This window comes from Nicotiana tabacum, chromosome 1, assembly GCF_000715075.1.
Source record: "Nicotiana tabacum cultivar K326 chromosome 1, ASM71507v2, whole genome shotgun sequence".
Lineage (NCBI taxonomy): Eukaryota > Viridiplantae > Streptophyta > Magnoliopsida > Solanales > Solanaceae > Nicotiana > Nicotiana tabacum.
In genome coordinates, this window is record NC_134080.1 from 153,439,268 (window position 1) to 153,583,446 (window position 144,179).

Below are 144,179 nucleotides of genomic sequence, written 5' to 3' on the forward strand. Positions count from 1 at the left end.
AAATTTCTAAAGTTCATTAAGCTTGAATTGAAGGTTGATTCATGATTTTAGTGTTGTTTGATATGATTTGAGGCCTCGAGCAAGTTCGTAATGTGTTTTGGGACTAGCTGGTATGATTGGTCGGCGCCTCGGGTGGATTCCGGGTGATTAACGGACCAGGGGCCCTGAGACTAGCCATGTCCCGAGGTTGAGTCGGTAGCTCATCCGAACTGGTATTTGTGACGTCGGGGATCTCCCAAGGTCCCTTGATTTTATGAATTATGTGGGAGCCTGGGATGATTTTGCCAGTGCACTCCCCAAGGAGAAGGTGACATTAATGTGGCCAGAATTAATTGGCCTTCTTGGGCAATTGAGCAGTTGTTGCCTGGCCCCTATATATTTGTCTATCCGCCCTTCAAGCGGCGATTTTGCAGTCTTTGATAAGCTTATCTCCTCTATAGAGCATGGAACTTTGTGCGAGTCCCTCCACTTCTTTACTTCAGGAAGTTTTTTGCCTGGATCCTCCTCTTCTTCTCCTTATTCTGACATAGTCATGGCCACTGCTTCGACACTTGATCCTCAAACGAAGGGGATTACTTCCTATGTTCCACCTTTGGTTGGCGCTAGTGTCTCTCTACCGATGCCGGGAGAGCGAGGCTCGGGGTGCGATGCCTCGAAGAGGGTCGCCACATCGGTGAAGCCTCCCAATGTTCTGGGCCATCGGGAGCACGTGTCGAGGATTATTTCATCGGCGAGGGAGGAGAACCTCGGGGTGATCTGGAGAGAGTGCGAATGGGGGTAAGGTGTGATTCTACAAGCACCTTCCCCCGAGGATAGTGTCATGATGTATGTTGAGGATTTCTTGAGCGTGTATACCCATGTTCTTGTGCCGAGTTCCCCGGACTGGGTCATGCTTGATTTCTGTAGAAGGTATCAAGTAACATTGGTACAGGTTCATCCATTTCTATGGAGGATAGTGCAGTCGATGAGATATTTTGCTGATAAGGCTAGGATAGAGTATATCCTCAATCACTTTATAAGGTTGTACCGGCCATTATGTTACTGGGGCCTAGTTGCTCTTCATCGTAGGTCCACTCAAGCTTCTGCGATTGGCAGTGAGGAGGATGAGGACCGTGGATGGATGAGTCAGTTCATTCGAGTCTGGAAGACCGACATTATCCCCGGAGAATTTTTACCATTTCCTGAGAAATGGAACTCCGCACGAAAGCACTCTGTTCGAATTGTCTTTCTCTTCATATGAGGTTGGCCCCATAATGATGTCTTCTTGTCCTTTGTTTATAGCAACTCATTGGTTGCCTGGTGAGGTCTCTGATTTAGCCGAATGGTCCTGTAGGCTGGCAGCTTGATGGGCTCACGATAGGCGCCGGTGGTGAGATCTTTCAAACGGGAGATGGGAGGCGAAACATTATGGTAGGTGCCTAGCATCATCCCCATTTTTTAGGGACGACTTCCTTTTTGCTGATTCGCCTGATTCCTTTGTTGCAGGTGTCGGGAGCTCATTCGAGGCGAGACTGGGTTCCCTAAGGGAGAAGGAGAGATTGTTGGCCCAGGAATCAAGTAGTGCTGGCAAAACGAAAGGTGCTTCATGGTAGGAGAAGGCTTGTGGTGAGGCGCCTTCTCCGCAACGGTTGAGGGGAAATGATTCGGTTGGCCGGCAAGCTTCCGGGATTGATGCACCATTGAACGTTGCTTCGGCCCTCGACAAGTCTTATTGTTTTGGCCTTGTGGTGACTTTTCGACTACGGCAGGGATGTTCTAGCCACGTGCTCCTTTATCTTCCCATTACTCACTTGGATTTTCTTCTTCAGGCTTTTGATAGGCTCAAAGATGAGATGCTTCGTTGCGAGGCCCTGTTGCGGGAGGCTCGAGAAAGGGAAAAATCCCTCAAACTTCTCTGTACGTCAAAGGAAAGTGAGCTCGTTTCTTTAAAGCGTGGGGTGGACCAAAGCCGTGCCCGGGATGCCCTCTTGGAGAAACAGGTATTATGCATTTTGTGCTGGCCTATATTCCCTTTTTTGCCTTGCCTTCTTTGACGTGTTGCTGTTTCAATTGAAGGACAAGGCGGATGAGCTGGAACAACTCTGGGTCGAGGTTAGCAAAGCCAAACGTGAATTCACTGAGCTGCAAGTGCGTTTTAGTGCCCATTCTGAGGCCAAAGAGAGGGCTCAGGCCATGACATCCGTTCTTGAGGCACAAATTCAGGCCGCCCGTGTGAATTATTCTGCTCGGGCGAAGATGATCATGAGACTCTCACCCAAGCTATCAAGGGCAAAAACCGAGGTGGTGAATGTCCGGGCTGTGGTTGTAATGAATAATACCAAGGCAGAGCAAAAAATGGTGGCTTATTCAAGGAGTGTCGCTGCTGCTAAGGACGAGCTAAAGAAGACCCTTGATCGTGCAAACAATAGCAAGAAGTACGAGAGGTGCAGATCCCGGAGGGAGACCCTTGAGGAGATTCATTCCAGAGGCTTTGATCTTTCGGAGGAGATCAAACAAGCCAAAGGAGAGGAATTCGATGCCAAGTTCTTGATGTCCGATGATGAGGATGATGAGGAGGAGACCACCGGGCTGTAGCTGCCGGAAAAAAGGGGGGAATGAATATTCCCTGGCTTCTTCGTTGTGTATAGCTTTCATTATACGACATAGGCCGAGATTGCGCTTTTTCATGAATATGTAGCAATAAGAGGGGAAACCCCGCAACTTGTATCCTCTGTATGTCTGCTTGTTGGAGTTTCCATTGGGTCGATTCGATCCCGGATTTGCCCTTAGGCTTGCATGCTTTAACTGTCTTTGGGTTCAATCTCCGAGTTGGGGTATGACTTGAGCTTAATATACCCTTGAGTTTTGCATTTGTTTGGGCTGGCGATGATGGTTTTTTTTATTTCCTGCCCTTGGGTGTTTGGTTGTTAAAACAACTTCGAGTCCAGTCTGTGAGTCATGCTCGAGCTTTAATTGACCCAAATGTTTTTTCGGACTGACGACAGTGGCACTTATGCCACTTGGTCGTTGAGACCTTTCAGTATGTGGCCCGGAGGCTTGCATAGTAACTATTTTAGATCTGGTCTCCGAATCGGGTTACGATTCGAGCTCATTTTAATCCTCAAGTTGGTAAAATTTTTTAGCTGGCGATAATGGCTCTTACGCTGTTTTTTGCTCGTGGGCTTTTTTGTAGGCTTTGTTTTCGCTCGTTAAGGTCTTTTAGAGTATTTTGCCTGACCCGTCGTCGGTAGCAGAGGAACCTCGATTTCAAGTCATTGTCGGCCATGTTTTGAGCCCCTCGTAAGGTTCATAGCTCATCGGTCGAGTAGATCAACGCTCTTGCGATTTGGAGCCATCATGGTCGGAGCTCATTTTTTGCTGTTGAGGGAAGCCTGTTTTAACCGGTTCTTTCCGAAGTATATTCAAAGTAGTGACCTACGATTTTTAGTGACAGTCGGGCATCCCCGAGTCACGTTATTTTGGATGTATCAGCTGTTTTGACCGTATTCATGTGCGTTTTTCTGTAGCTATTTTTGATCCCAAGCGATAGTTTAGGCATCTACACCGATGGTATGCCCTTTAGGGATTCTTACAAATGCGATTTTAGCCTAAACTTCGGGGTTTTCATGCCTTTTGAGGTCTTACAGTTTTTCATGCCTATTGAGGTTTTCAGTTTGTATGATGTAGAATAGATCTGGTTATGCCAAGTCTGCCTGCTAGGGGTCTTACGGTTTTTAATTTTCCAATGCTCGGTGATTGGCGAAAGTCTTTGAGTCATCGAGTTTGTTTAAGCTTGAAGACCGCTTCTTGTGAACTCGGATTTGCATTGTGAGCCCGGGCTTCTGACCCTGGGGCCGTATGGGCGTTGAACCGTTTAAATCTCTGAGTATCCCGGGACATATTCACCGAAGAGGCCTTTTCTGCAAATATGCAAAAATAGCCTTTTTCGAAGTATGAAATGCTGAAAATATATTCTTTACTGCTTGGCATAAATATAAGCTGTAAATACATGTCGTCTCATTGCTGTGAGCTTGGTTTGCATGGGTGTGGCTCCTATGATCATCTGATCCATTTACATGATTCCATTTTGAAACTTAGCCTGCCATTTACTGGCCCTTCCGAGGGGACGGTGTCCTTAAGAAAAGGCCATCGCGCATCGTCTGACTGTAGAAAAAAGGCCCACAATTTCGTCAGATCCTCTTCTGGGGGGTGTGTTGCTCTGCTAATAATCTTGCTGGCGGGACCCTCATTAGGTTGGAAGTCCGGTCGAGGGAAGAGAGCACGGCGGGTCGCGCAGAGGCCTCGGATCTCCGAGTGGAGTTAGAACTTATGAATGTGTCCGCTGACTGCCTGTATATAGGTTAGCAAAAGAAAAAAAAACAACAATGGAGTGGAGTAGTTCTTCCCTGCTGCAGGATGTGTAGGTGACGTTTTGAGGTCTGGTTTGTTTCTGCCATTTCGAGGCGCGAGCCCTTAATATAGCCTTCTGCTATGTTCAACCAGGCTTGGACGAAGATGTGGTTCTGCGCACCCTTTGATCCCTTCGAGGGAGGAGGCATTGATGCCAGTGATGGGTCATATGGTGAGGGATTTCCTCTCGTCGCGTGTAGCTCCTTGTCAAATACTTTAGTCCCACTTCTATCGTGGAGTTTCATCCCTTTGGTGGAGTGTGGTAGAAGTCACCTCCGGGCGGTGTGCCTGTTGTCATTTGAATGAAACATCCGTGTTTCACAGGCTCGGCTTTCCAGCTCGAGCTTAGGCGGGCTGTATAGAGGGAGCGGCCTTCCTGATTGTTGTGGAAATCAGCGTTTGGAATCCATCAAAGATTCGAGGCATGGGAATTGGGTTACGATTCGAGCTCATTTTAATCCTCAAGTTGGTAAAATTTTTTAGCTGGCGACAATGGCTCTGACGTTTTTTGCTCGTGGGCTTTTTTGTTCCGAATCGGGTTACGATTCGAGCTCATTTTAATCCTCAAGTTGGTAAAATATTTTAGCTGGCGACAATGGCTCTTACGCTGTTTTTTGCTCGTAGGCTTTTTTGTGGGCTTTTTTGTAGGCTTTGTTTTCGCTCGTTAAGGTCTTTTAGAGTATTTTCGCCTGACCCGTCGTCGGTAGCAGAGGAACCTCGATTTCAAGTCATTGTCGGCCATGTTTTGAGCCCCTCGTAAGGTTCATAGCTCATAGGTCGAGTAGATCAACGCTCTTGCGATTTGGAGCCATCATGGTCGGAGCTCATTTTTTCCTGTTGAGATTAGCCTGTTTTAACCGGTTCTTTCCGAAGTATATTCAAAGTAGTGGCCTACGATTTTTAGTGACAGTCGGGCATCCCCGAGTCACGTTATTTTGGATGTATCAGCTGTTTTGACCGTATTCATATGCGTTTGTCCGTAGCCATTTTTGATCCCAAGCGATAGTATTGGCATCTACACCGATGGTATGCCCTTTAGGGATTCTTACAAATGCGATTTATAGCCTAAACTTCGGGGTTTTCATGGCTTTTGAGGTCTTACAGTTTTTCATGCTTATTGAGGTTTTACAGTTTGTATGATGTAGAATAGATCTGGTTATGCCAAGTCTTCCTGCTAGGGGTCGTACAGTTTTTAATTTTCCAATGCTTGGTGATTGGCGAAAGTCTTTGAGTCATTGAGTTTGTTTAAGCTTGAAGACCGCTTCTTGTGAACTCGGATTTGCATTTTGAGCCCGGGCTTCCGACCCTGGGGCCGTATGGGCGTTGAACCGTTTAAATCTTTGAGTATCCTGGGACGTATTCACCGAAGAGGCCTTTTCTTCAAATATGCAAAAATAGGCCTTTTCGAAGTATGAAATGCTGAAAATATATTCTTTACTGCTTGGCATAAATATAGGCTGTAAATAGATGTCGTCTCATTGCTGTGAGCTTGGTTTGCGTGGGTGTGGATCCTATGATCATCTGATCCATTTACATGATTCCATTTTGAAACTTAGCCTGCCATTTACTGGCCCTTCCGAGGGGACGGTGTCCTTAAGAAAAGGCCATCGCGCATCGTCTGACTGTAGAAAAAAGGCCCACAATTTCGTCGGATCCTCTTCTGGGGGGTGTGTTGCTCTGCTAATAATCTTGCTGGCGGGACCCTCATTAGGTTGGAAGTCCGGTCGAGGGAAGAGAGCACGGCGGGCCCCGCAGAAGCCTCAGATCTCCGAGTGGAGTTAGAACTTATGAATGTCTCCGCTGACTGCCTGCATATAGGTTAGCAAAAGAAAAAAAACAACAATGGAGTGGAGTAGTTCTTCCCTGCTGCAGGATGTGTAGGCGACGTTTTGAGGTCTGGTTTGTTTCTGCCATTTCGAGGCGCGAACCCTTAATATAGCCTTCTGCTATGTTCAACCAGGCTTGGACGAAGATGTGGTTCTGCGCACCCTTTGATCCCTTCGAGGGAGGAGGCATTGATGCCAGTGATGGGTCATATGGTGAGGGATTTCCTCTCGTCGCGTGTAGCTCCTTGTCAAATACTTTAGTCCCACTTCTATCGTGGAGTTTCATCCCTTTGGTGGAGTGTGGTAGAAGTCACCTCCGGGCGGTGTGCCTGTTGTCATTTGAATGAAACATCCGTGTTTCACAGGCTCGGCGTTCCAGCTCGAGCTTAGGCGGGCTGTATAGAGGGAGCGGCCTTCCTGATTGTTGTGGAAATCGGCGTTTGGAATCCATCAAAGATTCGAGGTATGAGAGCAATTTGGTTCGTTAGTCCGAACTTTCCCATTAGCTTTGGCTTGAAATCGTCGGTATAATTGATTGAACCATTTGCACTCATGAACACATGTTTTATTTGAAATAGGTCAAATGAGGGAGGGGGTTACCAATCGTGTTAGTATGAGGTCGAGGCGAAGTCTCGACGTCCCTTTCCTTGGATTCAAGGGTGTCCTTTGAGTATAATCCCTAGACCCATATTTCCCCGGCGATGAGCCATTTCACTCTGCATTTTATGGATCTTTGGTTAAGAGATTACTATTTGGCTATACTAGCCGGATCGCCAGCTTTGACTTGGGAGCAGTTTACTCAGCTATTTCTGGAGAAGTTTCTCCCCATCACTCAGAGAGAGGCCTATCGGAGGTAGTTTGAGCGTCTCCAGCAGGGTTCTATGACTTTTACTCATATAAGACCAGATTTATCGACTTGGCTCGTCATGCTCTTATCATACTTCCCATCGAAAGAGAGAGAGGTGAGGAGGTTCATTGATGGACATATTCAGCCTATTCATCTTCAGATGGATAGGGATACTAGGAGTGAGATATCTTTCCAAGAGGCAGCTAATGTGGCCCGGAGAGTTGAGATGGTTCTATCGCAGGGTGGTGGCCAGGGGTCTGATATGAGGCCTTGTTATTCAGGCTGATTCAGTGGTACCTTATTTGGAGGTAGGCATTCTTATGGTAGAGGCCATTCTCCTAGGCTTTTTTCAGTCAGGACTTCAGATTTCTCACAGTGCTTCAGGTGGCCGTGGTTCTCAGATGTAGTATTCTGATCAGCAGTCCTATAGTGCACCACCAGCTTCTATCAGTGCACCACCGGTTTAGAGTTTCCCGGGTCGTCAGCCCCAGCAGTCGAGGGCTTGATTTACTTGTGGCGACACAAGGCACATTGCTAGGTATTACCCTCGAGCATCCAGTAGCTCTCAGCATATGGGTTCCCATGCCATGGTTCATGCACCGAGTGTTCCACAGCCCGCCCAACCAGCTAGAGGTGGGGGTAGAGGTGCTAGAGGTGGAGGTAGAGGTATTAGAGGTGAAACTCAAACCGCTAGAGGTGGAGGACAACCAGCAGCAGGCCATCCCAGAGATCTAGTTCGGGGTGGTGGGGCCCAACCCCGATGTTATTCTCTTCCAGCCAGGCCCAAGGCTGAGGATTCCGATGCAGTTATCACAGGTACAGTTCTAGTTTCTAGTACGGATGCATCAGTGTTATTTGATCCAGGGTCTACATACTCCTATGTGTCATCTTATTTTGCATCGTATCTGGTCATTCCTAGTGATTCTTTGAGTGCTCTTATTTATGTGTCTATACTGGTGGGTGATTCTATTGTGGTTGATCGAGTTCATCGTTCATGTATAGTTGTGATTGGAGGTCTTGAGACTCGTGTAGATTTGCTTAGCCTTGCCGGGTTTACCTCATGCCAAGACTGTGACCTTAGCCTTGCCGGGTTTACCTCATTTAGAGTGGAGAGGGACTCCTAGTCATTCTACCCGCAGTGTTATCTCGTATATGAAGGCTCGGCGTATGGTTGAGAAAGGGTGTTTGGCCTATTTGGCCTATGTTTGTGATTCTGGTGCTGAGGTTCCTTCTATTGATTTTGGGCCCATTGTTTGTGAGTTTCCTGAGGTATTCCCTTCAGACCTGCCGGGTATGCCACCCAATAGGGATATTGACTTTTGCATTAATTTGGCTCTGGGCACTTCTATCCCGCCGTATCGTATGGCCTCGCCTGAGTTGAAAGAGTTGAAGGAGCAGTTCCAAGGCTTGCTTGAGAAGGGTTTCATTAGACCTAGTGTTTCGCCTTGGGGTGCACCAGTGTTGTTTGTTAAGTAGAAGTATGGATCGATGAGAATATGCATTGATTACCGGCAGTTAAACAAGGTTACAATCAAGAATAAGTATCCATTGTCGAGGATTGATGATTTGTTTGATCAACTTCAGAGTGCCAAGGTATTTTCGAAGATTGACTTGAGATCTGGATACCATCAATTGAGGATTAGGGCATCTGATGTCCTTAAGATAGATTTTCGCACTCGGTACGTGCATTATGAGTCCTTAGTGATGTCATTCGGGTTGAGGAATGCCCCAGCAGCTTTTAGGGATTTGATGAACTGAGTGTTTAGGCCTTACTTGAATTCGTTCGTGATAGTTTCATTGATGATATTTTGATATATTCCCGCAGCCGGGAGGAGCATGAGCAGCATCTTAGAGTGGTTCTTCAGACCTTGAGGGATAGTCAGTTATATGCTAAGTTCTCAAAGTGTGAGTTCTGGTTGAGTTCAGTTGCATTCCTGGGTCATGTTGTATCAGCAGAGGGTATTCAGGTTGATCCGAAGAAGATTGAGGTAGTCAAGAACTAGCCTAGACCAGCATCAGCTATAGAGATTCGGAGTTTCTTAGGGTTGGCAGGCTACTTACGTCGGATCGTGGGGGTGGGGAGTTTCGTCTATCACAGCCCCGATGAACAGGTTGACCCAGATAGGTGCCTAGTTTAAATGGTCAGACGAGTGTGAGGCGAGCTTCCAGAAGCTCAAGACAGCGTTGACTACGGCACCAGTGTTGGTTTTGCCCATAGGTTCAGGGCCATATACATTTTATTGTGATGCATCTCATATTGGGCTTGGTGCGGTGTTGATGCAGGATGGTAAGGTTATTGCTTATGCTTCACGGCAGTTGAAGATTCATGAGAAGAATTATCCAGTTCATGATTTGGAGTTGGCAGCCATTGTTTACGCGTTGAAGATTTGGAGGCGTTATCTGTATGGCGTGGCATGTGAGGTGTTCACGGATCACAAGAGTCTGCAGTACTTGTTCAAGTAGAAGGAGTTGAATTTGAGGAAGAGAAGGTGGTTGGAGCTATTAAAGGATTATGATATCACCATCTTATATCATCCGGGAAAGGCCAATGTGGTGGCCGATGCTTTGAGTAGGAAGTCAGCGAGTATGGGCAGTCTTGCTTATATTCCGGTCGGTGACAGACCGCTTGCTTTGGATGTTCAAGCATTGGCCAATCAGTTCGTGAGGTCGGATGTTTCTGAGCCCAGTCATATGTTAGCTTGCACAGTCTCTCGTTCTTCATTATTGGAGCATATCCGTGACCGGCAGTATGATGATCCCCATTTGTGTGTCCTTAGAGACATGGTGCAACACGGATGTACCAAGCAGGTTACCTTAGGGGATGATGGAGTTTTGAGGTTGCAGGGTCGAGTTTGTATGCCTAATGTGGATGGGCTCCGAGAGTTGATTTTATAGGAGGCCCATAGCTCCTGGTACTCTATTCATCCGGGAACTGCAAAGATGTATCAGGATTTGCGGCAATATTATTGGTGGCAGAGAATGAAGAAGGATATCGTAGAATTTATGGCTCGGTGTTTGAATTGTCAGCAGGTTAAGTTGGGCATCAGAGTCATGGTGGTTTGTTCCAGAAGATTGAGATTCCTAAGTGGAAGTGGGAGCGGATCACTATGGACTTCGTTGTTGTACTCCCATGGACTCAGAGGAAGTTCGATGCAGTGTGGGTTATTATTGATAAGCTAACCAAGTCAGTGCATTTCATTCATGTGGCAGTCTCCTATTCTTCCGAGAGATTAGCTGAGATCTATATCTGAGATATTGTTCGTCTTCATGGTGTGCTCGAGTCTATCATTTCGAACTGAGGTACGCAGTTTACCTCACATTTCTGGAGAGTTGAGCACACGAGTTGAGTTGAGCACAACATTTCATCCTCAGACGGACGGGCAGTCCAAGCAAACCATTCAGATTTTGGAGGATATGCTCCAAGCTTGTGTCATTGACTTTGGAGGCTCGTGGGATCAGTTTTTGCCTTTAGCAGAGTCTATCTAAACAATAGCTACCAGTCGAGTATTCAGATGGCTCCTTATGAGGCTTTATATGGTAGGCAGTGTCGGTCTTCGGTTGGATGGTTTGAGTCGGGAGAGGCTCGGTTGCTGGGTACGGATCTCGTGCAGGATGCCTTGGACAAGGTCAGGATCATTCAGTATAGTCTTCGTACAGCTCAGTCCAGGCAAAAGAGTTATGCCAACCACGAGTTTCGTGATTCGGCATTCATGGTCGATGAGCGGGTATTGCTTCGAGTATCGCCTATGAATGGTGTGATAAGATTTGGGAAGAAGAGCAAGATTAGCCTTAGGTTCATTGGCTCATTTGAGATTCTTGATCGAGTGGAGAGTTGGCTTACAGACCTGCGTTGCTGCCGAGCTTATCAGCCGTGCATCCAGTGTTTCATGTGTCCATGCTTTGGAAGTATCATGGCGATCCATCCCACGTGTTAGATTTCATCACTGACCAGTTGGACAAGGACTTGTCCTATGAGGAGGAGCCAGTAGCTATTCTAGAACGGCAAGTTCGTCAGTTGAGGTCGAAGAATTTCCCTTCTGTTCGTGTTCAGTGGAGAGGTCACCCTGCTGAGGCATCGACCTGGGAGTCTGAGTCCGATATGTGGAGCCGTTATCCCCATCTTTTCCCCGACTCAGGTACTTCCTTCTTATGTCCGTTCGAGGACGAACGGTTGTTTTAGAGGTGGAGAATGTGATGACCGAAAAGGTCATCACTTGTGCTGCAAGTGAATTCAGTGTTCCGAGGCCTAAAAACCTCCTTTTTACCTCACTTTGATTTACGTGTGTGGTCCGGACCTATATCCAGAAAGCCTTCTATGCGAAAATATGAGAAATAGATATTTCTAGAGTTAATAATTTGATTATGGTTGACTTTGGTCAACAGTTTGAGCAAACGGACCCGGATCCATATTCCGACAATCCCGGTATGTCCGCAGTAAAATATGGGACTTGGGCGTATGCCCGGAAATTAATTCCGAGGTCCCAAGCCTTAGAAATCAATTTTTGAAAGAAGTTATTTTACTGAATCCTCTAAGAAATAAAGAAAAGAATTAATGTTTAAAACCAATGTTATCGGGCCCGTATTTTAGTTCCGGAGCCCGGTACAAACTTGTTATAGTATTTGAAAGATAACTGTGAAATTTGGTGAAAAACGGAGTTTACTTGAAGTGAGTTGGACTTCCGGTTGAAGACTTATGAACTTTGAGAGTTCTTGATGAAAATGTCGAGTTTTGAGTTTTAATTCATGATTTTACATGTTATTTTGATGATGTGATCATACGAGTAGGTCCATATGATGTCTTTGAGTTAGTATGCACACTTGGTTGGGAGTTCCGAGGGCTCGAGCGAGTTTCACGTACGTTCCGGGATGTCTTACGCTTAAAATATGGATGTTGCAGGTTCAGAGAAGTGCAAATCTCTTAACCCGCCAATGCTGACCGCATTAGTTTTGGGGCTGTCCGCGGTGGCGGCTGTGCGGCCGCACTCGATTTTGTGCGGTCTGCACTGGTTCACTGGTCTAACTTCGGAAGCCTATAACTTTTGATTTACACGGAATTTTGAGATGATTTAAAAATGATATCTTCTTCGGATCAACCTGAACTGAGGACGGTCTGGGCCAACACTGAACTGCCTCTATCTTCTTCGGATCAACCTGAATGCCCTTGCTGGACACCACGTGCCCCAAGAAAGCCACTGAACTGAGCCAAAACTCACACTTGGAGAATTTTTGCATAAAGCATCTCCTCCCTCAATCTCTGCAACACAACTTTCAAATGCTCTGCATGCTCCTCCTGACTACACGAATACATTAGAATATCATCACTGAAGACTATGACAAACGAGTCGAGATAAGGCCGGAACACGTTGTTCATCAAATGCATGAACGCTACTGGGGCATTGGTCAGCCCAAAAGACATCATCAAGAACTCATAATGACCATATCGGGTCCTAAAAGCCATTTTAACAATATCTGAGTCCCTGATCTTCAAGTGGTGATAACTTGAACGGACATCAATTTTGGAGAACACTCTCGTTCCCTGAAACTGGTCGAATAAATCATCAATGCAAGGAAAGGGATACTTGTTCTTAATTGCCACCTTGTTCAATTGCCTATAATCAATGCACATCCTCATAATGCCATCCTTCTTCTTCACAAATAGAACTGGCGCACCCCAAGGTGACACACTATGCCGAATGAACTCTTTATCAAGGAGTTCCTGAAGTTGTTCTTTTAATTCCTTCAACTTTGCTGTGCCATACGATACAGCGGAATAGAAATGGGCTGAGTGCCCGACACCAGGTTAATACCAAAATAAATATCCCTCTACGGTGGCATGCTCGGCAGGTCTGCAAGAAACACATCAGGAAAATCCCTAACAACTGGAATAGAATCAATACTAGGAGTCTCAGCACCGACCTCCCTCACAAATGCTAGATACGAAAGACAACCCTTCCTAACCATACGTTGGGCCTTCAAGAAAGAGATCACTCTACTAGGAACATAATCAATTACACCTCGCCACTCAATCCATGGAACACCCAATATAGCCAACGAGACTGTCTTAGCATGATAGTCCAGAATAGCACGATATGGAGATAGCCAATCCATGCCCAAAATGACATCGAAATCTACCACACACAATAATAAAAGATCCACACGGTTCTCCAGATCCCCAATAGTCACCACACATGACCGGTACACATAGTCTACAATAATAGTATCGCCCACCGGGGAGATACATGAACAGGTGAAGCAAGAAACTCATGGGGCGTACCCAAATAACGAGCAAAGTATGATGACCCATATGAAAAGGTGGAACCGGTATCAAATAATACAGAGGAATCTTTGTGGCAGACTAAAACAATACCTGTAATGACAACATCTGAAGCAATAACATCGGGTCTGCATGGAAGTGCATAGAAATGGGCCTGATCGCCACATGATCGACCTCTCCATTTGGGGTGACCCCTAGCTGACTGACCTCTACCCCTAGCTGGCTGGGCGGGTGGTGGTGAAGTAACTGGAGCTGAAGCCGATGACCGACCCTTCTACTGAGATGAACTTGCAAGATGACGAGGGCACTACCTCCACATATAACCCATCTCACCACACTCATAACAACTTCAAGGTGCTGGAGAAGGGGACTGAAGGGAACCCCTCGCACCAGAGTGACTAGAAAATGCACTCGGCATAGAAGAGCCCTGAACTGATGGAGCACAGGACGAACTCTAAGATGCAAGGGCACTAAGTGATGACTGGCCCTGATTAGAACTGTGAGAACCATGACCCAATAACGCCCCACGATAACCTGGGCGAGCTAGCTGAGCATGCCTGAATGGACGACCTCTGTCGTGCTGAAACTAACCTCTCGAAGGAGTACCACTGTAACTGCCAGATCCTCAAGGCCTCTTGGCCTCGCACTCCTCTCACTCCTAGCGACGAATAGACTCAATCTCCCGAGAAATGTACACAACTTCCTCAAATGTAGCACCAATCACCCTCTCCCTGGTCATGAGAATACAAAGCTGATAAGTGAGGCCATCAACAAACCTCCTAATCCTCTTTCTATCTGTTGGAACCAACCAGATAACATGACGAGCTAACCCGGAGAACCTCATCTTGTACTGCATCATAGTCATCTCTCCCTGACGCAACCACTGAAACTCTCTACACATCTCCTCTCTGCAGGACTGCAGCACATACTTCTCCAGAAAGAGAATGGAGAACTACTACCAGGTAAGGGGTGCTGCACCAATAGGGCCTACGCCTCTCAAAATCCTCCCACCAAGTGAAGGCTACTCCAGAAAACTAATAAATAGTGAAAGCGACCCAGCTGGTCTCCAGAATACCCCATGTACGAAGCATCCTCTTACACTTATCCAAAAAGAACTGGGCATCCTCGCCCTATGCACCACTGAAGGTTGGAGGTCGAAGTCTACCAAACCTCTCAAACCTACACTGCTCATCCTCCGGCATGGCAGGAACAACATAGTCCTTAGCAGTTGTAACCGCCTGGGCTAGATGTGTCCCCGGCGTCTGAAATCCCTGCACGACCTGCTCAGGTGTGCGAGTGGTGGGAATCTGATTGCCTCCCCCGGCCTGAGAAGTAGATGCGGCTGTAGTGGCTGAAATCGCCTGAGCTAGGCTAGTGCAAACTAATAATTTCTGAGCCAAGACCTTCTGAAGATCCGGAATCACAATGGGCACAGCTGGTGCTGCTGGGGCGTCCATAATTGGGACCTAATCCTGAACTAGGGCAGCTGGTGGATTTGCAGGTGCTTCCCTAGCTGCTCTGCCCCTACCTTGAGCACGACCATGTCCTCGACCTCTGTTGGCCACAATTGGTGGCACTGGTTGTCGTCCATCCTTATCGGTAGCGCGTGTCCTCATCACATGTGAGAGAATAGAATAACAAAAGTTTAGTTCTCGGATCAATAAATTCGCACAACAAGAATTTCAAGAATATGAAGTTTTTCCTAAAGGTTCTGCAACCTCGAGAGGATAAATACAGACGTCTCTGTACCAATATGCGAGACTCTACTAAACCTACTCATGACTCATGAGACCTCTGTAACCTTGGCTGTGATACTAACTTGTCATGACCCTAAACCCCAAACCCGGTCGTGATGACTCAAAGAACCTCATCTTGTACTGCGTCATAGTCATCTCTCCATGACGCAACCACTCAAACTCTCTGCACATCTCCTCTCTGCAGGACTGTGGCACATACTTCTCCAGAAAGAGAATGGAGAACTACTACTAGGTAAGGGGTGCTGCACCAATAGGGCCTACACCTCTCAAAATCCTCCCACCAAGTGAAGGCTACTCCAGAAAACTAATAAATAGTGAAAGCGACCCAGCTGGTCTCCAGAATACCCCATGTACGAAGCATCCTCTTACACTTATCCAAAAAGAACTGGGCATCCTCGCCCTATGCACCACTGAAGGTTGGAGGTCGAAGTCTACCAAACCTCTCTAACCTACACTACTCATCCTCCGGCATGGCAGGAACTACATAGTCCTTAACAGTTGTAACCGGCTGGGCTAGATGTGTCCCCGGCGTCTGAAATCCCTGCACGACCTGCTCAGGTGTGCGAGTGGCGGGAGTCTGATTGCCTCCCCCGGCCTGAGAAGTAGCTGCGGCTGTAGTGGCTGAAATCGCCTGAGCTAGGCCAGTGCAAACTAATAATTTCTGAGCCAAGACCTTCTGAAGACCCGGAATCACAATGGGCACAGCTGGTGCTACTGGGGCGTCCATAATTGGGACCTAATCCTAAACTAGGGCAGCTGGTGGATTTGCAGGTGCTTCCCTAGCTGCTCTGCCCCTACCTTGACCACGACCATGTCCTCGACCTCTGTTGGCCACAGTTGGTGGCACTGGTTGTCGTCCATCCTTATCAGTAGCGCGTGTCCTCATCATATGTGAGAGAATAGAATAACAGAAGTTTAGTTCTCGGATCAACAAATTCGCACAACAAGAATTTCAAGAATATGAAGTTTTTCCTAAAGGTTCTGCAACCTCTAGAGGATAAATACAGACGTCTCTGTACCGATCCGCGAGATTCTACTAAACCTACTCATGAATCATGAGACCTCTGTAACCTTGGCTATGATACCAACTTGTCATGACCCTAAACCCCAAACCCGGTCGTGATGACTCGGAGAACCTCATCTTGTGCTGCGTCATAGTCATCTCTCCATGACGCAACCACTCAAACTCTCTGCACATCTCCTCTCTGCAGGACTGTGGCACATACTTCTCCAGAAAGAGAATGGAGAACTACTACCAGGTAAGGGGTGCTGCACCAATAGGGCCTACGCCTCTCAAAATCCTCCCACCAAGTGAAGGATGCTCCAGAGAACTAATAAATAGTGAAAGGGACCCAGCTGGTCTCCAGAATACCCCATGTACGAAGCATTCTCTTACACTTATCCAAAAAGAACTGGGCATCCTCGCCCTATGCACCACTGAAGGTTGGAGGTCGAAGTCTACCAAACCTCTCTAACCTACACTGCTCATCCTCCGGCATGGCAGGAACTACATAGTCCTTAGCAGTTGTAACCGGCTGGGCTAGATGTGTCCCCGACGTCTGAAATCCCTGCAAGACCTTCTCAGGTGTGCGTGTGACGGGAGTCTGATTGCCTCCCCCGGCCTGAGAAGTAGCAGCGGCTGTAGTGGCTGAAATCGCCTGAGCTAGGCCAGTGCAAACTAATAATTTCTGAGCCAAGACCTTCTGAAGACCCGGAATCACAATGGGCACAGCTGGTGCTGCTGGGGCGTCCATAATTGGGACCTAATCCTAAACTAGGGCAGCTGGTGGATTTGCAGGTGCTTCCCTAGCTGCTCTGCCCCTACCTTGAGCACGACCATGTCCTCGACCTCTGTTGGCCACAGTTGGTGGGACTGGTTGTCGTCCATCCCTATCAGTAGCGCGTGTCCTCATCATATGTGAGAGAATAGAATAACAGAAGTTTAGTTCTCGGATCAACAAATTCGCACAACAAGAATTTCAAGAATATGAAGTTTTTCCTAAAGGTTCTGCAACCTCTAGAGGATAAATACAGACGTCTCTGTACCGATCCGCGAGATTCTACTAAACCTACTCATGAATCATGAGACCTCTGTAACCTTGGATGTGATACCAACTTGTCATGACCCTAAACCCCAAACCCGGTCGTGATGACTCGGAGAACCTCATCTTGTACTGCGTCATAGTCATCTCTCCATGACGCAACCACTCAAACTCTCTGCACATCTCCTCTCTGTAGGACTGTGGCACATACTTCTACAGAAAGAGAATGGAGAACTACTACCAGGTAAGGGGTGCTGCACCAATAGGGCCTACGCCTCTCAAAATCCTCCCACCAAGTGAAGGCTGCTCCATGGAACTAATAAATAGTGAAAGCGACCCAGCTGGTCTCCAGAATACCCCATGTACGAAGCATCCTCTTACACTTATCCAAAAAGCATTGGGCATCCTCGCCCTATGCACCACTGAAGGTTGGAGGCTGAAGTCTACCAAACCTCTCTAACCTACACTGCTCATCCTCCGGCATGGCAGGAACTACATAGTCCTTAGCAGTTGTAACTGGCTGGGCTAGATGTGTCCCCGACGTCTGAAATCCCTGTACGACCTGCTCAGGTGTGCGAGTGGCGGGATTCTGATTGCCTCCCCCGGCCTGAGAAGTAGCTGCGGCTGTAGTGGCTGAAATCGCCTGAGCTAGGCCAGTGCAAACTAATAATTTCTAAGCCAAGACCTTCTGAAGACCCGGAATCACAATGGGCACAGCTGGTGCTGCTGGGGCGTCCATAATTGGGACCTAATCCTGAACTAGGGCAGCTGGTGGATTTGCAGGTGCTTCCCTAGCTGCTCTGCCCCTACCTTGAGCACGACCATGTCCTCGACCTCTGTTGGCCACAATTGGTGGCACTAGTTGTCGTCCATCCTTATCGGTAGCGCGTGTCCTCATCATATGTGAGAGAATAGAATAACAGAAGTTTAGTTCTCGGATCAACAAATTCGCACGACAAGAATTTCAAGAATATGAAGTTTTTCCTAAAGGTTCTGCAACTCTAAAGGATAAATACAGAAGCCTCCGTACCGATCCGAGAGACTCTACTAAACCTACTCATGACTCATGAGACCTATGTAACCTTGGCTGTGATACCAACTTGTCATGACCCTTAACCCCAAACCCGGTCGTGATGGTGCCTTTTGTGAAGACAAGGCTAGCCGACACTTCCTATTTCCAATTATCAACAGGTAAGCATTTAAAAACAGTCTGAACATGGATAAATAAACAAAATTTTAAGCAAATGATAGCATGATTCGCAAAAAATACCCAACACAGCCTGAAGCCGGGGTGTCACTAGTCATGAGCATCTATAAAACCTCACACAAGTGTGAAAAGTTTACAAACTATTACAAATGTCTGATATGAGATAGAAATGATAAAGAGGGAGAAACACGGGACTACAAACGTCAAGCAGCTACCCCGTGGACTACGATATCTGCTGGGATCTCTCAACTCGCACTGGCAGGATCCGCAACGTCTGAATCTGCACACAGGAGTACAGGGAGTAAAGTGAGTACTCCAATTCAGTGAGTAACAATTGTAAATAAAGACTGAAAAAAGAAAACACGTAAGGCACAAGACATTCTATAATAAAGCAGTAAAACTATTTAAAAATAGTAAACCAGTTAAAAGATAAGTAAAATACTTTTTCAACAAGTAAGCGGATAGTTGACAAGCAATTAAGGAAAAATAAACACGTAAAGGTTTGCCCCTCGGGCACAATATCAACAAATCTGCCCGTCTGACAACATCTCAGAACAATACCAGCCCCTCGGGCAATCATATAGAACAATACCAGCCCATCGGGCTCAATCTCACATCACAATAGGTACCCACGCTCACTGACGGTGTACAGACTCCTAGAGGGGCCCCTTATGGCCCAAGCGCAATATAAAGTCACCTCGTGGCATCGTCTCTAGGCCCTCGGCCTCATAACAATCAAGCTACCTCGTGGCGTACATATTTTCAGACCCTCGGCCTCATAATCAATATCAAATGTTTCCTCACAATATAGGCCCTCGGCATTACTTAGTCAAAAATCCTCACAAGCCACCAGGGCAATAGTAAAACATGATTCTCAGCCCAAAATATCATTTACATGTAAGTGTTAAAGCAGTGTAAACATGGTTGAGTATGAAAATTAGTGAAATATAACATGACTGAGTTCAAGTATAAAGTTAAAACAGTGAGGAAATACCAGTAAAATCCCTGAAGAGTTCAAATAGTTGGCACGAATCCCAAATATGGCATTCAGCCAAAATTAGGATGATAGCAAATAGATTTCAGTCAAATACGCGGTAAAATAGTCATCTGGGATGGACTAAGTTACAAATACCCAACAGTGCATCAAGCATGTGCCTCACCTCAATATAGCACTACGATGTGAAATCCGAGGTTTCAAACCCTCAGAACATCATTTACAGTCATTACTCATCTCGAACCGGTCAAATCTCTAAATCGCGACACCTTTACCCTTCGAATCGGCCTCCACGTGCGTTGAATCTATCCAAAATAAGAATGAGGACGTGAAAATATGCTAAGGGAACGAAGCCCAAGCGAAAACAATCAATAAAGGACACAAATCCCAAAATTACCAAAACCCGACCCCCGGGCCCACATCTCGGAATTTGATAATTTTTACATTAATAGTTCCTTATCTCCCCATGAGTTCATACATATCAAAAGTTCTGAAATCCGACCTAAAATAGTCCTTCAAATCATCAATCAAAGGTCTAAATTCCCAAGCCCTAGTTCTTCAATATTTGGCTTAATTTCCATGATTATTTAGGTGGAATTGACATTAGAATCGAGTTTTATTTCCAAGAATCTTACCTCCAAGTGATTCCCCTTGAATCCCTCTTCAATCCACTCCAAAAAGCTCCAAAAACGACCAATAATGGAAGAAAATAACCCCATATTCGCGGACAAGACGACCTTTTAAACCTTCTGCCCAGGCCTAAATTCCTTCTTCGTGAACTTGGTCAAAGCCTCGCGTTCGCGAAGCACAAAAATTCCATTGACCAAAACTCCTCTTCGTGAATGCGACCCCAACATCGCGAACGCGATGCCTCAGCCTTACTAACCTACGCAAACGCGACCAAGCCTCTCGCGAACGCGATGCTTACTATTCCGGCCCTTCGCGAATGCGGGACTCCCCTTCGCGAAACCGAAGGCCAATCCTGAAACCTCCCTTCTAACCCTTCACGAACGCAAGGGTCCACTCGTGAATGCGAAGACCAAAATGTATGCAACTACTGAAACCCAAAATCTGCAACTTTCTTAACTTAAAAATGATCCGTTCAACCCCTCGAAACTCACCCGAGGCCCCCGGGACCTCAACCAAAGGCATAATCATATCCCAATACCTTATCCAAACTTGTTCCAATCTTCAAAACACCTCAAACAACATCAAATCAACCAAAACACATCGGATTCAAGCCTAAATTTCCAAAATCTTCCGAATTTAGCTTTTGATAAAAAACTCAACCAAACCATGTCTGAATGACCTGAAATTTTGCACACACATCCCAAATGACACAACGGAACTACTGCAACATTCGGAATTCCATTCCGGCCCCTATATCAAAATCTCGCCTACCAACAGGAAATCGCCAAAATATCAACTTCGCCAATTCAACCTCCAAAACTTATTCCGATCACACTCCTAAGTCCTAAATCACCTCCCGAAGCTATACGAACCCTCAGAACTCACATCCAAGCCCTCTAACACATAAGTCAATATCCGGTTGACTTTTCCAACTTAAGCTTCCTCATAAGAGACTAAATGTCTCAAACCTTACAAAAATCATTTTGGATTTGATCCGACCAACCCGATACCACATAACATGGATAAACAAAGCATAAAAAAGTAGAAATAAATGGAACGATAACTCATGAGATGACTTGTCGGGTCATCACAATATGTGGGGGCTACGTACGCACTAGGTGACGAGAGTCCGTGCGTAGATACTATTATGATAAGTCGAGGTAGTCTAGGACCCAAAAGCACGCTCTATGTGATATTCTTGTAACTTGTTGTTTAATTGAGATTCGTATAAATCATGTTGATTAAGTTAAATGAGACTAGTAAGAGGAACCTTATGTTCCTTGACCTTTTTAAGAGAAATTTAATATTTCTGTGAATAATTGTTCCTCACATATACACTATTGTCTGCTTGTTGTTGTGTTTATTTATATTTGATCACGTCGCACGTGTGATTCGCGAGCGGGGTAATAGATGCATCTATGGTTCGTGCTGTTCAACCCTCGATAGTGCACAATTTACTTTTATGTTGGATCGGGCCATATGACCCTCGGTGTTACTTGTGCATGCTTTACTTAGTATTTTCCTATGGATTGAACTTCGTATATGCCTTGAAATGCAAAGGGATACCCATGATATTATCTGGAAAAAGAACTGTTATTCCTTGCCATGAAATGCTAATTAATTGTGCTGTCCATGCTTAGAATAAATGCTTTCTCATATTATTTGACCCTAGTAAGTATCAAGTCGACCTATCGTCTCTACTTTATCGAGATTAGACGGGATACTTACTCTATACATATGGTTTATGTACTCATACTACACTTCTATACTTAATCGTACAACATCTGAGATAGGTGTCTCTAGATATCAGTCTGGTGCACATCCTTGAGCAGATTTCGAGACTTCTACAGTGAGCTACTTCCCTTCCCATGCCGTTCAGCAGCTTGAAAGAGTCTCTCTTATTTATTTTTGTTTTCTGTTCTATTTCAGACAGTAGGATAGATTGATTCTTTTATATATTCTACTAGTTGCCCAAAACTTGTGACACCAGGTCTTGGCACACACATTAGTAGACTAGTATTTTGGGGTTGTATGATTATTTTGGCACCTTACTATTCATTTATGGTTTTTACTTTAACTTAAGGAATTGTTGCAACTATTTTGGTAATAGTAAGTGAGAACTTATTTAGTATTTTCCGCGTCGGCTTGCCCGACAACGGTGTTGGGCGCCATCATAACCTATTATGGAAATGGGTCGTGACAAAAGCGGCGAGGATATCGCGGAAGATAATTCCCAGCCTATGCAACCAGAAGAAATATTATCCGGTAAAGCCATAGACAAGGCGGAAGATTTCCTCCAACAAATGAAAAGATTAGACGAAAGAGGGTTGTAATCAATAGAAAAGCTACTAAGGACCCCACTACAACAGTAGATACACTGTATACATAGTAAATACACTGTATACACAGTAGATATCCTATATACACAGTAGATACACTGTTTAATATAGTAAATACACTGTGTAAGGGACCCACATAAGGGACCCACTTTACTGTACATAGATTCTTTATGTTTTTTAATTTTTCTATGAGTAGAAGCCTTCTCTCATTTGGAGGGATATAGGAAGAAAACCCTCTATCTCTCTTCAATTCATCTCTCTACTGTAAATCTCTCTCGATTGTAATTACTCGTTTGAAGTAAATAAAGGTTTTCAGTTCATCATCTTTAGGCCTTGCGTCCCGGCCTTAAGTGGTATTAATTTTATTTTATTTTATTTAATATTTTATTTCTCTCCATCCGCAACTATGTTTGGCTAAATATATTCATATCTATGTTGAATGTCTAATTTCTCTTTCATATTTACCATGAAAGATCCAGACTCTACCAAAATACAAAAGAATTTTAATATAGTTTCTTGGCTTGGTTCCAAGATAGTGGTACAATCGAATCTAGTACTACTCTTATTGGCTTTGCCTTAGTAGCTCTGTCTAGCCAGCTGTGATACTAAAGCCCGCTGAAGTTGTTAAAAGGGCGTTCTCTTTCACAGTTAGAACTGCTAGACACATTGGCTCAATAAGAGTATGTATTAGATTTAGACAGGCCCCTTGCTTGGGTAAAAGAATAGATTCTTCCATGCAATCATTAAATGTATATTAAAATCCTTGTATATTTTGAATGTTTACTGGTCGTGCGAACTACCGCCAACCTTTAAAGGGTACTAAACAACTAGATCTTGATGGCCGTGCGGACTACCGCCAGCTGACCCGATTCTGATGTAAATGTGCGGACTACTGCCAACATTTATAGGGTACTAAACAGCTAGATCTGGATGGCCGTGCGGACTACTACCAGCCGACCCGATCCTGATGTAAATGGTATCAGAGCCTAGGAACTTTCGTGGTGAAAATATGTAATAGATATGAAAATATTCAACATAGATATGAAGTTTCTTGAAATGGATCTGGGAGAAACAAGTACTAAAAGTACTAATCTTGAAGAGGTTGATATACCTCAAAACCTTTGTTTGTTAAACAAATGGATGATTCCTAAAGTTTCTATTAAAACCATTTATGATTATGGTTTGTTTGATAAAGTTTCTTCAAAAAAATTGATAAAAATGACTGAACAGTCTTTGGCGTTAAACTCTTCTGAACAAACTATTCGTCTGTTAAACAAACACAATATTGATTTATATAAACATCATTTCAATTACCTGCATATTGGCATGGTTCAAGTTGCGTTTAAACCATTAACCCTCAAAAGGTTACTAGAGACATTTTTGGCAGCTCTTATAGATGCTAGAAATTTGAATTTCAGACAGTCTCTGATGGGTTCGATTAAATATACTATGGCCTATGATCCAATATATTTTAATACTCAACCCAATCTGCTATTATCTCTTTCTGATGTAAATGTACTCGATGCATTGAAGTTAAATGTGAAAACGCATGGTTAGAATTATGCACCTGGTTATGAACTTATATGTTTATCTTACAAAATTTATTTTAAATTACTATCTGTTAAATCCTCGATGTAAACTATACGATACATCGGATCAGACTATACTGGTGGAAACCAATTTTGTGAAGTCTAAGGTCACCACAAGGAGACCTATTAAGTGGGAAGAAATTAATTTCCCAACTACTTGGACTTTGAATTCGGTTATATCCCTAAGTCAGATCACTAACGACTTGTCAAACAGTGAAGTTTTGCATATTACTCAAAATCTGGATGGTAGGATTTGTATTCAATTTGATGATAAGTCTACTATTTATAATAGACATTCGTTTTCTAATCATAGACTCTTACCTGCTATTCAACATATTTCTCCTGTTGAACCAGTCTATGGTCCATCCCGAAATCGTGCAGCCTCCTTACACACTATTTCTACAAAAATTAGTGGTAAGCCGGTTGAAAGGGTTAAAGTTAACCCTCAAACAAATATTGTTCAGGATAATGATAATGTTTCTGATAAGGATATTCCTTCTGTATCCGAAATGGATTTTGGCCCCAATGATACTTAATGATTCCACACCAAATTGATTTTAGCCCAGGGTCGCGGGCAAGAAAATATATTAAAAACAATTTTTTAGTGATAAATGGAACCAGTTTAAAACTTGGTTTTTTGAAACTTATAGTAAAGATGATTTAAATAATATTTCTCAAGAGTTTTATGAAACTTGTGCTTTGCATAATCAAATTATGCATTTTGTTCCTTGGTTTATAACAACTTATTTACCGCTTTTTATAAAGATTTTAGAAAGATCTTATAAAGATGGGAGTGGTAATATTGTTAAAGCTATATACCCTCCTCAAGCACCTTTTATTTTACCTAATAATACTGGTATCACGTTTTCTGCCTTCCAAAAATTTATTGATGAAAATGTTGCAGTAGTCAGCATCGCTCAAATTAATAAATTGATTTCTTAAAACAATTATTTGGGATTATATGTAAAAATTTTGGGTGAACATATCAGTTCTCTTGACAAAAAACTTGATGTATTGACAATTTTGATAAAAGAAATGAGTACTAATAAAAAGACAACTGATATTGCCTCCACTTCAGGAAGCAAATCAGATGTTCAAACTGTTCTTACTCATGTTCAAAGACATCCTGAGATTCAGGATTTTAAATTTAAGTTTTTTAATGATACAAGAACTTCTTGATAAAAAGCTTTCTGGTTTAAATATCAGACCAATTGATTTATCAAAAAATTTTGCTGATAAAATTGAGACTATTTTTGATTATAAAAATGAAACGTGGTCAGAGTTTAATAAACTCAAGGTGGGTCCTACTCCTCAAGATGTGTTAATAGAGGAACGAGATTGGAATCAGACTAATACGTCTTACAGTGGTTCCGAAATTTATGAATGGAATCTTGATAGTTTAACTGATAGACAGTTAACTATTCTTGTACATAGAGTGCTTATATACACAACTATCTGTAAAAGTGTTAAAAATACAGATAGAACTATTTGCAAAATGATTATTGCAGGCTTTACTGGCCAACTTCATGGCTGGTGGGATAACTATTTATCCACTGAATAAAAAACTTTGGTTATTAATGCAATAGACATTGACGAGGGAGTTGATAACTTAGGCATGTCTCTAGTAAAAAATAGAGAAGATGTTGTTTATACCCTTGTCCTTACAATTCTAGAACATTTCAATGGTAGATTTACCAATCAACATGAGACTATATGTACTCTGCTAAATGGTCTTAGATGTAAGACCCTTAGTGAATTCAGATGGTACAAAGATATGTTTATGAGTAGGGTTATGGAATTACCCGAAAATAAATTTGAGCATTGGAAAGCTAAGTTTATATATGGACTTCCCTCCTTATTTGCTGAGAGTGTAAGAAAAGTATTAAGGGGTAGTTACGGTGAAATTCTGTATAAGAATTATACCTATGGCAAACTTATAGGAGTTTGTACACAAGAATGATTAGACTTGTGTAATGAGCTAAAACAATCTAGATAGCTTAAAATAGATACATTGGTTTGTCGCAGGTAACATGCGATAGTATTTTGAGTACTAGCGAAATCGTGCAGCCTCCTTACACACTATTTCTACAAAAATTAGTGGTAAGCCGGTTGAAAGGGTTAAAGTAAACCCTCAAACAAATATTTTTCAGGATAATGATAATGTTTCTGATAAGGATATTCCTTCTGTATCTGAAATGGATTTCGACCCCAATAATACTTAATGATTCCACACCAAATTCATTTTACCCCAGGGTCGCGGGCAAGAAAATATATTCAAAAAGAATTTTTTAGTGATAAATGGAACCAATTTAAAACTTGGTTTTTCGAAACTTATAGCAAAGATGATAAAAATAATATTTCTCAAGAGTTTTATGAAACTTGTGATTAATGCAATAGCCAGTGACGAGAGAGTTGATGACTTAGGCATGGCTCTAGTAAAAAATAGAGAAGATGCTGTTTAAACCCTTGTCCTTACAATTCTAGAACATTTCAATGGTAGATTAACCAATCAACATGATATTGTCTGTACTCTGCTAAATGGTCTTATATGTAAGACCCTTAGTGAATTCAGATGATACAAATATACCTTTATGAGTAGGGTTAGTCTATGGTCCAGCCCGAAATCGTGCAGCCTCCTTACACACTATTTCTACAAAATATTAGTGGTAAGCCAGTTGAAAGGGTTAAAGTTAACCCTCAAACAAATATTGTTCAAGATAATGATAATGTTTCCGATAAGGATATTCCTTCTGTATCCGAAATGGATTTCGACCCCAATGATACTTAATGTTACGACCCCAGCTCGCCCTCCGTGAACCATCGTGACGGCACTTAGTCTCCACGACTAGGTATGCCTAACAAATGCGGAAAAGTAAACGAAACTTACAGAAAAAATAATCAAAAGCCAAAAATAACCGAATGAAACAATATTTAGAATGTCGTTTGGCATATACAACATAACTTCTCAGAATCTAATACACTATCCCAAAACCTTGAAACTCACGAAAACACAAGCCTTTGGAATATCTAACAGTCTAACTCCAGAATATCTAACAAGAAAGAAAAATACAGAAGGGCAATGTTTAACAACTAGAATAGAAAGGGACTCCTCGATCTGCGGACGCGACAGATGTACCTCGAAGTCTCAAGAGCAGTCGCCTCCCTCAAGGATGGTAGGCCTGAGTAGCGGTACCTGGATCTGCACATGAAAAACATGCGCAGAAAGGGCATGAGTACACCGCAACGGTACTCATTAAGTGCAAAGGCTAACCTCGGTTGGGTAGTGACGAGGAAGGTCGGGGACCTACTGAGGTTGAATTAAATATAAAGATCAACTGTATATAACAGAACAGTATAAATAAGTACAGCAACAAAATAACACAAGATGTACATGACAACAACAACTATACAGAAACAAGGTAAACACGAAAAAGAATTACAGCTCAGCACCAATAATAACAATCAGGGATCTCCCAGGATACCGTCCTATAGTCCCATATGTACATATATAATGGATCTCCCGGGATCTCGTCCCGTAGTCTAACTCATAGTGCGCGGGGATATACCGGAAACCCGTTCCGTAGTCCCAAATGTAAATATCCAGTACTGGGGGAATCTACTTGGTGTATTCCTATAGTTCCATATAACTGTGCAAGGGGATCTAATGGAATCCCACATCCATAGTCCCAAAATAAACAGACAAGGGAGAGCTACCGGAATCCCACATCCGTAGTCCCAAAATAATTACCTAGCAGAAATAGGAAAATATAGAGAAATGGAAAACTTTCATATTAAGGCAACAAGTGATTCTAGCCTAGCATGCTGCACAGAAATCAGGTAAGGCAGGTTGAGAAAATAAAGCAATTAAGTCACTTAGACATGCTTTCCTAAGCTAACAACATGCTTAATACTGCAAGTAATAAAAATAGGAAAGGAAACATATTAGTGATTACTTAATGAAAATCGGATTTCCAACAATTAGCACACGTACGCACTCGTCACCTCACGTACAAGGCATTTCAATTACCAAATATACCAATCCTAAGGGGAAGGCCCCTACACAAGGTTAGACAAGCCACTTACCTCGAACTGGCTCAAAATCAACCCGAAACCACGCTCTTGCCACGAGTACTCGACTCCAAATGGACCAAATCTATTCAATTCAATTGCATAATGTAAATAACACTTCAAGTAACTGATTCTACAATTAAATTCTAAGCTAATACGCAAAATTATGGAAAATGACCAAAATGCACCTCAAACCCATGTATCGGAATCGGGTAAGATTTATATTTCCAGAAACCTCGCACTCTCACGATTTAAATCATATTAAAATTACCAAAATTGGACCTCAATTTGTCCCTCAAATCATCACTCAAATGTCTCCAATTATACAACCCCTAACCCCTCAATTACCACTGATTTTCCTTAATTGTTCATGCTTAAATTGATAAAAATCATTATAATAACGAGTTTAGGGACCAAAGACCTTACCCCAATGAACTCCTCTGAAAATCCCTCTTGAAAGGTGCTCCCCAAACTTCTTCCCGTTTTGAAAAGATGAAAAATGGCTAAATTTCGCGAAGGCAAGAATTTATATGTTCTACCCAGCGATTTCCACATTTGTGGCCTTGGGACCGCATCTGCGGTCCCGCTTCTGCGGAGCCAAGGTCGCATTTGCAACTTTTCATTAAGGGCCAGCTTCCGCATCTACGACTCTCAATCCACAGATGCGGTACTGCTTTTGCGGTTACTGAAGGAATGACCAAATTATGCTTCTGCGGCCACTAAGCCTCTTCTACGGTGCCGCACCTTCGGAACCCAAACCGTAGGTGCATTTATGATAGAACCAGCAGCTAAAGCTACAACTCTAACTCCAAAATCTTTCCGTCAACCATCTGAATTCATCCCAAGGCCTCCGGGTCATCAACCAAACATACCAACCAATCCTAAAATATCATTCAAACTTTTTCCAACCTTCGGAACGCTCAAAACAATATCAAAACACCTATTTTTAATCGAATTCAAGCCTAAGAATTCCAAAAACTCTAAAAATACGCTTTCGATCAAAAAGTCTATCTAACCTCGTCCGAATGACCTGAAATTTTGCACACACGTCACATTCAACACTATGGAGCTACTCCAACTTCCAGAATTCCATTGCTACCCTCGGATCAAAACCTCACTATCGGACCGTAAACTTCAAAATTCAACTTTCGGCATTTCAAGCCTAAATTAGCTACGGACCTCCAAAACATAATCCGAACATGCCCCTAAGCCCGGAATCACCTAATGGAGCTAATGGAACAATCAGATTTCCATTCTGAGGCTGTCTTTACACTATTCTAACTACGATCAACTTCCCAACACCTAAGCTCTCATTTAGGGACTAAGTTTGTTAGATCTCGCGTTTTTGTAAGTTAAAATTTCATTTTTTGTTAACCGACGAAGACCCGGGGATGAGATCATCCTGACGTCAACGTACTTACGCTATTTATGACAAGCGATAAATAAGTGTCATGAAGGATAAAGGATGCACGAATTAGAGAAAACGGGTTTCGTTGAAAATGGCTAATTTGGGATAAAATACGGATCTAATAATACCCGATAATTATAAACTAGTACCATATGACCACGGTAGTATAATATATAAAGTATATATGAAGTATTTTAAAAATAAATAAAATTTTAAGTAATTTATGGTAATTTTTAAATTATGCGGGTAATTGATTAATTACCGGGTAACAGAATATTACCCAGTTAAGTAATAAGTGGATAAAAATTTATAAAATATACCCATCTAAAATATGGAAAAAAGCCACCATGACAAAAATGACTCATTAGTCATCATGCCATGTGGCTATGCAAGAGCTTAATATGCCATGTGGCCAAAGCCACCAAGACTTAAAGTGATTAAGTCTTACTAAACGAAAACACAAAAAAGGTGATGTTCAGACAGAAAACAAGAAAGAGTTCTTTCTAGTCTAGAAAGGTTAGAAGTAATAAAATCCTTACAATTATTCCAAGCAAATCTTCTTGTATAAAAACGTTAGAAGTGTTTAAGTAGAAACAAACATTATTTCAAAAACAAGCTTTATTCAGCAAGAATTTCGTTCCAAGGCTTCAACCAGAAACGTTTCCTCTCAAATTCTCAAGAACCAAAAACGTTTTCTTCATTTCAAAACCAAGTCAAGTTTGTTTCAATTTCAAGTAAATCCAATGTAAATTTCGCAGAAGCAGATTCATTCAAATAATTCAAGAAACAGGTATGTTAAGGCCCTCCCTTCCTTTCTTTGGCATGGTATAGATTACACGAAAGAAACGAGCAAATACACGGTTTCTATAAATTATTCTATTCATAGAAATAGTCGGGGTGTCTATATTCTTGACTTCCCATGAGAATTATTATTTTCTTCTGTTCATGGGTCTCAAAATAATACGCAGTTGGGAAAATTTATCCGGAAGGAATATCGAGATTATTACGTATTTTTCATGCATTTCGTACATGTGCATTGAACCATGACCAGATGACGTTATATACGCGTATATATGTAAATATATGTATATGGGATATGGGAAAAGGTTACGGTGTTATATACGCACCACCACCTGATCAGCTGGTATATGATGATGATGTTGCCCACAGTGGCTGAAATATGATTCAAACGGCGTTATATACGCATATATGGGTATGTATTCAAATGGCGTTATATACGCATATGTATGTATGTATTCAAACGGCGTTATATACGCGTATATATGTATGTATATATATGTATATGGGATATGGGAATGGTTATGGCGTTATATACGCACCACCACCTGATCAGCTGGTATACGATTATGACTTTGCCCACAGTGGCCGATATGATGTGATGGGATGCCCTCAGAGGCTGATGATATTATGTAAATCCATACCTATGCATGGCTTGACATTTACACCCACGTGCATGACATTATAAACGTTTCAAAATATACAAAGTTATTCAGATTTAAAGATGTGTTTCAGTATTCCATGTTTCATCTATGTCTATTACGTACTAATTTCCATGCCTTACATACTCAGTACATTTTTCGTACTGACGCCCTATTCCACGGGGCCTGTGTTTCATGCCTGCAGGTGCAGGTAGGCAAGCTGACGGTCCTCCTTCTTAGGATCCCTGATTAGCGAGAGTTGGCATGCTCCATTTGATCCGGAGTTACTTTTGATATTAGTACGATATGCTTGTACATATATATGTATATGAGTATGACATGGCTCAGTCCTGTCTTCGTATAGTTATGTTTCTGTTAAAGATCTGTAGACAGTATGTCTAGTTGGGTTATATGTGGCCTTGTCGGCTTTCAGTTTTTGATGTATAGTTGTCTATAGCAGCCTTGCCGACTCGCCCACTGTATTCTGTCTGTATACGTACATATGCCTTAATGGCAGGCTTCTTTCACGTATGTTAATTTTGTAATGCAGCAGATTTATTCAGGTTCATACTTTAGACGTATGCTTAGGGGTGTTTGATTGGTATGACTCAGGCACCCATCGCGGCCTATCGGTTTGGGTCGTGACAAAAGTGGTATCAGACCAGTTCTATCCTAGGGATGTCTACAGACCGTGTCTAGTAGAGTCTTGTTTATGGGTGTGTCGTGCACCACACTTATAGACAGGAGGCTATAGGACATATAAGATGTTATCCTCTTTTCTTATCTTAGATCGTGCAATATAAGCATTCGTGTTCCTAATAATGTGTTATGTTTTTAGCGATGCCTCCGAAGACTACAACCGCTAGCACGGGTCAGAAGGCTACAAAGGTGCCAGAAAGAGAGATAAGTTATACTATGGATTTAGACCCATCAGATATCATGGGTTCTATTGAGGAGGATCCATCCGAGGATCCATATGAGCCATCCGTTAGAGTTGTTTCAACCACTCCGGCAGTAGATGGGGTGAGAAGAGTTCCGACCTCACCAAGGTCCTTAGTTTCACAGCCCGTTGATGAGGGTATGAGGGGAGTAGTGCGTGGATTGGCACAGCTTGGATTCCCTTAGGCTCAAAACTACGTCAAGGTATTTGAGGACACCAGCTCTTCTGAGGTTCCGGATAGTCCACAGCCTTGGGAGTCCGTCAATCAAGGTTCTTCAGTGTATGTTATGGGATACGCAGAGGAAGAAGATAGTAGTCGGGCCAAGAGAAGGAAGGTAACTGATAAGGACATGAAGATTCCGCTTCGAAGTGTGTCTGATCGAGGTTCTTATGTAGGACGAGGCAAGGACCCTCTACTGTAGGCTTCCTACAAGTGTCAGTTTTGGTTGGTGGGTTCCTCCTCTTCTTTGAATATTACCATGTCAGGGTTTTAAAGGTGTTTGGTTGTTTTATGAGGATGTAGGGAGCCCCGTCCCGACTTGTATATATATTGGTTATGCCTACTTAGAGGCTTTGTAGATAGTATCATGTATATAGTTTTGGGTATGATATGTCTACGGCCTAGTCGACCCCTATGTATATAAACCTTTTTCTAAATTAGTTATGCGAGTTAAGTCTTAATGTTGTTATATATATATATATATATATATGGATGTTGTCGTAATGACCCATGATAGATTTGAGAACAAACAAGGATAAGGTACGTGGTGCTCGGTTAGGTAGGACTTGATATTACAATTGATATGGATTGATTGGCCTTTTGTTATGCTAACATCAAGTATAGACCAAAGGTGGGTTGATTTCAGTTTCCAGGAAAGCTTGTTTTAGAATGGAAAGATAATACCGCATCACCAAGAGGTAAATTTATCTCCCATCTCAAGGCAAGGAAGATAATCAGAAAGGACTACATTTATCACTAAGTTCGGGTTTGGGATACGGAAGTAGAGTTACCAACCATTTAGTCCATCCCTATGGTGAATAAGTTTCCCGATGTTTTTCCTGATGAGCTTCCGAGTCTTCCGTCAAGCAAGAAATTGAGTTTGCTATTGACCTACTACCAGATACTCACCCAATATTTATTCCTCCCTATAGAATGGCCCCCGCAGAGCTGAAAGAATTGAAAGAACAACTAAAGGACTTGCTTGAAAAAGGTTTTATCAGACCTAGTACGTCCCCGTGGGGAGCACCTGTGTTGTTTGTAAGGAAGAAAGATGGTTCCTTAAGAATGTGTATTGATTATAGGCAACTGAATAAGGTGACTATCAAGAATAAGTACCCGCTCCCGAGGATTGATGACTTATTTGATCAGTTGCAAGGTGCCAAGTGGTTTTCAAAGATAGACTTGAGGTCCGGGTACCACCAAGTAAGGGTTAAGGATGAAGATATTCCGAAGACAGCGTCCAGGACTAGATATGGGCATTTTGAGTTTCGGGTTATGTCGTTCGGTCTGACCAATGCCCCAGCAGTATCATGGATTTGATGAACTGTGTGTTCAAGCCTTTCTTAGATCCGTTTGTAATTGTATTTATTGACGATATATTGGTATATTCTCGTTCAGAGGATGAGCATGCTGGTCATCTGCGTACGGTGCTCAGAGTTCTACAAGAAAGGAAGTTGTATGCAAAATTTTCTAAGTGTGAATTCTAGTTGAACTCTGCATATCATTTCGGGTGAAGGTATCCTGGTGGATACAAAAAAGATTGAGGCAGTAAAGACTTGGTCTAGGCCCACAACACCAACAGAGGTTCGTAGTTTTTTGGGGTTGGCAGGATATTACAGGAGATTTGTGGAAGGATTTTCTTCCCTTTCAGCACCTTTAACAAAGTTGACTCAGAAGGGAGCAAAGTTTCAATGGATTGATGCTTGTGAACGGAGTTTCCAGGCATTAAAGGACATGTTAACTTTAGCACCGGTTCTAACGCTTCCAGAAGGGACTGATGGTTATGTTATCTATTGCGATTCTTCAGGCGTTGGATTCGGTTGTGTGCTGATGCAGCATGGTAAGGTTGTCGCTTATGCTTCTAGACAACTAAGAAAGCTCAAGAAGAACTACCCGACCCACGATTTAGAGTTAGCTGCGGTGATTCATGCACTAAAGATGTGGAGGCACTACTTGTATGGCATTCATGTTGATATTTATACGGATCATAAGAGCCTCCAGTACATCTTCAAGCAAAGGGAATTGAATCTTCGTCAAAGGAGATGGTTGGAGCTACTTAAAGACTATGACGTTAATATTTTATACCATCCGGGGAAGGCAAACGTAGTTGCCGATGCACTCAACCGTAGATCTATGGGTAGTGTCGCGACCCTAATCCCGGTCATGATGGCGCCCAACACACTACTAGGCAAGCCCGACCATTATTCAACACTTAACCCAATTTATCAAAAATAGCGGAAAGAAATATCAATTAAGCAAGATTAAAGTACTGAAGATTTTAACAAAATACACAATATAATCTCACTAGGACCCGGTGTCACGAATCTGAGCCTCTAGAATACAAAATATCATCCTAATGCACGGTATATCCAAAGTTCGATAATGCGGAAATAAAGAGATAGGATAGGAGGGAGAAGATCAATGGCTGCGAACGCCGTGCAGCTACCTCGATACTCCTAGAGGCTAGATCTGCTGATCAACTGGATCTACTGAGCCTGAGACTGCCCTGGATCTGCACACAAGGTGCAGGGAGTAAAGTGAGTACTCCGACCCAGTGAGTAATAAAAGTAACTACATACCGAAGATAAGAAAATCCAGTAAATACACAAAGTAAGCTACAATCCAAATATACAGCAACATATGGAACTGAGCAGCTAAACACCAGTATAAATACAATTACATGAATGCAATGCAATGCATATGATGGTACATTCCAGTACCCACTGCGGCGTGCAGCCCGAGCCATCCATATTTATTTATCATCGACGGCGCTCACTGGCGGTGTGTACAGACTCCGGAGGGGCTCCTACAGCCCCAGCGCAATATCTTGGTCAGTCATTGTTACCTGACCGGTCAGCCATTGTTACCTGACCAATTTATATCATACAGAGCCATTGTTACCACTGTTCAAGTATATCATCCAGTGTCATTGTTAGCACTATTTCAAGTATAATCACACAGTGTCATTGTTACCACTGTTTTAAGTATATCACACAGTGTCATTGTTACCACTGTTTCAAGTATATCACACAGTGTTATTGTTACCACTGTTTCAAGTCACTTTATAATCAGTCCAGAAAATAATATAATAAGCCCCTTGGGCATTTACAACACAGAAGTTCCCAGCCCGGAATACATTTAAAAATATCATTTAAGTTTTCAACACTTAGAATTATGGCTGAATTTGCAAAACAGCATTTAAAACCTTGGACTGAAATTAAATGATATGCAAATCATGCTAAGCAGTAATATCAATCCTCGAAGGATTTTACAAATCGGCACAAGGCCCCAAACATGGCATCAAGCCCAGTAATATCAATGAAGTATGTGTATCAATCACCAGTATAGTATAAACATCACACGGGATGGACCAAGTCACAATCCCCAATAGTATCCGACCCCGCACTCGCCATAGAGTGCGTGTCACGCCTCAATATATCAACACGATGTAAAAGTCCGGGGTTTCAAACCCTCAGAACAGCATTTACATCTATTACTCACCTCAAGATGGCCAAAAGTCTACTCCGCGATGCCCTTTCCTTTCGAATCGACCTCCTCGCGCGTCGAATCTTGCCAAAACCACAAGGAATATATTACAATAGGCTAAGGGAATATAACCCAATAGAAAAGACTCGAAAAATATTGAAAATCACGAAATTTGCAAAACCTGAGCCCCGGGCCCACTTCTCGAAGAATTACAGAAGTCACATCAATGGATTCCTCGTCTCTCCACGAGTCCGTACATATAAAATTTACCAAAATCGGAGTTCATTTGACCCCTCAAATCACCAAATCTTATTTTCAAATCCCTAGGCCTAAATCCTCAATTTTTCTACAATTTTCATGCTCAAATCCATACATAATTGATGTACTTAACTCAAAATAGGTGGGGATAACTGACCTTTACATTGATGATGAAAATCCCCTCTTGAAGCTCCCAAAAAATCGTCCATATTTTGAAGAAATGAAGAAAAGTGAGCTAAATCCGTGTATAAAAGAATCTGCTTGTGCTTCGTCGAGTTTTACCTTGCACTTGTGCTATACAAGTTGTATATCCTATTAAAATTATTCCTTGTCGGACACCTTTTGTTTAAACACCCATAACGTCTTGTATAAATATCCAAATGACAAACAGTTTGAAGATTTAGAAACTAGACTCAAAGATATTTAATTTGATAGGTTGTACACCATATAACTCTTTATATATCCCGAGATATGAGTTTCTAAAGTGCATCGTAAATTCTGTCGAAATTGCTCCAGCAGCCCTTTTCGATCCATCGTAACTTTCTGAGACGATATCCAAATCACGAATGGTTTAATTTTCCGAAAACTAGAATGTATGGGCTACAACTTTTGTGTTTTGCACTTTTTCTGATTTCTTATAGATTACAAGATATGAGCTTTCAAACTAGACTACTCGCACCTAAAATTTTCTGGGCATAGCAGAATTTTCTGCAATTTTCTGCAATTTTTCCTAAGTCCGAAATCACTCCGAGACACCTCCGAAACACTCCCGAGCCCTCGGGGCTCCAAACCAAATATGAACACTGACTCTAAAACATCACACGAACTTACTCGAGCGATCAAATCGCCAAAATAACATCAAAATCAATGATTTGAGCCTTAAATCCAAGAATTCTTTCAAATTTCATAAACTTTCAAATTTTCCAATTTAAGGCCGAAACCCTTCAAACAACGTCCGTTTGTAACCAAACTTTACAGGAAGCGCTTAACCAACATATATGACTTGTACCAGGTGTCAGAACCAAAATACGAGCCCGATACCATTACTTTCTGATCAAATTTCATTTTCATTTTCCTTAAACATTTTCAGAAAACAATTTCACGAAAAAATTCATTTCTCGGGCCTGGGACCTCGGAATTCGATTCCGGAAACACGTTCAACTCCCATATTTTTCTATGGACCTTTCAAAATCGAAAAATCACGGGTCCGGGTCGATTTACCAAAAAATGTTGACCAAAGTCAACTTTAACAATATTAAATATCAAAATTTTCCAAAGTTTTCCCATAATTCATATATTTCAACACAAAGGTATTCCGGACACACTCCTAAGTCCCAAATAACCTAATAGAGCTATCCAAATCATAAAATTCTCATTTCGAATCCGATATCAAAATTTCCACTTCCGGCCAAATTTTCTCAAAACCTTCAATTTTCCATCTTTAGCCGAACGACTCCAAAATGACCTACGGACCTCCGAATTCACTTCCGATCGCTCTCGCAAATCCAGAATCACCATACGGAGCTACTCCCAGTCTCGGAATCCCAAACGGACATCAATAACACTGAAATGCATTTTAAACCAAACTGATGCAATTTCTTCTAAAATGCTATCTTCCACAATAGGCGCCAAAACGCTCCAGGGTTATCCAAAACCCGATCCGGGCATACGCCCAAGTCCGAAATCATCATACAAACATGCTGGAACCTTCGGATCCCAATTCCGAGGTCGTTTACTCAAAATTCCAATCCTAGTTCATTTCTTCAATTTTAAGCTTTCAAAATGAGAATTTCCATTTAGATTTGACTCCAAACTTCCTGAATTTTAATTCTGACCATACACACAAGTCAATATACCTGAGATGAAGCCGCTCATGGCCTCAAACTGCTGAATGACGCGCCGGAGCTCAAAACGACTGGCTAGGTCGTTACAATCTCCCTCACTTAAACATACGTTCGTCCTCGAACGTGCTGAGAACTACACTGAAGTAGTCTGAAATCACTTGTTTAACACATCATGCACCTTCCCATGCTACCACTACTCCGTTGAGCACATTAGCTCAATAATTCTGTAGATATACTCATTTATTCAAGCAAATAAGCCATTAGGCCCAATTCCAACATCCTGAATTTCCCTGCCAAGCCTGTTTCCATTATACGACCACCATATCAATCTCCACACGTTGTACCCAAACATGATTGCATAACTTTGCTAAATTCACACTTTGCATCACTTTACTCATAAAACCACAATAACATTCTTTAAACATAATAGTCGAAATTCCACGAATCTGATGCTCCCATTCCATCTCATGATCTACACAGGTCTTGCTCTATTTTTTTTTATTCAACACCGATACGACTGAAGAGATGTGCCGAAATTCACAACCAACTGCTGAATCAACAATTCATTGGATCTACACTCCTGACAAGTTCCATTACCTTGTCCCAAACCAAAGAATGATCTTTGCTCTATAATATACTTCATATAATAAGTTTGCACTGACCCCAAATTTAGTAACCTCGTCTCACCCAGTACGAACTGCTCAGGCAATATGCCACCTCAGACATAATCTAAAATCCCACAAGACGCTACAATGTGCCAGTATGCTGTCAATTCGAACGCGATACAAAAGGAAGGCGAACTCTAGAAGGAACTACTCAACTCGCACACTAACATAGACTTCCTCATAAAATAGCGAAACGGAACACATAAAAGCAAATAAGGGCACTGAACTGAACATCACAATGTTGCGGCGTGCAACCCGATCCAAACAACATACCCATGGTGGTGTGCCACCCGATTCACATATAGAACTCACATAAGGAGATATACGTCGAACTGAGTAGCTCATCAGATCAAAATATCGAATATCGGTCATAAACACACTAAGGTGCATAATATCATTCCCAAGGAAACATATAGCGCTATAGGCTACAAACTCAAGCACAACTGAGGTGCGATACATGATCTAAGTCTCATCCTACTCATATAACATCACCGTTGAGCGGAACCTCAACACATAAGGAATTTACCAAGCCGTCTCACAACTCATACGGTGCAATATATCTTTACATGAATTAACTGACCATGAAATAAGACCGCGACTATCCTTCCATAAAGAGCGCATTGCTGAAATAAACACAACTGGCCTGACGTAAGGCTCACTTCCACATTTAAATCTATCTACCGACCTCAAGTCGATCCTGATCGTGCCAAGCTAGGCTAATAATCTTTCACAGGTCCATAACCGAATAAACAGAGTGCCCTCCAGGCATAAATTCTCAAATGGATGATATTACCAAAATCCTCATACTTGGTTTAAATTTCTAATTAATCAAGTGACTACATGTCACACTTATACAATATTCCTGCGGGACAAGCTCCCACCATCTTCCAAAATAATTAACGGGTCTGCACATCCAAACCACCGGTTGCACTAACGCTGAAAAGCGATCAAGAATCCCTAACCAGGATGCAAAGCCTTTCTCACAAAACACCGACCTCAGGTGATACTAACGTCAATACCCATCTTACTCAAAACACTGAAACTCATATACTGCTCATCTGAGATCGTGACATCACAGTCATTGACCAAACTGCATCCTTGGTCCTTACTTCAAATTCCATACCACTCACTGCACCTCACGTGCCAATATACGATAGACATGATTTCCATCACAACTCTGGAACTGCTGATAGGCTAATACTTCATCACATAAGACTTTCCATTTAACTCACTTCAGGAGAACTATAGCAGCATACAGGCAAATCCACATAATCGTCGAATATGCCAATCTCTAAGTAGTTGTCCAAGCCACCATAACACTTTCTGGGATCCGCCTACTCATAATAGGCCCTAACAAAAGAATGCTTCAGAATAACATCAATCACTGCGGCCGACAAACCTCACATGCATAACTCGATCACGCTGAAAGAACCGATCACTGACACCAGTATACCAACTCAACTATGGCTAATCAATCTACTTCCTTCCAATTTATCCTTGATTGCCTTAGAAATAATAATATCTCCCTTTAACACCTAACTTATTTCAATCAAACTCACCCCGAGTGACCTTAAATCACGAGACCATGTTGTCTCAAATACCATGACCATTTCATGTCTCTCAAATGCTACACCGCAAGTCAAAACATCATAGAACATTCTGTACTTTTCTTCATAAGCTGCTTCAAAAGCTTGACTCTTAACCGTACTTATAGACTCAAAATCATTAGGCACCACACTTTACCTCTTGAATTAACTAGGACCGCTATTGAGAGCCACCCAGCTCTGACTTGGCCCCGAATGCAACCAACTCTACTGAATTTTATAACGTATGAATACCCGCTCGATAAAGCACCTAGAGGGATCACTTCCCTCGAAGCCTGCACCTATACGAGGCATAAATCATGAATCTTCCCTCAAGTCTTAACATGAGCCAATAAGGCTAACCATAGCATGCATCCAACAATTCATTTACTCAAATTACCACTCATGGTCCTTTTCTGTAGCTGCAATAACCCACCAATACGCCAATAACCAGAATTCACGCAGGTAATAAACCGTGCAATCAACTAATCAACAGCAAGCTCCCTAGTTTGGCTCGAAGCCATAGATCACAACACATATACTCTATTGTTGTCATAATATCATGGTGAGATTAAACTCCCTCCATCATAAGCTCGTGGAAACACGAATCATCTGGAATTTTAACTCTTCTGCAATTCTTGCATTTACTCACACAACAGTTAAGCCCACTCTGTAGGCGACCAAATTTTTTTTTAAGTCTTAAATTTTTCAAAAATTTCGGCAGAGCCTCCTTTGTAATTGGTCCTATCCACCTGCCAGAGAATCACCAAAACCATCCTAACAACACATCCACAACTTGACAAAGCATCACAATGCATATCAATTACATAAATCTAAATTGATACATGGACATGCGTTGCACCTATTTGAATCATAACACTTAGAAAATACCCTTTAACCCTCCATTATTTGGCTATTCAACCAAGTAGGAACATATTTTTCCTTTAATATTTTCGACCTTCAAGGTGGTCTCCTTGACTCAACGATTTCGTCATGATACATTTACGGAAGCGATCTCAGCTCCCAGACTTATCTAACTAGGAGACACGAAAAATATTCTTCACGCACCCGTAACTCGGGCTACTCAACAAATCACAATAAGAAACGAATCACTTAACAGTTCATCTACTATCCAGTAGGCTTCTTCGCCACTACCAAGTCGTAAAAATACACCTCGCAACACTAACATACTCATCACGTGGATATCCAACCGCCATTCCGGCTAACAAGGACAATAATGAACATATGAGTTCAAAACACCTGCTCACAAAATCAGCACCTCGGTGCTCAAGCCATTGGCAAAGATTTGGCCTCAAGTCCTCCAGACTGGTCTAACTTCAAACTCACAGAGATTACACCTCGCCCCTCGATCGGGGAATCAAAAGCCATCGAGACACATCTGATACTGAGCGCCCGTTGGTGCATACGATCACGCGGAAGGAATTTCAAAAGTTTCTTTTCAAGCTGAATCAAGGACGCACGATAAGAATTCAAGAATGTGAAGTTTTCCTAAAGGTTCGGCAGCCTCTCGAGGATAAGTACAGATGTCTCCGTACCGATCCGCGAGACTCTACTAAACTGGCTCATAACTCGCGAGACCAAGTAACCTAGGATCCGATACCAACTTGTCGCGACCCAAATCCCGGCCGTGATGGCTCCCAACACACTACTAGGCAAGCCCGGCCATTATTCAACACTTAACCCAATTTATCAAAAATAGCGGAAAGAAATATCAATTAAGCAAGATTAAAGTACTGAAGATTTTAACAAAATACACAATATAATCTCACTAGGACCCGGTGTCACGAATCTGAGCCTCTAGAATACAGAATATCATCCTAATACATGGTATATCCAAAGTCCGATAATGCGGAAATAAAGAGATAGGATAGGAGGGAGAAGATCAATGGCTGCGAACGCCGTGCAGCTACCTCGATACTCCCAGAGGCTGGATCTGCTGATCAACTGGATCTACTGAGCCTGAGACTGCCCTGGATCTGCACACAAGGTGCAGGGAGTAAAGTGAGTACTCCGACCCAGTGAGTAATAAAAGTAACTACAGTCCGAAGATAAGAAAATCCAGTAAATACACAAAGTAAGCTAAAATCCGAATATACAGCAACATATGGAACTGAGCAGCTAAACAACAGTATAAATACAAATACATGAATGCAATGTAATACATATGATGGTACATTCTAGTACCCACTGCGGCGTGTAGCCCGAGCCATCCATATTTATTTATCGTCGGCGGCACTCACTTGGGGTGTGTACAGACTCCGGAGGGGCTCCTACAGCCCAAGCGCAATATCTTGGTCAGTCATTGTTACCTGACCAATTTATATCATACAGTGCCATTGTTACCACTGTTCAAGTATATCATCCAGTGTCATTGTTACCACTATTTCAAGTATATCACACAGTGTCATTGTTACCACTGTTTCAAGTATATCACACAGTGTCATTGTTACCACTATTTCAAGTATATCACACAGTGTCATTGTTACCACTGTTTCAAGTATATCACACAGTGTCATTGTTACCACTGTTTCAAGTCACTTTATAATCAGTCCAGAAAATAATATAATAAGCCCCTTGGGCATTTACAAAACAGAAGTTCCCAGCCCGGAATACATTTAAAAATATCATTTAAGTTTTCAACACTTAGAATTATGGTTGAGTTTGCAAAACAATATTTAAAACCTTGGACTGAAATTAAATGATATGCAAATCATGCTAAGCAGTAATATCAAAACTCGAAGGATTTTACAAATCGGCACAAGGCCCCAAACATGGCATCAAGCCCAGTAATATCAGTGAAGTATGTGTATCAATCACCAGTATAGTATAAACATCACACGGGATGGACCAAGTCACAATCCCCAATAGTATTCAACCTCGCACTCGCCATGGAGTGCGTATCACGCCTCAATATAGCGTTACAATGTGAAAGTCCGGGGTTTCAAACCCTCAGAATAGCATTTACATCTATTACTCAACTCAAGATGGCCAAACGTCTACTCCGCGATGCCCTTTCCTTCCGAATCGACCTCCTCGCGCGTCGAATCTTGCCAAAACCACAAGGAATATTTTACAATAGGCTAAGGGAATATAACCCAATCGAAAAGACTCGAAAAATATCGAAAATCACAAAATTTGCAAAACCCGAGCCCCGGGCCCACTTCTCGAGAAATTACGATAACATCACCGGATTCCTCGTCTTGCCACGAGACCGTACATATAAAATTTACCAAAATCAGAGTTCATTTGACCTTTCAAATCACCAAATCTTATTTTCAAATCCCCAGGCCTAAATCCTCAATTTTTCTACAATTTTCATGCTCAAAACCATACATAATTGATGTACTTAACTCAAAATAGGTGGGGATAACTTACCTTCACATTGATGATGAAAATCCCCTCTTGAAGCTCCCCAAAAATCGTCCATACTTTGAAGAAATGAAGAAAAGTGAGCTAAATCCGTGTATAAAAGAATATGTTTGTGCTTCGTCAAGTAGTACCTTGCACTTGTGTTATACAAGTTGTACATCCTATTAAAATTATTCCTTGTCGGACACCTTCTGTTTAAACACCCATAACGTCTTGTATAAATATCCAAATGACAAACGGTTTGACGATTTAGAAACTAGACTCAAAGATCTTTAATTTGATAGGTTGTACACCATATAACTCTTAATATATCCCGAGATATGAGTTTCTAAAATGCATCATAAATTCTGCAGAAATTGTTCCAGCAGCCCTTTTCGATCCATAGTAACTTTCTGAGATGATATCCAAATCGCAAATGGTTTAACTTTCCGAAAACTAGAATATATGGGCTACAACTTTCGTGTTTTGCACTTTTTCTGATTTCTTTTAAATTACAAGATATGAGCTTCCAAACTGGACTACTCGCTCCTAAAAATTTCTGGGCACAACAGAATTTTCTGCAATTTTTCCTTAGTCCGAAATCACTCCGAGACACCTCCGAAACACTCCCGAGCTCTCGGGGCTCCAAACCAAATATGAACACTGACTCTAAAACATCACACGAACTTACTCGAACGATCAAATCGCCAAAATAACATCAAAATCAATGATTTGAGCCTTAAATCCAATAATTCTTTCAAATTTCATAAACTTTCAAATTTTCCAATTTAAGGCCGAAACCCGATAAACAACGTCCGTTTGTAACCAAACTTTACAGGAAGCGCTTAACCAACATATATGACCTGTAACGTACGTCGGAACCAAAATACGAGCCCGATACCATTACTTTCTGATCAAATTTCATTTTCATTTTCCTTAAACATTTTCAGAAAACAATTTCACAAAAAAATTCATTTCTCGGGCCCGGGACCTCGGAATTCGATTCCGGAAACACGTTCAACTCCCATATTTTTGTATGGACCTTTCGAGACCGAAAAATCACGGGTCCAGGTCCGTTTACCAAAAATGTTGACCAAAGTCAACTTTAACAACATTAAATATCAAAATTTTCCAAATTTTTCCCATAATTCATATATTTCAACACAAAGATATTCCGGACACACTCCTACGTCCCAAATAACCTAACGAAGCTATCCAAACCATAAAATTTGCATTTCGAATCCGATATCAAAATTTCCACTTCCGGCCAAATTTTCTCAAAAACCTTCAATTTTTCATATTTAGCCGAACGGCTCCAAAATGACCTACGGACCTCCGAATTCACTTCCGATCACGCTCCTAAATCCAGAATCACCATACGGAGCTACTCCCAGTCTTGGAATCCCAAACAGACATCAATAACATTGAAATGCATTTTAAACCAAACTGATGCAATTTCTTCTAAAATGCTATCTTCCACAATAGGCGCCAAAACGCTCCCGGGTTATCCAAAACCCGATCCGGGCATACGCCCAAGTCCAAAATTATCATACAAACCTGCTGGAACCTTCGGATCCCAATTCCAAGGTCGTTTACTCAAAATTCCAATCCTAGTTCATTTCTTCAATTTTAAGCTTTCAAAATGAGAATTTCCATTTAGATTTGACTCCAAACTTCCTGAGTTTTAATTCTGACCATACACACAAGTCAATATACCTGAGATGAAGCAGCTCATGGCCTCAAACTGCTGAATGACGTGCCGGAGCTCAAAACGACCGGTCGGGTCGTTACAGGTAGCCTGTCGTATTTGCAGCCATAAAAGAGGGGAATAGCCCATGAGGTTCATTAGCTAGCTAGTCTTGGAGTTCGGTTACTGGACTCAGGTGACATTGGAATTACTCTCCAGGATACGACAACATCATCTTTCGTAACTGAAGTGAAGGAACGCCAATACGAGGACCCTGTGCTAATTCATTATAGAGATACCACTCTTCATAAGGAGAAGACACCATTTGAAACTACCTAAGATGGCGTCCTCAAATACCAAGGGCGATTATGTGTTCCTAATGTTGCGGGGTTGCGTCGGTAGGTCATGGGAGAAACCCACTATTCTCATTATTCTATCCATCCAGGAGCGACAAAGATGTATCATGACATCAGGGAAATATATTGGTGGGACGGAATGAAAAAGGACATAGCTGAATTTGTTGCTTAGTGCCCTAACTATCAGCAGGTTAAGATTGAGCATAAAAAACCTGGCGGATTATTGTAGGCTATAGAGATTCCGACATGGAAATGGGAAATAATCAATATGGACTTCATCATAGGCTTACCTCGTACCCAGCGTAAGTTCGATTTGATATGGGTGATTGTTGATAGGCTCGCAAAGTCAGCCCATTTTCTGCCCGTTAGAACTACGTACTCCTCAGAAGATTATGCGAGGCTTTATATTAAGGAGATAGTACGACTGCATGGTGTACCTGTATCTATTATCTCAGATAGAGGAGCTCAATTTACAGCTAACTTCTGGAGATCCTTCCAAAAGGGACTAGGGACTCAAGTAAGTCTTAGTACAACATTTCATCCCCAGACAGACGGACAGGCTGAGCGTACAATTCAAACACTGGAGGATATGTTGCGAGCTTGTGTAATAGACTTCAAAGGTAGCTGGGATAATCATCTCCCGCTTATTGAGTTCGCTTATAATAATAGCTACCATTCCAGCATTCAGATGGCTCCATACGAAGCTCTTTACGGACGAAAGTGTAGGTCACCTATAAGGTGGTTCGACGTTGGAGAATCTGGATTACACAGGACAGACCTGGTTCAGCAAGCCATAGAAAAAGTAAAGCTTATCCGGGATCGACTATTGACAGCTCAGAGTCGTCAAAAGTCATATTCAGATGTGCGACGTCAAGATTTGGAGTTCGGGGCTGATGACTGGGTATTCTTGAAGGTGTCGCCTATGAAGGGTATGATGAGATTTGGATTGGGCCTTAGAGGATTATTCGGAGAGTGGGCCGAGTAGCTTATGGGTTAGAATTGCCCTTGGAATTGGAGTCTGTCCATCCAGTTTTTCACGTATCTATGTTACGAAAGTGCATTGGCAATCCTACCCGAGTAGTGCCCATGAATGATGTACAGATTACAGAGGACTTGTCATACGAGGAAATTCCGGTTGCCATTATAGACCGACAAATCCGCAAACTACGGAATAAGGAGGTAGCCTCCGTGAAAGTGCTTTGGAGGAACAACAATGTGGAAGAAATGACTTGGGAGGCCGAGGATACATGAAGTCTAGATATCCCTACCTATTTCCTCTTCCAGATAAGGGTCCGACTGAGATGTCATAATCATAAGGTACGTGTATAAATTCTTATATTGGTTATTATCATTGGTCGTGTGAGGCCATGGTCGTTATGCATAGTTGTTGTCCTGTGTGGCGTTAGGTTATTAAGCTTCCACGAGGAGAATTGGTAGTGGTGTTGTTACAAAGGAGACCCTGCCAAACTTATGCACATTACGGGGAGTTGAACATTCGAGGACGAATGTTTCTAAGGGGGCAAGGATGTTAGATCTCGCGTTTTTGTAAGTTAAAATTTCGTTTTTAGTTAACCGACGTAGACCCGGGGATGAGATCATCCTGACGTCAATGTACTTACGCTATTTATGACAAGCGATAAATAAGTGTTATGAAGGATAAAGGGGTACACAGATTAAAGAAAATGAGTTTCGTTGAAAGTGGTCAATTTGGAATTTAATACGGGTCGAGCGATAATACCCGATAATTATGAAGTAGTACCATATGACCACGGTAGTATAATATATAAAGTATATATGAAGTATTTTAAAAATAAATAGAATTTTAAGTAATTTATGGTAATTTTTAAATTATGCGGGTAATTGATTAATTACCGGGTAACAGAATATTACCCAGTTAAGTAATAAGTGGATAAAAATTTATAAAATATACCCATCTAAAATATGGCAAAAGGCCATCATGACAAAAATGACTCATTAGTCATCATGCCATGTGGCTATGCAAGAGCTTATTATGCCATGTGGCCAAAGCCACCAAGACTTAAAGTGATTAAGTCTTACTAAATGAAAACACAAAAAAGGTGACGTTCAGATAGAAAACAACAAAGAGTTCTTTCTAATTTAGAAAGGTTAGAAGTAATGAAATCCTTAAAATTATTCCAAGCAAATCTTCTTGCATAAAAACATTAGAAGTGTTGAAGTAGAAGCAAACATTATTTCAAAAACAAGCTTTATTCAGCAAGAATTACGTTCCAAGACTTCAACCAGAAACGTTTCCTCTCAAATTCTCAAGAACCAAAAACGTTTTCTTCATTTCAAAACTAAGTCAAGTTCATTTCAATTTCAAGTAAATCCAATGTAAATTTCGTAGAAGTAGATTCATTCAAATAATTCAAGAAACAGGTATGTTAAGGCCCTCCTTCCTTCTTTTGGCATGGTATAGATTATACGAAAGAAACGAGCAAATACACGGTTTCTATAAATTATTCTATTCATAGAAATAGTAGGGGTGTCTATATTCTTGACTTCCCATGAGAATTATTATTTTCTTCTGTTCATGGGTCTCAAAATAATACGAGTTGGGAAAATTTATCCGGAGGGAATATTGAGATTATTACGTATTTTTCATTCATTTCGTATATGTACATTGAACCATGACCAGATGGCGTTATATACTCATATATATGAAAATATATGTATATAGGATATAGGAAAAGGTTACGGTGTTATATACGCACCACCACCTGATCAGCTGGTATATGATGATGATGTTGCCCACAGTGGCTGAAATATGATTCAAACGGCGTTATATACGCATATATGGGTATTTATTCAAATGGCGTTATATACGCATATATATGTATGTATTCAAACGGCATTATATACGCATATATATGTATGTATATATATGTATATGGGATATGGGAATGGTTATGGCGTTATATACGCATCACCACCTGATCAGCTGGTATACGATTATGACTTTGCCCACAGTGGCCGATATGAGGTGATGGGAATGCCCTCAAAGGCTGATGATATTATGTAAATCCATACCTATGCATGGCTTGACATTTACACGCACGTGCATGACGTTATAAACGTTTCAAAATATACAAAGTTATTCATATTTAAAGATGTATTTCAGTATTCTATGTTTCATCTATGTCTATTACATACTAATTTCCATGCCTTACATACTCAGTACATTTTTCGTACTGACGCCCTATTCTATGGGGCATGCGTTTCATGCCCGCAGGTGCAGGTAGGCAAGCTGACGGTCCTCCTTCTTAGGATCCCTGATCAGCGAGAGTTAGCATGCTCCATTTGATCCGGAGCTACTTTTGATATTGGTACGATACGCTTGTACATATATATGTATATTTGTATGACATGGCTCAGTCCTGTCTTTGTACAGTTATGTTTCTGTTAGAGGTCTGTAGACAGTATGTCTAGTTGGGTTATATGTGGCCTTGTCGGCTTTTAGTTTTTGATGTATAGTTGTCTATAGCAGCCTTGCCGGCTCGCCCACTGTATTCTGTCTGTATACGTACATATGCCTTGATGGCAGACTTCTTTCACGTATGTTAATTTTGTAATGCAGCAGATGTTATTCAGGTTAATATTTTAGACGTATGGTTAGGGGTGTTTGATTGGTAAGACTCAGGCGCCCGTCGTGGCCCATCGGTTTGGGTCTTGACAAAGTGTCCCAAAACTCTCCGAAACTCAAAGCCGAACATCCCGGCAAATCAAAATAGCAGAAATAAACACAGAGAAAGAAGTTAATACGGGATCGGGGCATAAATTCTTTAGACAACCGGCCGGGTCATCACACTTAATGATTCAACACCAAATTGATTTTAGCCTAGGGTCGCATGCAAGAAATATATTTAAAAAGAATTTTTTAGTGATAAATGGAACCAGTTTAAAACTTGTTTTTTCGAAACTTATAGCAAACATGATTTAAATAATATTTCTCATGAAACTTGTGTTTTGCTTAATCAAATTATGTATTTTGATCCTTGGTTTATAACAACTTGTTTACCGCTTTATATAAAGATTTTAGAAGGATCTTATAAAGATGAGAGTGGTAATATTCTTAAAGCTATATACCCTCCTCAAGCACCTTTTATTTTACCTAATAATACTGGTATCACGTTTTCTGCCTTCCAAAAATTTATTGATGAAAATGTTGCAGCAGTCAGCATCGCTAAAATTAATAAATTGATTTCTCAAAATAATTATTTGGGATTATATGTAAAAATTTTTGGTGAACATATCAGTTCTCTTGACAAAAAACTTGATGAATTGACAGTTCTGATAAAAGAAATGAGTACTAACAAAAAGACAACTGATATTGCCTCCACTTCAGGAAGTAAATCAGATGTTCAAACTGTTCTTACTCATGTTCAAAGACCTCCTGAGATTCAGGATTTTAAATTTAAGTCTTTAAATGATTTAGAAGAACTTGTTGATAAAAAACTTTCTGGTTTAAATATCAGACCAATTGATTTATCAAAACATTTTGCTAATAAAATTGAGACTATTTCCGATTATAAAAATAAAACGTGGTCAGAGTTTAATAAATTCAAGGGTAGGATGATTCCTAAAGTTTCTATTAAAACCATTTATGATTATGGTTGGTTTGATAAACTTTCTTGAAAACAATGGATAAAAACGACTGAACAGTCATTGGCGTTAAACTCTTCTTAACAGACTATTTGTCTGTTAAATAAACACGCTATTAATTTATATAAGCATCATTTCAATTACCTGCATATTGGCATGGTTCAAGTTGCATTTAAACCATTAAACCTCAAAGGGTTACCAAAGACATTATTGGCAGCTCTTAGAGATGCTAGAAATTTGAATTTCATACAGTCTTTGATGGGTTCGATTGAATCTATTGTGGCCTATGGTCCAGTATATTTTAATACTCAACCCAATTTGCAGCTATCTCTTTCTGATGTTAATATACTTGATGCTTTGACTTTAAAGGTGAAAATGCATGGTTACAATTATGCGCCTGGTTCTGAACTTATATGTTTATCTTATAGAATTTATTTCAAATTATTGTCCACTTTGAATCCTCGATGTAAGCTATACGATACATCAGATCAGACTATATTGGTGGAAACCAATTTTGCTAGGTCTAAGGTCACAACTAGGAGACCTATTAAGTGGGAAGAAATAAATTTCCCAACTACTTGGACTCTGAATTCGGTTATATCCTCAAGTCAGATCAACAATGACTTGTCTAATAGTGAATTTTCGCATGTTACTCAAAATCCAGATGGTCGGATTTGTATTCAATTTGATGATAAGTCTACTATTTATAATAGACATTCGTTGGTGAAAACCAATTGGAATAAGACTAATACGTCTTACAGCGGTTCCGAAATTTATGAATGGAATCTTGATGGTTTAACTGATAGACAGTTAACTATTCTTGTACATAAGATGCTTATGTATGCAACTATCTATAAAAGTGTTAAAAATACAGATAGAACTATTTGCAAAATGATTATTGCAGGCTTTACTGGAAAACTTCATGGCTGGTGGGATAACTATCTATCCACTGAAGAAAAAGCTTTGGTTATTAATGCAATAGCCATTGACGAGGGAGTCGATAACATAGGCATGGCTCTAGTAAAAAATAGAGAAGATGTTGTTTATACCCTTGTCCTTACAATTCTAGAACATTTGAATGGTAGATTTACCAATTAACATGAGACTATCCGTACTCTGCTAAATGGTCTTATATGTAAGACCCTTAGTGAATTCAGATGGTATAAAGATACGTTTATGAGTAGGGTTATGGAATTACCTAAAAATAAATATGAGCATTGGAAAGCTAAGTTTATAGATGACCTTCCCTCCTTATTTGCTGAGAGAGTAAGAAAAGCATTAAGGGGTAGCTACGATGAAATTCCGTATAAGAATTATACCTATGACAAACTTATAGGAGTTTGTATACAAGAAGGATTAAACTTGTGTAATGAGCTGAAACTATCTAGACAGCATAAAATAGATAAGCTTAAGGAAAAATATCAATTAGGAGATTTCTGTACCCAGTTCGGTCTACCCAAAACTTCCACCCATAATAAGAAAAAGAAAAATAGATATTATTGATATCCTAACCCTGATAGTCCGTATAAGAAAAAGAGATCTAGATATAGATCTAAGGAAGAGCGTGATACTAGAAAAGCTCATCGTAAATCTACTAGGTTTACGAAGAATAGGTCCAAGCGGGATCTTGTTGACATTAAGTGCTATAAGTGCGAAAAATTTGGCCATATAGCTCCAAATTGTAAGCTTCAAAAGCTGAAAACCTTAGAACTAGAAGACGAGTTACATGATAAGGTTTATAGTTTGTTATACACTTCTCGATCATAATCTTATTATAATTCTAAGACTGATTCTGAAGCTGAATTTGATTTACTTGATTTATTTAATAGTGATTAAAATATTGATAATATTTGTACTGCTTGTAAAGGTGACACTTGTACCTGTGATGATGATGAATTTTATAAATTACAATCTCAATTTCAAGACTTGAATATGAAAACTATTACATCTGATAATGTAATAGATCTTTTAAAAGAAGTTACTGATGAAAAACTTTGTGAAAAAAATATTAATTTGGTTGCAAGTTTAAGTTCTAGTAGTTCAAAACCTTTTGAAAAACAAAAGAACGAATTTGAATATTTTACATCTTATTCTTTGTCTGAAATTAATAAACGTCTCATAAGACCAATACGCCAAGTAGAGATGCTTTTTTTGATGACTTAAAAGTCAAAATTGAAAATTTGAAAAGAGATATTAAGTCTCTTAAACAAAATCAAATGATTTGTGATCATCAGATTACTCAAATTGAGAAAAATAATTCTCTAACTGATTTTTCGACTAAAGGAAATTCTGAATTTTCAAATGACAAAGGAAAAGAAATTTCTAATTTCTATGATAGTAAAATTCGATTGATGAAAAATCTGACATGTTTTTAGGTATGATGCAAATTGTTACTGCTCATAAATGGTACATTAAATGTACTATTTTGATTGATAATAATTTTTCTATAACTGATATAACGATGATTAATAGTGTAGCTGATGTAAGTTGCATTCAAGAAGGGCTAATACCCACTAAATATTTTCAGAAAACCACTCATTTGGTTAAGTCTGCATCTGGTCATGCTTTACATATAAAGTATAAATTGACCGAATACTCATATTTGCCAAAATAAGGTTTGTATTCATCATTTCTTCTTTTTGGTAAAAAACTAGTTATACCTCCTATTATACTTGGAACTCCTTTTATTAATGCTATTTATTCTTTTACTAGCATAGACTTGAAAGGTTTTACTGCTACTTATCAGGATAAAAAGATAAGTTATTCTTTTGTTACAGATCCCGTAACTAGAGATATTATTACTCTGATTAATATGAAGCAGAGACATATTGATTCCTTGAAATTAGAAGTATTGAGTATGAATATATTCGATACTTTACAATCTGCTAAAGATCATCAAAACATTAAATTGTTTGCTGAACAAATGGCTGTTGATATTTGTGCCGATCATCCTAGCGCCTTTTGGAATCAGATAAGGTATATTGTCACTCTTCCTTACGAAGCAAACTTCTTTGAGGATGATATTCCTACTGAATCTCGACCTTGCCAGATGAACGCTGAATTGGTCGAATTCTGCAAAAAAGAAATTGATAATTTGTTACAAAAGGGTTTGATAAAACCTTCAAAATCTCCTTGGTCCTGTTCTGCATTTTATGTAAACAATGCTGCAGAGAAGTAACGTGGAGTTCCTAGATTAGTCATAAATTATAAACCTCTGAATAAATATTTGAAATGGATTAGGTATCCTATCCGCAACAAAAGGGATTTGTTATCTAGATTATATGATGCCAATATATTTTCAAAATTTGATTTAAAATCTGGATATTGGCAGATTCAAATATTTAAAGAGCATACTTATAGGACTGCTTTTAATGTTCCATTTGGGCAATATGAATGGAATGTTATGCCTTTTGGTTTGAAAAATGCCCCTTCAGAATTTCAAAAAATTATGAATGATATTTTCAACCCCTATCTAGACTTCGTCATTGTCTATATCGATGACATTTTGATATTTTCCAAAATACTTGAAATGCATATTAAGCATCTTGATATTTTTAAAATTATTGTTATACAAAGTAGTTTAGTTATTTCTAAACAAAAAATGAGTTTATTCAAAACTGACTTTCGATTTTTAGGCCATAATATCTTCCAAGGAAAAATTACTCCTATTCAAAGATCAATTGACTTTGCATCAAAATTTCCTGATATTATTACTGACAGGACTCAATTGCAAAGATTTTTGGGAAGTCTTAACTACATATCCCCTTTCTATAAAAGTCTATCTCGAGATTTAGCCCCTTTATACGATAGACTAAAAAAGGGCTATAAACAGTTGTGGTCTGACAGTCACACTATGTTAGTCAAAACTATTAAGCAACATGTTAAGTCTCTACCTAGCTTAACTCTTGCTAATCCTGCATGGCAGAAAATTATTGAGACAGATGCGTCCAATATTGGCTACGGTGGGATTTTGAAACAAGTATATCCCAATAATAATTGTGAATATCTTATAAGATTTCACTCTGGCAAATGGACTGAAGCCCATAAAAAATATGCTATTGTGGCTCATGAAATGTTATCTATTGTTAAATGTGTGTTAAAATATGAAGACCCGGCCAGTCGTCTCATGAGTTACCTCTTCATTTTCCCTATTTTGCTTCTTTATGCTTTGTTTATCTGTGTAATGTGGTATCAAGTTGGTTGGATCGAGTTTGGAATGGATTTGGTAAGGTTTGAGACACTTAGTCTCTTTAGAGTGAGTTCAAGTTGGAAAAGTCAACCAGATGTTGACTTGTGTGTAGAGGGCTCGGATGTGAGTTTCGATGGTTTGGTTAGCTTTGGGAGGATAGTTGTGACTTAGGAGTGTGATCGGAATGAGTTTTGGAGGTTCAGAGTAGATTTAGGCTTGAATTGGCGAAGTTGATATTTTGGCGATTTCTGGTTGATAGGCGAGATTTTGATATAGGGGTTGGAATGGAATTCCGAGAGTTGCAGTAGTTCCATTGTGTAATTTGGGATGTGTGCGCAAAATATTAGGTCATTCGGACGTCGTTTGGTTGGGTTTTTGATCAAAAGCGAAATTCAGAAGATTTTAGAAAGTTTGGCTTGAATTCGAGGTGTTTTGGTTGATTTGATGTTGTTTGAGGTGTTTTGAAGATTGGTACAAGTTTGAATAAGGTATTAGGATATGTTAGTGCTTTTGGTTGAGGTACCGGGGGGCTTCGGGGTGATTTCGGATGGTCGACGAGAAGTTTGAGGGATGTTTGCAGCTGTTGAACTTTTGTTGCTTCTGGTATTTCCGCACCTGTAGATTTGGGACCACTGGTGCGACGCTGCACGTGCAGGAGATCGATTGCAGATGTGAAAAAAAGGGCCTGATAAGCAGGGACCGTAGAAGCTGTTAGGGTGACCGCATCTGCGATGTCGTATATGTGGAAGTGTGATCGCAAATGCAATTTTTGGCTGGATAACTGATTTCTGCAGAAGCGGATTCTGAACCGCAAATGCGGTACCGCATAAGCGGTTAAAGGGCCGCAAATGCAAAAATGTCTGGGCAGAAGGTATAAATTGTGGCCTTCACAAATTTGATCTATTTCACCATTTTTTACTTCTGCTTTGGAGCTTTTTGGACGATTTGGAAGGGGGATTTCAAGGGAACTTCATTGAGATAAAGAATTTGGACCTAAAACTCATTTCTATGGTATTATTACACGGATTAGAGCTAGAAATCATGGATATTAAGGGTGAAAATTGGGAAAAACTAGGGCTTGTAAACTTAGACCTTTTCTTGGGGATTTGAAGGACCATTTGAGGTCGGATTTCAGAACTTTTGATATGTATAATCTCGTGAGGAGATAAGGAATCTATTGATGCAAAAATTATTGAATTCCGAGACGTGGGCTCGGGGGTCTGGTTTTGGTAATTTCGAGATTTATGTTGTAAATTGATTATTTTTGCTTGGGCTTCGTTCCCTTAGCATATTTTGACGTCCTCGTTCTGATTTTGGATAGATTTGATGCGAGTGGAGGCCGATTCAAGGGGAAAAGGCGTCACAAGCTAGAGATTTGACTAGTTAGAGGTGAGTAATGATTGTAAATGATGTTCTGAGGGTTGAAACCCTCGATTTGCACATTGTAGTGCTATATTGAGGTGAGGCACACACTTGAAGACAAGCGTTGGGTCGTGCACTATTAGGGATTGTGACTTGGTCCGTCCTGATTGATGGTTTTACCACGTATTTGACTAAAATCTATTTGTTATCATATTATTTGGGTTGAATGCCATATTTGGGCTACGTGCCAACTATTTGAACCATTCGGGGATTTTTACTGGTATTTCCTCACTGTTTTGACTTTATACATGAACTCAGTCATGTTATATTTCATTGTTTTTTCGTACTCATCCATGTTTACTCTGTTTTAACACTTACATGATCTTTTAAATGATACTTTGGGCTGAGAAACATATTTTACATAGCCCGAGTGGCTTGTGAGGATTTTTGACTGAGTGAGGCCGAGGGCCTATGTTGTGAGGAAACATTTGATACTGATTATGAGGCCGAGGGCCTGAGATATGTACGCCACGAGGTGGCTTGATTGATATGAGGCCGATGGTCTAGTTATGATGCCATGAGGGGGCTTGATATTGCGCTTGGTCCGTAAGGGATCCCTTCAAGAGTCTGTACACCTCCAGTGAGCGTGCGTACCCATTGTGATGTGAGATTGAGCCCGAGGGGCTGGTACTATTCTGAGATGTTGCCCAAGGGGCGAATCTTTATGTGTTTATTTTTTATAATTGCCTGTCAATTACCTTCATAATTGTTGAAAAAGTCTTTTCAGGAAGTAAATTTGATATAAAGGATTTTGCCTATCTTTCTGTCATGACCCCAGTTCGCCCTCCGTGAACCATCGTGACGTCACCTAGTCTCTACGACTAGGTAAGCCGAACAATGCGGAATATAAACAACAGTTGTAGAAGAAATAATTTAAAAACCGAAATAGTAAAATAAAACAGTGTTTAAGATGACGCCTAGCACATAACAGTACATAATCTCAACCTAACACTCCCAAGATCCGGAACCCCATGAATCACAAGCTAAGAGATACATAAGAAGCTCTAACTCCAGAAGTGTCTAACAAAAGGAAAACTACTGGAGGGCTATACTATTACAGAAAGATAGAAAGGGACTCCTCGATCTGCGAACGCGGCAGATATACCTTGAAGTCTTTACAGAAGCACCTCGCCTCAAGGATGATAAAACTGAATGGAAGTACCTATATCTGCCCAACAAAATATGCATAAGAGTAGCAGGAACACACCACAGCAGTGCCCAGTAAGTATCAAGACTAACCTCGGTGGAGTAGTGACGAGGAATAGTCACGACACCTATCGGTCTTATAAACTGTACAAATATAGGAACAACGGAACATGATGTATATATAAAGACTACACGAAATGGCTAACAATACTACAATCACAATAAGGGAAGAAAACTGCAAGTAACAACGAAAATACTAAGAATAATGACATAGAAGAGCGAGCGAAAACACAAACCCAAATCCTAAAGTCACAGTACAGTAAAGGTAAGCAACAACTCAGATCCTACGATAGTGTTCACATCAGGCCTTATCCAACAATTTCCACGAAGTATTGACTCTCGAGCAAATTACAGCTCACGAGTCCTAGTACCTGAAATCTAACACTTGGCATCCTGTGCCCCAATCAACTTCATGGTCATGCTGACAACTCACTTGCTAACTAGAGCCACTCTCATATATATAACAAGTAAACGAGGGTGTACATCTATACTCAACGTAATCAGGAGGACTTCACATCCAATAGGAGTGTTCAACTACGTGTATGCTTGTACAAGTACTTTCACATAGTTCCTACCAACTAATAAGCATAAGGAAAAGAACGAACTCCACGTAAGATGTTTCCTCACAACTTCCATGAGATAAAGATCATATAGGTAAGCGTACCACAACACAATATTAAACAACAAGAATGCCCCAAGGCCATCACAAATCCTCACAATCAATCATTGACATAGCCCAACTTGTCTCGCCACGTGTGCAAATAATAGCATTATAAGTGCCCGCCTTGTTTCGCCACATGAGCATCATAATGTTCCCACCTTGTCTCTCCACATGTGCAACCCACATATAAGCATGTATATATATACATACCTCGCCTTGTTACACCGCATGTGCAATATATAAATAGTAGCAATAGAACGGTAGAAACCTCGTGCAACCCCATAACAACAGCCGCACAGCAGAAACCTCGTGCATCACAATATCAACAACTGCACTGTAGAAACCTCGTGCACCACCACAACAAGTACAACAACAACAATGACAATATTGACAAGAACACGAAAAGTAAATCAACTCAAGAACTTTCAATCACAAGGAGATGGTAAAACTAGCTCACAAGGAATAACCACAATAGAGAATACTAAGCGTGATGAGAACAACTCAACAGGGAAGAAAATAATATGAAGCAACGATACCACTACATGTAATTCAACAACAAGGAAGATAGCACAAATCAAATAATTCAAAATAAGGAAATGTCGACTAAATATATCTTATCTAAACTTCTTTTAAGGTTGGGCAATTTACGAAGAATATACAATAATTTCAATTAAGGATGGGCAGTGGGAAAATAATTATCACCTCAATCCAGACTAAACAATTACAGGAGAGATAATAATGATTTCCAATAAAGAGGAGCAGTTATGCAGGATAGCATGACAATAGAAGAGGTAAAAATGTCCAGTTTAGCAAAATAAGAGTCAAGTAGGCAATAAGAATGAATCATGAGCATGTAGAAGTGAAACTAGTAAGTGGAAAACTAAAGCATATCAAGTATACATTCATACATAGTGAATATAAGGATTTAAGAACCTTAAACGGCCAATTTTCCACAAATAAGTTCGAGCACGCACTCGTCACCTCGCGTACACGAACTACAATCAACATAGCAGACTCAAATTCTAAAGGGGAAGTCCCCCACACAAGGTTAGGCAAGATACTTATGTCAAAGACGACAACTCGGTACTCTAACATGAACTTCTCGGGTGAAAAGACCTCTGGACAGCTCAAATCTAACTATAACAGCTCCAAAACACACATAAATCGAATAAGGAACTATTCTGAATAATAAAGTTTCAATCTTTACAAAAATATAAAAAATCGACCCAAAAGTCGACCCCCATGCCAGCACCTCGGAACCCATCAAATTTCATAAAATTCGATCACCTATTCCAAAATGAGTTCAACCACAATAAATGTGTCCAATTCCGATACCCTTTGGTCCCTCAAATCATGATTTTTCATTTTGAAAATTTTCTTCAAAAAACCAACTCTTTCCCCAACCCAAAACACAATTTAAATGATAAAAATAAAGATAAATTCATGGAATATATTTAATTCTAGTTGAAGAACACTTACCCAATCGAATTTCGTGAAAAACCCACTTAAAAATCGCCAAGAACCGAGCTCTAGAAGTCAAAATATGATTAAAATGGTGTAACCCTTGATTTTGGAATATATTTAGTCTGCCCAAGTGTTTGTTCATTGCGATTGCGGGACAAGTGATGCGATTGCATAGAAGAAAATAGCTACTGGCCCAAAATGTCCTATGCGATCCCAGGCAAATCAATGCAATTGCATAGAAGAAAAATATTGTTGTCCAAATTTGTTCTACGCTATCGCGAACAAATCAATGCAATCGCATAGAAGGAAAATGCTGCTATCCAAATTTGTGCTATGCTATCGCGGACAAATCAATGCAATCATACAGAAGGAAAATGCTGTTGTCCAAATTTGTGCTATGCTATCGCGGACAAATCAATGCAATCGCATAGAAGGAAAATGCTGTTGTCCAAATTTGTGATATGCGATCGCGAACGAATCAATGCAATCTCATAGAACGAATATATGGCAGGTTAACATTATACTACGCGATCGTGGCTATGCCTATGCGATCACATTGAAGGAAATACCAGATAGCAGAACATCAGTTCAAAACATAGGGGAAAATGACCCGTAGCCCATCCGAAACACACCTGAGGCTCCCGGTACCCCATCCGATCACACAAAAAAGTCATATAACCTAACATGAACTTTTTTGAGGTTTCAAATCACATAAAACAACACCAAAACAAAATATCAAACAAAAAATCAAACTTAAGAATCTCCAAATCTTCAAATATTAAATCTCATGCCGAAACCTATCAATTCAACTCGGAATAACGCATTTTGCATACAAGTCCAAAATGACATAACGAAGCTGCTCCAATTCTCAAAATTGCATTCTAACCCCGATATCACAAAAGTCAACTATGGGTCAAACTTCTCCATTTTCCAAACTTCAACTTTTTCAACTTTCGCCGAAATGCCTTAATTACCCTACGGACCTCCAAATCCGAATCCGGATGCATGCCTAAGTCCAAAATCACAATACAAAGCTATTGGAATCATCAAAAATTTATTCCAGGGCTGTTTACTCAAAAGTCCAATTCCGGTCAAATTCTCACCGTTCAAACTTCCAAAACTAGATTCCTTCTTCCAATTTGACTCTGAATCATCCATTAACTGAATTCAGACATGCACATAAGTCGATACTTATATTATGAAGTTTTTCAAGACCGTGTGCCACCAAACAAAGCTTAAATTTTTGTAACGACCGGCCGGGTTGTTACACTTTCACTGATTCCTTGATTTTTAAATGGTTTTACGGCTTCATTATAGAATGCTTTATGCTTTACGTGATTTCTTTCTTTCAGTATTTATTTACATTTGTTACTCACTAATTTGGAGTACTCACTTTACACCCTACATCCCGTGTGCAGATTCAGGCGTTACTGATCCTCCCAGTGCGCGTTGAGGGCTCCTAGCGGACATTCGAAGTTCACAAAGCTGCTTGGCGTTCGCAGTCCCGTGTTTCTCCCTCTTGTCATATCTATCTCTTTTCAGACATTTGTAGTAGTTATAGACTTATCAGACTTGTAGTAGGATTTATAGGTGCTCATACTAGTGACACCCCGGTTTAGGGTAGTGTTGGGTTGTCCTTCCGCATATTTATGATATTATCTACTACTTAGTATTATTAAATCATGTTTAAGACTATGTTTTCTTGCTTTTTAACTGTTTAACATCGAGTTGGGAATAGTTGGCTTGACTTGTCTTCACGAGAGGCGCCATCACAACCGGGTTCGGGTTTAGGGTCGTGACAAGTTGGTATCAGAGCGTAGGTTACACAGGTCTCACGAGTCGTGAGTAGGTTTAGTAGAGTCTCGCGTATCGGTATGGAGACGTATGTATTTATCCTCAATAGGCTGCAGAACCTTTAGGAAAAACTTCATAATCTTGAAATTCTTATCGTGCGAATTTGTTGACACGAGTACTAAACTTCTGTTATTTTATTCTCTCACAGATGGTGAGGACACGCGCTATCGGTCAGGATGGACGACCATCAGTAGCACCAGCCATGGCCACTAGAGGCCGAGGATGTGGTCGTGGTAGGGGTAGAGCAGCTAGGGCAGCACCTGCAGATCCACCAGCTGCCCTAGTTTTGGATCAGGTCCTAGTTATGGATGCTCCAGCAGCACCAGCTCAGGCACCAGCTGTGCCCATTGTGATTCTGGGTCTTTAGGAGGCCATGGCTCAAATCTTATTAGTTTGCACTAGCCTAGCTCAGGCGGTTTTAGCCACTACAGCCACAGCTACTTCTCAGGCCGGGGGAGGCAATCAGACCCCCGCCGCTCGCACACCTAAACAGTTTGTATAGGTACTTCAGACATCGGGGGCACATCCAGCCCAGACAGTTGCAGTTGCTCAGGACTATATAGTTTCTGCTAAGCTGCAAGATGAGCAGCGTAGGTTGGAGAGGTTTGGTATACTTCAGCCTCCGACCTTCAGTGGTGCTGAGGGCGAGGATGCCTAGGGTTTCTTAGATAAGTGCTAGAGGATGCTTCGTATATAGGGTATTCTAGACACCAGTGGGGTCGCTTTTACTACTTATCAGTTTTGTGGAGATGCCTTCACTTGGTGGGAGGCTTTTGAGAGGCGTAGGCCTGTTGGTGTAGCACCCCTTACCTGGTAGCAGTTCTCTGTTATCTTTTTGGAGAAGTATGTGCCGCAGTCCCACAGAGAGGAGCTTCATAGAGAGTTTGAGTGGTTGCGCTAGGGAGAGATGATTGTGAAGCAGTACAAGATGTGGTTCTCCGAGTTAACTCGTCATGCTATTTGAATGGTTCCGACCGATAGAAAGAGGATTAGGAGGTTTGTTAATGGCCTTACTTAACAGCATCATATTCTCATGACTAGGGAGAGGGTAATTGGTGCTACTTTCGAAGAGGTTGTTGATATTGCCCGTGAGATTGAGTTTGTTCGTCGCTAGGAGTGCGAGGAGAGGGAGGCCAAGAGGTCTCAAGGATCTGGTAGTTACAGTGGTACTCCTTTGAGGGGTTAGGTTCAGCACGACAAAGGTCGTCCATTCAGGCATGCTCCGCCAGCTCGCCCAGGTTATCATGGGGCGTCGTGGGGTCATAGTTCTCACAGTTCTCATTAGGGTTAGTCATTACTTAGTGCCCTTCCAACTCAGAGTTCGTCCCGTGCTCCATCAGTTCAGGGCTCTTCTATGCCGAGTGCATCTGCTAGTCACTGCGGTGTGAGGGTTTCCCTTTAGTCCCCTTCTTCAGCACGTAGGAGTTGTTATGAGTGTGGTTAGATGGGTCATATATAGAGGCAGTGCCCTCGTCGTCTCACGAGTTCATCTCAACAGAGGGGTCAGTTATCAGCTTCAATGCTAGTTACTTCACCACCACCTGCCCAGCGAACTAGAAGTGGAGGTCGGTCAGCTAGGGGTCGCCCCAGAAGGGGAGGTCGATCATGTGGCGGTCAGGCCCGTTTATATACACTTCCAAGTAGACCCAATGATATTTCTTCAGATGCTATTATTACAAGTATTGTTTCAGTCTGCCACAGAGATGCCTATGTATTATTTGATCCCAGTTCCACCTTTTCTTATGTGTCATCATACTTTGCTAGTTATTTGGGTATGCCTCGTGAGTTTCTTGCTTCACCTATTCATGTATCTACCCTGGTGGGCGATACCTTTGTTGTAAACCGTGTGTACCGGTAATGTGTGGTGACTATTGTGGGTCTGGAGGCCCGTATGGATCTTTTATTATTGTGTATGATGGATTTCGATGACATTTTGGGCATGGATAGGCTATCTCAGTGTTGTACTATTCTAGACGTCATGCTAAGATAGTCACATTGGCTATACCGAGTGTGCCACGGATCGAGTGGTGAGGTGTGACTGATTATGTTCCCAGTACAGTGATCTCATTCTTGAAAGCCCAGCGTATGGTTGGGAAGGGTTGTCTTTCGTATCTAGCCTTTGTGAGGGATGTCGGTATTGAGACTCCAAGTATTGATTCTGTTCTAATTGTAAGGGATTTTCCCGATGTGTTTCCTGCAGACCTGCCGGGTATGCCATCAGACAGGGATATTGATTTTGGTATTGACCTGGTGCCGGACAGTAAGCCCATTTTTATCCCGCCGTATCGTATGGCACCAGCGGAGTTGAAGGAATTAAAGGAGCAGCTTTAGGATGTCCTTGATAAAGGGTTCATTCGGCCTAGTGTGTCACCTTAGGGTGCGCTGGTTCTATTCGTGAAGAAGAAGGATGGCATTATGAGGATGTGCATTGATTATACGCAATTAAATAAGGTAACAATTAAGAACAAGTATCCTTTGCCTCGCATTGATGATTTATTCGACCAGCTTTAGGGAGCGAGAAAGTGTTGTCCGAGATTGATCTCTGTTCAGGTTATCACCAGTTGAGGATCAGGGACTTGGATATTCTCAAGACAGCTTTCAGGTCCAGATATGGTCATTATGAGTTCTTGGTGATGTCTTTTGGGTTAACTAATGCCCCAACAACATTCATGCATTTTATGAACAGCGTATTTTGGCCTTATCTTAACTCGTTTGTCATAGTATTCATTGATAATATTCTGGTATATTCGCATAGACAGGAGGAGCACGCGGAGCATTTGAGAGTTGTGTTGTAGAGATTGAGAAAGGAAAAGCTTTATGCAAAATTCTCAAAGTGTGAGTTTTGGCTAAGTTCAGTGGCTTTCTTAGGGCACGTGGTGTTCAGTGAGGGTATTTAGGTTGATCCGAAGAAGATATAGGCGGTTCAGAGTTGGCCCAAACCGTCCTCAGCCACAGAGATTCGCAGCTTTCTTGGTTTGGCAGGCTATTATCGCTGGTTTGTTTAGGGATTCTCATCTATTGCATCGCCCTTGACCAAGTTGACTCAGAATGGTGCTTCATTTGTCTGGTCGGACGAGTGTGAGGAGAGCCTTTAGAAGCTCAAGACAACCTTGACCATAGCTCTAGTGTTGGTTTTGCCGTCAGCGCAAGGTTCATATACCATATGTTATGATGCTTCGAGAGTTGGTATTGGTTTTGTATTGATGTAGGAGGGTAGAGTTATTGCTTATGCTTCTCGTCAGTTGAAGCCCCATGAGAAGAACAACCCCATTCATGATTTGGAGTTGGTTGCCATAATTCACACATTGAAATTTTGAAGGCATTACTTGTATGGTGTGTCTTGCGAGGTGTTTACCGATCATCGTAGTCTCCAACACTTGGTCAAGCAGAAGGATCTCAATTTTAGGCAACGGAGGTGGTTGGAGTTGCTTAAGGATTATGATATCACTATATTGTACCACCCGGGAAAGGCCATTGTGGTGGCCGATGCCTTGAGCCGAAAGGTGGTGAGTATGGGGAGTTTGACATATATTCCAGTAGAGGAGAGACCTCTTGCAGTTGATGTTCAGGCCTTGGCCAATCGATGTGTAAGGTTAGATATTTCGGAGCCTAGTCGGGTATTGGCTTGTGTGGTTTCTCGGTCTTCCTTAGATGACCGCATCAGAGAGTGCCAGTATGATGATCTGCATTTGCTTGTCCTTAAGGACAGAGTTCAGCATGATGATGCCAGAGATGTGACCATTGGTGATGGTGGGGTGTTAAGGATGCAGGGCCAGATCTGTGTGCCCAATGTGGATGGGCTTCGGGAGTCGATTCTAGAGGAGGCCCATAACTCACGGTATTCCATTCATCCGGGTGCCGCAAAGATGTATCAGGATTTGAGGCAACACTATTGGTTTTTAAGAAAGAAGAAAGACATTGTGTGATTTGTAGCTCAGTGTCTCAATTGTCAGCATGTGAAATATGAGTATTAGAGACCGGGTGGCTTGCTTCAGCAGATGGATATACCTGAGTGGAAGTGGGAGAGCATCACTATGGACTTTGTTGTTGGACTTCCACGGACTTTGAGGAAGTTTGATGCTGTTTGGGTGATTGTGGATCGGCTGACAAAGTCCGCGCACTTCATTCCTGTGTGTACTACTTATTCTTCAAAGCGGTTGGCAGAGATCTATATCCGGAAGATTGTTTGTTTGCATGGTGTCCCAGTTTCCATCATTTCAGATAGGGGCACTCAGCTTACATTGCAGTTTTGGAGGTCTGTGCAGCGAGAGTTGGGTACTCAGGTTGAGTTGAGCACAACTTTCCACCCTTAGACGGATGGGCAGTCCGAGCGCTCTATTCAGATATTGGAGGACATGTTGCATGCTTGTGTCATTGATTTCGGAGGGTCATGGGATCAGTTTCTACCGCTTGCAGAGTTTGCTTATAACAACAACCACTAGCTGAGTATTTAGATGGTTCTATATAAGGCTTTGTATGTGAGGCGGTGTAGATATCCAGTTGGTTGGTTCGAGCCCGGTGAGGCTAGGCTATTGGGGACAGACTTGGTGCAGGATGCCTTAGAAAATGTGAAGGTGATTCAGGAGAGGCTTCATACAGTGCGGTCGAGGCAAAAGAGTTATGCTGATAGGAGGGTTCGAGATGTGTCCTACATGGTTGGTGAAAATGTTTTGTTGAAGGTTTCGCCCATGAAGGGTGTTATGAGATTTGGAAAGAATGGTAAATTGAGTCCGCGGTTCATTGGGCCTTTTGAGGTGCTTCGGAGGATTGGGGAGGTGGCTTATGAGCTTGATTTGCCTGAACTTTTGCTGCTTCTTGTATTTCCGCACCTGCGGATTTGGGACCACAGGTGCGACGCCGCATGTGCGGGATATTGATCGCAGATGCAAAAAAGGGCCTCATGAGCAGCGACCGCAGAAGTGGTTAGGGTGACCACATCTACGATGTCACAGATGCAGAAGTGTGATCGTAGATGCGAATTTTGGCTGGAAAAGTGATTTCCCCATAAGCGGATTATGAACAACAATTGTGGTACCACCAAGCGGTTAAAGGGCCGCAGATGCGAAAATGTCTGGGCAGAAGGTATAAATTGTGGCCTTCGCGAATGTGAGCTATTTCACCATTTTTGACTTCGACTTTGGATCTTTTTGGATGATTTGGAAGGGGGATTTCAAGGGAACTTCATTGAGGTAAGGAATTTGGACCTAAAACTCGTTTCTAAGCTATTATTACACGGATTAGAGCTAGAACTCATGGATATTAAGGGTGAAAACTGGGGAAAACTAGGGCTTGGAAACATAGACCTTTGCTTGGGGATTTGAAGGACCGTTTGAGGTCGGATTTCAGAACTTTTGATATGTATAAATTCATGGGGAGATAAGGAATCTATTGATGTAAAAATTATTGAATTTTGAGACGTGGGCCCGGGGGTCGGGTTTTGGTAATATGGGGATTTATGTTGTAAATTGATTATTTTCGCTTGGGCTTCGTTCCCTTAGCATATTTTGACATCCCCTTTCTGATTTTGGATAGATTCGATGCGAGTGGAGCCCGATTCAAGGGGCAAAGGCGTCGTGAGCTAGAGATTTGACCGGTTCGAGGCGAGTAATGATTATAAATGATGTTTTGAGGGTTTGAAACCCTTGATTTTCACATCATAGTGCTATATTGAGGTGAGGAACACGCTTGATGACGAGCGTGGGGTCGCGCACTATTGGGGATTGTGACTTGGTCCGTCCCGATTGATGGTTTTACCGCGTATTTGACTAAAATCTATTTGCTATCATCATTATTTGGGTTGAATGCCATATTTGGGCTTCGTGCCAACTATTTGAACCCTTCGGGGATTTTTACTGGTATTTCCTCACTGTTTTGGCTTTATACTTGAACTCAGTCATGTTATATTTCACTATTTTTTGTACTCAACCATGTTTACTCTGTTTTAACACTTACATGATCTTTTAAATGATATTTTGGGCTGAGAAACATGTTTTACTACTAGCTGAGTGGCTTGAGAGATTTTTGACTGAGTGAGGCCGAGGGCCTATGTTGTGAGGTAAGATTTGATGTTGATTATGAGGCTGAGGGCCTGAGATATGTACGCCGCGAGATGGCTTGATTGATATGAGGCCGAGGGCCAAGTGATGATGTCACGAGGTGGCTTGATATTGTGCTTGGGCCGTAAGGGGCCCCTCTAGGAGTCTGTAAACCCCTAGTGAGCGCGAGTACCCGTTGTGATATGAGATTGAGCCCAAGGGGCTGGTACTGTTCTAAGATATTGCTCAAGGGGCGAATTTTGTTGATAATGTGCCCGAGGGGCGAACCTTTATGTGTTTATTTTTCATAATTGTCTGTCAATTACCTGCTTAATTATTGATAAAGTCTTTTCAGGATGTAAATTTGTTATAAAGGATTTTTCCTATCTTTCACTAATTCACTGATTTTTAAATGGTTTTATTGCTTCATTATAGAATGCTTTGTGCTTTACGTGATTTCTTGCTTTTAGTCTTTATTTACATTTGTTACTCACTGATTAGGAGTACTTACTTTACTCCATGCACCCCGTGTGCAGATTCAGGCGTTGCTGATCCTACCAGTGCGAGTTAAGGGCTCCCAGCGGACATTCGGAGTTTACGAGGTAGTTCCTTGGCGTCCGCAGTCTCGTGTTTCTCCCTCTTGTCATTTCTATCTCTTTTCATACATTTGTAGTAGTTATAGACTTATCGGACTTGTAATAGGATTTATAGGTGCTCATGACTAGTGACACCCTGGTTTATGGCTATGTTGGGTTGTCCTTACGCATATTTATGATATTATCTGCCACTTATTATTATTAAATCATGTTTTAGACTATTTTTTTCTTGTTGTTTAACTTTTTAACATCGAATTGGGACTAGTTGGCTGGAATTCCAAGGGTCGGAATGGAATTCCAGAAGTTGTAGTAGCTTTGTAGTGTTGACTGTGATGTGTGTGCAAAATTTCAGGTCATTCGGACAAGGTTTGATAGACTTTTTGATCGAAAGCGTATTTTTAGAATTTTTGAAATTCTTAGGCTTGAATCCGATAAAAAATAGGTGTTTTGATGTTGTTTTGAGCGTTCCAAAGGTTGGAACAAGTTTGAATGAAGTTAAGGAATATGTTGGTAGGTTTGGTTGAGGTTCCGGGGGCCTCGAGATGATTTCGGGTGGTTGACGGAAAGATTTTTTGAATTTGAGTTGCAGTTTCAGCTGTTCTGCTGTCATAACCGCACCTGTGGGTGTGGGACCGTAGGTGCGGAGCCACAGAAGCAGCGGATTAACAACAGAAGCGGCATTTATAGAGTTCAACAGGAACCGTAGAAGCTGTGGAATTTTCGCATGAGCGGTACCACATCAGTAGAGGGGGAGTCGCAGATGCGGAATCTGGGCCCTAAGTGAAAAGTCGCAGATGCGACCATTGTTTCGCAAATGCGCAACCTTAGAAGTGGTCCCTTGACCGTAGATGCGGAAACAACTAGGCAGAAATATGAAATTTCGAGGGATTAGTTTCAAAAGTTAGATATTCGATTTGGAGCTCGGGAGAGGTCGATTTTGAGAGGAAATTGAAGAGGAGATCATTGGGTAACGATTCTTTAACCCTTACTAGTTATATTCCATCAATCTATAGTTAGTTTCATCTTTTAATTTCGGATTGGAGATTAAATTGGGGAAACTTGGAAGAAAGTTCTTAGACCTAGAATTCGACTTTTGATTGGGAATTTCACCTTAGATTTGGATAATTTTGGTATGCATGAACTCGTGAGAGTGTGTGGATTCTAAAAATATAAATATTGCCCGATTCCGAGATGTGGACTCGAGGGGCGTTTTGATCATTTTACCTAATTTCGTGTATTAGCTTAGAATTTCTTTGTAGAATCAGTTACTTGAAGTGTTATTTACATTGTGCAATTGAATTGAACAGATTTCGGCCATTTGGAGTCGAGGACTCGTGGTAAGAGCGTGGTTTATGGTTTATTTTGAGCCGGTTCGAGGTAAGTGGCTTGTCTAACCTTGTGTGGGGGACCTTCCCCTTAGGATTGGTATATTGGGTAATGGAAATGCCTTGTACATGAGGTGATGAGTGCGTACTTGTGCTAATTGTTGGAAATCCGATTTTTCTTTAAGTAATTACTAGTATGTTTCCTTTCCTATTTCTATTACTTGCACTATTAACCCTGTTGTTAGCTTAGGAAAGCATGTCTAAGTGACTTAATTCCTTTATTTTCTCAACCTGCCTTACCTGAATTCTGTGTAGCATGCTAGGCTAGAATCACTTGTTGCCTTAGTACGAAATATTTCCATTTCTGTATATTTTCCTATTGTTGCTGTGTATTTATTTTGGGACTACGGATGTGGGATTTCGGTAGCTCCCCCTTGTCTGTTTATTTTGGTACTACGGATTTGGGATTCCGGTAGATTCCCATGCAGTTATATGGAACTATGAGAATGTACCCGGTAGATTCCCCCAGTATTGGGTATTTACATTTGGGACTATGGAACGGAATTCTGGTAGATCCCCGCACACTATGAGTTGGACTACAGGACTGTATCCCGAGAGATCCATTGGATATGTACATATGGGACTACAGGACAGTATCCTGCGAGATCCTCGATTATTATTATTCGTACTGAGCTATATTTCTTTTCCGTGTTTACATTACTTATGTATAGTTGTTGGTGACCTGTACATCCTGTGTTATTTTACTGCTATACTTATTTATACTCTTCTGTTCTATACTATTGATCTTTATATTTATTTAACCTCAGTAGGGTCCTGACCTTCTTCATCACTAATAGACCGAGGTTAGGCTTGGCATTTAATGACTACCGTTGTGGTGTACTCATGCCCCTTCTACGCATGTTTTTCATGTGCAGACCAGGTACTGCGACTCAGCCCTATTACCCGTGAGGCGAGGCGACTGCTCTAGAGACTTTGAGGTACATCTGCTACGTCCGCAGACCGAGAAGTCCCTTTCTATTCTAGATTTTAAACATTTGCCCTTTTATTTTTCTTTTCTTTATTAGATATTCTAGAGTTAGACATTGTTAGACATTCAAAGGCTTGTGGTTCCGTGAGTTTCGGGGTTTTGGGATAGTGTACTTGATTCTGAGAATGCTGTGTTGTATAGGCCGAGCGACACTTTGAATCACTGTTTTATCACTCTTCATTTTGTTTTAATTTTTTTTATTCCGCACTTTGGTTATCTTCCGCAATTTAGGCTTACCTAGTCGTAGAGGACTAGGTGCCGTCATGATGGTTCATGGAGGGTGAACCAGGATCGTGACAAGTTGGTATCAGAGTTCTAGATTCATAAGAGTCATGGATCACAAGCCGGTTTATTAGAGTCTCACTGATCGGTGTGGAGACGTTTGTACTTATCTACGAGAGGCTATGTAACATTTCGAAAAATTCCACTTTATTTGATTTCCTTGTCGTGAGATATTTTGATATCATAATTCTAAATTTCTGTCTTCTATTCTCTTACAGATGGTGAGGATAGGTGCTACCCGAGATGATCAGTCACCCACGCCCCCTACTGCAGCCATTAGAGGCTGGGGTTGGGGTAGAAGCCGAGGATGCGCAGGTGGTGCAGCCAGAGCACCTACGCGAGCTGCCGGTAAGGTACCACCAGTAGTTCCATCCGGAGTCCAGGCACCTGACACGCCTACTGCTACTAGTACTCTAGCTCTTTAGGAGACTCTAGCACAGTTCATGAGCATGTACACCACTCTGGCTCAGCCAGGGTTGCTTCCCCTTGCTGCAGCTACATCTCAGGCCGGGGGAAGAGCACAGACTCCTGTTGCCCGCACTCCTGAGCAGTTAGTGCATGTTGAGCAGGTCCCTGAGATTATTCTTGTACCGCCTACAGAGCTAGTTCAGCCCGAGGGTAGGGCAACGACTTCCGAGAAGGAGCAGCTAAGGCTTGAGAGGTTCAAGAGGTACAAGCCTCCTATATTCAGTGGTCTAGAATCGAAGGATGCTCTGGGATTTCTAGATGAGAGTTACCACAATCTCCGTACCATGGGTATATCAGGATCTAGTGGGGTTTCCTTCACTACCTTCCAGCTTTGAGGAGCCACCTATGAGTGGTGGCACACCTATGAGTTAGACAGTCTAGACGAGGCTGCTTCAATGACTTGGACTCAGTTTTCCGATCTGTTCTTGAGAGGGTATGTTCCTTAGAGCCTCAGGGACGCATGGTATGCAGAGTTTGAGCATTTGTGCTAGGGTTTTATGACTATCTCAGAGTATGCTATATGTTACACTAGTTTGGCTAGCCATGCACCAGCCTTGGTTTCTACTATTCACGAGAGGGTTCACCGGTTTATTGAGGGCCTTATTCCCAGCATTAGGTCTAACATGGATCGTGAGTCGGAGATGGATATTTCTTATCAGCAGGTGGTGAGCATTTCTAGGAGGATTGAGGGTATGCATGCTAGGGAGAGAGAGAGGAGAAGGAGGCCAAGAGGTCTCGAGAGTCGAGCCACTTCTCTAGTGCCCGTGCCCCAGCTGCAGGTCGTCATGGTAGGGGTTATATGAGTCACCCTGTTCATTCAGCTCTTCCAGCAGCCAGTGGTATTCCAGCTCCTCCTAGACCTTAGGAGCCTTATTATGCACCTCTGGCATCTAGCACGCCTCATGTGCGGGGTGCTTTCAGAGGTCAGTCCAACAGACCTGACCCGAGCTAGTCACAGCTACCACATCCACCCAGAGCTTGTTTTGAGTGTGGTGGCACATGCCATGTGGTGAGGGATTACCCTAGACTTGGGAGGAGTGCGCCTCCATAGACATCTCAGCCACAACATACCCCACAGAGTTCTTAGGCTATGGTTACAGCTCCAGTTGCTACCCCACCTACTCAACCAACCGGAGGTGGAGTTCGGGGAGGTAAAGGTCACCCTAAAGGGCGAGGCCAGCCCCGATACTATGCCCTTCCTGCCCGTACTGAGGTTGTTGCCTCCGATTCTATCATCATAGGTATTATACTGGTTTTTCACAGAGATGCACCGGTTCTATTCGATCCAGGCTCCACTTATTCTTAAGTATCTTCTTATTTTACCCCACATTTAGGTGTATCTCGGTATTCTTTGAGTTCCCCTATTTATGTTTCTACTCCTATGGGAGATTCTCTTATTGTGGAGCGCGTTTATCGGTCGTGTTTGGTTGCTCTTAGTGGTTTTGAGACCAGAGCCAATTTATTGTTTCTGAGCATGGTAGATTTTGACATTATCTTGGACATGGACTGGTTGTCTCCCCATTATGCTATACTTGATTGTCATGCAAAAATTGTGATGCTGGCTATGTCAGGTGTACCGCATGTTGAGTGGAGAGGTACTTTAGATCACATTCCCAATAGAGTTCTTTCTTTTCTTAAAGCTCAGTGTATGGTTGAAAAGGGGTGTGACGCGTATTTAGCTTATGTAAGAGATGTCAGTATTGATACCCTTTAGTTTATTCCGTCCCAGTAGTACGATATTTTCCCGATGTGTTTTCAACTGATCTTCCAGGCATGCCGCCTGATAGAGATATTTATATGGCATTGATCTTTTGTAGGGCACTCATCCCATTTCTATTCCTCCGTATCGTATGGCTCCTCTAGAGTTGAAGGAATTGAAGGATCAGTTACAGGAATTGCTTAACAAGGGTTTTATTCGGCCTGGTGTATCACCTTGGGGTGCTCTTGTCTTGTTTGTGAAGAAAAAGGATGGTTCTATGTGTATGTGTATTGATTATCGCTAGTTAAACAAGGTTACAGTGAAGAACCGTGATCATTTGCCTCGTATTGATGATCTATTTGACCAGCTAAAGGGCACACGGGTGTTTTTTAAGATTGATTTGTGCTCAGGTTACCATCAGTTGAATATTTAGGAGCCAGATATCCCGAAGAGTGCTTTCAGGACTCGGTATGGTCATTACGAGTTCCTTGTTATGTCATTTGGGCTGACGAATGCCCCAGCAGCCTTTATGCATTTGATGCAAAGTGTGTTCCGGCCGTATCTTGACTCGTTCGTCATTGTCTTTATTGATGATATTCTGGTGTATTCTCAGAGTCGGGAAGATCATGAGCAACACCTGAGGACTGTGCTTCAGACTCTAAGAGAGAAGAAGTTATATGCTAAGTTATCGAAATGTGAGTTATGGTTGGATTCAGTGGCATTCTTAGGCCACGTGGTATCGAGTGAGGGTATTCATGCAGATCCAAAGAAGATAGAGGCCGTGCAGAGTTGGCCCAGACAATCCTCAGCTGCCGAGATCCGCAATTTCCTTGGCCTAGCGGGTTACTACCGTTGTTTTGTGGAGGGATTTTCATCGATTGCAGCCCCTATGACCAGGTTGACCCAGAAGGGTGCTCCGTTTTAGTTGATGGAGGAGTGTGAGGCGATCTTTCAGAAGCTCAAGACAACTTTAACTACAGCCCCAGTTTTGATATTCCCTACAGGTTCGGGGTCTTATACGGTTTATTGTGATGCCTCGAGGATTGGCCTCAGAGCGGTGTTGATGCAGGATGGTTGGGTGATTACCTACGCATCTAGGCAGTTGAAGATACATGAGAAGAACTACCCTGTTCATGAACTTGAGTAACTTCCATTGTTCATGCCATGAAGATTTGGCGCAATTATTTATATGGGGTTCCCTGTGAGATTTATACTGACCATCGGAGCTTGCAGCACTCGTTCAAGCAAAAGGATCTAAATTTCCGCCAGAGGAGGTGGTTAGAGTTGCTGAAGGACTATAACACCACTATTTTGTATCACCTGGGCAAGGCTAATGTGGTGGCTGACACTTTGAGTCACCGGGCAGAGATTTTGGGGAGTTTGACTTATTTACCAATATCGGAGAGGCCTATGGCGATGGATGTTCAGGCCTTAGCCTGTCAGTTTGTGAGATTGGATATTTCGGAGCCCAGTCGGGTTCTAGATTGCGTGGTTTCTCGGTCTTCCCTATTTGATTGTATCAGGGAACATCAGTATGATGACCCTTATTTTCTTGTCCTTAAGGATAAGGTGCAATACGCTGATGCCAGAGATGTGACTATTGGTGATGATGGGGTATTGAGGATGCAGGTTCAGATTTGTGCAGCTAATGTTGATGGGCTTCGAGAGTTGATTCTAGAGGAGGCCCATAGTTCGCGGTATTCCATCCATCCGGGTGCCGTGAAGATGTATCAGGATTTAAGGCAGCACTATTGGTGGAGGCGGATGAAGAAAGATATAGTTGGATTTGTTGCTCGGTGTCTCAAATGTTTGTTGGTGAAGTATGGGAATGAGAGACTAGGTGGGTTGCTTCGGTATATAGAGATTTCGGAGTGGAAGGGAGCGGATCTCCATAGACTTTGTAGTTGGGCTCCCATGGGCTTTGAGAAAGTTCGATGCTATTTCGGTGATTGTGGATCGGCTGACCAAGTCCGCTCATTTCATTCCTATGTGTACTACTTATTTCTCGGAGCGGTTGGCAGAGATCTATATTCGGGATATTATTCGACTGCATGGTATTCCAGTTTCCATCATTTCAGATAGAGGTACTCAATTCACATCACGGTTTTGGAGAGCCGTTCAGCATGAGTTGGGTACTCTGATGGAGTTGAGTAAAATATTTCACCCTCAGACGGACGGATAGTCTAAGTGCACTATTCAGATTCTTGAGGATATGCTCAGTGCGTGTGTGATTGAGATTGGAGGGTCTTGGGATCAGTTTTTGCCATTGGCAGAGTTTGCTTACAACAACAGCTATCAATCCAGCATTTGGATGGCACCGTATGAGGCTTTATATGGTAGGGGTTATAAATCCCCAGTGGGTTGGTTTGAGCCGGGTGAGGCTAGACTAATGGGCACAAACTTGGTTCAGGATTCTTTAGAGAAGGTTAAGGTGATTCGGGATAGACTCCATACAGCCCAGTCCAGATAGAAGAGTTTCGCGTACCGGAAGGTTCGAGATGTTTCCTATATGGTTAGAGAGCAGGTTCTGCTTCGGGTTTTGCCAATGAAAGGCGTTATGAGATTTGGGAAGAAAGGGAACTTGAGTCCGAGGTTTATTGGTCATTTTGAGATATTGAGGTGTGTTGGGGAGGTTGCTTATGAGTTTGCTTTATCTCCCAGTTTGGCTGGAGTTCATCTGGTATTTCATGTTTCGATGCTCCGGAGGTATCACAGTGATCCGTCGCACGTGTTGGATTTCAATAAAGTCCAGTTGGACAAGGATCTATCTTATGTTGAGGATCCAGTAGCGATATTGGATAGGCAGGTTAGAAAGTTGAGGTCAAAGAACATTGCTGTAGTAAAGGTTTAATGGCGGGGTCAGCTGGTCAAGGAAGCAACCTGGAAGACCGAGCAGGATATGCGCAGCCATTACCCTTATCTTTTCACTACTTCAGGTATGTCTCTATGCTCGTTCGAGGACGAACGAATGTTTATGTGTAGGAGGATGTGACGACCCAACTGGTCGTCTTAAAAATTTACACCCCGATCCCCTATTAACAGTTTCCCCAAGTTTATTTCTGCTATTTTGATTTGCCGAGAAGTTTGGTTTTGAGTTTCCAAGTGTTTTGGGACATTTAGTCCCTAAATGAGAGCTTAAGTGTTGGAAAGTTGACCATAGTCAGAATAATGTGAAGACGGCCTCAGAATGGAAATCTGATGGTTCCGTTAGCTCCGTTGGGTGTCTTCGGGTTTAGGAGCGTGTTTGGATTTTGTTTTCGAGGTCCGTAGCTAATTTAGGCTTGAAATGCCGAAAGTTGAATTTTTGAAGTTTCCGGTTCAATAGTAAGATTTTGATCTGAGGGTCGAAATGGAATTCTGGAAGTTGGAGAAGCTCAATAGTGTTTAATGTGACGTGTGTGCAAAATTTCAAGTGATTCGAATGATGTTTGATAGACTTTTTGATCAAAAGTGCATTTTTTGAGTTTTTGGAATTCTTAGGCTTGAATCCGATGAAAAATAGGTGTTTTGATGTTGTTTTGAGCGTTCCGAAGGTTGGAACAAGTTTGAATGAAGTTATGGAATATGTTGGTAGGTTTGGTTGAGGTCTTGGGGGCCTCTGGATTATTTCGGATGGTTGACGGATATATTTTTGGAATTTGAGTTGTAGTTTCAGCTATTCTTCTACCATAACCATACTTGCGAGTGTGGGACCACAGGTGCGGAGCCGCAGAAGCGGCGGATTAACCGCAAAACCGGAATTTTGAATTCTTAGGCTTGAATCCGATGAAAAATATGTGTTTTGATGTTGTTTTCAGCGTTCCTAAGGTTGGAACAAGTTTAAATGAATTTATGAAATATGTTGGTAGGTTTGGTTGAGGTCCCGGGGGCCTCAGGATGATTTCGGATGTTTGACGGAAAATTTTTTGGAATTTGAATTTTACTTTCAGCTATTTTGCTATCATAACCACACCTGCGAATGTGGGACCACAGGTGCGGAGCCGCAAAAGCGGCGGATTAACCGCAGAAGCGAAATTTGGAGAGTTCAACAGGAACCGCAAAAGCGGTGGAATTTCTGCATGAGCGGTACCGCATCTGCGGAATGGGGAGTTGTAGATGCGGAATCTGGGCCCTAAGTGAAAAGTCGCAGATGCGACCATTGTTCCGCAAATGCGGGACCGCTCTTGACCGCAGATGCGGAAATAACTGGGCAGAAATAAGAAATTTCTAGGGTTTAGTTTTAAAAGTTGGAAATTCGATTTGGAGCTCGGGGGAGGGCGTTTTAAGAAGAAATTGAAGAGGAGATCATTGGGTAACGATTCTTTAACCTTTCTAGTTATATTCCATCAATCTATAGTTAGTTTTGATCATTTAATTTCGAATTGGAGATGAAAATTGGGGAAACGTTGGAAGAAAATTCTTAGACCAAGAATTCATCTTTCGATTGGGAATTTCATCTTAGATTTGGATAATTTTGGTATGCATGAACTCGTGAGAGTGTGAGGATTCTGAAAATATAAATTTTACCCTATTCCGAGACGTGGACCTGAGGGTCATTTTGGTTATTTAGCTAATTTCGCGTATTAGTTTAGAATTTCTAGGTAGAATCAGTTACTTGATGTGTTATTTACATTATGCAATTGAATTGAATATATTTGGGCCATTTGGCATCGAGTACTAGTGGCAAGAGCGTTGTTTCGGGTTGATTTTGAGCCGGTACGAGGTAAGTGGCTTGTCTAACCTTGTGTGGGGGACCTTCCCCTTAGGATTGGTATATTTGGTAATTGAAATGCCTTGTACGTGAGGTGACAAGTGCGTATTTGTGCTAATTGTTGGAAATCCAGTTTTTCTTTAAGTAATTACTAGTATGTTTCCTTTCCTGTTTCTTTTACTTGCACTATTAAGCCCGTTGTTAGCTTAGGAAAGCATATCTAAGTGACTTAATTGCTTTATTTGCTCAACCTGCCTTACCTGAATTCTGTGGAGCATACTAGGATAGAATCACTTGTTGCCTTAGTACGAAATTTTGCCATTTTTGTATATTTTCCTGTTGCTGCAGTGTATTTATTTTGGGACTACGGATGTGGGATTTCGGTAACTCCCCCTTGTCTGTTTATTTTTGGACTATGGATGTGGGATTCCGGTAGATCCCCCTGCACATTTATATGGAACTACGGGAATGCATCCGGTAAATTCCCCCAGTACTGGGTATTTATATTTGGAATACGGAACAGGATTCTGGTAGATCCCCGTGCACTATGAGTTGAACTACGGGATGGGATCCCGGGAGATCCATTGGATATGTACATATGGGACTACAGGACGGTATCCTAGGAGATCCCTGATTGTTATTATTGGTGCTGAGCTGTATTTCCTTTCTGTGTTTACCTTGCTTCTGTATAGTTGTTGTTGTCCTGTACATCCTGTGTTATTTTACTGCTGTAGTTATTTATACTGTTCTATTCTATACCGTTGATCTTTATATTTATTTAACCTCAGTAGGGTCCTAACCTTCTTCATCACTACCCGACCGAGGTTAGCCTTGGCACTTACTGAGTACCGCTGTGGTGTACTCATGCCCCTTCTGCGCATGTTTTTCATATGCAGATCCAGGTACTGCAACTCAGCCCTATTACCCGTGAGGCGAGGCAACTGCTCTAGAGACTTTGAGGTATATCTGCTGCATCCGCAGATCGAGGAGCCCCTTTTTATTCTAGCTTGTAAACATTTGCCCTTCTATTTTTCTTTTCTTTGTTAGATATTCTAAAGTTAGACATTGTTAGACATTCAAAGGCTTGTGGTTCCGTGTGTTTCCGACATTTGGGATAGTGTACTTGATTCTTAGAATGTTGTGTTGTATATGCCGAGCGACACTTTTAAACTCTATTTTATCACTCTTCATTTTGTTTTAATTTGTTTTTATTTACCGTGAAAATGGTAACAATAATTAAATTTGTAAATGAGGTTCTAAAAATACGTGATCTATTCCCGAGCTAGCTTTTAGGATAGTTGATGCTTGAAATGCTAAGTGCGAAGATAAGATGTGAGCTAAGACGAAGTAGTAAGCAAACTGAAAGGGCCTGTTGCCCGAGCGTGAAGCAGATCGATGGAGGCCTCGGGGCCGAGGCTCGAGATGGGATCGAGCTATTGGGGATAGTCGGGGAAGGGATAACGAGCAAAAATACGATTAAGTTAGGCTCTTTATGGCCATTGCGCAGCTAGACGGGTGTAGAATAAGTGAGAAAATAATGAACGCGAGGTGGACTCGGGACAATGAGAACAAATGGCTTAGAAGAAAGGAGAGAGAGAGAGAGAAATATTATTGCACTTGTGGAGAAATAGAGCAACATCAGTAATTTACAAGGTGGAGCGAGCCCCCTTTAGATAGGGGGAGACTCGATCATAAACGTATGGAGACAAAGCATAAAGTAAGGAGATGGGATGGCTTGATATGATGCCTCAGCACAGGCCTTGGGTAGGCCGGCCTTTGTCAGGTCGAGCCGTGTGATTCAGGAGCTTCCCCCTTGCTTGCCACAATCTGTAGCATTAGTCGAAATGCAACACTCTCCGGATCAACTTGAGGTGAATCCCGAGGATGAGTCTTGACCTTGCCTTCGAGTTTAGATGGTCATGACCGCGAGATAACCCCATGTCGGGGAATCCGGCCCCCGGATTTGCCATACACAGATAGTCTCTGCGTTTCTCTGATTAAGGGAAACGCAAAGCGATAAGAAATGGTTCTGAACTCTTGCTTACTCTGGCATCTTTGTAAGAGGTTATGGACTGCCAGGTCGTGCAATATGCGTCATTATAGCGGATTCCAGCATTGACCATGGTGGTTGGCCTCCTTTAATGTACCTATGATGTTCTTATAAATATTCGTTTCTCCCCTTTCAAGTATTTTCCTGCTTCCAGAACCCTTTAGTGAAATATGTTCTCCATTTCCCCTTGCTTCTTCTTTTTAGGAGCATGACCTCTCTCCCTTTCTTTTTCTCTTGGACTTTCTCAAAGATGGCGAATATTTCTATTGCTGTTTCTCAGAAAATTGCGGGTTCGTCCTCTTCGATCCTCTTCCACGGTCAAGTGACCGCTCCGCCTCGCGTCGAGGAGTGTGTCCCAGGGCCTTTTGCGATGACTTCAGATTTTATGATTGAGAGATCCTCCTCGAAGTCAGGGAGTCGCGAGCCGGTAACTCGATATGTCAGTTCCATAACGGATGTCGAGAGTGTGAGGGCCGATTGTTGTTGGGGGGATGTCGTGCTTGTGGAGATTCCTGCTCAGGACGAAGACATCTCTGCTCACAGGGTCGATTTTCTGAGTGTGTATACCTACCGATTCACTTTGGGGCCGGCGGGACCGTCTTTGCCATCAATTGACCCAGTGATTCTTGAATTTTTCCGGAGTTACCAGGTAACTTTGGGTCAGATTCACCCTTCTTTCTGGCGCGTGGTATATATTATTAGGCATTACTTGAGCATGGTGGAGGGGATGCACTTCACTCTGAATCATTTGATCCGGATGTATAGCCCTAACCTCCTTCACGGGCGATTAATCAGGCTTCATTGCCAAGCCCCGAGATCACTTTTTGCATGTACCGAAGAATCCGGGGATGACGGTTGGCTGAGTCAGTTGTCTGAGTGAGGACGTCTGATTTGATTCTGGCGGAAGGGATGTCGTTCCCTGAGAAGTGGAACACCAGGCGTAATTGAACGTGGGGCATTTGTTTCTCTTCGATGTTTCCTTTTTATGTCCCTAATTCCGTTGTTTCTTTTCCTTTGTCTTTTCAGCCATAGCGATCTATCCTGGAGCGGTGCTGGATCTTCAGAGTTGGGTCAGCCATTTGTACTCAAGCTGTCCATACAACGATTGCATGTGGCAGGAGTTATCTCGGGCCTAGTGGGAAGCAAAAAACCTTGGTGAGTTCTGAGCTTTGATGCACCCGCATTTTTTAGCTCAGCTTGCTACCAGTGGCTCTGTCATTTGACCTCCATATTTATGCAGGCCTAGGAAGAATTCTACTGGCAAAGGAGGTGCTACCCGTTGGAGGGGACGTCCCGGTACCTAGAGAGGAGAAGAAAAGGCAAAGGGGCATGTTGGCCGAGCCACCGAAGATCAAGTGGTCTAAAGCAGGGATGTCCAAGGTTGATTCTCTAGTCCCGTCCTCTGAGGTGGTAAAAAATCCCCGAGCTGAAGGTGAGGGGGAAAGTAGCTTTTTGGCACTCCTCGAAGGACTTTTGGGTTGGATGCCCCTCGGACCGAAGGGACAAACGCTTCTGAATAGGAGTCTGCTGCTGATGTGACCCGTCCTTATGGTAGCGAGGCAATGGATGGGCTATCAGGCACTGGCCTTGACTCGGCGGGTGGCCAGAATCCTTCTCGAGCTGGGACGCCCTCAGCAGGCAATGTAGAGGAGCCTCGATTGGAGAACCGGGATGAGCGAGGGCGGAAATTCTGCCTGACCCTGCAAGCCCTTGGTTATTGTTGATTCTTTATAGGGGGAAGTGCTTCCACCCAGATTGCAAGATGAGCCTCACCGGGGCCTTTCCGAGGAGGGAGCACTTATCTGAGGCGGAGACGCCCTCGGGAGACTGGCCACCATCGCGGAGGGTAGCTCTGATGTTACTACCTCCTCCATCTTTGGCGATATGGGTAGGCTTTGTGAGCGGGTAACTTCACCTGTAACTTCACTTGTTTTATCGGGTTCTCTGATCTTCATTCTCCTAACCTTTTTACATGTTTTTAGGCTAAATCACTTTATAATCAGTCTCTCGACCTGTATCAGGACAAGGTGGACCGCCGGGAACATGAGAAAGCCTTCCTAACTGAACAGGTTATTCACCTCCCGTTCTGACTACTGTTTGGGTTTATGCGGGGTTTTATTGTTTCTAACCCCATGGGCCCTTATCCATGTTGTTTGAGAAGGAGAGGCTTTTGTTGAGGGCGGAGCTTTGGGCCAAGGATGCTGAAATCTTTGAGCTTAGCCGTCGTCTGGACGAGGTGGTCTCGGAGGGGGACAACCTTAGGAGGAGAGTCACCTCGGTTGAACTCCAGCTTCAGGATGCAACGGAGGATAATGGTAAGTATAGGAGTCTTTATTCTGGGCTGGTGGCTGCATTGCTTCAGATCAGAGCTGAGACCGAGGCGCTTGTATTTGTACACAGGTAGGGAGTGGTCGCTGAAGATTCTTATGTTGAGAGGACCCTTGAGGGGGCGAGCCCAATTTTTCCTTGAGTTGTGGACCGTGTTTGACCGGATCTTCGAAGGTTGACCATCGAGGGCAAGTTGGAAGGCAGCTCGAATGGTGTTAAAAATGGGGGTGAGTCCCCGGAGAGAGGGGAAGCTGTCGAGAAGGGACCGATAGGGGATCCGTGATTGCCTAGATGCAACCTTTGAGGTTGCCGAGCCGTCGATAGATTTAGGCTTTGTTGGTTTTTCCTGTTGATCTCCCTGCCTGTTAGACAACACTTTTTATTTTAGCATATGTATATGGAAGAATCTTGTGGATTTATCCCCTCTCTATGGCGAGTGAATACTGGACTTGCGGTGTTACTTTGCGACCTGCTTAGGCCAGTCGGTATGGCGTTTATGTCGTGCCCTTAGGCATATTATAATTTTTGGGCCCAGTCTATGTGTTGCGTTGCGATCCGAGCTGTAATTGATCCTCAAATTACCTTAAATTTCTGGTTGGCGATAGTGTCTTATCATTTCTCGCCCTTGGGCATTTGGCAATTTTTGGGCCTAGTCTCCGGGTCATGTTGCGATCCAAGCTGTAATCGACCCACGAATTACCTTAAATTTTCGGTTGGCGATAGTGTCTTCTCATTTCCCACCCTTAGGCATTTGGCAATTTTTGGGCCTAGTCTCCGGGTCGTGTTGCGATCCGAGCTGTAATTGATCCTTGAATTACCTTATTGGCGATAATGTCTTCTCATTTCCCGCCCTTGGGCGTTTGGCAATTTTCGGGCCTAGTGTCTGGGTCGCGTTGTAATCCGGGCTGTAATTGGCCCTTACATTTCATGGATACCCTGGCGACAGTAGTACTTGTGCTGTGCCCATAGGCGTATCATAATCTCCGGGCCCAGTCTCTGGGTCGCATTGCGATCCAAGCTGTAATTGACCCTTAGATTTCACTGCATTTCCGCGATGGTGGTATTTATGTCGTGCTTTAGTCATATTGAACTTTTCCGGGTCCAGTCTCCGAATCGCATTGCGATTCAAGCTGTAATCGACCCCTAGCTTTTATTGAATTTCCGGCGATGGTGGCAGTTATGCCACTTGGTCGTATAGACCTTTTGATATGTGGCCCGTAGTCTTGTATAGTTAACTATTTTGGATCCGGTCTCCGAATCGGGTTACAATTCGAGCTCGTTTTAATCCTCAAGTTGTCATGATTTTTTAGCTGGCGACAATGGCTCTTATGTTGTCTAGTCGTAGAGACCTTTCAATATATGGCCCGTAGGCTTGCTTTGCTGGCATCAATGGCTCTTACGTTGTATTTTACCTGTGGGCTTTGTGTAGGCTTTGTATCCACTCATTAAGGTCTTTTTGTAGTGTTTTGCATTTCCCGTCGTCGGCTCCAAAGGAACCTCGATTTCAAGTCATTGTCGGCGATGATTCGATCACCTCGTAAGGTTCATAGCTCGTAGGTCGAGTAGATCGACGCCTTTACTTTTTTGGAGACGACATTATTGGGGCTTGTTTTTGCCTGTGAAGGGAAGCTTGTTTTAACCGATTCTTTCCGAAGTATATCGGGGTAATGGCTTGCAATTTTTAGCAATAGTCGAGCATCCCCGAGTCGCATTATTTGGGTTGTATCAGCCGTTTCGACCGTATCCATTTTTGATCATTAGTGATAGTTTAGGTTTCTACGTCGAGGGTATGCCCTTTAGGGATTCTTACAAATGTGACGTATAGCCTAATTATCGGGATTTTCATGCCTGTTGAGGTCTTACAGTTTGTCATTCCTGTTGAGGTCTTACAGTTTTCCATGCCTGTTGAGGTCTTACAGTTTGTATAATATATCTAGTTATGCCGAGGCTGCCCGTTAGGGTCTTACAGTTTCTGATTTTTTCTAGTTGTGTGGAGATTGATAGCAGTCTCTGAGTCATCAAGTATGTTTAAGCTTGAAGACAGCTTCTTGTGAGATCGGAGTTGCCTTCCAAGGGCTTAATAAGCCAGGAGTTCCGACCTTGAGGTCGTGCAAGTTGTCGAATTGTTTATATTGAGTCTTCGAGTATATCAGATCAGTTTAGTCTTGAATACCGCCTTTTGTAAACTTAGAGTTGTATCGCGAGGCCTTCGTGATCCCAGAGTCCCGACCTTGGGGTCGCGGGGGTGCTAAACCATTTAAGTCTCCGAGTATTTCGGGACCTTATTTAATGGAGAAGCATTTGCCGTGAATATGTCGAAATAACCTTTCTCGAAATATGAAAGGCCGAAAAGATATTCTTCATCGCTTGGAGTAGATATAGGCCGTAACGGAATGCCGAAAATATATATATTTTCTACTGTTCGGCGTAGATATAGGCTGTAAGTACATGTTGCCCTATTGTTATGAGCTTGACCCACATGGGCTCGGCTCCTTAAACTGCTTGTCCTGGCGTGTTGTCTTGTTAGAAAAGCCCCTTTCAGCAAGAAAACCCGCTTCGGGGTGAAAGTCTATTTGTAGGGAAGAGAGAGCGATGCTTGCTTAGGGGCTCCCGTGGGGACTTCATGATCGGAGGCCCTAACAGTAATATCGCGCTTGAACATCGACATGTTCCAGTTACTCGGGAGTTGTTCGCCTTCCATGGTGCCAAGCTTATAAGAGCCTTTGCCAACTATTCCGAGGACACGATATGGCCCTTTCCAATTCTGGCCTAGTTTCCCTTCGTTGGGATTTCGGGTGATGAGAGTAACCTTCCTTAGGACCAAATCTCCGATGTCAAAGTATCTGAGGTTCGTTCTCCTATTGTTGTATCTTTCAATTTTCTGCTTCTGGGCCGCCATTCAAACCAGCGAGGCCTTCCATCTCTCATCGAGCAGTTCGAGGGCTGTCGCCATGGCCTCGTGGTTTGACTCTTCGCTGGCATGTCGGGATCTAGCGCTTGGTTCCCAGACCTCTACTAGTATTAGTGCTTCAGTGTTGTATGCTAAAGAGAAAGGCGTTTCGCCTGTGCTTGATTTTGAAGTCGTCCGATATGCCCACAATATCACAGGTAGAGTTTCTCGCCATTTTCTTTTGGAGCTTTCTAATTTCTTCTTCAGGTTTTGAATGATGGTTTTATTTGTGGATTCAGATTGGCCGTTTGCGCACGAATGGTATGGCGTTGAAAGGATCCTTTTAATTTTGTTGTCCTCAAGGAACTTTATTACCTTACTCTCAATGAATTGTCTCCCGTTGTCACATGTTATTTCGGATGGGTTTCCGAACCGGCATACGACGTGTTCCCATATAAAGTTGATGACTTCTTTCTCTCTTATTTTTTCGAAGGCCTGCGCTTCTACCCATTTTGAAAAGTAATCAGTCATAAACAGAATGAATCTAGCTTTACCTGGTGCCGTTGGCAAAGGGCCGACAATGTCCATTCCCCATTTCATAAATAGCCATGATGATAAGACAGAATGTAGTTGTTCACCGGGTTGGTGAATCATGGGGGCGAATCTTTGACACTTGTCTCATCTTCGGACGAACTCCTTAGCGTCCTTCTCCACGCTATCCTAGTAATAACTTGCTCTGATTACCTTTCTGACTAGGGACTCTGCCCCTGAGTGGTTTCTACAGGTGCCCTCGTGGATCTCTCGGAGAACATAATATGTGTCTCCCGGTCCTAGACATACTGCTAGGGGTCCATCGAACTTTCTCCTGTATAGGGCCCCATTTTCGTCGAGCGAGAAACAGGCCACTCTGGTTAGTAAGGCTCTTGATTCTTTTGGGTCGGCGGGCAGCTTCTCGTCCTTTAGATAAACGATGTATTTGTTTCTCCAATCCCATGTCAGGCTGGTGGAGTTGATTTCCGTGTGGCCTTCCTCAATCACGGACTTAATTAACTGGACCACAGCCCTGGAGAGCAGGTCTTCCTACTCGGCAGACGATCCCCGGTTTGCCAAGGCATCAGCCTCACCGTTCCTTAAAGCAGTGCTGAGGTCCATTCCTTGAAGCGGCGCAAGGAGACTTGGATTTTATCCAGATACCTCTGCATTCTGTCTTCCCGAACTTCGTAGTTCCCGCTTACTTGACTTACCACGAGTAGCGAATCGCATTTTGCCTTGATAACCTCAGCCCCAGGCCCTTGGCCAACTCCAAACCTATAATCATATCCTCATACTCGGCTTCATCGTTGGGTAGCTTCGCAATTTTTATGGATTGTCGGATCACGTCACTGACGGGCGGCTTTAGGACTATACCGAGTCCAAATCCTATAACGTTTGTGGCACCGTCCGTGAATAGGGTCCACATCCCGGAGGCCTTGCCTGACTTTAGTAAAAGTTCCTTCTCTACCTCGGGGATGAGAGATGGCGAAAAATCGGCCACGAAATCCGCTAGGATCTGGGATTTAATGGACGTCCGAGGTTGATACTTGATATGATACCCTCCGAGCTCAATGGCCCATTTGGCCAGTCGACCCAACAACTCAGGTTTTTGTAGTATGCTCCGGAGGGGATAGGTTGATAGGACTCAAATGCGGTGGCACTGAAAGTAAGACTTTAGCTTGCCCGAAGCGCTTATTAGTGCGAGTGCCAATTTTTCCAGATGGGGTACCGGGTTTCGGCATCCACTAAAGTTTGACTTACACAATACACAAGAAATTGTGTACCTTGCTCTTCTCGGACTAATACACCGCTCACAACTATTTCGGACATAGCCAGGTACAAATACAGCGTTTCATCCTCCTTGGACATGTGCAACAAAGGCGGGCTAGATAGGTATCGTTTCAGTTCTTCCAGGGCGCGTTGGCATTCCGGAGTCCATTCGAAGTTGCTCTTTCTTTTAAGCAGGGCGAAGAAGTGATGGCTTTTGTCTAACGACCTTGATATGAATCTGCCCAGGGCTGCGATCCGCCCAGTCAATCGTTGGACGGCTTTTACATTGTTTACCACTGTGATTTATTCGATGGCCTTTATTTTGTCGGGGTTGATCTCGATCCCCCTATTTGAGACCACGAAGCCCAGGAATTTGCCCGAACCTACACCGAAGGCGCACTTTTTGGGATTTAGCTTCATGTTGTAGCTTCTGAGGATGTCAAAAGTTTCCTGCAAATGAGTCAGATGGTCCTCTGTGCGTAGGGATTTAACTAGCATATCATCGATGTATACTTCCATTGACTTACATATTTGATGCCTGAACATTTTATTACCTAGGCGTTGGTACGTTGCTCCTGCGTTTTTTAGCCGAAGGGCATTACGTTATAGTAGTATGTACCATATTTTGTGATAAATGAGGTCTTTTCCCTATCCTTGGGGTTCATCTGGATATAATTGTACCCCGAGTAGGCATCGAGGAAGGTGAGGGTCTCGTGGTCAGCCGTGGCATCGATCAAACGATCGATATTAGGCAACGAGAAGGAATCTTTGGGGCATGCTTTATTTAAATCTTTATAATCTACGCACATTCTTAATTTATTCCCCTTTTTGGTACTATTACTACGTTAGCTAGCTACTCAGGATACTTTACCTCCCTGATGGATCCGATTTTAAGAAGTTTTGCTACCTCCTCTTTGATGAAGGTGTGCTTTACCTCGGACTACGGTCTCTTTTGTTTTCTGGGTTTGAATTTGGTGTCGACGTTAAACCGATGGGAGGTTATTTCCGGAGGGATACCAGTCATGTCTAAGTGGAACTAGGCAAAACAGTCGATGGTATTACTAAGAAATTGAATGAACCTTGTCCTGAGTTCCGGGGTCAGCCCCGTTCCTACGTATACCTTGCAATCTAGGAGGTTCTCGGTCAGAATAGTCTGCTCTAGCTCCTCGATCGTTGACTTGGTCGCATCTGATTCTTCGGGGGCGAAAAAAGTTTGGGGGCGAAGAAATCTTCTTCGTCGTCTCTTAGAGTCTTCACGCTGCTTTACTTATTTGAGACCGAGTGCATAGGGGTCGGCGTCTCATGATGGATCGTGAACATCTCCCTTGCTGCCCCCTGTTCTTCGTGTATTGTCGTAATGCCATCTCTTGAGGGGAATCTTATTACTTGGTGCAAGGTCGAGGGTACCTCCCTTATATTATGTATCCAAGGTCTGCCAAGTAAGGCTTTGTACCTCATGTTGCCGTCGATGACCTGAAACTCGGTGCTTTGGGTCATGCTAGACGTGTCGATCGGGAGGATTATCTCTCCTTTCGTTTCTTCTCCGACCATGTTGAAGCTGTGGAGGACTCGGGGGATGGAATAACTTGCTTAAGTAGCCCCAGTTGTTCTACTACTTTTGACCTGATTATGTTAGCCGAACTTCCTGGGTCCACATGCACACACTTTATCCTTGTATTATTTAAGAGAAATGAGATCACCAGCGCGTCGTTGTGCGGTTCCCCCATGGCCTCGAGGTCTTCCTCAGCGAATACGAGGGTTTCTTTGGATAAGCGTTTTCGGGCTGATCCCTCTTCTGTACTGGATATTTTTGTTCGTTTGGACACGGGTCCTCGGAGGTCGCTAGTTCCTCCGGTAATCATATGGACGCTATGTTGGGGATGCCTCGAACTTTGGATCGGCTGCGTCCATATCCCTGTTGCTTTTGAGGACTCTGTTGTCCATCTCACCAGCTGGGCCCGATGTTATACCCTGAAAGCGAAGATCTTGGGCAAAAAGAAGTGTGAGAGATAACGTGCGTTTAGATGATGAAACCAGCAAGAAAATAATCACTATTATTTTTAGCCCCACGGTGGGCGCCAAACTGTTTACTGTGAAAATGGTAACAAAAATTAAATTTTCAAATGGGGTTCTAAAAATACGTGATCTATTCCAGAGCAAGCTTTTAGCGCAGTTGATGCTTGAAATGCTAAGTGCGAAGATAAGATGTGAGCTAAGACGAAGCACTAAGCAAACCGAAGGGGCCAGTTGCTTGAGCGTGGAGCAGATCGATGGAGGCCTCGGGGCCGAGGCTCGAGCGGGGATCGAGCTATCGGGGACAATCAGGGAAGGGATAACGAGTAAAAATACGTTTAAGTAAGGCTCTTTATGGCCATTTCGCAGCTATACGGGCGTAGAACAAGTAAGAAAATAATGAACGCGAGGTGGCCTCGGGCCAATGAGAACAAATGGCTTAGAAGAAAGGAGAGAGAGAGAAAGAGATATTATTGCACTTGTGGAGAAATGGAGCAACATCAGTCGTTTAAAAGGTGGAGTGAGCCCCCTTTATATAGGGGAGGGACTCGATCATAAATGTGTGGAGACAAAGCATAAAGTAAGGAGATGGGATGGCTTGATGTGATGCCTCAGCACAGACCCTGGGTAGGCCGGCCTTTGTCAGGTCGAGCCGTGTGATTCGGGAGCTTCGCCCTTGCTTGCCACTGCCTGTAGCATTAGTCGAAATACAACACTCTACGGATCAACTTGAGGCGAACCCCGAGGATGAGTCTTGACCTTGCCTTCGAGCTTAGACGGTCATGACCGCGAGATAACCCCATGTTGGGGATTTCGGGCCTCCGAATTTGCCGTATACAGTTTTTATTCCGCACTTTGGTTATCTTTCTCAATTTAGGCTTACCTAATCGTAGAGGACTAGGTGTCATCACGATGGTTCACGGAGGGCGAACTAGGGTCCTGACAATTATCCTCCTCCTCAGAAAGATCATATTCTCAAGGATCGTCATACAGATCCTCATCTAATTCCCCAGTAATACAAATGGGAAAGGGAAGCTTGATTAAGCCAAAGGTTCCTCTTAAAGGAGAATCTTCATCAACAACTTCCATTCATCTAGAAGATATTCCAGAAGATAGTCCATTATACTGTCATCTGCAGGCGTATTTAGCCGCTCAAAAGCAAAGTGATACATTTGTTTTAGTTGCTAAAGAAGAGGACACTGATGATATCAAGTCCTATGAAAAGCTAGCAAACAAAGAAATGATATTTCTTTTGTAAAACTCTGAGATTCAGAGAAAATATGAGCCATGGAAAATATTCCACAGATATTTGATTAATGGATTATACTATCGGGGTGAGTCATACAAAACCCATTCGTATTACGAGACTATTTTCACCAGTACAGGCAGTGCAGAATTTTAGCACTTCTCTGGTTATAACACCAATGAGAATGTTTATAACTTCTCATAGATTATTATGAAACAGATTATATCTGTTGAAGATTGGAGAATTTCCACGATGAAAGAAAGGCAGATAAGCCTTAATAAATCTTTGATGAACTTTATGTGCTGGGATTATATCCAAGCCTTTGATAAAATGCTTTATTACAACAATGAAAGACATAAACATACTTGGTTTATAAAGGTATGTGCAAAGATATTTGCAGGACCAATTCCTAATTGGTTCCTAAACTGGTGGTTATACCATGGTCCAACAATAAAAAATTTGCCTGATCCTTTTCTTGGGTTATACAAAGAATGGGCTAAGGTTTCACCAGATTTGAACAAATTATATAACACTGATCATATCTGTCACATAGAAAGGATTGACAAGGTATACTTTTTTATTGAATTCTCTATCCCATGGATTCATAAATGGACTCCAGAATAGGGATTTACCGAAGAACAAATTCCATGCTTATACATGATATTTTACAATAATTCTTGGAACAAGTTGATGAAGACAGATCCCAAAACTAAAGTATTATACGGGCAATAACTCTTGGATTTCATTAAAGTAAAAATCTGTCACGACCCGGATTTTCCACCTTTAGGAGTCGTGATGGCGCCTACTCGTTGAAGCTAGGCAAGTCGCGAAATAAAGAATCACTAACTCTTTAATTTCTAGCCCTTTTTAACAATTTGAATTAATAGGTAATCAACATTGAAATATTAACGATAAATAAAAATCAAGCGAAAGACTTAATCTGATAAAACAACTAAAGCCAGTACGACAATGCTATCATACGTCTCTACTCGGAATCCGGTGTCACAATATCACGGACTATCAATGAATTCTACAAGCAAATGTCTGAAAATGATGTACAACCTGTCTAAAAAACAACTGAAAACAGAATACATAATAAGATAGAAGAGAACGCAGGGCCTGCGGACGCCTGCAGGACTTCCTCGGGATCTCTAGCCGGACTGAAGGCAGCCACCCCAAATGCTACTATCCAAAAGCTACTCCGGGATCGGCACATAGTGCAGACTGTAGCATCAGCACAACCGACCCCATGTGCTGGTAAGTGCATAGCCTAACCTCAGCGAAGTAGTAACGAGGCTAGGACCAGACTAGCAGATAAACCTATATAGTTATATAATATACAACGAAAAATAAAATAGGAACAACAAGTAAAGATGGGAGGGGGTACATGCTGCGGGGGTATATCAATATCAACAGTAAATCAAGAGTAAAGGCATAAGGACAACTTAGAATTCACAGCAAAATAATAAGGAACTTGTATCTAATCTATAAACACTTGCATCATCAATTGTTGCGGCGCGCAACCCGATCCCAACATATAACAACACTGTTGCGACTTGCAACCCGATCCATATCATTTATCACTGTTGTGGCATGCAACCCGATCCAATTATATTATTGTTGTGGCGTGCAACCCGATCCATTTATATCATTGTTGCGGTGTGCAACCCGATCCACATATAATATTGTTGCGGCGTGCAACCCGATCCAAATATAACATTGTTGCGGCGCGCAACTCGATCCACATATAGAATCAACAACCATCATAACAAGAGTCCCAACAAGGGATCAATAAATAACTGCACTATCCCGGCAAAGGAATCGACAGTATAAGTAAATACATCCCGGCAAGGGGGAAACATCTATAACAAACTTGTTCCAACATCTAACTACTGCAGCTAACACCAATAGTCAACCATAAGTAATTTCTACGAGAATAATCATAATCCTTACTCAATACAGAGAATCATCAACTTAATCATTTGTAGTATAAATTAAGAACACAATAAATTACAATTCAAGACTCATGTTCATGCTCGACACCAATGTATAGATACTCGTCACCATACCTATACGTCGTACTCAACAAGAAACATGTAGTAAATAGGACACAACTCCTAATCCCTCAAGCTAAGGTAAGACCAAACACTTACCTCGATGCCACTAACACAATTCACGTCTCAATTATCGCTTTACCCCTTGATTCCATCACCAATTCACTCGTATCTAGCCACAAGTTACTTAATTACATCAATAAACGCTAAATGAATCAACCCCAATGCATGAAAATGAGTTTTCCAAAGTTTTACCCAAAAAGTCAAAAATCGCCCTGGGCCCACATGGTCAAAACCCAAGGTTCGAACCAAAACCCGATTACCTATTCCCCCACGAACCTAAATATATAATTTGTTTTGAAATCAGACCTCAAATCAAGGTCCAAATCCCCAATTTTTGAAAAACCTAGTTTCTACCCCAAACACCCAATCCCCCTATGAAAATCATTGATTTTGAGTTGAAATCATGATAAAAGAAGTTAATGATTGAAGAAAACGAGTTAATATTGACTTACAATAGATTTGGAAGAAGAGTTGTTCTTGAAAAATCGCCTTAGGGAGTTTATGTTTTAAAAAGATGTGAAAAATGGTTGATTTTCGGCTAAGTATAAAAATTGCAGGTTGCAGATATGGAGATTGCGAACAGGGTTCGCAATTGCGAACCCCGGCCTCTACTAGGTTCGGATTTGCGAAAAAAGGCTCGCATTTGCGAGCTGGGAATTGCGATCCATATGTTGCATTTGCGGCGACTAAACTTAAGCTGGGGGATTGCAATTGCGATCAAAATCCTCGCAATTGCGAAGATAGGCTGGCCTGGGCTGCTTTCTCAATTGCGACCAGTCGCAAATGCGAAGCCTACAGGCCTGCACAGAAATAGTTGAAACCTGCAATTCCTTAAGTCTAAAAATTCATCTCGTGGCCTTTCCAACACTCACCCGAGCCCTCGGGGCTCCAAACCAAGCATGCACACCAACCTAAAAATATCATACGGACTCGCTCGTACATTCAAATCATTAAAATAACATTACCAACTATGAATTTAGCATCAAAATCATGGAATTTTCTTAAGAACTTCAAATTTCCAATTTTCCCAAAAACGATATGATTCACGTCGTTTCAAGTGCGTTTCTTACCAAATTTTACAGACTTATCTTAAATCACATATAAGGCCTGTACCGGTCGCCGGAACCAAAATACGGGCCCGATACCATCAAATTTTAATCACAATTCATTTCCAAAACTCATAAACAATTACAAAAAGCAATTTTCTTTAAAAATTCATTTCTCAGGCTTGGGACATCGGAATTCGATTCCGAGCATACGCCCAAGTCCCATATTTTCCTACAGACCCTCCAGGACCGTCAATTACAGGTCCGGGTCCATTTACCCAAAATATTGACAGAAGTCAACTTAATTCATTTTATAGTCAAAATTTATCATTTTCATAGATTTTCACATATTGGCTTTCCGGCTACACGCCCAGACTGCTTACGCAAATCGAGGTGAAACTAAAAGAGGTTTTTAAGGCCTCGGAACGCAGAATTTGTTTTTAAAACAAGTGATAACCTTTTGGGTCATCACATTCTCCACCACTAAAACAACCGTTCATCCTCGAATGGACATAAGAAGGAAGTACCTAAGTCAGGGAAAAGATGGGGATAACGGCTCCGCATATCGAACTCGGACTCCCAGGTCGATGCCTCAGCATGCTAACCTCTCCACTGAACACGAACAAAAGGAAAATTCTTCAATCTCAACTGACGATCCTGCCTGTCTAGAATAGCCACCGGCTCCTCCTCATAAGACAAGTCCTTGTCCAACTGGACAGTGCTGAAATCTATCACGTGGGATGGATCGCCGTGATAATTTCGAAGCATGGACACACGAAAAACTGGATGCACGACTGATAACCTCGGCGACAATGCAAGTCTATAAGCCACATCTCCCACTCGATAAAGAATCTTAAACGGGCCAATGAACCTAGGGCTAAGCTTTCCCTTCTTCCCAAATCATATCACTCCCTTCATAGGAGACACTCGAAGCAATACCCGCTCACCGACCATGAAAGCCAAATATCGAACCTTGCGGTCGGCATAACTCTTTTGCCTGGACTGAGCTGTATGAAACCTATCCTGAATAATCCTAACCTTTTCCAAGGCATCCTGAACCAGATCCGTACACAAAAACCGAGCCTCCCCCGGCTCAAACCATCCAACTGGAGACCGACACCGCCTACCATACAAAGCCTCAAAAAGAGCCATCTGGATACTCGACTGGTAGCTATTGTTGTAGGCAAACTCTGCTAAAGGACAAAATTGATCCCACGAGCCTCCAAAGTCAATGACACAAGCTCGGAGCATATCCTCCAAAATCTGAATGGTCCGCTCAGACTGCCCCTTCCGTTTGAGGATGAAACGCTGCGCTCAACTCAACCCATGTGCCCAACTCTCCAGAAATGGGAAGTAAATTGCGTACCTCAGTCCGAAATGATAACTCGGGCACACCATGAAGGCGAAGTATCTCCCGGATATAGATCTCAGCTAACCTCTCGGAAGAGTAGAAGACTGCCATAGGAATGAAATGTGCTGACTTGGTCAGCCTATCAACAATAACCCACACAGCGTCGAACTTCCTTCGATTCCGTGGGAACCCAACAACGAAGTCCATAGTGATACGCTTCCACTTCCACTCAGGAATCTCAATCTTCTGGAACAAACCACCGTGCCTCTAATGCTCGTACTTAACTTGCTGACAATTCAAACACCGAGCCATATATGCAACAATGTCCTTCTTCATTCTTATCCACTAGTAATGCTGCCGCAAATCCTGATACATCTTCGTGGCTCCCTGATGAATAGAGTACCGGGAGCTATGGGCCTCCTCTAAAATCAACTCTCGGAGCCCATCCAAATTAGGCACACAAAGTCGACCGTACAATCTCAAAACTCCATCACCTAAAGTAACCTATTTGCCATGCCATAGAGATAATGCCTCCAAATCTTTAACGCATGAACAACGGCTGCAAACTCCAAATCATGAACCGGATAGTTTTTCTCATGAATTTTCAACTGCCGTGAAGCATAGGAAATGACATTGCCATCCTGCATCAACACCGTACTGAGTCTGATACAAGATGCATCACAATAAATTGTATAAGGCCATGAACCTGTGGGTAAAACCAACATCGGTGTCATAGTCTGAGCTATCTTGAGCTTCTGAAAGCTTGCCTCACACTCGTCCGATCATTTGAACCGGGTACCCTTCTGGGTCAACCTGGTCATCGGGGCAGCGATAGATGAAAACCCCTCCACAAACCGACGATAATAGCCTACCAATCCCAAGAAACTCCGAATCTCTGTGGCTGATACTGGTCTAGGCCAGTTCTTGACAGCCTCAATCTTCTTCGGATCAACCTGAATACCCTCTATGGATACAACATGACCCAGGAATGCAATTGAACTCAACCAAAACTCACATTTCGAAAATTTGGCATAAAACTAACTATCCCTCAAAGTCTAAAAAACCACTCTAAGATGATGATCGCGCTCCTCCCGGCTACGGGAATAGATCAAAATATCATCAATGAAGACTATCACGAACAAATCCAAGTAAGGCCTAAACACTAGGTCCATCAACTCCATAAAAGTTGTTGGGGCATTTGTCAACCCGAATGACATTACCAAGAACTCATAATGCCCGTACTGAGTGCGAAAATGTGTCTTAGGGACGTCGGAATACCCTAATACTTAACTGATGGTAGCCAGATCTATAGTCAATCTTCGATAATACCTTGGCACCCTGAAGCTGATAAAACAAATCATCAATCCTCAGCAATGGATACTTATTCTTGATTGTAACCTTGTTCAACTGCTGGTAATCAATACACATTCTAATCGATCCATCCTTCTTCTTAACAAACAACACCGACGCACCCTAAGGCAAAACACTAGGTCTAATGAAATCTTTTTCAAGCAAGTCTTGCAACTTCTTCTACAACTCTTTCAACTCAGGCGGGGCCATACAATGTGGCGGGATAGAAATGGGTTGAGTGCTCGGAGCCAAATAAATGCAAAAGTCAATATCCCTATTGGGTGGCATACCCGGTAGGTCTGAAGGAAATACCTCAGGGAACTCACGAAAAACAATGCATATAATCAATCGAAGGAACCTCGACACTTGAATCACGAACATATGCCAAATAGGTCAAACACCCCTTCTCGACCATACGCTGAGCCTTCACATAAGATATAATATTACGGGTAGAATGACTAGGAGTCCCTATCCACTGTAAACGAGGTAAAACCGGCAAGGCTAAGGTCACAGTCTTGGCAGGACAATCCAAGATAGCGTGGTAAGGTGATAACTAGTCCATCCTCAATATGACATCAAAATCTACCATGTCCAGAAGCAACATATCTACACGAGTCTCAAGACCCCCAATCACAACTATACAAGAGCAATGGACTCAATCTACCATAATAGAATCACCCACCGGTACACAAATACAAGGGCACTCAATGAATCACTAGGCATGACAAGATACGGTGCAAAATAAGATGACACATAGGAGTATATAGACCCTGGATCAAAAAAACCGAAACATCTCATCCATAAACCAAAATAGTACCTGCGATAACTACATAAGAAGACTCAGCCTCAGGTCTGGCTGGAAGAACATAACATCGGGGCTGGGCCCTACCACCCTAGACTACATCTCTAGGACAGCCTGCAGTTGGCTGGCCTCCACCTCTAGCGGTCTGAGCTCCACCTCTAGCACCTCTACCTCCACCTCTAGCACCTCTACCCCACCTCTAGCTGGCTGGGCGGGCTGTGGAACACCTGGTGCCTGAACCATAGCACAGGAACCCTGCTGCTATGATTGAGTACCCACAAATCTCAGACAATCCCTCCGGATGTGACCATACTCACCCACTCAAAACACCCAACTGAATGCTGCAGCTAAGGAAACTGAAACTTACCCTGGCAACCTGAATAATAACCCCAAAAACTCTATTGCGCCAATTCACTAATAGGAGCTGGTGGTGCAGTGTAGGGCTGCTGATTAGAATACTGCATATGAGAACCACGACCACCTGAAGCACCGTGAAAAACCTGAAGTGATGACTGAAAGGGGCTAGGAGGATGGCCTTTACCATACGAATCCCTACCTCCAGACGAGGCACCACTGAATCTTCCTAAATGACGAGGCCTCTTGTCCGACCTATGACCACCTCTCTGCGATAGAACCATCACCAGTCTCATGGCCACATTGGCCGCCTACTGGAATGAAATCTCACTCCATGTCTCCCTAGCCATCTGAAGATGAATTTGTCAAATAAGTCCCTCAATGAACCTCCTCACACTCTCTCTCTCTCTATGGGAAGTGTAATAAGAGCATGACGAGCCAAGTCGATGAATCTAGTCTCATACTGGGTAACTGTCATAGAACCCTGCTGGAGATGCTCAAACTGCCTCCGATAGGCCTCTCTCTGAGTGATGGGGAGAAACTTCTCGAGAAATAGCTGAGTAAACTGCTCCCAAGTAAAAGTTGGTGATCCAGCTGGTCTAGCCAAACAATAGTCTCTCCACCAAGTCTTGGCGGATCCCGACAAGCGAAACATACCAAAATCGACCCCGTTGGTCTGTACTATCCCCATGTTCCTGAGAACCTCATGACAGTTGTCTAGATAATCCTGGGGATCCTCAGAAGATGCACTACTGAAGGTAGTAGTAAAGAGTCTGGTGAACATGTCCAATCTCTACAAAGCATCAACAGACATAGCTGCTCCATCACCGATCTGAGCTACCACACCCGGCTGAACTGTTGTAGTCTAAAATAGGGGAGCTACCTGCTCCGGAGTGCGAGTAGCAGGAGTCTAGGCTCCTCCTCCAGCCTAAGAGACGGCTAGGCAAGCCTGCCCGGGTGATACTCTCCATATGTCCCACTAGACGGACCAGAGCACGCTGGAGTACTGGGTAGCAATAAACACCTCTAGGATCTGAGCCGGGCCCATCGGAACTGTCTGGGCCTAAACCTCATCATCAAAGTCAACCTGAGGCTCCGCCGCTGGTGCTGCTGCTCTAGGCTGAGCTCTTCCCCTGCCTTGGCTTCTAGCATGGCCTCGACCTCGCCCTCTGCCCCTCGTGGGAGCTGCTACTGGGGGCTCAAGCTGTTGAAAGGTTGATGAGGAAGTGCATGTTCTCTCCATCTGCGAAAGAACAGAGTAGAAGTTCAATTAGTATTGAGAAACCAAACCGCATGACAAAAAGGAATAAGTGTGAAGTTCTTCCTATCTCTGTAGCCTCTGGGGGATAAATGCTGATGTCTCTGTATCGATCCCTCAAACTCTACTAAGCTTGTCCGTGAATTTTGAGACCTATGTAACCTAGAGCTCTGATACCAACTTGTCACGACCCGGATTTCCCACCCCCGGGAGTTGTGATGGCGCCTACTCGGAGAAGCTAGGCAAGCCGAGAAATAAAGAATCACTAACTCTTTCATTTTTAGCCTTTTTTAACAATTTGAATTAATAGGTAATCAACATTGAAATATTAACGATAAATAAAAATCAAGTGGAAGACTTAATCTGATAAAACAACTAAAGCTAGTACGACAATGCCATCATACATCTCTACTCGGAATCCGGTGTCACAATATCACAGACAGTCTATGAATTCTACAAGCAAATGTCTGAAAAGGAAGTACAATTTGTCTCGAAAACAACTGAAAATAGAATACATAATAAGATAGAAGAGAACGCCGGGCCTGCGGACGCCTGCAGGACTACCTCGGGATCTCTAACCGTACTGAAGGCAGCCACCCCAAATGCTACTATCCAAAAGCTGCTCTGAGATCTGCACATAGTGCAGAGTGTAGCATCAGCACAACCGACCCCATGTGATGGTAAGTGCCTAGCCTAACCTTGGTGAAGTAGTGACGGGGCTAGGATCAGACTACCAGATAAACCTGTGTAGTTATATAATATGCAACAGAAAATGAAACAGGAACAACAAGTAAAGATGGGAGGGGGTACATGTTGCGGGGGTATATCAATATCAACAGTAAATTAAGAGTAAAGGCATAAGGACAACCTAGAATTCACAACAAAACAATAAGGAACTTGTATCCAATTTATAAACACTTGTATCATCAATTGTTGCGGCGCGCAACCCGATCCCAACATATAACAACATTGTTGCGGTGTGGAACCTGATCCATATCATTTATCACTATTGCGGCGTACAACCCGATCCGATTATATTATTGTTGCGGCGTGTAACCCGATCCATTTATATCATTGTTGCGGCGTGCAACCCGATCCATTTATATCATTGTTGCGGCGTGCAACTAGATCCATATATAATATTGTTGCGGCGTGCAACCCAATCCATATATAATATTGTTGCGGCGTGCAACCCAATCCAAATAAACATTGTTGCGGCACGCAACCCGATCCACATATACAATCAACACCAATCATAACAAGAGTCCTAGCAATGGATCAATAAAGAACTACACTATCCCGGCAAGGGAATTGATAGTATAAGTAAATACATCCCTGTAAGGGAGAAACATCTATAACAAAACTTGTTCCAACATCTAACTACCTCAGCTAACACCTATACTCAACCATAAGTAATTTCCGTGAGAATAATCATAATCCTTACTCAATACAGAGAATCATCAACTTGAGCATCTGTAGTATTATTTAGGAACACAATAAATTACAATTCAAGACTCACGGTCATGCCCGACACCAACGTATAGATACTCGTCGCCATGCCTATACGTCATACTCAACAAACAAGTAGCAAATATTACACAACTCCTTATCCCTCAAGCTAAGGTTAGACCAAACACTTACCATGATGCCACAAACACAATTTGCGTCTCAATTATTGCTTTACCCCTTGATTCCACCACCAATTCACTCGTATCTATCCACAAGTTACTTAATTACATCAATAAACGCTAAATGAATCAACCCCAATACATGAAAATGCGTTTTCCAAAGTCTTACCCAAAAAGTCAAAAATCGCCTCGGGCCCACATGGTCAAAACCCGAGGTTCGAACCAAAAACCCAATTACCCATTCCCCCACAAATCTAAATATATATAATTTGTTTTGAAATCGGACCTCAAACCAAGGTCCAAATCCCAAATTTTTGAAAAACATAAGTTCTACCCCAAACACCCAATTGCCCCCATGAAAATCATTGATTTGAGTTGAAATCATGTTAAAAGATGTTAATGATTGAAAGAAATGAGTTAATACTAACTTACAATTGATTTGGAAGAAGAGTTGTTCTTGAAAAATCGCCCTAGGGAGTTTATTTTGAAAAGATGTGAAAAATGGTTGATTTTCGTCTAAGTATAAAAATTGCAGGTTGTAGATATGGGAATTGTGAATAGGATTAGCAATTCCGAACCCTGACCTCTGCTAGATTCGCATTTGCGAAAAAGACCTCGCATTTGCGAGTTGGGAATTGCGATCCATATGTCGCATTTGCGACGACTGGCCTCAAGCTGGGGGATCGCATTTGCGATCAAAATCCTCGCATTTGGACAAAAATGAAAATATAGTACAATATGCTGAAGGAGACTTTGCTGGTTGCGGGTCATCTCAATAATTGCAGCTCACCTAAGTCTCCATATCAACCATGCCGATATGCCACTAAGTCACTAGCCACATATGAACCTGTGCAACAAAAATGCACAGCAAGTGTAGTATGAGTACGAAAACAACGTGTACCCAATGAGTATCCCGTCTAATCTCGAAGAAGTAGAGACGAGAGGTCGACTTCGACACTTGCTAGTAGTCCAATAGTAATATTATTAATGCGATGAATCACGGATTTATTAAGAACAACAGTAAATTCAAATAAGTCACGAAACAGGTAAGAGTTCCTTTTTATTAAAAGTCTCCGGATTCATAATCCATTAATTAACAATTATCTCAAGTCGGGGAAAGCAAATATCAATATCAATAACTCTCAAGTCAAGCAATACAAGCAGGCGCAAATCATGTCGAGGTCGTACGGCCCGATCCAACATAAATGTAAAATGTGCACTGCCGAGGGTCGAACGACGCGAACCATAGATGCATCTATTACCCTGCTCGCGAATCATACATGCGACGCAGGTACACATAGAAATACATGCTCAAACAACCAATTAAGAATTTATCGGAGAACATTTATCCAAACAAAAGCCAATTCATTTTTAATGATTTAAGAAAATGAAGTTTAATCCTTTTAGAAATTCATTTACCAATTCGATAGGATTTAAGCAATTCAACTGCCAACAAGATTTCAGATATTCCAAGTGTAGCATTCTTTTGGGTGCTAGACTACCCGGACTTACACATATTGGTAGCTACGCACAGACTTTCATCACCTCATGCGTAAGTAGCCCCCACAAATAGGAGCACATAACCAATTATTTCACTTATGGGGACAATTTCCTCTTACAAGGTTAGAAAGGAGACTCACCTCGCTCCGAAATTTCTATTACCGGCTTCCAAACCCTTCCAACGACTCCAATTGATGCACAATGCCCCAAAACTATTCAAATAACGGGAAAACCAATAAAAATTTACTCAAATACTTGTAATAATTCAAATTATTTAAGTTCCCAAATCCACTCGAAAAGTTGACAAAAATGCCCTAGGGCCCACGTGCCCGGATTCCGAAATTTCTTGAAGATAAATTCTACCCATAGCTTTACTAACTCAAATATACAAATTGCTCAAATTTTCATGCTCAAATTCAAGGTAAAATTTCAAAATTCCAAATTCTAGGTCTTCCCCAAAAATTCCAAATTTATACTAATTTTCCATGTCTAAATCCATGTAAGATCACATATTTAACTCAAAAATGGGAAGAAATCACTTACCTAGTGTTGCTTGGTAAAAATCCCTCCTTGAGCTCTCCAAAATCATCCAAGCCAAATGAAAAAAATGGGCCAAAACTCGTGTTTAAAACAATCTGCCCAATCTTCATCGAGTTGTACCTTGCGCTGTGCAGGTTGTACATCCTATTACCATTTTCCCCTACTGTACACCTTCTATTAAAACGCCCATAACTCCATGTGGAAATATGCAAATGACAAACGGTTTGAAGATTTAGAAACTAGACTCAAAGATCTTGCATTTGATTGGTTGTAAACCATATAACTCTTTATATTTTCCGAGATATCGGCTTCTAAATTCGGCTCCATGCATCAGAAAATTCTATCAAAACTGCTCCATCAGGCATCTTCAATCGATCATAACTTTCTGATAAAATATCCAAATCATGAATGGTTTAACTGTATGGAAACTAGAATGCAAGGGCAACAACTTTTTTGTTTTGGAAATTTTCAGATTCCTTAAAGATTTCGAGATATAAGCTTCCAAAATAGCCTCCTCGATTTCACCATTACTGTCCAAAACAGCAGTTGCAGCAGAAAAAGCAGCAGATTTTCAGTAGCTTCAAATTTCCGAAATCGATCCGTTAGGCTTTCGAAATCCACCCAAGACCCTTGGGACTTCAACCAATTACACCAGCTTGTCCCAAAACATGATACGAACTCGCTCGAGGCCTCAAATCACATCAAACAATGTCGAAATGATGAATCGTACTCCAATCCAAACTTTATGAACTTTGAAATTTCAAACTTCTACATTCGATGCCGAAACCTGTCAAATCATGTCCGATTGACCACAAATTTTGCACATAAGTCATATTCGACATTACGGACCTTCTCCAACTTTCGAAATTGGAATCCGACCCCGATATCAAAAAGTCAAACTCTCGGTCAAACTTCTCAAAAACCTTCAAATTTCTATCTTTAGCCAAATACTTCAAAATGACCTACAGACCTTCGAAGTCACTTCCGATTGCGCTCCCAACTCCAGAATCACCATACAGTACTATTCCCAGACTCGGATTCCCAAACGAACATTGATAACCCTGAAATACACTTCAACCCAAGCTTATAAAATCCGTAATAGGCGCCAAAACGTTCCCGGGTCTTCCAAAACCCGATTCGGACATACGCCCAAATCCGAAATCATAATACAAACCTGTTGGAACCTTTGAATCCCGATTTCGAGGTCGTTTACTCAAAAATCCAATTTTAGCTAATTCTTTCAACTTAAAGCTTCCGAAATGAGAATTCTCTTTCCAAATCAACTCCGAACTCCCTGAAATTCGACTCTGACCACGCGTACAAGTCATAATACCTGAATGAAGCTGCTCATAGCCTCAAACTACTGAATGGCGCGCTAGAGCTTACAACGACCGATCGGGTCGTTACATTCTCTCCCATTTAAACTTACGTTCGTCCTCGAACGTGCTAAGAACTGCGCTAGAGTTGCCCGAAATCATTGTTTAAGACCTTGAGCACGTACCCGAGCTACCACAACTCAGCTGGGCACCCTAGCTCAATCAATCTGAAGATATCCTTTTTCACTTAAGCAAATAAGCCTTAGAGCCCAATTCATACATCCGGAATTCTCTGCCAGGCCTGTTCAACATACGCTCACCGTATCAATAACTACCCGCAGCACCAAAACATGACTGCATACCTTAGCTAAATTCACACCTTGCACCACTTTACTCACAGGACATGAGCCAAAAAATCGTTCATGAGATAACAAGAATAAAACATAGTGGAATACTCAATATATGAAGACCCAAAATGATATACAAACTTATATATGTGACCTACGGGCCTATAAGGCAGACATGACCATTTGTAAACTCAAAAACATAGGCCGACAAGGCCATACAAGTGTACCTACACCTAACATCTGTCTACAAGCCTCTAAGAGTACATAAAATCATAAAGATCAGGACAGGGCCCTGCCATACCAATCAATACATATCCAAAGCATACTGACCAACTAGGCAACTCCAGAGCAAGTGGAGTGCACCAACACTTTCGCTGAGCTGATAGCCTACTAGGAGGACTGTCACCCTATCAATCGGGACCTGCGGGCATGAAACGCAGCATCTCCAGGCAAAAGGGATGTCAGTACGAATAAAGTACCGAGTATGTAAGGCAGGAAAGCATAAACAAGAACAGTAATGTAAAGAGAGATGGAGGAGATACAACCTGTAACATCTGAGTGCATCTGGGGGCTACTAACATGAAATGCATAATACATATATATACATGAACTTTTCAAAAACATTCGCCTCTGTGGGCATCATCATCATCATATCATACCCGGCCTCAAAGAGGACTCAGTAAAAACGTACCCGGTCATCATAAGGCTCGGTAGAATCGTACCCGTCCATATGTAGCTCGGTAAACCCAACTGATCAATGGTTGCACAATAGGTGCCATACCCGGCCGACTATAGCACGTCTCGGTAGAGTAAAATTGATACATATATATAATGCATGCTCGACTCATGGAATCACATTCTAACCCTTTCGGAGTGATGTAAGGTCATTGCACCTTCGATTAACATTATGCACATCCCTACCATCAATATGAACCTTAGTGGGATTTAAGGATCATACACACTTGTTTAGAATAACTTTATAAGGAAAGAACAATATGGACAACCTTAGTTTCTAGGAGTAGATCCGTTATGAATTAGCGTACCGTTTATGTTCATGTCACTTTAGATAATGCCAAAAGAAAAAAGTAAGTGCCTTAACATACTTTGTATATTCTTCCCAACCTCAAGCTATGCAATTTCACGGCTCCTTAGTCACAATAAGAGAAATGACACTCTCGTTATCGTTTAAGCGTCGTAACTATTATGTATAGACCACAACCTATTTTACAATGAAACAGACAGAACCTACCCTATATATATATATATATGACTTCACACGAGTCAAAACAATCACAAACAGCCCAACATACCCACAACACGACAAAAATAATAGTGTCAACCAACCCGAAAATGTTACGACGAACGACCAACAAACAACCTTGCCATTATGTGTTGTTTCTCCACAACCTTCCTGCTCTCAACTCCATAAAAATAGTACTAAAAGAGACAACCCAATACCAACACAAAACAGCCCAAAAATATTCCCACAAGTTCATCAACTCAAAAATAATTTTTCAATTTACTTAAACACGTTTAGACTTGTTTTTTCTTTCAAATTGGGAAATACAACCAAAAGTACATCATTATACCTCTTATACAATAAACCAGCCATGAATTCAACTTAAAAATAAGTTTATAACCAGCCAACCATTACACAAGAACAAACAACATACCATTCTTTCAAAACTAGCTAGGTCTATTATTTACGATCGAGTTACAACTCGCAAACGCATAGATAATGGAAGGAGAAGCATAAACTTACCTTGTACTGAGTATAACCCATGAAACCTGTTCCATTTTCATAAAAAATAAGTTCCTCAACACGGCTACAAGAAGGAGAAAGAGAAACTAGCAAGCTGTCCGGACTTTTCAGCACTAGAATCGCGTCGTAACACCCGGAATACCCTAGGGTTTGTGTAAGATATTTGGGGAGGAGTTTCAGGGGTTCAATTAGGTTTTCTTGGTCTAAAAGATAGGTGAAATAACTGAGTTTATAATCCTTAAAAGTCCCCTCTTGACCGACTTAGTTGAGGCCTCTCTTTTTGGCAAGTAGGTGATGCACCTACTTGTCACTTACTAGCTGCGCGGTCTCGCGAAAATACGAATATCTCTATACTCCGAGATCGTATTGATAAACGGTTTAATGAGTTGAAAACTAGACTCATAGATCTTCAATTTCATATGTAGATCATCCCTTGATTCAAAGTATGTTGGGAGAAAAACTCAGCTACATTTAACCTAAGTTTCAACTCATTTTTGAATGTAACTTGTGATGACCTTTTCCAACTTTTGTTCCACAACTTGCTTGACTTAAAAACATAACACACGACTATCATAAGACTATACTAAATCATAACATAACCTCATCCTCATGTTAATCACCCTTGTCTCACCCCAAAAGTATAGGTTATAACATTCCAAACTTGTCGACATTCGACGAAACTTATTTTCTTTAATTAATTTAGCGCCTAAGCTTTCCAACCCTTTTGGTACTCGTTATTCATGATCATAAAGATTTGTAACCTCCATTATAAAAGGATTAACTTACTTTACGTACTTTCAAAGTTGATATCATTTCTGAGCTTACATCAATTGACTTACGGATACTCTAACATACGAAAACATAAGGTGTAACATCATTTCCCCCCTTTGGAACATTCGTCCTCGAATGTTGACTGATCCACTTATCATTTTCATAACCCATAGCTCTTGTGAACACTTTAATACTCTTCTAGCCATGTATGCAACTATTCTTTGAATAAATCCAAAGTCTAGGGTATTCCCCCTTTAGTCCTCCTTCTCATACCACGACTTGTGGTCGGACCCCTTCCAATCTCGTAACTATTGCTCCATATTGTCATGCAACCTGTACGACTTTTTCCTTGTATGTACTGAAGTTCTTCACTCGGTACTTTGTTAAACTTACAACTTTTGCTATATCTTATTTCATAGCTTCAGTTATCTATGCTTATGGCTTTAATACAACTAGGTAGGTCATATTATACAATAACTCTTACTTCGGTTTACTATTACCGAGGTCTGCCACCCAACTCCAGGTTACTCTCTCACCGCTTATCCTATATGTATAATCCTTATTATTGTTCATCTAAAGAATGACATCATAATCTCCTCTCATAATTTGGAATATTTATCGATCTATTATTGATTTACCTTAATGTTAATCTATAATCCACCACTGATAACTTGAAACCTCTTACGTAATACATTGCCACAAGTCTCACGTCTCATCGGGGAACATTTGAAGTGGTTTTCCTAATCCACCTAGGGACAATACTATACTTCAATAACCGTATTTCATAGCATCCCAATGTGATTCGTCTTATGGGGGTATCCTAGTCCCGTGCCATCCATGAAATCTCTTCTCTTTGAATCATTACTCAAATGAAGGCCTATATATCATCCTTTTATAATTTACCACTATTACATCCTTACATTACGACCAGAGGAGCATTCCATCTCTTCTAAATGCTCCTAGTCTTAGACTCCTCCATGTTAATTCAAGCTATACTGAGCCATTTATAACATATATAAACCATCAGCTCTCTTGTTTGATGGGCTTAATATCGAGGTCTTACCTATTATTATCAGCTTCTAACTCACCTTTTCTCACCTTACTCACATCTACCCAAAATCTTTTCACTCTACTATACTTTCGCTTGCGACCTACACATATTTATTTATTCTACTCAGAACCTTCCTTTAACTTGCTAGCACCTTAGATTCCCTTTTGCGCATTCTCAGCTGTCTTTAAATGTAAATAATTACTTTTTCTTGTCGTTTTGCCACTTGCTACATGGATACTTGGCTTATCATAGTGCCCACGAACACTGGAATTCCCTGTAACTCGTATGCTCTCAAGTATCACCTTTGATGTTTTTTTTCCCTTTTTTTTCTTTTCATTAGCCATGATAGGTGCCACTTTCTTATGGAGTGCATGCAATATTATAGTGAGACTGCTGTTACAAGATCAAAGATCATTTTCTTTTTAGGTCACTATGCTTAGGTGGAAACCTTCTTCCTTATTTCCTCAGCTAGTCTTTCGTGGTAGTACTTAAGAGACCTTTTGGATCTTGTAAAGTTGTGATCTTCTTATACTGTATACTCGAAGGAATTTTTGATATTCTTACTCGCCTACAAACATCCTTACTTACATACCTCCGTGCCGTTGTGCTCGTAGGATTACTTGTAAAATCAGATTTTGATTATCTCCTTAGTGGCACCCTCCATTATTCCCGTAATACTTATACAATACCTTTAAATACCCCAACTCCTATCTGAGCATTTCTCAAGGTTTATGACGTCATATTTGCGAGACTGAATTCACTATATTAGGATTCACTACGTTTATCTTGCATGATCTGTTGACTCGTCTATAACCTCCTGTTTAGCCATAACTGGGCTCTTCCTTAATCAAATCCCAAATACTCGTTGGCCTATCCTCACATCAATTTTCCGCGTAATCTTTCTTGGGTTATTTAATTTGTTTTAACTTACCTCATGCACTGGCCTCTGATCTATCAATGACATTTCGGGCAGGAACCCTTACTTCCTTTCCTTGACGTCATGTTTGTATAATGCACTGATATCGTAGCATATCTGTAGGTTTTGAATAAGTACAATCTCATCCCTTTTTCATATTACCGCATTATTCTTCTACCACTCCATGATTAGTAGAACCACTAAATTCTAACAACATGCCACATTACTCCATATTCCCCCCTTTAGAGGAGTACTAAGAGATGGAGCTACGACGATCTACTTATAGATATTTTACCTCTATATATTTGACGTATTTTAACATCATCGATTACCCTTGTAAGCACGTGATTTTTACCCTATATGAGAATTACTTCCAAAAAATTCAAAATAACATGATTTTCCTTGGTGTGCAATTTTGAGAATTTTGTGACATTTTTGGATAATTATTTGTATTTGTCTGTGCATGTTTATTTGTTAAATTAATAAAAAATACAAAAATATGTCGCATTTTGCATGTAGGATTTAATTCTACAATTTGTTAGTAATTAAGTTTGTTTACAAAAAATGAAAATTACAAAAAATAGGCATCTTTTGCATTTTTAGCATTTAATGTCCAAATATACAATTTTATGCTTAATTATTACTTAATTGTGCGTTAATTGTTATTGGTAGTTAATTTGCGATTTTATAACTTAATTTAGTTCTTAATAATAATTTAAGTATTTTTATAATTTAGTTTTAGAAAAATAAAAGAAGAAAAGAGAGCAAAAATACAAAGGAAAATCAGATTGGGCCATTTCTTCAATTTCAAATCGCAGGCCCAAATAATAGCCCAACCTTCCCCATGACCCGGTCCACTTTAAACCGGGTCGACCCGGTCCGCCCCATTAACCCAAATACCCCAACACCCTTCTTCATTTTTTTTCAAAACACAAAACAAAAACAAAAAATAAAAAAAAAACCAAAAAACCCTAAAACTAAGAAAAGGATCCGCCCCCCTCCCTTGGCTTCTTCTTCTCCAAAATACCAAACACCCTAAGCATCCATGGCAGCCCTTCTGCCTCCTCATCGACGCACACATACACAGCTGCATCAACACATTCACACAAGCATGTCTTCCCCATCCAAACAACCAGCTTTACTGCTTCGTCTTCGACTGCGAACAGTCCGAACACTGCTTTCTTCTTCATGTTTCGTCGACACGGCAGCTCGTCGCTGCTGACTCCATGGCTGAGCCTTCCTCGTCGTCGTCCATGGATGCTGTTGCAGCTCGAGCCGCTTCTGCTTTGGACGATCTCAAAGCAGCTCCAAGCAGTCATGGAAGCTCCATGACCAGACGCTCCTGCTTCTGCTTGCAACGTCCATGGTTACTTCTCCTCCTTTGTTCCAGCTGCTTCACACTACTGTTGCTTGCGTCGTCGGGATGCATCGTGAAAACCCAGTTTGCGTCCAGCCCGTCGACCTACCACCGCTTCATCGAGTTGCTTCATCTTCCAGTCCAAACGACTGGTTCTTCATCGAGTTGCTTCGTCTTCCCGTTCCAAACGTGCTGCGGGCTGCTGCTGCGGTGTTCTTCGCCATTGGTTGTTGCCGCGCTGCTGCCTCACCTTCGTCTTCTTCACTTTTGCCTCGCGCACATGGATGAGTTTTGGTCGATGTCGTCGATCACTGTTTGAGTTCGTCGTTAGTTGGTCGTTGTTCGTCGTTTCAATCCGGTTGGTAGATTTTGAATTTTTATTTTGTCCGTGTCTTGTTTTGATATTCTCGAATCTAAAAACGGCAAAAGTTTGTTTTGTTCATTCTATCGTTAGATATTTGATTTTTTGTTTTGTTCATGTTCATATGTTTTGTGGAATTAATTTTTAGATTTCAAATGAAATTTAATTAGTTGTTTTTCATGTCTATGTCATGTTAATTTTATTTATTTTTGTAAAAAATAATTGTTAGTTTGATGTTTGTTAGATTCAAATTGAAATTTAATTGACCATTTCTTCAATTTGTTTCATGTTGTTATGAATTTTTCAGAAATTATTAATGTTATTTGAATCGTTTGAATCCGTCATGTTTGTTGTTTAAAATAGATTTTAAGGCATGTTTATTCCTTGTTTGAAGTTCGTCCAGTAATTTAATTTGAGTATGTTTGTTTTTGATTTGTTGATTTAGTTTGAATCATGTATTTTGTTGTTTGTATTGTTGTATCCTTGCTCATCCATTGATGGTCTAAACTAACAAGGATTGGTTCCCAATATGGTTAATTCATTCCATTAATTTTGAGTTATATTGTTCATCGTGTTCGTGTGATTTGTTTGTTGAAGATTGTTGAGAAATTGGTCATCTTGGCTATTTGGTTAAGTTATGATTAATTGTTTGTTTAGAGCTGATAGGGGTAGTTTGGTAAATTGCAATACATTCAGGGGTAGAATGGTAAATTGCAATAAGGTCGGAGGGGTAGTTTGGTAATTGAACATTATTTTTATTCTTTATGTTAAGCATGGGGGACAAAATATAATGGGGTGGTGTTTGATATAATTGTTTAACATAATGGGGGACAAGACAAAATATAATGGGGAGGAATATTGTATTTGTTTATGTTAGGCATGAGGAACAAATTATAATGGCTTGGGAATATTGTATTTATTTAATGTAGGCATGGGAGACAAAATATAATGTTGGGAATATTGTATTTATTTAATGTAGGCATGGGAGACAAATTATAATGGGTTGGGAATGATGTATTTATTTAATGAAGGCATGGGGGACAAGGGTTAAAATAAAGAAAACATTAATTAGTGGGGACAAAGCATGCCATTGGGGGAATAATTTCGGGTTGGGGATTCAAGACAAAGGTCTTGCTATAAATAAGAGTCATTTTGACACATTTTAAAGGGACTTGAATGAGAGATTAAGAGAAGGTTAGAGATTATTATTGGGAGAATATTTTTGAGAGTAATACATTCTGGAAAATTTCAAGAGTGTTAGAGAGTAAAAGAGAAATACAACTTGAACTTCTACTTGAATAAATTCCGTTTGTCTTTTCTCGAGTGCCATTCAAAATCAGTAAACTACTGCATCTCGTATCCGTCTCTCTTCTGCTTTGACTGCGATTGCACTTTGGTATTGCTGATTTTTCAATCCGTTGCTGGGTTATTCTACTGGTTGTTACTGGTTTGTGGTGTTGCTGAACCTGCTGTTGCTGTGTTATTATTTCTGCTGACTTCTCCTTCTTTTGTTCTTGTACTGCCATTTCCAGGTACACATTTGTACACTCTCGGTTTGAAACGAAATGAAATATCAATCAGGCTTTGTTTCCTGTTGAATTTCTCCTGTTCGGATTTGTATATAATTTTCCTTTCTTTGTATAAAAAATGTAGCTGACTGATTAATGAGTAATGAGGTTGCACATGTATAACTTCATTTAATAATGCTAGTTCAAATTAATCAAAGAATGATTTGTTTCGATATTATCATCTATCTCATGTTCTAGTGTTAGTAAATAATAGAATACAGAACGGAAGAAATCTCTCTTTGTACAAACTCGATTGCAATTTTCCATTTGTATCAACTGTAAACTAATAACTAATAAGTTACATCTTTTCAGCATGTAATTAATTGAGGTATTCTCTTTTGTTTTTAGAGACAAACTTAATAGAAAAAATGTAGTCACTTTAGGTTTATCCTTAAAAATAAAAAAGAGATGAGCCTCGCCGAAATATACAAAAATCGCGGGGCCCTCAGTAAATATTTGCTTTAAAATTGCTTAGACTTCGGGATGGACCGTTTAGCAAAATTCCAACGGCCTTCCCAAAAATAACAATACGCTAGTTGCTTTAGGCGCGCCTTTTAATAATTTATTTTCCTTAACTCGGGTTCACATTTATGTGACCCAAATCCAAATCTCAACCTAGTCGAGATATGTCAATAACCACGGGTGCATTACTGTAACGTGGTTCGAGATATGTTTTCACGACGTTGCAATTCTCGTAAAATAATAATTATGAAAGCTGTAAAAAGTTAAAATTTGCACATAAGTTCATATTTGTATAAAATCAGATAATCAAGCCGAATATAACAGTTGAGCGACCGTGTTAGAACCACGGAACTCGGGAATGCCTAACACCTTCTCCCGGGTTAACAGAATTCCTTATCTAGATTTCTGGTACGCAGACTGTAAAATGGAGTCATTCTTTTCCTCGATTCGGGATTAAATTGGTGACTTGGGACACCCTAAATCTCCCAAGTGGCGACTCTAAAATAAACAAATAAATCCCCTTTCGATTGTCCTTTAATTGGAAAAAATCCTTCACCCCTCGCGGGGGCGGAAAAAGGAGGTGTGACAGCTCTGGCGACTCTGCTGGGGAAAAATGCCCAGAACCACTGGTTCAGGGTTAAGAATTCGAGCTTAGAATAATTGTTATTATTTGGCCTTATTTATTATCTGATTTTATTATATGTTTTAGCCTAAATGTGCAAAATATTGCTCTTACCGCTTTGATATTACTTGGACTGTATATATAAACTGTGTCGAAACCCCTCTCTTCTCTCTCTTGAGGAGTGCACGCTGGTCGTGACTTCTTTCTGTTAGTGTCATATACCAAGGTAGAACGAGGATTCGGAGGAGTTGCAAAATCGGATGGCCTTTTGGTTACCGGTACACAGCTCCCATCCTCGGCTCGAGTTGTCCGCTCGGGTAAGCTAGGTCTAGAACAAATGCCCAGGTTATGAACTTAGAATAACTCTGCTTCATGCCGGATCCCTAGTAGGAACGCTTATTTGCATCACGTTGCATTTGACTTAGGGGACTCAACACAGGGGTTGGGTCCGTCTAGGACTAGCAACCTGATATGAAAAGACCATCCTAATGCATCCTATTTGTTTTCCGTGCATTTATTTCGTCTTGCTGACCGGTGTTTGGATATTATGAATATTGTGAAATTAAAAAAAAAGAAAATAGCGGTTAGGGAGTTAATTGTTTATTTTTGAAAAACCTAACGCCCAAATACTGTTAAAACTCTGCCGAAATTTTGAGAAAATGAAAACAAAACGTCTTATTAGTCTGTTTTATTAAAAGCAAAGGAAAAATAGAAAGGAAAAAAAATCGTTGTTCTGTCTTGGTTGTTCAAAAAAAATAGAAATAATAAATAAAATAGTTTGTTTTTTTAAAAAAAATAGGTTGTTTTGAAAGCGGTTTTATTATTTGTTGCAAATATATATCCAAAAGTTTTTCTTTATTTCCAAAAATGTATATATATCTTTATTTGTTGCAAAAAATATTTGTCTAGAAAAGTTTTTTTTAGACTCCCAGTTTTCAAAACAAAAATCCAAAAATATTTTCCATTATTGACTTCTTTAGAAAGTTTTTTTTAATTATTAAAAAACAACGTATATATATATAATAAAAAAATAAAAAAAAATCCGACAATATTTTCCCTATTTTTTAAAAATTGAAAAGAAAATTCAAAATTCAAAAAAAAATATCTTCCTTTTACTTTTGAAATTCTCGAAGTTCTAATCAAAAGAAAAGGAATTCTTAGAAGTCTTTCTTTCAAAAAGAAAAATCAATCAAAAATCCAAAAAAATATACTTCCTTTTTTCTTTTAAAGCAGTTCTTTTACAAATTCAAAAAATAATAATAATTTAAAATTAGTCTATTTTACTTTATTCGTGACCTGCCCGAACTACGCGGGTTTGATTCTCACCGGATGTGAGATACATAGGCAACCCTCATCGGGTCCAACACCCATTTTGCTAAAATAGCCAAAACCAAATAAATAATAATAAAAAAAACATCCAAAATTTTAATTCTGTCATAAAGAGGTCGGGTGACGTTGTTTTGTCAAAACATAGCCGAATGTTCCCGAAAGGAACTCCTGAAGGCTGACTTTGCATAAACAGCCACCTTTGGGTCATTTTTTTTAAAAGATTTGGTCCAGTTGACCCACACAGCCTTAAAAATCTTCGTCCCCGAGACGTTGAAGGGCCGTGCTTGCAATATTGAGTTTTCTAAGTTGAAAAACGATAAAAAGAGTCATAAATAAGTCAGGTGATGTTGTTTTGTCATAAATAGCCGAATGTTCCCGAAAAGGACGCCGGAAGGCTGACTTTGAATAAACAGCCACCTTTTGGGTCATGTTTAGGATTTTGGTCCAGTTGACCCACACAGCCTTAAAAAATCTTCGTCCCCGAGACGCTGAAGGGTCGTGTTTGCAACACCAGACTTTTATTGTAATTTGAAGAAAAAAAACAAGAGTCAGCGGTCAGGAGAATGCCGCTTGGATTTTTAGTCAAAAATAAGCTGAGCCAGCTTCGGCAGTGTCTTAAACCGTTCTTGCCGAAATAGCCTTAGAGTATCTTTCAATTGTCGAAAGGTTATTTTCGTAAAAGAATGGACAAGTTTGTAAAGTGTCATAAAATAATCCTCTCCGGCCTCAAAATTCATGTGAAATTTGGAAGGGGCCACATTTGCAAAAATAGCCGTTTGGCTGCATTTGTCAAAACGGGGAAAAAAAATGGCCGTTTGTAAATCTTTTAATTAGAATATGTGGGTTGTTTGATTTCCCAGCTTATAGGTCATCTTCAAACCTTTGAAACTCAGTTTGTTCTAAATATGAAAATTGAAAAAATATTTATTATTGTTTATCTTTTATGGTCAGAACTACGCAAGGTCTGATTCATGCAGGGTCATGATACGTAGGCAATCTCCATAAGATTCGACCGCGTCAAAAAGAAAAAAAATGGAAAAAGAAAAGAAAAATGAAAAAAAGCAAAATGAAAAAAGCAAAAAAAAAGAGAATGAAAAAAAGAGAAAGGAAAAAGAACAAAAAGAAAAAGAAAAAAATCGAAAAAAAAAGAGAAAGAAAAATGAAAAAAAAAGAAAAAAAAGATGTTGTTAATAATGAGGACCGACTGAGTCCATTCTAACCTGTTGGTTTTGCAAAGAAAGTTAAGGTAGTTGGTTTGTGGTAAGCCGGACAATGACACTCAAAATCCTTTACCTGCATATCATGATACACACTTTGCGGGGATCAGGCCTGATAACATAAGCACTCGAATCCTATTGGGACTTGTGGACTAAGGTTGATGACATTGAAATTGGCAATGGGCTGGACAATACTGATGCGAAGCTCGGTGGCTGAGATGCTAGTTTTGATAAAGTGGGAGGACGCTCCGTTCCTTGGTTAGCAAGAGAGAAGCTTGTTGGTGGCTTATTTGGTTGTCATTTCTGTTGTTCGGATTATTAGGATTGTAATTCGGATATTGTTTTGTGTCAATATATTTCCGCTTATCTTTCCGTTTTGTCATAGCGGTTGGTTTAAGTTTTGTCCAGGTTGTTTAGGATTTTATTCCGGTTTGTTTTGTTTTTTTACCATTTGTACAGTCCAATGCAAAAATTCAGTCTTTGATTATTCCCAGTCATCTTTTTGTTTAGTCATTTTATCATTTTTGTTCAGTACCGATTCTAGTGACATGACATGCGCACACAGTTTGGGCCTAATCTTAAAAGTTAATCATAAAACCCTGGGAAGGTGATCAAAGCATTTAAAGGAAATAAGAACGGTTTGAGCTCGAGTCATATGGAACTGGGGCAAGTAAAACATAAAGAAAACCGTTAAAAGCAAGATTCGCCAAATCGACATAAGGGTCTTCATGATAATGAGAAGTGAGAGTGTCGCCCAACGGTGCCTTAGAAATGACAAATGAAAAAGCAAATGTGAATATAATTGTCAAGTCCAGCACCATCGGAGGAGGCTACAAATCTTTGTTGTGTTGTTTGCACTTGGCATGTTTTGAAAACTGGAATGACGAAGCCATTTTGTTCTACTACCTAAACACTTTATCCTTCGTTACCCCTTTTGAGCCTATTTATTTTCTTTCATACCCCTCGTTCGGAATCAGTAGCAACGAAAAAAAAGAGAAAGAAAGAAAACAACAAAACGAAAAAAAAGAGAAAAAAGAAAAGAAAAAAAAAAGAAAAATGATAACAAAAAAAAAACAAGGAAAGTCAAATGAAAACAGAGGAATTGGGAACTACTTTTGACCTGATTCCTCAAAAAGGATACGTAGGCGCTTCACGGCTCGGTCATGGTTTTGAAAAATGAAAAAAAAAACAATTAAAATATCCCCAAGCAAGAAACTGGGGCAAAGGTGGCGTTTGTTGTAAATAAATCTAGTTCCGAAGGTTGTAATTAATAACCCAAAATCGATGCGTTTTGAGCCTTTAATACCCTTCTTTCTAGCCTTATCCAAAACCCACATTACGGTCCAAAGAAAGACCTTCTGATCAGTCTTCAAAAGATGTCAAGTCAGACAAATGAGAGTCTTACCGGTGTATATAACATTCTGTTCCACATCAGAAAGGACTCTAATCTCCAGCAGAGAGAGTCATACCGGCAACACTCCAAATCCCCAGCGGGAAAGTGATACAAATGAGAGAGTCTTATCGGTGAAAACCTTCACAGGCACCATAAGGCGATGAAAGCTGAGAGAAAAACCAAAATGAGAGAGGCTTGATAGTGAAAACCCTTCGGGCACTACAAGTCGAATAAGATTGGGAATCAGATAGGGAATCGTCAAGGGAAGGTCTTGAAAGACGATTGACGGCAGAGGATAGGCCACATGTGCATGTCATGATTATTGGAGTCGGTATCGGCGTTTGATAGGCTTTTATTTATAGTTTCTTTTGTTAAAGAGTCATCTTTTTCCTTTGTCTTTTTATTCTGTTCCCTTTTATCTTTTTCCTTTCATAGAAAAAATTCCCCAATAGAGTCTGTTCGGTCAGAACAAGTGAGAATTGACTTCAAAATATGCCATCAGCTTTCCAATTATGCCAGATGAGATCTGACTAGTACATCCAAGTGGTTTAGTCAGCAAGGAAGAAGCGCGAGGCCAGTGTCAAGGAAAATATCCCCAGCAAAAGGGAATTGACAAAAGGATTGACGAGTGTCAAGAGGGATATCCTTGCCAAAACCAAGGTTATAAACCTCAAGGCCAAGGCTCGTGAACAAAGCAAGGAAAGCAATGAGCATGATTTGTGGGAAATTCATACAAGACTAAAAGTTGGGGAAATGCCAGTTTCCGAGCTATGCCACAAAAGAAGAGGGATATCCCCAGCAGAAAGGGATTATCCCCAGCAAATAATATCATCCCCAACAAGTTGTTGAACGCAGAGCAAAGAAGGAAAAAGGGAAAAGCCATCCCAGTAGGAGTATCACAACCAACCACCGCGTTTTAAACTAACAAATTTTGTTTGATTTGAAACAGGTAAAGGAAATGGCATTGATGACAGAAATGCATGCCACAAGGGATATTATCAAACTGGGGCAGAAAATTTTCCTTTCATTTAGAAAATTTTCTGGAAGTCAGGTACCCATTTGGGGAAGAATAAAGATAACACCAGTCTCAAGGGAAGTGGTCTTTGAACCAGTGTTGCCCCCAACATAATAAGTTTCAATGGAGGAAGTTGTTCCCCAGCAGACAGAAGAAACTTGAGCTCAGAAAAAGCAAGAGGCCAGCATCATTCCCAACAGCCTTCTGAAGAGTGAAGCACCAGTTCTAAAGGAATCAGAATCCCCCAGCAGTGTTATCCTCGACCGCGTTATCCCCAGCTGATAACATTTTATTCCCCAACAGTGTTATCCCTAGTAGTTTCGAGGAATCCAACGCAAGTTTGGTGAAAATCGGTATCCTCAGCGGTTCCTTTCGGGGAAAGGCAAAACGAGCCTCAAGGAAGGTAATCTTCGAAGGAAGAAGCAAAAAAAAAAATAAAAAAAAGGGAAGTAGTTTGCACAGGAATGAAACGTCCTACTCAAAAGGAAGTAGTTCTGGAAGGAGTAAGATAACATATTTACTCAGCAGAGTTATCTTCATCAGTGTTATCCCCAGCGAATCATCAAGATGTAGAAGCATCTTCGACAGATTTTTCGACCAAGTTTCAAGAGGGTCAAAATGGGGAAGGAAGAAAAGGAAAATTCATCCCCAGCAAAATAATTCCCATCAAGTTTCCGAGGTAAGACATTTTCAAGTTTCAAAGATATTTTGGGTTCATCTGCCCTCGAATAGGATATTTTGGGTTCATCCGCCCTCGAATAGGATATTTTGGGTTCATCCGCCCTCGAATAGGATATTTTGGGTTCATCCGCCCTCCAATAGGATATTTTGGATTCATCCGCCCTCTAATAGGATTTTATTTTCTAAATTATTGTTGAAGACAGGCGCCCACCTGAATAACGAGAGGAATACTTTTTGTCTGTTCATTTCATATTTTAAGGCGCCCATCTGTATAACAAGGGAATACATTTTGTGTCTTTACCATCAGGCGCCCACCTGTATAACAAGGGAATACATTTCATGTCTTTACCATTAGGCGCCCACCTGTATAACAAGGGAATACATTCCACGTCTTTACCAATAAGAGACGCACTTCCTAAGTTTAGTTTTACCAATAGGAGACGCACTTCCTAAGTCTAGTTTTGCCAATAGGAGACGCACTTCCTAAGTCTAGTTTTACCAATAGGAGACGCACTTCCTAAGTCTAGTTTGCCAATAGGAGATGCACTTCCTCCTAAGTCTAGTTTTACCCATAGGAAATGCATTTCCTCCTAAGTTTGTTTTTACCCATAGGAGAGGCATTTCTCCTAAGTTGTTATTGAAATCAGGAGCCCGCCTAAAGAGAGGAATGGCATTTATTTTTAAAGTTGTTGTTAAAATCAGGAGCCTGCCTGAAGAGAGGAATGGCGTTTATTTTGAAAAGTTTTTGTTGAAATCAGGAGCCCGCCTGAAGAGAGGAATGACGTTTATTTTTAAAGTTATTGTTAAAGTCAGGAGCCCGCCTGAAGAGAGGAATGGCGTTTATTTTCAAAGTTGTTGGAATCAGGAGCCCGCCTGAAGAGAGGAATGGCGTTTATTTTCAAAGTTGTTGTTAAAATCAGGAGCCCGCCTGAAGAGAGGAATGGCATTTATTTTTAAAGTTGTTTAAATCTCGCCAACCTAAAGAAAGGAATGGCATTTTGTTTTCAAAGTTGTTAAAATCAGGAGCCCGCCTGAAGAGAGGAATGGAGTTTAATTTCAAAGTTGTTGTTAAAGTCAGGAGCCCGCCTGAAGAGAGGAATGGCGTTTATCTTCAAAGTTGTTGGAATCAGGAGCCCGCCTGAAGAAAGGAATGGCGTTTATTTTGAAAGTTGTTGTTGGAATCAGGAGCCCGCCTGAAGAGAGGAATGACGTTTATTTTGAAAAAAGTTGTTGTTGAAATCAGGAGCCCACCTGAAGAAAGGAATGGCATTTTGTTTTCAAAGTTGTTGTTAAAATCAGGAGCCCGTCTGAAGAGAGGAATGGTGTTTATTTTAAAAGTTGTTTGTTAGAAACCAGGCGCCCACCTGTATAACACGAGGAATACATTTTAGTCTTTACCTTTCAAGTGTTGAAGTTGGGAGCCCACCCATAATAACAGAGGAATACATTCAGTCTTTCATTTCAAGTGTTGAAGTTGGGAGCCAGCCCATAATAACAGAGGAACACATTCAGTCTTTTTATTTCAAGTGTTGAAGTTGGGAGCCCGCCCATAATAACAGAGGAATACATTTCAGTCTTTACTTTCAAGTGTTGAAGTTGGGAGCCCGCCCATATAACAGAGGCATACATTCAGTCTTTTCATTTCAAGCGTTGAAGTTGGGAGCCCGCCCATAATAACAGAGGAATACATTCAGTCTTTTCATTTCAAGCGTTGAAGTTGGGAGCCCGCCCATAATAACAGAGGAATACATTCAGTCTTTTCATTTCAAGCGTTGAAGTTGGGAGCCCGCCCATAATAACAGAGGAATACATTTCAGTCTTTACTTTCCAAACGTGCTGCGGGCTGCTGCTGCGGTGTTCTTCGGCATATATTTTATATTTCAAGCGTTGAAGTTGGGAGCCCGCCCATAATAACAGAGGAATACATTCAGTATTTTCATTTCAAGTGTTGAAGTTGGGAGCCCGCCCATAATAACAGAGGAATACATTCAGTCTTTACATTTCAAGTGTTGAAGTTGGGAGCCCGCTCATAGAACAGAGGCATACATTTCGGTCTTTTCACTACAAGTGTTGAAGTTGGGAGCCCGCCCATAGAACAGAGGAATACGTTTCAGAAGACAATAAAACAGAGGGTTACAACAGGAATCACCAGCAGTAAACAATGAAATCCCCAGCACCGGGAAACAGAAGGTTGCACCAGGAGGTCCCAGCACAAATTCAGGCGCATGAGTCAAAGGGAAGAAAAGACGCGTCTTGAAAGAAGCGTCTTGTGAACATTAAATCATTCCCAGCATAACAAATCTGATGAAGAGAGCAGTACCCCCCAGAGGAACCGCCGAAAAGCTTAATGAAGAAAACCATGTTCCCAGCGTACCGAGCAAAATGATGAAAACTGGTATTCAGAAAAGCAAAGGGCCAGTGTCATTCCCAAATCCATGGAAGAAAAGCACCGGAGGAAACACAAGCCGACAAGAAAGCAAGGCAACAAGAACAAATTTCAGTCTAGCCCAGCTTCTTGTTTTCTTTTAAGCACGGTGTAACAAGGAGATCGGTAAGCAGTGATAACAGCATGCAACAGCAGTAACATTGCAGTCCCACCGTAGTCCCAGCTACCGAAACTTCCCGAACTACATTAACCTGATTCCCCTTTAGCCAGGGATATGTAGGAAACCTTTGAAGCAAAGGTTCGGTTAAATTTTTTTCAAAAAATGCTTCACACGGAGTACTCGGATGGGCAAAAATCGCTCGCTTTATCTTTGCGCGAAAACCCTTCGTGTCTTCGGGAAAAGAGGGGCAGCTGTAAGCACGTGATTTTTACCCTATATGAGAATTACTCCCAAAAAATTCAAAATAACATGATTTTCCATGGTGTGCAATTTTGAGAATTTTCTGATATTTTTGGATAATTATTTGTATTTGTCTGTGCATGTTTATTTGTTAAATTAATAATAAATACAAAAATATATCGCATTTTGCATGTAGGATTTAATTCTACAATTTGTTAGTAATTAAGTTTGTTTACAAAAAATGAAAATTACAAAAAATAGGCATCTTTTGCATTTTTAGTATTTAATGTCCAAATATACAATTTTATGCTTAATTATTACTTAATTGTGCGTTAATTGTTATTGGTAGTTAATTTGCGCTTTTATAACTTAATTTAGTTCTTAATAATAATTTAAGTATTTTTATAATTTAGTTTTAGAAAAATAAAAGAAGAAAAGAGAGCAAAAATACAAAGGAAAATCGGATTGGGCCATTTCTTCAATTTCAAACCGCATGCCCAAATGATTGCCCAACCTTCCCCATGACCCGGTCCACTTCAAACCAGGTCGACCCGGTCCGCCCCATTAACCCAAATACCCCAACACCCTTCTTCATTTTTTTCAAAACACAAAACAAAAACAAAAAATAAAAAAAAAACAAAAAACCCTAAAACTAAGAAAAGGATCCGCCCCCCTCCCTTGGCTTCTTCTTCTCCAAAATACCAAACACCCCAAGCATCCATGGCAGCCCTTCTGCCTCCTCATCGACGCACACGCACACAGCTGCGTCAACACATTCACACGAGCACGTCTTCCCCATCCAAACGACCAGCTTTACTGCTTCATCTTCGACTGCGAACAGTCCGAACACTGCTTTCTTCTTCATGTTTCGTCGACACGGTAGCTCGTCACTGCTGACTCCATGGCTAAGCCTTCCTCGTTGTCGTCCATGGATGTTGTTGCAGCTCGAGTCGCTTCTGCTTTGGATGATCTCAAAGCAGCTCCAAGCAGTCATGGAAGCTCCATGACCAGACGCTCCTGCTTCTGCTTGCAACGTCCATGGTTACTTTTTCTCCTTCGTTCCAGCTGCTTCACGCTACTGTTGCTTGCGTCGTCGGGATGCACCGTGAAAACCCAGTCTGCGTCCTGCCCGTCGACCTGCCACCGCTTCTTCGAGTTGCTTCATCTTCCAGTCCAAACGACTGGTTCTTCATCGAGCTGCTTCGTCTTCCCGTTCCAAACGTGCTGCGGGCTGCTGCTGCGGTGTTCTTCGGCATATATTTTATATTTCAAGCGTTGAAGTTGGGAGCCCGCCCATAATAACAGAGGAATACATTCAGTATTTTCATTTCAAGTGTTGAAGTTGGGAGCCCGCCCATAATAACAGAGGAATACATTCAGTCTTTACATTTCAAGTGTTGAAGTTGGGAGCCCGCTCATAGAACAGAGGCATACATTTCGGTCTTTTCACTACAAGTGTTGAAGTTGGGAGCCCGCCCATAGAACAGAGGAATACGTTTCAGAAGACAATAAAACAGAGGGTTACAACAGGAATCCCCAGCAGTAAACAATGAAATCCCCAGCACCGGGAAACAGAAGGTTGCACCAGGAGGTCCCAGCACAAATTCAGGCGCATGAGTCAAAGGGAAGAAAAGACGCGTCTTGAAAGAAGCGGCTTGTGAACATTAAATCATTCCCAGCATAACAAATCTGATGAAGAGAGCCGTACCCCCCAGAGGAACCGCCGAAAAGCTTAATGAAGAAAGCCATGTCCCCAGCGTACCGAGCAAAATGATGAAAACTGGTATTCAGAAAAGCAAAGGGCCAGTGTCATTCCCAAATCCATGGAAGAAAAGCACCGGAGGAAACACAAGCCGACAAGAAAGCAAGGCAACAAGAACAAATTTCAGTCTAGCCCAGCTTCTTGTTTTCTTTTAAGCACGGTGTAACAAGGAGATCGGTAAGCAGTGATAACAGCATGCAACAGCAGTAACATTGCAGTCCCACCGTAGTCCCAGCTACCGAAACTTCCCGAACTACATTAACCTGATTCCCCTTTAGCCAGGGATATGTAGGAAACCTTTGAAGCAAAGGTTCGGTTAAATTTTTTTCAAAAAATGCTTCACACGGAGTACTCGGATGGGCAAAAATCGCTCGCTTTATCTTTGCGCGAAAACCCTTCGTGTCTTCGGGAAAAGAGGGGCAGCTGTAAGCACGTGATTTTTACCCTATATGAGAATTACTCCCAAAAAATTCAAAATAACATGATTTTCCATGGTGTGCAATTTTGAGAATTTTCTGATATTTTTGGATAATTATTTGTATTTGTCTGTGCATGTTTATTTGTTAAATTAATAATAAATACAAAAATATATCGCATTTTGCATGTAGGATTTAATTCTACAATTTGTTAGTAATTAAGTTTGTTTACAAAAAATGAAAATTACAAAAAATAGGCATCTTTTGCATTTTTAGTATTTAATGTCCAAATATACAATTTTATGCTTAATTATTACTTAATTGTGCGTTAATTGTTATTGGTAGTTAATTTGCGCTTTTATAACTTAATTTAGTTCTTAATAATAATTTAAGTATTTTTATAATTTAGTTTTAGAAAAATAAAAGAAGAAAAGAGAGCAAAAATACAAAGGAAAATCGGATTGGGCCATTTCTTCAATTTCAAACCGCATGCCCAAATGATTGCCCAACCTTCCCCATGACCCGGTCCACTTCAAACCAGGTCGACCCGGTCCGCCCCATTAACCCAAATACCCCAACACCCTTCTTCATTTTTTTCAAAACACAAAACAAAAACAAAAAATAAAAAAAAAACAAAAAACCCTAAAACTAAGAAAAGGATCCGCCCCCCTCCCTTGGCTTCTTCTTCTCCAAAATACCAAACACCCCAAGCATCCATGGCAGCCCTTCTGCCTCCTCATCGACGCACACGCACACAGCTGCGTCAACACATTCACACGAGCACGTCTTCCCCATCCAAACGACCAGCTTTACTGCTTCATCTTCGACTGCGAACAGTCCGAACACTGCTTTCTTCTTCATGTTTCGTCGACACGGTAGCTCGTCACTGCTGACTCCATGGCTAAGCCTTCCTCGTTGTCGTCCATGGATGTTGTTGCAGCTCGAGTCGCTTCTGCTTTGGATGATCTCAAAGCAGCTCCAAGCAGTCATGGAAGCTCCATGACCAGACGCTCCTGCTTCTGCTTGCAACGTCCATGGTTACTTTTTCTCCTTCGTTCCAGCTGCTTCACGCTACTGTTGCTTGCGTCGTCGGGATGCACCGTGAAAACCCAGTCTGCGTCCTGCCCGTCGACCTGCCACCGCTTCTTCGAGTTGCTTCATCTTCCAGTCCAAACGACTGGTTCTTCATCGAGCTGCTTCGTCTTCCCGTTCCAAACGTGCTGCGGGCTGCTGCTGCGGTGTTCTTCGGCATATATTTTATATTTCAAGCGTTGAAGTTGGGAGCCCGCCCATAATAACAGAGGAATACATTCAGTATTTTCATTTCAAGTGTTGAAGTTGGGAGCCCGCCCATAATAACAGAGGAATACATTCAGTCTTTACATTTCAAGTGTTGAAGTTGGGAGCCCGCTCATAGAACAGAGGCATACATTTCGGTCTTTTCACTACAAGTGTTGAAGTTGGGAGCCCGCCCATAGAACAGAGGAATACGTTTCAGAAGACAATAAAACAGAGGGTTACAACAGGAATCCCCAGCAGTAAACAATGAAATCCCCAGCACCGGGAAACAGAAGGTTGCACCAGGAGGTCCCAGCACAAATTCAGGCGCATGAGTCAAAGGGAAGAAAAGACGCGTCTTGAAAGAAGCGGCTTGTGAACATTAAATCATTCCCAGCATAACAAATCTGATGAAGAGAGCCGTACCCCCCAGAGGAACCGCCGAAAAGCTTAATGAAGAAAGCCATGTCCCCAGCGTACCGAGCAAAATGATGAAAACTGGTATTCAGAAAAGCAAAGGGCCAGTGTCATTCCCAAATCCATGGAAGAAAAGCACCGGAGGAAACACAAGCCGACAAGAAAGCAAGGCAACAAGAACAAATTTCAGTCTAGCCTAGCTTCTTGTTTTCTTTTAAGCACGGTGTAACAAGGAGATCGGTAAGCAGTGATAACAGCATGCAACAACAGTAACATTGCAGTCCCACGGTAGTCCCAGCTACCAAAACTTCCCGAACTACATTAACCTGATTCCCCTTTAGCCAGGGATATGTAGGAAACCTTTGAAGCAAAGGTTCGGTTAAATCTTTTTCAAAAAATGCTTCACACGGAGTACTCGGATGGGCAAAAATCGCTCCTTTATCTTTGCGCGAAAACCCTTCGTGTCTTCGGACAAAGATGGGCAGCTGTAAGCACGTGATTTTTACCCTATATGAGAATTACTCCCAAAAAATTCAAAATAACATGATTTTCCTTGGTGTGCAATTTTGAGAATTTTGTGACATTTTTGGATAATTATTTGTATTTGTCTGTGTATGTTTATTTGTTAAATTAATAAAAAATACAAAAATATGTTGTATTTTGCATGTAGGATTTAATTCTACAATTTGTTAGTAATTAAGTTTGTTTACAAAAAATGAAAATTACAAAAAATAGGCATTTTTTGCATTTTTAGCATTTAATGTCCAAATATACAATTTTATGCTTAATTATTACTTAATTGTGCGTTAATTGTTATTGGTAGTTAATTTGCGCTTTTATAACTTAATTTAGTTCTTAATAATAATTTAGTTTTAGAAAAATAAAAGAAGAAAAGAGAGCAAAAATACAAAGGAAAATCGGATTGGGCCATTTCTTCAATTTCAAACCGCAGGCCCAAATAATTGCCCAACCTTCCCCATGACCCGGTCCACTTCAAACCGGGTCGACCCGGTCCGCCCCACTAACCCAAATACCCCAACACCCTTCTTCATTTTTTTCAAAACACAAAACAAAAACAAAAAATAAAAAAAACCAAAAAACCCTAAAACTAAGAAAAGGATCCGCCCCCCTCCCTTGGCTTCTTCTTCTCCAAAATACCAAACACCCCAAGCATCCATGGCAGCCCTTCTGCCTCCTCATCGACGCACACAGCTGCGTCAACACATTCACATGAGCACGTCTTCCCCATCCAAACAACCAGCTTTACTGCTTCGTCTTCGACTGCGAACAGTCCGAACACTGCTTTCTTCTTCATGTTTCGTCGACACGGCAGCTCGTCGGTGCTGACTCCATGGCTGATCCTTCCTCGTCGTCGTCCATGGATGCTGTTGCAGCTCGAGCCGCTTCTGCTTTGGACGATCTCAAAGCAGCTCCAAGCAGTCATGGAAGCTCCATGACCAGACGCTCCTGCTTCTGCTTGCAACGTCCATGGTTACTTCTCCTCATTCGTTCCAGCTGCTTCACGCTACTGTTTCTTGCGTCGTCGGGATGCACCGTGAAAACCCAGTCTGCGTCCAGCCCGTCGACCTGCCACCGCTTCATCGAGTTGCTTCATCTTCCAGTCCAAACGACTAGTTCTTCATCGAGCTGCTTCGTCTTCCCGTTCCAAACATGCTGCGGGCTGCTGCTGCGGTGTTCTTCGCCATTGGTTGCTGTCGTGCTGCTGCCTCACCTTCGTCTTCTTCACTTCTGCCTCGCGCACATGGATGAGTTTTGGTCGATGTCGTCGATCACTGTTCGAGTTCGTCGTTAGTTGGTCGTTGTTCGTCGTTTCAATCCGGTTGGTAGATTTTGAATTTTTATTTTGTCCGTATCTTGTTTTGATATTCTCGAATCTAAAAACGGCAAATGTTTGTTTTGTTCATGTCTATCGTTAGATATTTGATTTTTTGTTTTGTTCATGTTCATATGTTTTGTGGAATTAATTTTCAGATTTCAAATGAAATTTAATTAGTTGTTTTTCATGTTTATGTCATGTTAATTTTATTTATTTTTGTAAAAAATAATTGTTAGTTTGATGTTTGTTAGATTCAAATTGAAATTTATTTGACCATTTCTTCAATTTGTTTCATGTTGTTATGAATTTTTCAGAAATTATTAATGTTATTTGAATCGTTTGAATCCGTCATGTTTGTTGTTTAAAATAGATTTTAAGGCATGTTTATTCCTTGTTTGAAGTTCGTCCAGTAATTTAATTTGAGTATGTTTGTTTTTGATTTGTTGATTTAGTTTGAATCATGTATTTTGTTGTTGTATTGTTGTATCCTTGCTCATCCATTGATGGTCTAAACTAACCAGGATTGGTTCCCAATATGGTTAATTCATTCCATTAATTTTGAGTTATATTGTTCATCGTGTTCGTGTGATTTGTTTGTTGAAGATTTTTGAGAAATTGGTCATCTTGGCTATATTTTGGTTAAGTTATGACTAATTGTTTGTTTAGAGCTGATAGGGGTAGTTTGGTAAATTGCAATACATTCAGGGGTAGAATGGTAAATTGCAATAAGGTCGGAGGGGTAGTTTGGTAATTGAACATTATTTTTATTCTTTATGTTAAGCATGGGGGACAAAATATAATGGGGTGGTGTTTGATATAATTGTTTAACATAATGGGGGACAAGACAAAATATAATGGGGAGGAATATTGTATTTGTTTATGTTAGGCATGGGGGACAAATTATAATGGGTTGGGAATATTGTATTTATTTAATGTAGGCATGGGAGACAAAATATAATGTTGGGAATATTGTATTTATTTAATGTAGGCATGTGAGACAAATTATAATGGGTTGGGAATGATGTATTTATTTAATGAAGGCATGGGGGACAAGGGTTAAAATAAAGAAAACATTAAGTAGTGGGGACAAAGCATGCCATTGGGGGAATAATTTCGAGTTGGGGATTCAAGACAAAGGTCTTGCTAAAAATAAGAGTCATTTTGACACATTTTAAAGGGACTTGAATGAGAGATTAAGAGAAGGTTAGAGATTATTATTGGGAGAATATTTTTGAGAGTAATACATTCTAGAAAATTTCAAGAGTGTTAGAGAGTAAAAGAGAAATACAACTTGAACTTCTACTTGAATAAATTCCGTTTGTCTTTTCTCGAGTGCCATTCAAAATCAGTAAACTACTGCATCTCGTATCCGTCTCTCTTCTGCTTTGACTGCGATTGCACTTTGGTATTGCTGATTTTTCAATCCGTTGTTGGGTTATTCTACTGGTTGTTACTGGTTTGCGGTGTTGCTGAACCTGCTGTTGTTGTGTTATTATTGCTGCTGACTTCTCCTTCTTTTGTTCTTGTACTGCCATTTCCAGGTACACATTTGTACACTCTCGGTTTGAAACGAAATGAAATATCAATCAGGCTTTGTTTCCTGTTGAATTTCTCCTGTTTGGATTTGTATATAATTTTCCTTTCTTTGTATAAAAAATGTAGCTGACTGATTAATGAGTAATGAGGTTGCACATGTATAACTTCATTTAATAATGCTAGTTCAAATTAATCAAAGAATGATTTGTTTCGATATTATCATCTATCTCATGTTCTAGTGTTAGTAAATAATAGAATACAGAACGGAAGAAATCTCTCTTTGTACAAACTCGATTGCAATTTTCCATTTGTATCAGCCGTAAACTAATAACTAATAAGTTACATCTTTTCAGCATGTAATTAATTGAGGTATTCTCTTTTGTTTTTAGAGACAAACTTAATAGAAAAAATGTAGTCACTTTAGGTTTATCCTTAAAAATAAAAAAGAGATGAGCCTCGCCGAAAAATACAAAAATCGCGGGGCCCTCAGTAAATATTTGCTTTAAAATTGCTTAGACTTCGGGATGGACCGTTTAGCAAAATTCCAACGGCCTTCCCAAAAATAACAATACGCTAGTTGCTTTAGGCGCGCCTTTTAATAATTTATTTTCCTTAACTCGGGTGCACATTTATGTGACCCAAATCCAAATCTCAACCGAGTCGAGATATGTCAATAACCACGGGTGCATTGCTGTAACGTGGTTTGAGATATGTTTTCACGACGTTGCAATTCTCGTAAAATAATAATTATGAAAGCTGTAAAAAGTTAAAATTTGCACATAAGTTCATATTTGTATAAAATCAGATAATCAAGCCGAATATAACAGTTGAGCGACCGTGTTAGAACCACGGAACTCGGGAATGCCTAACACCTTCTCCCGGGTTAACAGAATTCCTTATCCAGGTTTCTGGTACGCAGACTGTAAAATGGAGTCATTCTTTTCCTCGATTCGGGATTAAATTGGTGACTTGGGACACCCTAAATCTCCCAAGTGGCGACTCTAAAATAAACAAATAAAGCCCCTTTCGATTGTCCTTTAATTGGAAAAACTCCTTCACCCCTCGCGGGGGCGGAAAAAGGAGGTGTGACAACCCTTACTTGCCTTGTGGTAATGCTTTTTGTACCAAGGATAATAAAATTCCTTGCTCGCGAGGATGACACTTAGTGTAACTGGCGCACATAGTCCCTTAAGCTTAACTTTGCTCATATTGCTTGCTTTAGGGAAGCGACTTCCTGAATGACCATTAAAGGGCATTCTTTTGTCATCCATTCTATTATCGCCGGAATGCAACCTCTAAAATTCTCATGATGCCGACTATTATCTTATCATTTAGTCCCTAGTTCACGTTTAGTTTATCTTGTTTACCAGCCCATACTGATTTCTACTACTCTGGGGTTATATCTTTTCTTGCTGGTAATCACGTTAGAGTTGCGAACTTATTTATCGAAAAGAAGATATGACTTTATGGCCTATACTCCTTTGTTGTTTCAAGTCCTGTCAGCTCTCATCGTTTTCCTTCACTTAACTATAGACTCTATAATTCTGTCATTTTCATCATCATTTTTTTCCACCGTTGTCATCCATGTGGACATCTTACTCATAATTCTTCATTAACTCTATTCTTATTTTCCTACTAACATTTATGTGTATAACTTTATTCTGAAAACATCAACAAGACATTCTTTTGCTTTTAGCTCCCCTTGCTTCATCTCACTGGCTCTTCGGGATGCTTAAAATTCTCTCTCCTAGGGACACGAGCCATGCTAAGGTTATATTTATCCCTTCAAGGCTTTCAGTGGCTATCTTTATAGTACTCATATCTAGCTGTATTATTTTAGAGTGCGCCATCTAGGTATCTCACAAGGAGTTTTATTAGCACATTTGCATTATGCTTAAGAAATTGTCAACTAACACAAGCAATCAATTCACCATTATGGGTTATCCTAACCCCAACCGGATCTTAATATCTCGTCCTTTTCTTAATCTACACATGTTAGCCCCCAATAGGGTATAACTGAGATGGGTATGGTCAATTATACATACCTCTGTTACTGTTGAGGGTAACTTACAATGCTTATATTTTTCTGTCGGAGATGAAAATACCGAAAATATTTATTAACTAGGTGCCTTGTACCCTTCCCATCTTGCTCCTTTTACTTGTTGAAGCTTGTATCTATCTTTTGAATCTTTCATTGCCTTTAGGGGTGGATAGATATTCTTTGCCTTAAGGCTCCTTATCGAAAAGCTTACACTTCTTAGTACACACATGATCTACTGAAGACCTTATATTTACCCATCATATCCATAATGCAAAATCGAGCTCCTCTAACTCAACTCTTTCACAGCCACATACAATCTTTTACCAACCATTTTTTTAAATGTAGGTATCGCTGTATTACGACTAAAGTCGAATTTAGGAGTTTGAATTCTTACAACAGAGCTCTACCACACGATCTAGAATAAGAAGAAAGAGTGACAGTCTTAAATGCCTCGTAGCCTCCTACTTATAAGTGTGGTGCACTACACACCCATAAACAAGACTCTACTAGACATGGCTTGTAGAATCCCTAGGACAGAACTGCTCTGATACCACTTTTGTCACGACCCAAATCAGAGGGCCGCGACGGGCACCCGGTGCTTTACTCAACCGAGTACCAACATAACATATCTTGCTTATCATACTATCATGAGTAAATGAGCCAGAAAACCTGTCATGAGATAACAAGAATAAAACATAAGGGAATACTCAACATATGAAGACCCAAAATGATATACAAACTTATATATGTGACATACGGGCCTATAAGGCCGACATGACCATTTGTAAACTCAAAACATAGGCCGACAAGGCCATACAAGTGTCCCTACACCTGACATCTGTCTACAAGCCTCTAAGAGTACATAAAATCATAAAGATCGGGACAGGGCCCCTCCATACCAATCAATACATATCCAAAGCATACTGACCAACTAGGCAACTCCGGAGCAAGTGGAGTGCACCAACACCTTCGCTGAGCTGATAGCCTACTAGGAGGACTGTCAACCTATCAATCGGGACCTACGGGCATGACACGCAGCATCTCCAGGCAAAAGGGATGTCAATACGAATAAAGTACTGAGTATGTAAGGCAGGAAAGCATAAACAAGAACAGTAATGTAAAGAGATATAGAGGAGATACAACCTGTAACATCTGAGTTCCTATGGGGGCTACTAACATGAAATGCATAATACATATATATACATGAACTTTTTAAAAACATTCTCCTTTGTGGGCATCATCATCATCATATCGTACCCGGCCTCAAAGAGGACTCGGTAAGAATCGTACCTGGCCACGTGGAGCTCGGTAAACCCAACTGATCAGTGGTTGCACAATAGGTGCCATACCTAGCCGACTATAGCGTGGCTTGGTAGAGTAAAATAGATACATATATATAATGCATGCTCGACTCATGGAATCATGTTCTAACCCTTTCGGAGTGATATAAGGTTATTGCACCTTCGATTAACATTATGGACATCCCTACCATCAATATGAACCTTAGTGGGATTTAAGGATCATACACACTTGTTTAGAATAACTTTATAAGGAAAGAACAACATGGACAACCTTAGTTTCTAGGAGTAGATCCGTTATTAATTAGCGTACCGTCTATGTTCATGTCACTTTAGATCATGCCAAAAGAAAGAAGTAAGTGCCTTAACATACCTTGTATATTCTTCCCAACCTCAAGCTATGCAATTTCACGGCTCCTTAGTCTACAATAAGAGAAATGACACTCTCGTTATCGTTTAAGTGTCGTAACTATTATGTATCGACTACAACCTATTTTACAATGAAACGGACAGAACATCCCCTATATATATATGACTTCACACGATTCAAAACAATCACAAACAGTCCAACATACCCCTATCACTTCATACACAACACGACAACCATAATAGTGTCAACCAACCCTAAAATGTTACGACGAACGACCAACAAACAACCTTGCCATTATGTGGTGTTTCTCCACAAACTTCCTCCTCTCAACTCCATAAAAATAGTAGTAAAAGAGACAACCCAATACAAACACGAAACAGCCTAAAAATATTCCCACAAGTTCATCAACTCAAAAATAATTTTTCAGTTTACTTAAACACGTTTCGACTTGTCTTTTCTTTCAAATTGGGAAATACAACCAAAAGTACATCATTATACCTCTTATCCAATAAACCAGCCATGAATTCAACTTAAAAATAAGTTTACAACCAGCCAACCATTACACAAGAACAAACAACATACCATTCTTTCGAAACTAGCTAGGTCTATTCTTTACGATCGAGTTACAACTCGCAAACGCATAGATAATGGAAGGAGAAGCATAAACTTACCTTGTACTGAGTATAACCCACGAAACCTGGTCCTTTTTCATCAAAAATAAGTTCCTCAACACGGCTACAAGAAGGAGAAAGACAAACTAGCAAGCTGTCCGGACTTTTCAGCACTAGAATCGCGTCGTAACACCCGGAATACCCTAGGGTTTATGTGGGATATTTGGGGAGGATTTGAAGAGGTTCAATTAGGTTTTATTGGTCTGAAAGATAGGTGAAATAACTGAGTTTATAATCCCTTAAAAGTGCCCTCTTGACCGACTTAGTTGAGGCCTCTCTTTTTGGCAAGTAGGTGATGCACCTACTTGTCACCTACTAGCTGCGCGGTCTCGCAAAAATGCGAATATATCTATACTACAATATCGTATTGATAAAAGGTTTAATGAGTTGAAAACTAGACTCATATATCTTAAATTTCATATGCAGATCATCCCTTTATTCAAAGTATGTTGGGAGAAAAGCTCAACTACATTTAACCTAAGTTTCAACTCATTTTTGAATGTAACTTGTGATGACCTTTTCCAACTTTTGTTCCACAACTTGCTTGACTTAAAAACATAGCACACGACTATCATACGACTAAACTAACTCATAACAGAACCTCATCATCATGTTTATCACCCTTGTCTCACCCCAAAAGTATAGGTTATAACATTCTAAACTTGTCGACATTCGACGAAACTTATTTTCTTTAATTCATTTAGCGCCTAAGCTTTTCAACCCTTTTGGTACTCGTTATTCATGATCATAAAGATTTGTAACCTTCATTATAAAAGGATTAACTTACTTTACGTACTTTCAAAGTTGATCTCATTTCTGAGCTTATATCAATTGACTTACGGATACTCTAACATATGAAAACATAGGGTGTAACACAACATACGCTCACCGTATCAATAACTACCTACAGTACAAAAACATGACTGCATACCTTAGATGAATTCACACTTTGCACCACTTTACTCACAGGACCACAATAACATTCTCTGATCCAATTAGTTGAAATTCCACGAATCTGATGCTCCCATGAACCTCATTACCTATATAGGTCTTGCTCTAACTCTTACAATACCGCCAAGACGGAAGAAGTGTGTAGAAATTCATACCCAACTGCCGAATCAATAAATCATTGGGTCTATACTCCTGACAAGAACCATCACCTCATTCTGAACCAAATAATGGTCTTAGCTCCTTAATATACTTCATATAATCAGATTACACTGATCCTAAATCCAATGATCTCGTCTCACCCAGTATGAACTACTCAGGTAATAATCCACCCCAGACATGATCAAAAGTCTCATATGATGCCACAATGTGCCAATAGGCTATGAACTCGAACGTGACAAAAGGAAAACGAACTCTGGAAGGAACTACTCAACTCACGCACTAATATGGACTTTCCTTAAAAAATTGGAAACAAGGCATACAAAAATAGTATATAGAAAACTGTACTCAACATCACACTGTTGCGGCATGCAACCCAATCCAAATAACATACCCATGGCGGCGTGCCTCCCGATCTACACATAGAATTCACATAAGGATATATACATCGAGCTAAATTGCTCATTACAACAAAATACAAAATATCGGTCACAAGCACGCTAAGTATATAATACCATCCCTGGGGAGACATATGGTGCCATAGGCTACAAAACTCAAGCACAACTGAGGTGCGATATATGTTGTGAAGCTAAAGAGCCATCCTGCTCACATATAACCATAGCTAAATGGAACCTCAATACATAAGAAAATTATCGAGCCTTTCATAACTCACATGGCGTAATATAGCATTACATGAAATAGCCGACGATGAAATAACACCCCATGTCAGAATACTCCTCCATAAGGAGCGCTATGCTGAAACGAACACATTCAGCCTGATATAAGGCCCATATTCACATTTAAATCCACCCACAGACCTCAAGTTGATTCTGATCGCACTGAACTAGGCTAATAACCTTTCAAAGGTCCATAATAACTCCCCTTTTTTCTCATTACACATAAGAACAACCATCATAACTGGAGTAATCCTCCACAGTCCACAACCCAACAAAACGAGTGCCCTTCAAGCATCAATTCTCAATTTAACGACATTACCACAATCTTCATACTTGGTTTAACTCTTCAATCAATCAAGTGACTACACGCCAAACTTATACAACCTTCCCGTGGGGCACACTCCTACAACCTTCCGTAATAGATAACAGGTTGTACATCCAAACCACCGGTCGCACTATTGCTGAAAAGCAATCAAGAATCCTTAGCCAGGATGCAAAGCCCTTTTCACAAAACACCGATCCCAGGTGACGCTGAAGATAATACCAACTTACTTTAAACATCGAAACTTCTTTCCTGCTCATCCAAGCTCGTGACATCCTCGTCATCACCGAACTGCAACCTTGATCCTCACTTCAAATTCCATACCACTAATAGATTAAAACATCACCATGTAAAAACTTTTTACTTAACTCACTTCAAGAGAACCATAGTAACACTTATGTGAATTCTCATAACCGTAGAATATGGAAATCTCCAAGTAGTGGCATAAGCCACCATGGCCATTCCGGGATTCGCCTGCATATAACAGGCCATAACAGTAGAATACTTTTGAGTAACATCAATTACAGCGGCCAACAAGACTCGCACGTACTGTCACAAATCATACGCATAACTTGATTACGCTGAATGAACTGATCACTACCACCAATATGCCAATTCAACTATGGCTAACCAATCTATCTTCTCCCAATTTATCTTTGATTGCCTTAAAAATAACAATAACTCCATTCAACACATAACACACTCCATCTACACTCATCTCGAGTGACCTTGAATCACGAGACCATGCTGTCTCAAATCCCACAAACCATTTCATACCTCCCAAATGCTACACTGCAAGTAAAACATCAGAGAACATTCTGGGCCTCTTCTCATAAGCTGCTACACAAGCTTGATTCTTAACAATACCTATAGGCTCGAAATCATTAGGCACCATGCTTTACCCTTGAATCCACTATAACCGTTGTTGAAAGCCACCCTCTCTGACTTGTCCCTGAATATATAATCAACTCCATGAATCTTCTAGCACATGAATACCCTCTCGACGAAGCTCCCGACAGAATCACTTCCCTTGAAACCCGCATCTATACAAGGCATAATTCCTAAATCCTTCCCCAAGTCTGAACATGAGCCAATAAGGCAAACCATAGCACACATTTAACAATTCCTTTGCTCGAATTACCACTTATGTTCCTTTCCCAAAGCTGAAATAACCCATCAATATGCTAATAACTAAAAATCTCGCAAGTAGTTAACCATGCAACCCAATCATAGGCGGTGGGACTCTCTCACTTAGCTTGAAGCCATTGATACACAATCTCTAGAATTCACCAGTATTCTTTATCTCATATTGACATAGATCTAGCACAACCATACTGCCGAGTTCTTGAAATCTTTCTATAATACCATTTATGAATACTTTCAATCGTTAACCATGTTCACATGTCCGACCCTTTAACCAGATAGCCAGTAGGATTCTTCGCAGAGGCTTTGCCAACCACGCGACCGTTGATCTGCTCACAAGAGATGACCCACCTGAGCCTGTGCTCATTTACCAGCCGCACAAGTCCATTCACTCCTTGTGGACATCAACTAAATGTGCGACAATATCCTTCAATTCAAAGTTACGTTGTAACCTCCTTCATATCAACCAACTCCTTTCCGTCATATCAAATCCCCTACCGTATAATAGCTGATATTTCAAATCAAGTCCGTAGACCCAGTCACTGAATCCACATACTGCTCTACCACTCTCCCACTTTGGGCAGACTAACTTCTTTAAGTAATTACTCAACCTCCACTTCTTGCACCTGGTCTTCTAGAAGTTTAACCATCGCATGACACTTCCCACACGTCGTTGCTCATCCTTTGCTGCTCGATTATTGCCTTAAATAAAATCTATCTTCGTAACACTTGAACCCACCAATCGCTACTAACTTTAAACCTTTTCGAAGATCATCGTTCTCGAGCCGTCAACATTAGAAATACACATTAAACCCTGAACCACCGCACCCCACGATATTTAACAGTCATTTTTCCATTATTATTTCACAATATCTTACTCCCAAATGCGAATTGCAGAAGACCATAACACTGGCGAACTTAACATAATCAATCGAAGATGACGATACCACGTCGTAGATGAAAATTCCACCACACTTGAAAGCACCAAGTCTCGTTACTCCATCAATCCAAATCAAGACATTAATATGCCAATTGCTTTTTCCCCACCGGAAATGAAATACCGAACCTCAAAATCAAGCACTGAGAGAACTCCCTTCCAAATCTTTCACTGCCCCAACATATAGGCAAGAACTTTACCAACATGCCCATACTTTGCAATAACCGATCACGAGCAATCGTAGAAATCTGCGCATAGACTCAAAGCTCTCGGGAATACTATTACTGAGCTGAAATGACAAGATAGCCTTCCGTAAGGCGACGACAATATCCCAAATCAACTATACCGGGAGAAACATCCCGCTCCATATTGGTAGTACCATTACAATTCTTCAATTCTCGATTTATAACTAGAGGTCCGCGTCGTGTAAGATTGAGTTGGAAGGAAACAAGAGCATAAGCCCCAAGGAATCAAATCGCACGATGAGGAATCAAGAAGGGAAGTGCTCCTAACAGCCCTATAGCCTCTCAAAGATAAGTACAGACGTTTCCGTACTGATCCGCAAGACTCTACTAGACTCGCTCATGACTCGTGAGACCTAAAGGAATCTAGTGCGCTGATACCATGTTGTCACGACCCAAAATCCACTAAGGGTCGTGATAGCACCGGACACCGCTGTTAGGCAAGCCAACCAAAATACTTAATTAAATTATTATTTTAATAATTTTGAAAACTATGAATTTCCTTAAATTTTACCAGTAAAAGATAATCGTTTCAAATCGAATATGAATGTTAAGTAGTTAATATGTGACGACCCGGCCGGTCGTCTTAAGAATTAACATCCCGATCCCTTATTAACTAATTTTCCCAAGTTTAGTTCTACTATTTTGATTTGCCGGAATCTTCGGTTTAAAGTTTCGGAGTGTTTTGGGATAATTAGTCCCTATATGAGAGCTTAAGTGTTGGAAAATTGACTGTAGTTAGAATAATGTGAAGACGGCCTCGGAATGGAAATCCAATGGTTCCGTTAGCTCAGTTAGGTGATTTTGGGCTTAGGGGCGTGTTCCGATTGGGTTTTGAAGGTCTGTAGATAATTAAGGCTTGAAATGTCAAAAGTTGAATTTTTGAAGTTTCCGGTTCGATAGTGAGATTTTTATCCGAGGGTCGGAATAGAATTCTGAGAGCTGCAATAGTTCTATTATGTCATTTGATATGTGTGTGAAAAATTTCAAGTCATTCGGAGGTAGTTTGGTTGGTTTTTTTATCAAAAGCTTGATTCGGAAAATTTTGGAAGACTTAGGCTTGAATCCGATGTGTTTTGGTTGAATTGATGTAGTTTGAGGTGTTTGAAGATTCGTACAAGTTTGAATAAGGTTTTAGAATATGTTTGTGCCTTTAGTTGAGGTCCCGAGGGCCTCGGGTGTGTTTCAGATGCTCAATAGATCATTTTAAGTTGTTAAAAAGTTGCAGATTTTGTTTAGCTGTTGTAGAGGAATTTTACCCTTCGCGTTCGCGAGTGGAACCTCGCATTCGCGAAGAGTCATTTGAGGAAGGCAAATATTAAGCCTTCACGCTCTCGATGGGAGATCTGTGTTCGCGAAGGGCTGGATACTTGTGAACCGCGTTAGCGACTAGGCATCAAGTTCGCGAAGGAGGAAATTTGGCCCAGTAGAATTTACTCATCGCGTTCGCGAAGTTTAGACGAGTAAAGCATTGCGTTCGCGAGGGCTTTTTCGCATTCGCGTAAGAGAACTTTTGGTCAACCTCATTTTTGTGCTTCGCGAATATGAGGCTTTGACCGCGTTCGCGAAGAAGGAATTAAATGCCTGAGCAGAATGTTTTAAAAGGTTTATTTCGCGAATTTTAGCCTAAGTTCCTTCATTTTTAGGCGATTTTAAAGTTTTTCGAAGAGGGTTGAACAGGTATTCAAGGGGAATCGCTTGGAGGTAATATTTTTGACTTCATAACTCGTTTTTATGTTATTAAAGACCTAATTAGTGGTGTGAAATTTGGGAAAAATGGGTAATTAGGGCTTGAGTTTAAGAGTCCTTTAAATGAGGATTTGAGGGGTCATTTGGACTCCTATTTCAGTGTTCTTGTTATGTATAGACTCGTGAGAGTATGAAATTTTTGAAAATATAAATTTCACCCGATTCCGAGATGTGGGATCGAGGGGCGTTTTGGTCATTTTACACAATTTCGCGTATTGTCTTAGAATTTAATTGTAGAATCAGTTACTTGAATTGTTACTTACATTATGCAAATGAATTGAATAGATTTGGGCCATTTAGAGTTGAGTACTCATGGCAAAGATGTGGTGTCGGGTTGATTTTGAGCCGGTTCGAGGTAAGTGGCTTGTCTAACCTTGTGTAGGGGATCTTCCCCTTAGGATTGATATAATTGGTAATTGAAATGCCTTATATGTTAGGTGACGAGTGCGTACTTGTGCAAATTATTGGAAATCCGATTTTCTTTAAGTACTTATCAGTATGTTCTTTCTCCTGCTTTTATTACATGTACTATTAAGCCCGTTATTAGCTTAGAAAAGCATGTCTAAGTGATTTAATTGCTTTAATAGTTCAATCTGTTTACCTGAACTTTGTGCAACTTGCTAGGCTAGAATTATTTGTTGCCTTAATATGAAATTTCCCTTCTCTGAATATTTTCTTGCTGCTGTTGTGTATTTACATTGGGACTACGGATGTGGGATTCCGGAGCTCCCCCTTGTCTGTTTACTTTGGGACTACGGGTTAGATTCCCGATAGATACCCTTGCATATTTACTTTGGGACTGCGGGTTAGATTCCCGATAGATTCCCCTACACAGTTATATGGAACTACGGGAATGCACCCGGTAGATTCCCCCAACACTAGGTATTTACATTTAGGACTAGGGATCGGGATTCTGAGAGATCCCCGCGCATTTATAGTTGGACTACGGGACGGGATCTCAGGAGATCCTTCGAACATATATATGATGGAGTATGGGACGGTATCCCGGGAGAACCATTGGACAGTTTTAATTGGGACTACAGGACAGTATCCTAGAAGGTGCCCCGGTTGTTATCTCTTTGTTGAGCTATATTTCTTTCCGTGGCTTGTTTTGTCTCTGTTCTAGTTGTTGTTGTTCTGTCAATTCTATGTTATATCTTACTGTTGCACTTATTTATACTGTTTTATTCCACACTGTTAACCGTTATATTGTATTTAACCTCAGTAGGGCCCTGACCTTCCTCGTCACTACCCGAGTGAGGTTAGGTTTGGCACTTACTGAGTACCGCCGTGGTGCACTCATGCACTTTCTGCGCATGTTTTTCTTGTGCAGATCCAGGTACTTCTACTCAGTCCTACCATCCTTGAGGGAGGCGACTACTTAGAGATTTCGAGGTACATCTTCCGCGTCCGCAGACAGAGGAGTCCCTTTCTATTCCTTCCTTTTAGTATTTAGCGCTTCTCTACTTCTGTTCTTGTTAGACAAATTTTGGAGTTAGAGCTATGTAGTATTTCTTTTTCTTAGCTTGTGATTTGTGGGTTTCCGGGTCTTGGATTTGGATATTGGTTTTGACATTTTTATATGGTGCATAACGAGCGGCATATTTAAACACTATTATTGCCTTATTTTTGCGTTTAAATTGTTTTACTTCTACAAGTTTTGGTTATCTTCAGCAATTTAGGCTTACCTAGTCGTAGAGACTATATGCCATCACAATGGTTCACGGAGGGCAAATCGGGGTCGTGACAAGTTGGTATCAGAGCTCTAGATTCATAGGAGTCATCAATCACAAGCCGGTTTATTAGAGTCTCGCTGATCGGTACATATGTACTTATCTATGAGAGGCTATGTAATCGTTAGGAAAATTCCACTTCATTTGATTTCCCTATCATGCGAAATTTTGACGTCACAATCCTAAACCTTTGTCTTCCATTCTCTCACAGATGGTGAGAACATGTGCTACCAGAAATGATCAGACACCCGCGCCACTTGCGAGAGCCATCAGAGGTCGAGGCCGGGGTAAAAGATGAGGACGCACACGCGGTACAGCCAGAGCACCCGCGCGAGCTGCCACTGAGGATCCACCAGCAGTTCCAACCAAAGCCCAGGCACTGGATATGCCTACTGCAACTACTACTCTAGCACTTTAGGAGATATTTGCACAGTTCCTGAGCATGTTTGGTACATTAGTTCATGCGGGGTTGATTCAGGTTGTACCAACTACTTCACATATTGGGGAAGGGATCCAGACTTCCGCCACCCCCCACTCCAGAGCAGCGAGTTCCCATTGTTCAAGTTGTTGGTATCATGGCGACATAGCCTGTGGTCCCAGTTCAGCGGGTGGTGAGGCCCTCTCAACAAGTATAGGACAGACAAGGTCAGGAGAGAGAGTATAGGGAATTGAGGAGACCTCGTAGACTGGAGAGATCCACTAGTCCTTATTTTGGATGAAGAGTATGGCATGGTAGAGGTTTTGTGGGTTAGCCAGCTCAGTTTGCATCTTAGATTTTACACAGTATTTCAGGTGAAAGGGGGTCTTGGAGTACCCGTACCGTATAGTCCCCACTTCCACGTCCTCCCAGAGCTTGTTTTGACTGTGATGACACATGCCATGTGGTGAGGGATTCCCTAGACTTAAGAGGAGTGCACCTCCACGGACTTCTCAGCCACAGCGTGCCCCGCAAAGTTCTCAGGCTATGATTATAGCACCAGTTGCTATCCCACCTGCTCAGCCAGCTAGAGGTGAAGGTCAGGAAGGTAGAGGTCACCCTAGAGGGGGAGGCCAGGCCAGATATTAATCCCTTCCTGCCCGTACTGAGGTTGTTGCCTCTGATTCTGTCATCACAAATATTGTCATGGGTTGTCATAGAGATGCATCGGTTCTATTTGATCTAGGCTCCACTTACTCTTATGTGTCTTCTTATTTTTCCCCACATTTGTGTGTATCTCGGGATTCCTTGAGTTCCTCTATTTATGTTTCTACTCTTGTGGGAGATTCTCTTGTTATGGACTGCATTTATCGGTTGTGTTTGGTTGCTCTTAGTGGTTTTGAGACCAGAGCCGATTTATTGTTGCTTAGCATGGTAGATTTTGACATTATCTTGGGCATGGACTGGTTGTCACCCCATTATGATATCCTTGATTATCACGCAAAAACCGTGACGCTGGCTATGCCCGGTGAACCACGTGTTGAGTGGAGGGGTACTTTAGATCACACTCCCAGTAGAGTTATTTCTTTTCTTAAAGCTCATCGTATGGTTGAGAAAGGGTATGACGCGTATTTAGCTTATGTGAAAGATGTCAGTATTGATACCCCTTAAATTGATTCAGTCCCAGTAGTACGAGATTTTTTCGATGTGTTTCTAGCAGATCTTCCGGGCATGCCGCCCGATAGAGATATTGATTTTGGCATTGATCTACTGCCGGTCACTCAGCCCATTTCTATCCCTCCGTATCATATGGCTCCTCTTGATATGAAGGATCAGTTACAGGAATTGCTTGATAAGGATTTTATTCGGCCCAATGTATTGCCTTGGGGTGCTTTTGTCTTGTTTGTGAATAAAAAGGATGGCTCTATGCATATTTGTATCGATTACCGCCAGTTGAACAAGGTTACAGTGAAGAACCGTTATTCTTTGCCTCGTATTGATGATCTGTTTGACCAGCTTTAGGGCGCACGGGTGTTTTCTAAGATTGATTTGCACTCAGGTTACCATCAGTTGAAGATTCGGGAGCCAAATATCCCGAAGACTGCTTTTCGGACTTGGTATCATCATTACAAGTTCCTCATCATGTCATTTGGGCTGACCAATGCCCTAGCAGCCTTTATGCATTTGATGCACAGTGTGTTCCGACTGTATCTTGATTCATTCATCATTGTCTTTATTAGTGAAATTTCTGGTGTATTCCCGGAGTCGGGAAGATCATGAGTAGCACCTGAGGATAGTGCTCCAAGCTCTGAGAGAGAAGAACTTACATGCTAAGCTCTCTAAATATGAATTTTGGTTGGATTCAATGGCATTCTAAGGCCACGTGGTATCAAGTAAGGGTATTCAGGTGGATCCGAGGAAGATAGAGGCAGTGTAGAGTTGGCCCAAACCATCCTCAGCTATAGAGATCCGTAGTTTCCTTGGCTTGGCGGGCTACTACCGTCATTTTGTGTATGTGTTTTCATCGATTGCAGCCCCTTTGACCAGGTTGACCCAGAAGGGTTCTCCATTTCAGTGGACGGAGGAGTGTGAGGCGAGCTTTTTAAAGCTCAAGATAGCTTTGACCATAGCCCCAATTTTGATACAACCTACAGATTCAGGTGTCTTATACGGTCTATTGTGATGCCTCGAGGATTGGCCTCGGAGCGGAGTTGATGTAGGACGGTAGGGTGATTGCCTATACGTCCAGACAGTTCAAGATACATGAGAAGAATCACACTGTTCACGACCTTGAGTTAGCTACCATTGTGCATGCCCTGAAGTTTTGGCGCCATTATTTATACGAGGTTTCCTGTGAGATTTATACTGACCATCAGAGCTTGCAGCATTTGTTCAAGCAAAAAGATCTAATTTTCGCCAGAGGAGGTGGTTGGAGTTGCTGAAGGATTATGACATCACTATTTTGTATCACCAAGGCAAGACCAATGTAGTGGCCGATGCCTTGAGTTGCCGGGCGGAGAGTTTGGGGAGTTTGGCTTATTTACCAGCATCGGAGAGGCCTATGGCGATGGATGTTCAGGCCTTAGCCAGCCAGTTTGTGAGATTGGATCTTTTGGAGCCCAATCGGGTTCTAGCTTACGTGGTTTCTCGGTCTTCCTTATTTGTTCGTATAAGGGAGCGGTAGTATGATGACCCTCATTTGCTTGTACTCTAGGACAAGGTTCAGCATGGTGATGCCAGAGATGTGACTATTGGTGATGGTAGAGTATTGAGGATGCAAGGTCTGATTTGTATACCCAATGTTGATGGGCTTCGGGAGTTGATTATGGAGGAGACCCACAGTTCGCTGTATTCCATCTATCCGGGTGTCGCGAAGATGTACTAGGATTTGACGCAGCACTATTAGTGGAGGCGGTTGAAGAAAGATATAGTTGTATTCGTAGCTTGGTGCCTCAACTGTCAACAGGTGAAGTATCAGCACTAGAGACCGGGTGGTTTGCTTCAGCAAATATAAATCCCGGAGTGGAAGTGGGAGTAGATCACCATGGACTTTGTAGTTGGGATCCCACAGACTTTGAGGAAGTTTGATGCTATTTGGGTGATTGTGGATCGGCTGACCAAGTCCGCTCGTTTCATTCCTGTGTGTACTACTTATTCTTTAGAGTGGTTGGTGGAGATTTATATCCGAGAGATTGTTTGTCTACATGGTATTCCAGCGTCCATTATTTCAGATAGAGGTACTCAGTTCACATCACGATTCTGGAGAGTCGTTCAACATGAGTTGGGTAATTGGGTGGAGTTGAGTACAGCATCTCACCCTTAGACGGACAGACGGTCCGAGCACACTATTCAGATTCTTGAGGATATGCTCCGTGCGTGTGTGATCGAGTTTGGAGGGTCATGGGATCAGTTCTTGCCATTGGCGGAGTTTGCTTACAACAATAGTTATCAGTCCAGCATTCATATGGCACTGTATGAGGCTTTATATGGGAAGCATTATAGTTCTCCGGTGGGTTGGTTTGAGCCGGGTGAGGCTAGGCTATTGGGCACAGACTTAGTTCAGTATGCTTTGGAGAAAAATAAGGTAATTCAGGATAGACTACGTACAACCCAGTCTAGACAGAAGAGTTACACCGACTAGAAGGTTTGTGATGTTTCCTATTTGGTTGGAGAGCGGGTCCTGCTTCGAGTTTCACCTATGAAGGACGTTATGAGATTTGGGAAGAAAGGGAAGTTGAGTACGAGGTTTATTGGCCCTTTTGAGATATTGAGGCATGTTGGGGAGGTTGCTTACGAGCATGCCTTACCTCCCAGCTTGGCAAGAGTTCATCTGGCTTCTTTTTTCATGTTTCGATGCTCTGGAGGTACCACGGTGATCCGTCACACGTGTTGGATTTCAGTTCAGTCCAGTTGGACAAGCATCTATCCTATGTTGAGGATCCAATGGCAATATTGGACATGCAGGTCAGAAAGTTGAGGTCAAAGAACATTGCCTCAGTGAAGGTTTATTGGCGGGGTCAGCCAGTCGAGGAGGCGACCTGGGAGACTTAACAGGATATGCGCAGCCGTTACCCTCATCTTTTCACTACTTCAGGCATGTCTCTATGCTCGTTCGAGGACGAACGAATATTTAAGTGCAGGATGATGTGACGACACGGGTGGTCATCTTAAGAATTAACAATCCGATCCCCTATTAACTTCTTTCCCCAAGTTTATT